General features: G+C 41.4%; 3 protein-coding genes across 6 annotated transcripts; 1 reads left to right on the forward strand and 2 right to left on the reverse strand.

The window, feature by feature from the left end:
- The first annotated feature begins 11,824 nt into the window (after positions 1-11,824).
- PCOLCE2 (procollagen C-endopeptidase enhancer 2) lies at positions 11,825-40,916 on the forward strand. Of its 2 annotated transcripts, none has more exons than XM_081190499.1 (9): positions 11,825-12,069; positions 17,859-17,964; positions 27,797-28,052; positions 28,455-28,576; positions 33,641-33,777; positions 35,742-35,893; positions 36,587-36,673; positions 37,735-37,902; positions 39,152-40,916. In XM_081190499.1, the coding sequence occupies exons 1-9, from the start codon at positions 11,978-11,980 to the stop codon at positions 39,280-39,282; spliced, it is 1,251 nt and encodes a 416-aa protein (XP_081046625.1). In that variant the 5' UTR covers positions 11,825-11,977; the 3' UTR covers positions 39,283-40,916. The 2 variants fall into 2 exon arrangements, with proteins under 2 accessions (XP_081046625.1, XP_081046626.1); XM_081190500.1 differs by having other exon boundaries at positions 11,828-12,069; positions 36,590-36,673.
- Positions 40,917-44,146: 3,230 nt separating this feature from the next.
- On the reverse strand, positions 44,147-65,262 carry TRPC1 (transient receptor potential cation channel subfamily C member 1). 3 transcript variants are annotated; one of them, XM_081190171.1, is made up of 13 exons: positions 64,527-65,262; positions 61,042-61,196; positions 60,738-60,839; positions 59,723-59,931; positions 58,283-58,414; positions 56,867-57,062; positions 54,961-55,297; positions 52,592-52,731; positions 49,639-49,782; positions 47,147-47,322; positions 46,816-47,017; positions 45,415-45,609; positions 44,147-44,463 (listed from the first exon to the last, which is right to left on the reverse strand). In XM_081190171.1, exons 1-13 carry the CDS (start codon positions 64,660-64,662, stop codon positions 44,236-44,238), a joined length of 2,352 nt encoding a protein of 783 aa, XP_081046297.1. In that variant the 5' UTR covers positions 64,663-65,262; the 3' UTR covers positions 44,147-44,235. The 3 variants fall into 3 exon arrangements, with proteins under 3 accessions (XP_081046297.1, XP_081046298.1, XP_081046299.1); XM_081190172.1 differs by having other exon boundaries at positions 59,729-59,931; positions 64,527-65,257; XM_081190173.1 differs by lacking the exons at positions 59,723-59,931; positions 60,738-60,839; positions 61,042-61,196; positions 64,527-65,262 and adding an exon at positions 58,680-59,697.
- A 1,556-nt stretch (positions 65,263-66,818) lies between these two features.
- Positions 66,819-121,645, reverse strand: PLS1 (plastin 1). The gene is made up of 16 exons (XM_081190264.1): positions 121,351-121,645; positions 97,647-97,750; positions 95,678-95,841; positions 93,453-93,582; positions 92,519-92,651; positions 90,670-90,751; positions 88,876-89,041; positions 88,590-88,732; positions 88,011-88,106; positions 86,721-86,916; positions 77,209-77,287; positions 76,020-76,134; positions 73,669-73,802; positions 72,407-72,530; positions 70,649-70,773; positions 66,819-68,961 (listed from the first exon to the last, which is right to left on the reverse strand). The coding sequence occupies exons 2-16, from the start codon at positions 97,714-97,716 to the stop codon at positions 68,826-68,828; spliced, it is 1,893 nt and encodes a 630-aa protein (XP_081046390.1). The 5' UTR covers positions 97,717-97,750; positions 121,351-121,645; the 3' UTR covers positions 66,819-68,825.
- Between the last annotated feature and the right edge of the window lie 251 nt (positions 121,646-121,896).

Genomic DNA, 121,896 nt, shown 5'->3' on the forward strand with positions numbered 1-121,896 from the left:
AACCACCTTCCCATTAGCTCTAGTGGAAGGCTGTTTTCAAACCCAATTGCCCTGTGTGTGGGGAGCATTCGAGGGTGTGTGTATGTCACATGCTGTGAACAAAGGTTTAAGACTCCCAGTGCATTGCAAGTTCCACCCCACATACACATGCACTGCCATCCATTGGAGCCAATTGTCAGGGCTGGACTTTGGAAGCGATCAGGGGAGCTGAAGAACCATCAGGATCTAAGACAACCAAGAGTTAGAATCAACGAGTCTCTCTCTCTCTCTCTCTCTCTCTCTCTCTCTCTCTTTCTCTCTCTCTCTCTCTCTCTCTCACACACAATGCAAGGTACACTATTGCTGAGGTACATCTTGTTGCTCAAGGAAGACTCAGTTGGAAAACAAAGACCTTTATAGACCTCACCAAGAAGGAGCCAATGGCCAGCTGAGGTAGCTGAAACCAGGCCAGATCTTCTTTAAGAGCCTGCAGTTATGCAACTGACCACATAGGACAGTGGCCAGCAGTTCCGGACACCAGTGGAAAGCTGTTTCCAACCCTAATTTCTCTGTGCAGAGACCATTTTACAGGGGTCAGCTGGGGAAGCAAAAATTCACCATCCCATACCCATGTGCTGCAATCCACCCACTCCACAAAATTACCTCTGTGCGACAATTAGGCTTGAATGAAGCCTCCCACTGGAGGCAATGGGAGGTTGTTTTTAAGTCTGCTTTCTGCATGGGTGTAAGAAGAAGAAGAAGAGTTTGGATTTGATATCCCGCCTTTCACTCCCCTTCAGGAGTCTCAAAGCGGCTAACAATCTCCTTTCCCTTCCTCCCCCACAACAAACACTCTGTGAGGTGAGTGGGGCTGAGAGACTTCACAGAAGTGTGACTGGCCCAAGGTCACCCAGCAGCTGCATGTGGAGGAGCGGAGACGCGAACCCGGTTCCCCAGATTACGTGACTACCGCTCTTAACCACTACACCACACTGGCTCTCATAATTTTCATAGAAGATGCAGCTGGGAAGAGAAAAGTGAATCCTCTTTTCAGCTGCAATCTCCATGAAGATCAGCTCCCTCCCCCCCCCACCTCCATCAGTTAGGTTTCAAAATAGCTAAAATGCTGGATTCAAGCCTAATTGCAGGATTGTGTGAAAGGGAGGGAGAATTGAAAGATGGTTGTATTCATGTATACTGTATGCATAAATTGGTGCGTTAAAGTGTGAGAATGGAGGCATGGATGTATATGAATGGGTGGGTGGATATGCCATCCTCAGGCTTCTTTGTGAAGAAGGGCTGGATATAAATTAATTTTTTGGGGGGGTGAATCAGGCTATGTGTGTGAGAGAAGCAGATACCTGCGTCCTCAGGCAGCAGAATGCTGCAGGGTGGTGCCCCTGTGAGTGCCCTGGCTGCCCCCTCTGCTGCTGCCAGAGAGGCAACATCAACTTCTGGTGAGATCTTGCTAGAGTTTTGTCATGCAACCCTAGTAAGTGGTGCTTCAACAGAGGGGCAGCAGCAAAAGGGGGGCAGTGAGAACAGCACCTTCTAGTTTTGCCTCAGGTGGCAAAATGGGACAGGCCACCCCTGCATGTATATATACATTCACGCACATATTATCAGAGAGAGAGAGAAGGAGAGAGAGAGAATGGGGTGGTCCCACTCACAGCCGGCATTCAACCCCAGAACCCAAGTTAGCCATGAAGGACTGGGTCTCCAGGCAAATAAAATTTCCCACCCTGATGTATGTAGACAGTACTGGATCTGAATAGATCAATGGTCTGTCTCAGGAGAAGTCAGTTCCCCTCTGTCTCTGTGTAACTGAGGATAGGGATCAGGCTGTTAGTGATTTTAGAGGTGGAGGGAGAAGAAATATAGATAGATATTTTGTGGTTTCAGTTGGATATTTGCTCTTCTGATGCTTTTATGCAGTTTTATGGTTCACATTACATTTCTGCAGTAATTCTAGCCAAGAGCATCCCTAGTGAAATCAGGCAGCATCAAGTATAAACTTGGCCCACGGTCCAGAATGCAAATGAAGTTTTTGGACAGTGAAAAGCTAAAGCAAGCCAAACTGAGACAAATGAAAACCCTGCTGTGCTGTCGCAGAGCAATTCATTATTCTGTATTTTAGAACTGTGTAAGGAAAATGGACAGAGAAATCCTAAGGGCCAACGCTCAGTAGTAGAGCAGATTTGTTTATTTATTTATTTATTTTTTTGCATGCAGAAGGTTCCAGGTTAACTTTTCAGCACCTCCAGGTAGGGCTGGCTCCTGCCTGAAACCCCAAAGAGTGGCTGCCGATCAGTGTAGACAACTGCTGTGCAAGATGGGTCAGCAAGTCTTTATCAATATAAGGCAGATTCCTGTGTTGCTATACTCACACCAGGGCCAGAGATATGCCACTGCTGGGAGGGGGAAACCACACAACTGGAGAATACAATAATGGCATAAAAACTACAGACCCTGTTCCCACCTCAGCAATACCCACACGCTGGCCATATCTGGAGGGAGCCAATGAACTCACAATAGTGGGAATGGTGTACCCCACTCCATAAGGCCCAGCCAGCAATGCCCCTGCCCCGACTATTCCTGTCCCTACAACCTATCCCTATCAGCTCTGGTTCAAATCCTCTTGTGTTGTCCTCAACCAGAGTTGTGGGACACTACACACAAAGGGAAAGGGGTGGCCTCATAATGCAGCAACTATACAACTCCTGCAGCAGGCAGACGGTCGAGAACACACACACAACTCTCCTGTGATAAGCGTCCAAGACCTATTCAGGAAGAAAAAGATCCTTTCCTCAAAGAGAGTGGCCAGGACACGCCTTGACCAAGAGTAGCAACCTCCAGTGATCACTGCATGGGGCACAGAGCTGGGAAGCAGGAGATGGGTGTTCAAGCCCCAGTGATGGGAAGGAGGCAACATGCCCCCATTCACACTTGGAACGCCTGGCCGGAGGTGGGGCAACAGTCATGTCAAGTGGCCAAAAAGAGAGCTATCCCAGGACTTGAACCCATAGTGCAAACACTGCAGTGCACTGTTCACCAAGCCACAGGAGCAGACAGGAATTAGACATATTAGGGGACCACTTGTGTGTGTCACCCTCATAACCAACAGTAGATGCCAGGAGCACACCACCTACAAGAGGAGGGCTAGGCTGGTGGAAGAGCTTACATTTTACATGTTGGAGGTCCCTGGTCCAAATATCTAGGACAGCTCCACCCTAGGAATGGGGATACCCAGGCACACCTGAGCCAATCTGCAGGAGCATCTGAGTGGACCAATAGCCTGACATAAGGCAAACAGTTCCCATCCCCCGCCTGCAATCCACACCCAATGTTCCCTGATAGATCAATCTTACTAGGAAGCACCTCAGCAGGAGTCATTGTAATGTCCCTCCATCGTCATTCCTTTCCCTTCACTCCTTATTGACTACTTCATGTACCTTGGCGGCAGCACCCATCCCACCTGTGCACCCTCACAGTCCAGAAAGCCTGATGGAACAGAAAGAGGAGACATCACTGCCCCTGAGCCCTTCACACTCCCTCGCTGCCCTCCCATCACCAGGGTCTCACCTTGAGGCTACCTGAAGCCAGATCCTAACAGGCAGACAGATTGCCAACCCTAGCTACAAAGACACAACACATTTGTCACAAACCCCTAACATGAAAGCCCTTATTGAACATTGTGTCAGTCACAGTGATTCAGCACAGGTGATAATCACCCACACCCAGAAGTGCCCTAACCCTCTGAACTGCATGAATGTTGTACAACAAGTATTCTTTTATCCATTTTGTCCCTATTTCTTTTCTTTTCTTTCTTTCTTTTTTGCATGTTAAAAGTGCTGAAGTGCTTAGGATGCAAAATTTAACATGCACTCCAAAAATAAAGGACTGGGCTTTAAACAAATGAGGAAACAGATTCTTCTATGAAGCATTTTTTTTCATTCAGGAAGAAAAGCATTTTACTATAACGTTATTAGATAGGGGGGGGGGTTGAACCAAATGGAAAACAAATTGACCACATTCCAATACGAGGTTGGAATGCTAATACAAAACCAGTCAAGTTTTTATTAGGTTAAAGTTAAACAGAGTGTTGTGCCTCAAATACTTGGCTCTGCAGAGACATAGAAAAATATTTCCTATGATGGCAGCAAAATCAACAAAAGATGAAAAATGTAAACTTGACAGAAAGCTTATTGAAGTAAACAGAGGTCACATATACTGTGACATTTAGGATCCAATTGAATACTGAGAAGTTACTGCAGGAGTAGCCAACGTGGTACCCTCTAGATGTTGCTGGACTACAGTTCCCATCATGCCTGACCATTGGCCATGCTGGCTGTGGCTGATGGGCGCTGTAGTCCAACAACATCTGGAGGGCAACACACTGGCTGTCCTTGGGTTATAGGATTTGGCAGAAGAAGCCCTACTATGCTGTTGGAACACCTCAGATGTCAGAACACTCCAGAGCTGCTCTGCTGGTAAAAATAGGGTGGTTGAACAACAGCTGAGAGACACACATTTTTGTTTCAATCTACCTTATATTAATTCTCATATCTTTGCTCATTTTTAAAGTGGGTGTGAATTGTAATTTGATGGTTTTGTATTGAATGAATTACTTTGTACACTTATCTTGTGAGATCAATTGCCCTGGAAGTCAGTTTATTAATCTCCAGAAGCTGCCAACTCTCCATGGGCCACTTTGACAGAAGGGCCATCAATCATCTTATGTCCTATTACATCAGGTAATTGAAGGTTCAAGCTTGCTTCCATTCAAGCCACAACTGCAATAAATTGTTTCTTCGTTTTGCAGCCCCGGCTAGGATTCAATCTGAGGCTGCAGAGAATTACGAGAGTATTTATAGCTGGCGTTGTTTTTATTATTATTATTATTGTGACAGCTACTCCTGTCACTGTACAGGGTAGCAGAAAAAGTTACCCCCCTTTTTTAAAAAAAAAATGAAGACTTTTAGCTTCATGGAAAGAACTGGGCACACACTTGGAGCGCAATCCCAATCCTTCCTTTGCAAGCAGCTTTGAACTTTCCTTTGCCTGCAGTGATATGACACCAAGCACAGTTGTCTGTGGTTTTCTCAAAGAAGTGAGCCTCAAGCCCCAGTGGAACAGAAAAAAATGTTTTTTGCCTGTACCTACAGTTACTACAAGAAGTTTAAGAATACAGTGTTACTAGTAGGAGTCATGCATAAGGCTGCTAGATTGCTAGTTGGAGATTTATGCTATATGTTTAAATTAACAGACAAAGTAGAAGTTGAAGCAACTTTTGTCTCCAGCTTCATTGATTAATTTAAAGGAAATGTGTGGCCATCCAGAGTCCAGGCTGGCAATGCTATAGAAACAAAACCATGGCCACATATCTCTTAGGAAAGCTTAGGTGACCCAGAACAACATGAGCATTTGAGGAGATCTTAAATGCATGCATAATTAAAGTAGCAGTGAAAGGATGGGATGGGATGGCCAGGTAAGGTGCATGTAACAAAGGGATTCAACACTGCACCCATTGAAAGTAAGAGAGCTACACTGCAGCCATGCCTTTAATTAGCTGTATGAGCAGGTGTGTCAAGAGTGGAATCTCTTAATGAGTTATAGTAGGTTTCCTGTTGTTGTTCATTTAACAGGCATAGTCATGGGGATTTAATGACTGGATAACAGTTGAAGCTAACAACAGATAAATACTTGGGAAGGAAGTAGAAGCACCATTCAACAGAGTATTGGAAAAAATAATAGCAACAGAAATACCCATGAGAGGATGCTCTGATCTGAGAGTTAAATGCAAGGCTGCCATGTATTATCATTATTATTATTATTAGTAGTAGTAGTAGTAGTAGTATACTGCCCTTTGTCTGAAGATCACAGGGCAGTTCACAATATAAAAATACAAAATGAGAATACAAAATACATAATAAAAACAAGAACAAACCAATAATACTCCCCCCACTCACTCCCACAAACAAATTTATAAGACCATACAGAATGTTAATCAGCCAGAGGCCTGGTACAACCACCAGGGTACTGGAACTATTAAAATGTGTGTGTGTAATAATAATTTTGTTATACCAGTATAATAATTAAATAAAAAACTCATAATGAATAGTATATGTACTGAACCACAGGAATATAGTGAAGTGTCTATCTAAATTTACGTAAAAGTGTGTCAGTCCCCCTATGTACCCTAAGACCAAAGGTCTACATGACTGATTCTCAATTACTTCTAGATGCTGCTGTGGAAAAACAGCAGGCATTCTCTGTAAGATTGATTCAATGTAAACATCAAACAAACGGTTCGGTTTTTGCAAGAACTGAACTGAAATCGTATTAGTTCTCTTTCCCCACCTTTTATATCATACAATAAATGCTTTCCAGTTTCTTCTGAGGTGTCAATATTTTCATCCTCAGCTGCGCTTGAGGTTATCCCACTTCAAAAAGAATTCCAGTGTTGCCTGGCATTCTGACTGGTTGGCTCTACAGAAGACCTGGATGTGTTACCAGAAATTCCATCTGATTTCCTCACACATGGAACACATTACCACTATTGTCTCAGCAATGCAATTCCTTAGAAAATTGGAGGGCCTGCTGTGTCTCAGGCTAGCTCAGGTAATGCTGCTTTCCAGCTACTCCACAATTATATTTAAGTGCGTGTATGTCTGCTTCTTATCTCAGATATAATGGTAGATATTGAGGGTGAGTTGACTGAGGATGAAAGGATGCCATTTTAAAGTAACAGGAAGGATGAGAATGTTTACATTTTAACAACTTTACTTTCAAATATATGCTTGAAACCACCTAAAAGAGTGGATCTTGTTATTCCCTTCCCCCGAGGCAGAATCAGTATCTAATCAATGCCAGTTAATTATAATATGCAGTCTTTAAACTACATAACTGCTTTGATTCCAATATACTCAAATTTGTTCTCTTAGTCAGCAATCCCCATACCATTAGGAATTTTATGTACCTGGGACAGCAGACTGAAGGATAATGCTTTGCTCTTTCAAGCTTTTGCATATCCTGAATTCAAGCTGAGTCTGTGTGCACCTGTGCTTCATGGCTTATGTATCACATCCATGTGAGTCTGGGGGTATAAGAGGACCAGCTGGGTGATGGTGAAAAAAAGGCAGCCCTGAGTCCAAGGTAGATGTTTACAAGGGCAGTGGACATGAGCCTTTGACTTTTATTTAAAAGGAGCACAAGCTGGTCCAAAGAACACAGTTTTCTATCTGGGCATAAAATGTAATTGCAGTTGGTAGATGCTGAACAACAGTGGGTCCAGGACAGAACCCCGTGGCCCCCCACTTGTCACTTTTCTCCAGGATGATGATGAACCATTAGTGAGCACTCTTTGGGTTTGGTCAGTCAACCAGCTACAAATCCACCTAACAGTTATCAGTGGCTAGAAACCACAGGAGGGGAGAGTGCTCCCTGTTGTGCTCCCTGGTTTCTCATAGGCATCCGGTTGGCCACTCTGAAACCAGCATGCTGGACTAGATGGGTCATTGGCCTGATCCAGCAGGCTACTCTTATGGTCTTACGCCCCCTGGATGTTGTTGGACTTTAAATCCCATTAGCCCCAGCCAACATGGCCAATAGTAATTATAGTCCAACTCCTTTTGAAGGGACACAGGTTCCTCATTCATGCCCAAAATAGTCTTTACAGAGCATGGCAGTGGCTAAATAATAACAAAGGCATTGATTATTACAATATCAGTGGCAATGCTGACTTCCTTGTTCCTTTCAGCTTCTGCAAAGAGCTACCCTTGTATGAGGGTGGTCCCCTCAAGAGCTCAGCAAAAGTTTGCTTTCTTGGGCTGCAGAAAAGCTCGCCCTGAAGCGCTCTATGCAGATTATGTTCTGTGGATAATCAGAGGGTGCCATCCCTCAGCTCTGTAATTTCAGCCCATTTTATGATCATTATAAAAGGAACTGTAAACATTATTAAAATGAACAGCCAGCCTTTCAATTTACTTGGGTGGACACAGCAAATAATTTCTCAGTGTCCCTGGTTGCTTATTTGAATAGTTTTAATTAAATTAAAAGTGTGATTTGATTCTGCATCAAAACAAAAATTTCAATAAACTAAAACCATCATTACAATAATATGTAACAGTACATGTGAAAAGGATCGAGGGGTCTTGGTGGACCACAAGCTTATCATGAGTTAATAGTGTGATGCAGCAGCAGCAGCAGCAGCAGCAGCAGAAGAAGAAGAAGAAGAAGAAGAAGAAGAAGAAGAAGAAGAAGAAGAAGAAGAAAGCTAAGGCTATTCTAGGCTGCATCAACAGCAGTATAGTGTCCAGATCAAGGCAAGTAATAGTCCCACTCTATTCTGCCTTGGTCAGACCACACCTGGAATACTATGTCCAATTCTGAGTCCACAATTTAAGAAGGCTGTTAACAAGCTGGAACATGTGCAGAGGAGGGCAACCAAGATGGTCAAGGGTCTGGAAACCAAGCCTTACGAGGAGCAGTTGAAGCAGCTGGGTATGTTTAGCCTGGAAAAGAGGAGACTGAGGGGAGATATGATAGCCATCTTCAAATATCTTAAGGGCTGTCATATGGAAGAGGGAACAAGCTTGTTTTCTCCTGCTCTGGAGGGTAGGACTCAAACCAATGGTTTCAAGTTACAAGAAAACAGATTCCGACTAAACATATGGGAAAACTTTCTGACAGTAAGAGCTGTTTGACAGTGGAACAGTCTCCCTCAGGAGGTTGTAGACTCTCCTTCCTTGGAGGTGTTTAAGCAGAGGTTGGGTTGCTATCTGTCATGGATGCTTTAGCTGAGATTCCTGCATTGCAGGGGGTTGAACTAGATGACCCTCAATGATTCTATGATAAAATAGAGAACAGGCCATACAACTGACACAATAAATACAGTATAATACAATAAATACAGTATAATTAGAACAGCTTATAATTTTTTTCGGCTAAATAGTTTCGGCTAAAAATAGTTTTAGCCTTTCTCCAAAAAGACAACAAAGGACAAGTACTAGCTGAGGACCTCAGGGCAGTGTTCCAGGGATGTGAAGACAAAAGTCAGATATGACATGTGGCCTACTATAGGATGCTGAAAAATCCAGTAAAGACAAAATAGCTGAACTACTGTATATCTAAATATTTTGGCTTAGCTGATTTCCAGCTCAAGCTTTAGTAGATTCTGGGATATCCCTGCCACAATCTTTTTTAAAACAGTCTCTATAAGAAGCAGAAGAGGCACACTGAAAAAACACACACCCAGTATGCCACAAGTATTTGAAATGCAAATGGTATTAAAGGCCAGCCTGTTTAGAATCTTTGTGTGGATTCCCTACAGTGCTGGCTTTAAGACATGATTTTACTACCATGATTTTACTACTTTTGGTACAGAGGATGACTTCAGATGTTCACATATGACATCACATTCCACATCTGTGTACACCTGTTGCTGAAATACACATCTGAAGCATATCATCCCTGCAGGGAACTTAAGCAACATTGAAAAGATGTCCATTTTAGAAGGGATCAGTTTGAGCAGCCAAGTTTTTGCTATATTATAGTTTGGATTGTGATTTTATTATTTGTTTTTAAAGATTGTATTTCGCTGTTCACCACCTTTGGGTGCAAGAAATTGTCTGTATATTTTCCCATTCTTTTGTTGACAGCACAGCTTTATGCATAGTGCAGGGAATTCCCCTCCTATTCACTTCAACAGCAATGGGGAGAATTCAAAACAGATCAAGTGTTGAAAAGTGCCCCAACCATGATGCCAGGCTAGAGGGTAAGATATTGTGTAATTCCACACCCAATCACAGCACACCAGCATATGAACTTCTTGTGACCCCCGAGTTACAAAACCAAAGGTTGTAGAGACTCCAGCTAAGAAGCTGGACCTTGACTCTGAGCCTGAGGTTGGTAGCCAGGGGGCTGCTAAATCCAAAACTGGTGTGCAGGAGCCCCCTGGACCAGATCCCACAGCACTAGGGCCTATAGAGCCAGAGCTGGGGCCCACATGGCCGTCTTCCCCAGGGCCTGAGGAACGGGATGCCTTCCAATCTACCTCATCAGTCCAACAGCACACCAGGCAGGAAGTGATGAAGAAGTGGCAGTCTGCAAACCAGAGGCCTAGCCCTTTATAGACTGCAGTTCTCACAAAAGGGGTGCAGCCTAGGAGTCTGGACTAGAGACAGGGGCTCAAAGGCCTCAGTCCACCTCTAGTCTTTGTTGGAGCAAGTGGCTCACTCAGAGCTCTCCATGGTGCTGCTACACTTCACCCTGCCTTGGGCTCCTTTACCAGATCAAAAATAAATACAAATTATAAAGACCAATTCAGGCAACAGGGTGCACAGTATGAGGCTGTCTTGCATTATGCCATACACATTTAGGGCTCACTAAGGGTACTGGAGATGGAAAACCTTGGAGAAAGGACACTTTTCACAGAAAGGCTGTACTTTGCAGAAAACAGCCCGGCCTCACAACACGCATGGGAACTTGAGCACACTGCTGGCGTTTATCTGCCTGGAATCTTGCCTTGGGATACCCGGCAGAAACACCCAACACAAGCTCAACACCAACAATGGGGGTTGCCAGGACAATGCATACACAGGCAAGTGAAGGTGGGGAGCACATATAGCTGCTGCCACTTCCTAGATCTCTACCTTGACTTCTGTTCAACAACAGGTGCTTGTTTCTCCTTCTTGCTGCCAATTGATTACCACGTCCTAATGCCACCTGCCTAGGAAACAGCAGGAGGAACAAAAGGACTCTGGAGCTGATGCTTTGCGAAATAGCATGTTGTATAGCCTGGGCCAGCAGCTCCCTGTTCAAAATATTGCTTCTATTCTGGCTCTGCTTCTGATTCGCTCTGGCAAATTTCACCATTATCTGGAGACCTGGTAGAGACAACAGGGAAACAGGTCTGCATCAACATCCTCAAAAGTGGATCAACATTTTAATCACATCACCCCAACTCTTGGTAATGTCGCCGCCCAGGTGAGCCCAACCCCTGGGGACTGACCACGGCAATACCTGTTGAGAGTCTCAACCTCCACCAACTTGCCTAATGAAGAAGAAGAAGAAGAAGAGTTTGGATTTGATATCCCGCCTTTCACTCCCTTTAAGGAGTCTCAAAGCAGCTAACTTTCTCCTTTCCCTTCCTCCCCCACAACAAACACTCTGTGAGGTGAGTGGGGCTGAGAGACTTCAGAGAAGTGTGACTGGCCCAAGGTCACCCAGCAGCTGCATGTGGAGGAGCGGAGACGCGAACCTGGTTCCCCAGATTACGAGACTACCGCTCTTAACCACTACACCACACTGGTGTCTCCTAAATCAGCGGGGGAGATCGTGTGGGCCTCCCTTGAAGCACAAGACACTCAATCTCAGGGTTGTGGGTTCGAGACCCACTTTGGGTGAAATATACCTGCATCACAGGACTAGATAATCCTCGTGATCCCTTCCGACTCTACAGTTCCAACCCCAGCCAGCATGGCAAATGAGTGATGGGAGTTGTGGTCCAGTGATATCTGGAGTGCTCCCCCCCCCCAACTCTGTAACCTTCCACGCTATCGAATGGCAAGCGTTTTCCACACGCTAAATACACGTTGCGTGTGTATCTAAACTTTTGTGAGGAACCACCTCCTGAGAGGAGGAGGAGAAGGGAAGAAATCTAGGTCATTGCCTTTGAAATGGACCTGCCTCCGCTCACCGTAAAATTCCGGTGTGAGAGAGAGCTCTTTATTTCTTAACTGTGAAGCATTCCCCCTCAAGAGCTCTCTCTCTCTCTCTCCACCATAAAGGGGAGGAGGCCGAAGGGGGCGGCTATTCTCTCCTCCCCTCGCCTTAAGGAACAAATGGGATATTCACGGCGAGGGAACTCCTCCAGGGGCAGCGCCGTCTCCTGCCTCAGCGAGCCGCTTTATAAAAGTGCATGCCCCCGAACCAATCCCCAACCACGCCGCCGTTGCCCAGGAGCTGACGCGGCGGCCCCGACTGCGAGCAGGACACCATGAAAGCAGCCGCCTCGTGCTCCCTGGCCCTGGGACTCCTGCTGCTCGCGGCCGCGCAGCCCGCCACCAACCGGCAGGCGCAAAGACCCAGGTAAAGCCCGTCGATGCAGGCGCGCGCGCGCGCGCGGGAGAGCCAGCGAGCAAAGAGCCCCCCGACGGGCAGAGGATCTCCCGCCGCCTGCCCGCTTCCTCCTCTTGCTTGGTTGCTCCTCTTGGCGCCGCGGCGCCGCCTTGCGAGCACGCGACGCGCGCGGTATCCATCCCCACGTACGAGCCCACCCAGTAACTGCGCGCGTCTGACTGGCCTCGCGAGGCGTGCAGAGTTTTCCGGGCGGTTAAATTGTCACAGGTTTATTCATTTGCCCGCTCTTTCCTGATGTTCGTTCTTCTTGAAATGTGCTGCGCCGACGGGGAGGGTCTCTTGCCGTGTTGCCCAGCCCCGTGCAAGAGCAAAAGTCAGGCTTTGCGCTCTCTCTGTGTGTGTTTTCAAAGCATGGGAGGTCTCGCTGCCTCGGCCTCTTGTGAACGCCCGGGGTTTGTTGGTTTGCATCAGAGTCAGGAACGCTAGGAAGTGACCAAAAAGGAGTGCTTCTGAGCATGTGCAGATTGCATTTCCAGACCCTCCGAGTGTCCCTATTTTCCAGGGACGTCCCTAATTTAGAGAAGCCGTCCCTATTTCTGATTTGATCCTGAAATTTCCCGCTTTTCCTTAGGATGTCGCTATTTTCATTGGATAAATGTTGGAGGGTATGGAGTTGCCCGACCCCCTAGCCGTTGGAAGACAATCCTATATAGGGAAGGGGTTGTCTTTTAATGTTTAATGCTTTATTATGTTTTTATATTTGTTGGAAGCTGCCCAGAGTGGTTGGGGCAACCCAGTAAGAAATGTGGGGTATAAATAGTAAAATTATTATGGAATGGGGCGTCCCTATTTTCAACGGAGAAATGTTGGAGGGTATGCATTTCCAAGTAACCCCAACTGCCCCTCCTATGCATACCTTAGGGGGAGTAAGGCGAATGAAAAAGGCATGGTTTCTATGCAGTCTGTTGAGATTCTTGCAAGGCAGAGGTTGGAGATGACCCTGGAATTCCTTTCCAGCTCTACAGTTCTGTGATTCTAGGAACCACAGCACCTCTTATTTTAAGCACAGCCTTATTGGCTATTGTCCTCTGAGATCATCATGCGTTTATAAGTATTCACAAACAGGACTGTTTTGAGAGGAGAAAATTACAGCGGACTAGTAGGGGCTGTCTCTGGTCTTTGCTGTGTACCAAAGCCGTTTTTTGGGGGGAGCTCAGGGATATATAAGCTTTAGTTCTTCTTTCAAGTTTTCTGACTGAGCTATGTTTCAAAGTTTTGTGCAAATAAGGAACTGGGAACTAGTAACCAACTTCTGAAGAAGAGCCCCACTGTTCTTTCCATAGAATTAGAGGTGATTTACACTTAGATGGTATCCAGGTTTGCTACTTTGTTCACCACAGTGTCACCCAGTAAATATGGTGATGTCTGAATGGGATTTGAAAAAACACAAGTCTGCAAAGACCTGAGACACACAGTGGACGGGATACCGCTATGAACAGCCACAGCTCTCCAGAGCATGCCAGCCACATGTTTAAGGATGCAGTGTTCTGTTTTAAACATATACAGCACACTGATAGCCACTGCAAAATATAGGGAGTAAGGAGTTTTACATATGCCATATATATATGTTGGTCTAAGCAAAAGGAAAATTATTTATTTTCTTTATTATAGTGATATGACGTCCTTAGACACACATACACAGACATGATTTAAAAGGGCATAGATTGTTTAATTAGCCAAAGGCCAACTCGTTAATTAAATAATGAGTTTACAGGTCTCTTCATCTGACCTTTTTCCTTCACAGCTGTAATGAAAACCTGTGCATTTGTGAAGATTACAGACAAATCTGTTTTGCTGCACAATACATTTGGCAGCCAAAGCTGTCAATCTGTTCCTCACACACACACACACAAACACACACAGAGAGAGTGTAAAACAGACATGTGCAAATGGGGCATGCAACAAAATGTTGCAGCGTCTCCCACCCTAATAGGAAGGCTCTTGTTTTTCACAGTTCTAGGTAGCCACGTCCTCCTGTAGGATGCATACTGTGTTCTATCCTATGCCCCAGTTTTCTATTTTTCTTTTTTCAACTGACATTCAGCATTCTGAAGTTTGCATTGAGTGTGCTTGAAGGGCAGCTTTGCTTTTGAAACTATTATTTGAGCATCTGCAAACCCTGGAGGTTCCCCCAGTGATGCTGAGATCTCCCTCTTGTTTCTGGTATCCAGTTTTAGCTACAATTCTGTCAAAGCCACCTGAGTTTGCTGTTAGAGTGAGTGATGCTATCTACAAACATGATGGTGTGTTGTCATTTTCTTACACCATTGTAAGGCAAAACACCATGGTTGAAGTGATCTAACTTGTGTCAATGATTATTTGAAGGACTCCCGTCTAGAATCTGCAGAACTCCCAAGTGTGGTTCTTTTATTACAATGCAGCAACTTGAAGCCTTTTTGTCAGGAATGGGATGCTTTCGTGGACTGCACGCAATCCCTGCAGAATCCTTCAACATGGCCTGATCCTTTCCTGATCCCCCTTTCCATCTGTATAGCAGATGGAAGTAATAGCAGGAGACAACTCATGTCCTTCTGTGTGCAGAATCCAAAGTGTTATGATAGTACAGGATTTATTTATTTTATACAGAGTGCTGCAGTTTGGGGAATAGATTTCTAAAAGTGACAAGTGGAACTTGCCACAGGGCGTTGCAGTATATCACAGGGATGTTCCTGTTTGGGGTCCCAGCCAGCTATGTCCTTTCAAAGGATACTTCATTCAATTCCCCCCACTCTCATTCCTCTCTGCATTTTCCCTTTTCCAACTGCACTCAACGTTACATAGCTACTAAACATACTCATTCCTTAGTTGGCAGAGGAGGCAGGGGTTGTTCCTCTTAAAATATTATCGTATATCTGCAGAGCTTAGGGTTTCTACCTCCCAGAGCCTGCATTTTGGCTCCAATCCTGTTGGCACTCGCTACCTGAGTTTGCTATTAGGGTGAGACAGTGATTGCCCAGCCTATTATTATCCAAATTGCTTTTCTGCAAGATAATGACAGGCAACAATTGAACTGGTGATATAATACTGCTTCTGAAGGTCCATGAGTCTTTATATTCAAGCTGATGAGTAAACCCACTGAGAATCAAATCAGTGCACCTTCACATGAGCCTTTTTCAAGGAATGCTCAATTCATCTGCTTATCTCCACAAGTTACATGGAGCCTTAAACTCTGTCTGCCCAGCTCCTCTTCTGTTTGGATGGTAGATGTTGCCCAAAGCAGAGATGCTAGAGTGGAAGTCCCCTGCACCACACCATATTTATTGGTCTTTGTTTCTGCTTTAAACAGTAGGCCGAGAATTCATGAACTATCCAGTGCAAAAACACTTCTGGGGAGCATCAGAGCTAAATTTTATTAAATTTGCCACCTTAGTAGTTCAGTGACCTATCTGAATCTTGCACAAGGATAGGGAAGCCCTAGAAGCGGCCTCAGAACTACTGTCCGCCCTTCTAAAATTACAGTATTTATCAGAGACTTAGGGATACACCCTTTGACACATGAGACTCCAAATGCTTTTTCTTTAAATCCATCTGTACGGTAAATGTAAATCCTGGACTGAGTAGACGATTTAATTTTCAAGTGTCTGTCCTCTGCATCCTATTCCTCATGAGTCCATTCCCTCATGGCCCGAGAAACACAAAAAGAGGCTCCAGTAAGTTATATTCTGGGGTCAGCCTAGTGATATAGGAATGAATCTAAACTTCTGTCTTTTTAAAGCCTGTAATATCTGTAGGATGGGACGCGGGTGGCGCTGTGGTCTAAACCACAGAGTCTAGGGCTTGCCGATCAGAAGGTCGGCAGTTCGAATCCCCACGATGGGGTGAGCTAGGTAAAAGGGTTACTGTTAAACCGCTCTGGTTTTTCAAAATGTAATATATTCTCATTCAACTTTGTGAGTAAACCAGTCTCATAAGATTTTCAAAAACCTATTTACTACTAAATTGCTGCTTGCTAGTTATGCCTTAATTGTTCAGTCATTCTGAGTATATAGCCTTGGTTTGTAAATTTCAAAAACGTAGGTGAACCACAAGGCTTCTGGTAAAAAAGAAAAGTAGGCCATGCAAGTATGAAGTCAGTCCATTGCTGAATCTAGGTTATTCCTTCATTTGGCATTATTCAATTTTTTCAGTCACTTTTGTGCCATCTCCTATTCCAAGTTAGTCTAGATGGAGATGAGTCAACGGGTAAGTCTTGTCCAGTGACCTTGCTTTTGCTACTCCACCCAGCCATGAGGTCTGTTGGGTTTTTGCCTTTTGTTTACTGCTTGAAGACTTTGGTCTCATTTGCCTGCCTGATAATCTTACTAAGTCGTGTCTGTACCATCTCTTCATTCTAATACATAGGATAATGATCTTTCCCCCTCAGTACTACTGCAGGGGCAGTTATCCATCGTTCCACATTACCTAAACACATTGAGTGCTGCAATTATAAGATATTTCCCTTGCTCTCTCCTACCTAAGTCCTGAATTCCCAATATATCAGTTTCTCATTATACAAGAATCAGATCTTATAACCTTCCGTAAATATCCAGTTTCATTATTATTCACTGTGGCTACTTTAAATAGTTCTCCACTATTTATCTCCCTTCTATGTTAGACCTTTTCTGGTTGTCCCTAAAGGTAATGGGACCCCTGACCGTTAGGTCCAGTCGTGGACGACTCGGGGGTTGCGGCGCTCATCTCGCTATATATTATCCATACACATTTAATTCGTGATTAATATTAACAGTATGCTACTCTTCACAAAGTGACGCGGGTGGCACTGTGGGTTAAACCACAGAGCCTAGGACTTGCCGATCAGAAGGTCGGCGGTTCGAATCCCCACGACGGGGTGAGCTCCCATTGCTTGATCCCTGCTCCTGCCAACCTAGCAGTTCGAAAGCACGTCAAAGTGTAAGTAGATAGATAGGGACCGGGCGGGAAGGTAAACGGCGTTTCCATGCGCTGCTCTGGTTCGCCAGAAGCAGCTTCGCCATGCTGGCCACATGACCCGGAAGCTGTACGCCGGCTCCCTCGGCCAATAAAGCGAGATGAGCGTCGCAACCCCAGAGTCAGTCATGACTGGACCTAATGGTCAGGGGTCCCTTTACCTTTACCTACTCTTCACAAAGCAATTTAACCATAGCTAATCTAAAACAGAAGTGGGAGCTTCCAGTCTCCTCTCCTTGAGGCCATACCAGAGGAGGAGAGGGGAAAACAGGGAGTGTGAGAGCCTTGAGTGGAGCTAGGCTCATTCTCCTACTAAACTATAGTCTAGCACTATGTCTGAACACAGCTAATGCATGTAAAGCATTTTTAATACTTTGCGGGGGGGACGGGACTGCTGTATACACACATCAAATTACCACCAGAGACAACTGCAAAGTGCTACTAGACAACTGATAAACATCCTGTAGTTCTGCTGACTACCTTGGCAGTGGTGTGCATGAAAGAGCAAGATAGAGATGGGTGTTAGTTAAGTTTTCCTTGGAATTCAGCTATTTGGCATCTCCCTATGTAGAACAATCATTCTGTTCCTCCACACATACCCCCATGGCATAGACTTCATTACCTATCAGTAATGAATTGCACTCTATAGATGCCAGTTATTTTAGGCAGCTGTATTGTGTTACATTTTAAATAGTTTAATTCCTTTACACGGATGCTCTAGGAATGGTGTCAGCAGTACATATTAGATAACAGCCATTCTACTCCGCCTTTACAATACTGTCTCAGAAGTAAAGCTTTTCTTTGTTTTCCAGGTCTTTTAAATGTGGTGGAATTCTAAGCGGAGCATCGGGATTTATTGGCAGTGAAGGATTTCCAGGAATCTACCCTCCAAACAGCAAATGTACTTGGAAAATCACAGTAAGAACTTTCACTGTCACAAAACACATTGAAAAGAATAACATGCAGTCCTTCTCTTGTTATGAAGTATGCAGTATGCATTCAAATCTGCAGTTCTCACATGCAACATTGACACTTAAATTTTAAGACCTTTGAACCTAGACACAATCTGGTTTCGTCATTTAATGTAGTTAAGGTCAACCAAGATCAAGCTATCTAATTTAACAGTTCTAGAAGGAGTCATTTGTCTCCTTCTGTTTATGTTTTACAAGTGGTAAAGGAAGGCTAGAAAATCAATAAATTCACCCAATACAGGGATTGTAAGATAAATCGGAGGGGAATCAGGCTCTATACAACTTTACTCCACTCCTTATATCCCATTTTTGTCTCAAAAGAACGGAGACAGGCAAAACCCAATAGTTGCTGCAGAGCAGTAGGCAAGCAGCGATTTAGTAGTGTTTTTTTGAAAATCTTATGAGACTGATTTACTCACAAAGTTGAATGAGAATATATTACATTACAGTAAAAAAGCTGGCTATTATCTTTTTCTAATTTTAGAAGTTGGTCATTCAGCACATTGGATTGTAGACATGACACAGCCTATGAGTTGTAGTGCTACTACAGCTGTTACTCTTACCATCTCTCATAGAGTAATTTATAGAGCACAAAGCATCACATACCAGTGGTTTTAACACAATCCCTCTCCTTGACGGTCCTCAGTGATTTAAGATGAGTAATCTAAGAACACTCAGTACATACAATATATAGGAACATGACATAAAAATAGCATTCGAGTCTGTCATAAGTCTTTTACGTAGATAATTTAATATGTTCAGTAGCTGAAGTCCATTAAAAGGTTGGTGACAAGAAACCTGTTGTGAAAAATGTTCCCAATTAACTGGAGGTATTCGGTTCATTTTTCTTATAATGTTCTTTTATGGGAGGAATAAGGAATGAAGCATCTTCCAAGTGGGGAAAATAACCTTTTAAATACAAACAAATGGTAGGATTTGCATTTATGAAATACAGTACATATTAATGGGTTTGTTGTTGATCTGTGGCCATATACCACAAAGCAAAGGATGATGGTTTCTCTGCAATTATATGGATACGTGTATTTACTGATATATTATTATTATTATTATTTATTGAATTTATATACCACCCTATACCCGGGGGTCGCAGGGCAGTTCACAGAATAAAATCAAGATATAGAAGCACAAAATACATAATAAAAATAAAAACAACAACCCAATAGCTCCCCTCTCCCACAAAAAAAAACACATTTTAAAAGGGCATAGGATGTAAATCAGATCAAACAAATGCCTGGTTAAAAGGAATGTTTTTGCTTAACACCTAAAGGTGTATAATGAAGGCGCCAGGCAAACTTCCCTGGGGAGAACATTCCACAGATGGGGAGCCACTGCAGAGAAGGCCCGTTCTTGTGTTGCCACCCTCTGGACCTCTCAAGGAGGAGGCACATGAAGGAGGGCCTCAGAAGATGATCTTAGGGTCCGGGTAGATTTTGTTAAGGGGGCTGAGAGGTATTAGGAGACCCCTGTTCCACTCTGAGAGCTACCATTCCCAGAGCGGTTTAACAGTAACCCCTTTACCTAGGTAACTCTGAGAATTGTAGTTCTCTGAGGGGAGCGGGGTCTTCTAACTACGCTCGGCAGCTTTAACAAACTATATTTCCCAGGATTCTTAGGGAGAAACCATGACTATTTAAAGTGGCATGGTGCTGCCTGCCCCTAAAATAGATGGGGCTGTAGATGAGAATAGAAAAATATTTCCTTCCCCAATAAAGTTTTTAACCTTAACACCCTATAGCTTAACAGTTATTGTTGGGGCACCATAGCAGAGTTTCATACAGTGGCATCCAGCAGAGTTAGCATTGAACCAACTTTATTGTGGTGTCATAATAAGCAGCGTTAAACTTTAGCTCTGTTGCCAGAAAAACTCACAGCCCATTGAACTCCTTAACAAGGTGTGGGGAAAAGCAGCTACCAACAGTAATCTAGAGACAGTGCTGTGATTCTGTCATCTGTTCACTTACAGTTGTGAATGCAGTTGGAGCTGCAGATTAGGAACTGGGAGTAGGAATCAGTTACTTCATAAATGTGAATGAGCAGCAAGAGATGTTTTGTTGCCTGTAAAAGAAGAGAGTTGACATATATGCGTAACAAGATATTAAGCTGACTGGCATTTCTCTGCCTGTACTCCAGACATCAGAGCATGGGCAGATTAGAAGCAAATTAGTCATTACTGTCAAGAACACAGACAGAACATGAAAGTCATTAAATTAACCCATTGAACTGAGACATTATCCCCATTATGACTCAAATGGGAGCAGAATCAGACCCTGACTAGCTGAATTCAACACCCGAAAAAAAGATTAGTTGGGTGATCATTGGGTGAGGTTTGCTCACATAGATAGATTTTTTTTCTTTTCCTGCTGAGACAGCACTAGAAATAAATATTTTTGTGTGAAATTTATCACCAGAAAAACTGCATTGCTGTACCCCACTCACAAAAACAAATCCTTGTGCGTATTCAGTAATAGTGTTTTTGGAACCAAGCCAATATCTGCACTTGCAAGTTGCCCATTCATAAAAAAGTTACAGCATCTGGCTTTCTGCAAAACATTTCAGACTTGGGAAATGTTTATATACACTTATACATATAAAGGTTTCTTTAAAAGTCAAGCAGTGTGGGGTAGAGAATGGGGCTGCATGTTGGAAATAGAGAGCTTTCACTTCCCCTCCATCTCTTTTATGGTTTTATTAAGTCATAACCATGACCTTTGATTTCCCTTCCATTCCGTGGGATTCACTGGAAGCAAAGTTTGAGATAGCTCAAAAGGTTTTCTCAAGTTAGTAGTGTGTGCTTTGACCTCTACACATCCAATTTGTTCATGCGAACCTCCACTGCCACCCACCCCACCAATCCCTGCAATACCTATCACAATTCTTAGGTTAACACCTTATTTTTAGAAGCCTCATAGTATAATGCATACATTTGTTTTCAAATTGGCTTCACTCAAAACATGCTTCACTCAAAACATGTTTTCAAATTGGCTTCACTCAAAACATGTTTCCCTTATCGTGAACCTAAGAGATCTAAAAATAAAAGTTCTTAAAAAAAACCCCAGCAGCTTAAGATTTTGAATTCACTCTCACAATTTTGTACTCTCTGAATGTGTGCTCTCTTCCATTCTTTGGTTCTTTATACTCTTCCCTCCACCCAGAAGCCTCTTCTAGTCATTGAAGGTAGTTGTCAGCACCTTGGGTGAGCAAAAGCAGCGGTCAAAGGATCATGCTGCACCACAATTTCCAGCTGTGCAGCAGCTGTACACTGGTGGGTGCACTACCAGGGAGCAAGAATATAAAGCGGGGAGAGGAACTATGTATGCACAACAGTCAGGGAATCTGGGAAGCTTTGGTTGGGAAAATAGCCTTCTTTTCCCTGGAAAGGGAGGAATGTGTTCATTTGTTCCCTAGAGAAAGGGTGGGGGAGAGAGAAAGAGAAACTGCAGCTGTTTTATATGCTTCTTCTGTGGCTGGCAAGAAAGGTTGGCAAAAAACTACATTTGTTAAATAATCAAATGGGATCAGTGCGTATGTGGGGTTGTGGGGAGGACATCTATCTAGTCAACTTTGCCCAAAAGAATTGGTCTGGCTACCTTGCTACAATTGTCCCATGACTCAAACCTCAGCTGTCTGACTGTGGTGAAGCCAAGGGGTCATGGTTACAACAGATGCCTCATCCAGTCTGGGTGGTGGACCTTCCCTTACCATCTCACATGGCTGCTGAATACAGGAGCCAATGGGTAGTGCTTTATAAATGCATGTAATCTAAAGGATTGCATCAGCTCTACAGATGTCTTTTGAAACTTTTTGGCAGGGGCCTTCCTGCTGCATCCACTCATCAGCATATCATTTTAGATTTGTGCATAAAAAAAAAAAGAATACTTAATATTTATAGTATTGTGATAGCAGCTTTCAGAGTTCTAAGACAACATTTATGGTTTCCTTAGGAAACGCTTTATTACTATTTCTGTTGCAGCTGTGAAGTTTAATAACTCATTAGGTTCCTTAATTTCAGTCATGCAGTTTCACACATGAGCCTTTTGCTTTTACTACAGCTCTATTTGAAAATACTTAGGAAACACAAAATCACCCCCAGTTAGCAGATTAACACAGTCAATGCTGTGGACATAGGTAGTCCAGATAAGAGGTAATAGTTGAGCATGATTTATTCTCTTGAAGGAAGCACAAAGGTATTAGCAATTGCTTTATCTTGTGGGTCCCCGTGGCTGCTGTGATTTCCCCCCCACTAAGCAGGGATCATTCACAAACAATTATGCATCTTTACATTCAGTAAATACTGAACCATAGAGCACCTAACTTGGATGGAATCTCCATGTATTTAACAGTAAAGCATGGGTGCTTGCATATCTCTATCATACCTACAGAGCCATGCAAAGACACAAGACTTATGCAGAAACTGTTGGTTGAAAGCAGAGTCCCGTGCCCAGCGGAAGGATGAGGAGTACGTGCTGCATACTCTATATTGCTTTATTTACAGTTCAAAGCTGGTATATTACAGAAAGACATCTTGCCTCTGCCGGAGCAGAAAATGCATCCTCTCTCCTCAACAGCTCGGAGAGAATCACACAGTGAAAAACAGGAAACCAGTGTACGTCACATCCAGCCTCCCTTTCCCGTGAGAAACTCCAACAGTACAGACTGTGGAATGTAAACACCTGTCTCGTGACAAGCCCTTTCGCTGCACAGTGAAGGAAAGCAGAAACCAACATCCTCCCCCTTTCTGTGAACATCACTGGGCAGCGTGTTCGTACAATATCAGTACAAACCCAACTTCTGCACATAGGTACAGTGTTGATCCCTTGATACGATCTTAGACAATACATCAGCAGGAATTTCATTACCTGGCATATAGGACACCGTTACGAGTCCCTTCTGAATACATTCCCTAGCATGCTGCAACTTTAATTGCAAGTGCTTCGTGCTTTGCTTACAACCTTCAGACTTCAGCAAAGCCAAACATGCTTTGTTGTCCTGGTAAACCTGGATTGGACATTTGACAGGAATTTTCATATCTTTGCACAATTGTATTAACCATTCACAATCCTGAAGTGAATAAGACAGTGCATTCAGTTCAGCTTCACAAGTACTTAAGCTAACTGTTGTTTGCTTCTTGCATGACCAATCAAACAGACCCTGATTGTACATGTAGCAAACTCCAGACGTACTTTTCCTGTCTGTAGTGTCACTTCCAAAATTTGCATCTGCAAATATCTCAAGACCACCAGACTTCTGATTGTTAAGTCTCAGTCTGTAATGCATAGTGCCTTTCAAATACCGCGCTATGCGTTTCAGAGCTTTCCAATCCTTGACACTAGGATTGTTGACTTGTCTGCTTAGCAAATTACAGCTAACAGCAATGTCTGGTCTTGAACATCTGGCAATGAAGTTTAGCTTGCCTAGCACACTTCTGTACAGTGTAGTGTCAGAAAATGCTTCTTCAGTGTCATCTACCTGATAACCTGTTGTCATCGGTGTGTCTACAGGGTTAGCATCCATCAGGTTTAGTTTGCTTAACACATCAGCAATTTTCCGTGACTGGTGTACTAGAATGTTACCATCTTGATCTTTCTCTATTTCCAGAGATAGGTAGTTGTTTACCTCACCAAGATCTTTCATGTCAAAGTGCTCTTTCAGTTGAGCTAGGGCGTTATTGTACATTGCGACATCTTTCCAAAAGAATAATAAATCATCAACATAAAACAAACAGTACAGTTTCTTTTGCCCCTCCTCTTTGACAAATACACATGGATCAGCTTTCCCTTGCTGAAAACCTAGAGAAAACAATACTTCAGTGAGTTTTGTGTGCCAACACCGTGCACTTTGTTTGAGACCATAAAGGGATTTCTTCAGAGCACAAACAAATCCCTGTTTTACCTGTACGCCATCAGGTGGAAGCATATAAAGTGATTCATCCAGAGATCCGTACAGAAAAGCTGTATTAATATCATGGTGACTAATGTGTAGATTTTCCTCTGCAGCTAGCTTGAGCATAAGCCTAATGCTCTCATATCTCACTGTGGGTGAGTAGGTCTCGTGATAGTCTTCACCTGGTACCTGTGCAAAACCTCTGGCTACCAATCTGGCTTTGTGTCTGACTATCTTGCCATTTTGATCTGTCTTCGCTTTGAAGACCCATTTGCTTCCAAGCAGTTTCATTCCTGGAACTACTGGAACTAGTTCCCATGTTTTGTTCCTTTCTAAGGAATCAAGCTCAGCCTTCATGGCATTTAACCATGGCTCAGCTTCCTTTGAATCCAAACCCTGGATTTCTTGGAAACTTGAAGGTTCAAATACCTTCTTGGAGCTTTTAACAGCTGTTACTGCTATCGTAGCAAACTCATCAGCAAATCTCTTTGGAGGTTTGCCTTTTGTGGCTCTCTGTGACCTACGAATTAGCCTTAAGTCTTCAACACTCTCCTCTTCCTTCTTAGGAGAAAAACGACCTATTGTGAACAATGGTTCCTCCAATTCTTGATCAGAGCTTTCAGAGGGTCGCATAGAGGCTTTCGCACTCTTGAAATCCTCTGAATCACCCGATTCAGTTTCAGATTCAGACTCAGAACCTTCATCAGTGGGTGTGGGTTGTTGTGGTCGCTTTTGACTATCCTCAGTCTCATCACCGTCATCAGGATAACATTGGAAAATTCCCACATTCTCCCCCCACTTTGCATTGTACTCAACACTTCTCGTGAGCTTAATTGTCTTAGAGTCAGTCATCATTATTCTGTAAGATCCTTTCTGATAACCTAGAAAGATACCATGCAATCCACGCTTGTCTAACTTGGAGTTTTGTGGTGAGTGAACCCACATGTCCGAACCAAAAATTTTCATGTGTTTGATGTATGGCTTCTTGCCAAACATCTTCTCATAGGGGGTACAACCAATCGCTGAAGATAACCTGCGATTGTAACTGTAAACAAAACACGAGAGAGATTCGGCCCAATAACTCTCTGGAAGATTGGCATCATGCAGCAAGGTTTTTAACCCTTGAAGCAATGTCTGATTTGCCCGTTCCGCAAGTCCATTCTGCCATGGCGAGCGAGGACTAGACAAATCGTGTTGAATTCCTTTCTCAGTCAGAAAAGCTTCAAACTGCTGAGAAGTGAATTCTCCCCCGCGATCACTGAAAAGAGTCTTTATTTTCTTACCATGCACATTTTCCAACCAAGCACAGAATTCCTTGAACCTAGGAAAAGCCTCTGATTTCTGCTTGAGATTGTACACAAAAATATATCTAGAAAATGCATCAATGATAACCATGAAGTACCTATTTCCACCCAAAGAGGGCGCTAGTGGTCCAACCAAATCAGCATGAACAACCTGGTATGGTTCCGTAGCTTGCCTACTAGACACCTTACCTTTCGCAGCCATTTTCACCTTGTTTGCTGCGCATGCTTTGCACTTCATGTGGTACCTGCAGGGTTTAATAGTCATACCTTCAACCAAGGCAGGCATTTTAGATACTGCCTCAAAATGCAAATGACCAAATTTTCTGTGAAAATCATGAATACATTCTGCATGCAAACTTTTGTTAGAACCTGCAATGCAACAAGTGTCATCCTTTTCAACATCATCATAATACAAAACAAACAAACGATCAACATATTCAGCATGCAATACATAATCATTTTTCTTTGTGATGATGCACTTCTTGTTCTTGAAGGACACGTCAATGTTCCGCTCATTCAGCTGTCCAACGCTGAGCAGATTATGTTTGGCGTCTGGCACGTAAAGCACATTCTGTATCGATAAGTCCAAACTGTGAAGAACAACAGTTCCGTAGCCTTTACTCGGAATAGTGTGGTCATCCACCTGGTGAATCGCACCTTCCTGCGGTGTAAAAGACACAAACAGTCTCTTATCGTTGCACATGTGGTGGGTTGCCGCTGAATCAACAACGAAGAAAGATCTAGACGTCTTCTGGACCTCTGCAACCTTTGGAGTGAAGCGTCAAACCATAGCCTTGTGCTGCGTTGTCCTTGACACCGGACCTTTGCCTTTGCCTCGGCCTTTTCCACGCGATGAGCTTTCGCTGCGCTGCTCTGTCTTGGCCTTGGGATATCTGCATGCCCTCTTCATATGGCCTAGACGTCCACAAGAGTAGCATTTCACTGCCTTCAAAGCTTTGGCGCCATCTGGTGGTTCCACTGCACTAAGGGATGACGTCTGTGAAGACTCCCCCTTGCCCATGCAGCTAGCACCCCGGCGATCCGCTTCATTTAATATCACGGCAGTTACAAAGTCCACTGTCAGCTGAGCGGTTGGTTGCACAGCAATCTGGGTTGCAACAGACTCCCAACCTGAACCCAAAGATTGTAGTATCATGAAAGAATACACAGCCTCTGGAAAGTTGAGTCCTCTCTGTTGCAGCTCATGTCTCAGATTTTGCATCTCCATCAGATGTAAACGCACATCTCCACCTTCAGCAAGAGCCATATTATGCAGCTTGTTAAAGTAAAACATAGTAGATCCAGCTTCTGTCCTTAAGTGAGCCTCTCTCAAAGCGTCCCAAATTTCTCTGGCTGAGGTCTTATCACGCAATAGACAGAGCTCTTCTGGGGATACTATCAATGTAAGAGTTCCCCTTGCTTTGGAATCCTTAGCTTCCCATGCATCTGTAACTGGAACTGGGGGGGTTTCTGTAATCACCTCAAACAAACCCTCTTTCCGCAGAATTGCCTCTGCATACAGAACCCAGTCTGCATAATTCTTCTTGTTGAGCTTAGGAATCCCACAAGCATCCTGAAGGGCCATCATGACTCTGGCATTAGCCTTCAGCGTCATATATGCTGCTTTAAATCTTGCTGCGTCACTGCTGCAGCTGCTTTATTCCAAAAGCGCTTTTAAAAGTTACTTTCGATTTCCCCAGCATAGTAACTTGAGCCTGGGAGCCTTTTGCCTATTCCCGGCAAAACGGCTTTAAAAGTTCAAAGTCCAGCCATAAAGCCATTAACTAGAAGCTGGCAGGCTGCCCGGAGCAGTAGCACATACCTCATCAATCACTTTTACGCGCAGAGCAGATTCCGATCCGATCTGTCCCTCTGCATTCCGATCCTTTGCCGGCACTCCGATTCGACTTCTGGAGCCCATAACCACGTGTTGGTTTAAAGCAGAGTCCCGTGCCCAGCGGAAGGATGAGGAGTACGTGCTGCATACTCTATATTGCTTTATTTACAGTTCAAAGCTGGTATATTACAGAAAGACATCTTGCCTCTGCCGGAGCAGAAAATGCATCCTCTCTCCTCGACAGCTCGGAGAGAATCACACAGTGAAAAACAGGAAACCAGTGTACGTCACATCCAGCCTCCCTTTCCCGTGAGAAACTCCAACAGTACAGACTGTGGAATGTAAACACCTGTCTCGTGACAAGCCCTTTCGCTGCACAGTGAAGGAAAGCAGAAACCAACAGAAACATGGTGAAATCTTTCAACCCACACAATCAGTCTTTCAAGGGCAATGGAGGAATGCAAGCAAACAATGCTGTTCAAAGTGCACACTAGAGAAGGTGAATTGGCAATGCTCTGTAGACTTGGAAGGTAGGGAAGAGGAAAGGAGCAGAATGTCTTATTTGTGTAAACAGAAGGGGAAACATTTGGGGGATGTTATATGAGAAGAAAAGGGGTTTGAGAAGGACTTTATATTATCCTTGTAAGATATAAATATATGTAGAGAGTAAAAGTTACACCATAAGGTCAACATGCAAACCGCAGACTGTTAATCTTTAGCTTCTTTTCTTTCTACAGGTTCCCGAAGGGAAAGTCGTGGTTCTTTCCTTTAGATTCATGGACTTGGAAAGTGATAACTTATGCCGATATGACTTTGTGGATGTGTACAACGGCCATGCAAACGGGCAGCGTCTTGGCAGGTTCTGTGGCACGTTGAAACCTGGTGCTCTTGTGGCCAACAGCAATAAGATGCTGGTGCAAATGATTTCAGATGCCAATACAGCTGGGAATGGCTTTGTTGCAAAGTTTTCTGCAGCAGAACCACATGAAAGAGGTATTCTGCAAGTTATTGAAGCTTAAGGTGATAGATACACTGAGCTCTGTACTTTCATGTAAGAATCTTCGGGGGGGGGGTTATTAAAAAAAGTATTTTATTATTTTCTTACATTACGAAGGAATCTTTGTAAAGCCAAAGGGATTCATCTATAATTGGAAGCCATTTGCTAGCCATCTAAAAAGGTGAAATACATAAAACAATGCATTTGCTCTATAAAATTTGAAGTAAAAAAAAACACCCCAGTAATATGGAAAGGAGTGCATTGTGTGATATGATTTCAGTGTTTCACCGAAATTTAACATTTTGCAGGCTGGGATTATAATGTGCTTTGTATGAGAGTTGGGCAAACACCGCACGAAACTCTGGTTTTTGGCCTAGAATTATGTTGTGTATTTTTAGGAGACCAGTACTGTGGTGGACGACTAGACAAGCCTGGTTCCTTTAAAACTCCTAATTGGCCTGATCGAGATTACCCAGCTGGGGTTTCCTGCTCATGGCACATTGTAGCTCCAAAGAATCAGGTGAGCTATCTTCACACATATGGCCTCTGCTTTCATCTTTCCTATCTGCAAAAGCCCTCTGATTCCCATCTTTCCTTCTAGCTCTATTCCACCTGAAGAATTTCTAGCATTCACCTCCTCCAGATGCTTCCAGTCAGCGACTTTCAACCCCATCTTAGCTCACAGTCACAACCAGACCTACAGCACCTATGAAGTAGAGCGGGGGTCAGCAAAACTTTTTCAGCAGGAGGCCAGTCCACTGTCCCTCAGACCTTGTGGGAGGCTGGACTATATTTTGGGGAAAAAAATATGAACAAATTCCTGTGCCCCACAAATAACTCAGAGATGCATTTTAAATAAAAGCACACATTCTACTCATGTAAAAACATGCTGATTCCCAGACCATCTGCGGGATCCGGCCCCCGGGCCTTAGCTTGCCTACCCATGAAGTGTAGTAGAGCAATCAGAAGAAAGTGGCTACTTCCACTCTGATTTAGGCTCAGAAAATGGCTACTTTGAAGAAAACCCTGCTCACCAATTAGCAGAGCTGAACAGCTGGGTATTATATTGATTGCTGAGTTGCCAGGTGGCAGGAGAAATAATGGTATTTGCGGCAGCACAGTGAGTTTCATGGGAGATGTTCTGAGCATTTATCTTCTTCTGTTACGTTGCACTGCAAGTCCCACTGCATAGGAACAAGTTCAAATTCTGATAATACATTTAGCCTTTTAATCCTGTTGATAATTTTTCATTTGTTGTGCAGCTGTGTGGCCCTTGTAAATAAGACCTGCTTTCATCAAACATGTAACTGAGACACACACAAAATACAGCTAGGGTAAAGTTAGGTTTTGTTTTCAGATTTCTACGTCTTATGAAAACTGTTCTCTCTTTAGGTAAGTTATCAATTCTGCCTATGCACCTGACAAGAGAAATCATATTCTCACTGTTCATTTGCCCCTGCTTTACCTGTTTCCTTTATTGTTCTAGTGTACCTTCGTCTAGTTTTTTGTGAACATTTATTCCCATTGACTTGCTCTAGTTCAGATAAGATTTTGTAGGAAAGGAAGGATTGTTGGGTTAAAAGACAGCAAGAAATAAAATATATTTTCTCATTAAATGCAGTGTATATGAACAATTTCTGAGCACCAAAGTGAATAACAAATGCTTTATTTTCAGTTTAAGAACATTATGGATTTTCTGTTCAAAATGATTGACTCAGTATTTTCTCTGCATGCCTACCTAGAACCAAGTAGGGGCACTTGCTACACTCCATGGTGTCTAAATATTGCCACACTCATTCAATTCCCTTTGCTTTTCGCACTTTCAGGTTTTAATTCCCTAATCTATTTGCTCATTCTATCGTTTTCTTAATCTTAAGGATGCTACCATTTCATTTCTTAGGACTGAAACCACTTTGCCTTGTTTCATATCCATTTGTTGGTCACCCCATATTAGTTCTACCTACGTGCCTTTACACACTATGGCAGGCTACTCAATCTTTGCTTTCTCTCTTTTTTGTTGTCGTTGCCTAGGTTTCTGCTCCATATAACTATATTATGGCAGGAGGCACTTAGTGATTGAATACCTTTATCTTCAAGCATATTTGGTAGGTTGGCTGCTTTTCATATCTACTTTCTGAACCCTTGTCCATGCCACTTTGAGTTGCCTTTTAATCCACTTCTCATGACCATAATCCTCCAAATGAAAGAGCTGGCCAAGATAAATATATTCTTCTGATCCTTAATTTTCTCCCACCCCCTGCATTGATCAGGATAATATTTTCTTGAACTTGGGGCTGTAGATCAGCTTAGTCTTTTCCTGTATTCATCTTTAATCCACATTCCTTGCTTGCTACATATGGCTCATTTAACAATTTATGGATAGCCAGTGATTTAATTGAACGTGATAAATTACAAAGCATTTGTGATTGCTCTCATTTATTGCCAAATGTGCCTGAAAATCTTTTCAAGCTCTTACTGAATTATACCATCCCGTTAGTGTACTCTTCACCTCTTGGGTTCTTATTCTTGAGAAACTGTATTTGCAATTGCTTAAAACATCTAACCATGTACTTATTCTCAGTATATTCCAGCAATGTACTTATTCTCAGTATATTCCAGTAATGTACTTATTCTCAGTATATTCCAGTAATGCTTCTTGTGAAGGTCAATATCTACCAATGAATCAATGCCTCGTTATCTCACTATCAAACTCTTGCTGCATTTTTATTTCACCTGAATAGCATCAAATATTTAAACGAATCAGGAGAAAATGGATCTCCCAGCCTGCTTTGATTTATAGAACTGTTATTGTTCAGTTAGGGTTCTGCCTTTCCATTACAGCCATTATAGGCACAGGGAAGGAAAACATCTTATTATTAACATGGCATAAGCGTAAGCTTATAGCTATGCCTCTCAGCACTTGCACCCTGTAGTTGATGGGGTGTTGCCTTAGGACAAGGGGTAGCCACACTCCTGTTCACTCTTTTACAACAAAAATAGTAATTGGGACATTGTAGATCAGAACTGGAGAAGATGCACACACAGGATGGAAAGACTAATGGAGAAGGTAAGGCTCTCAAACTGCTATGGCATTGTTGTCAGCAGAAAGAGCAGCACCTGGTAGTATTCATCAACTTTTTTTAAAAGATAGGACTAGTTTACTCATCCTTTGGGGGTGTGCATTTTCTAAAGAATTTGAAAGAACACTTTACAAGTGCAAAAAAACCCAGGATCAGTGGAGAAGTGGCTATCGTGTCACTTGCATACTAGTAACTACCAAACTAGCAGTGCGGCTTTATGAAAAACCTCCTTTTTTCCGTAACAGCAATATCTCTTACAGCAGTAAGAGAAGTGTTAACTTGATGGTCCCACACAAGAACTGAGCAACTAATGCACAATAAAAAAATCAACAGCTGAAAAAAAAGTGGGTGGGGGCTTTTATTCCTCAAACAGTTCCCTTTCAGCAAGGCTTTAATCTGAAGGGCAAATGATGCTTTTGCTTGGTGCAGCTGGCAAAATATACTTTTTAACATGCACATGCCTGCTTCTATTTTCTTTCTATTTCTTAATTAAGCATTGTTTCAGAGTATCAAGGTGTCTTGATGCAACATGAGATAGTCATGATAAAGCAAGGAATTAAAAGAATGGCCTATATATACATAAAATGTTTGGATTCAAATTACATGGAACTAAATAATAATAAAAAAACACAGGAAAAATACCAATAGAGATTCACGTTATTGGTATTGTAGTAGGCTGTTCTGTCACCCAACATATTATGCTCTCTGAGAAACATGTTATCATCTTTGTTCTTACTGTCGATATAGACACACCTGTTACAGCTATTCATTCACCCAGTTATCATCTTTGTTAACCTGCTTTTCTACTAATAGGTCAATAAAGTTTCTTGCAAACCAGTAATTAAAATTTGTTTCTACTAAGCATAGCACAGATTAAGCATGGTTTGTTCAGGTTCAGGCAACCCAGCAAGCAGCAGTTGATTTTAAATGGAAGCAAATTATTCTGAACTCCTTGCAGCTGTGCTTGAGGAAGAGGGAAGACAGGAAGAGCCTGAGGCGCCCTATTGTTTAGCATTATGTCCAGACCAGGCTATTATATTAGCATTTGTCTTCCAGGCAATGTGTTCAAGTAAAATCCCATGAGATGTTGTTAAGAGGGGTTAGAATTCCATACACAGTATTCTCCTAAACAAGCAGCAGGGTTGAGGTATTTTTATATATTCAGCTTTGGGAAAGAATTATAAAACCCATCTAATAACCGTGAAGCATTCCATGGCCATGCCAATTAGCTTGCCGGACATGACTTTCATTTTGTTTTGCTTTGTACATATAATTCACTTAATATGGATACTGCCTTCAAGGATTTCTGTTTTAATTTATGCAACAGTATTTGAGCGGCAATATCATAGCAGCTTTCTGTTAATATTGTTGTTTCCTTCTTTTTAGAAACCAAAATCCATCTTTATTACAAATACTTATCCAGAGTTTGATCTTATGTGGTTTTCAACCCACTAGTCTGAATCCTCTGTAGCACATCCTTATTCATTCACAAATAGCAACTGCTATGATGCATGCCAGGCCTTGTTCAGATCCCAGGCTGTGCTTACCAGAAAGCAGCATTCTGATGTTGCTTTGCCACAACAGCCACAACAGAAATTACTGCACTTTATACAACCCAAGTACTTGGAAGGGTCTGGAGTGAAGGCAAGGAGAACTGGCAAAAAAATCCTCACCTCTTTTGTGCCATGGTGCAAGAAGCTGGGAAACTTCTCCATATGTACCGTATTTTTTGCACCATAACACTCACTTTTTTCCTCCTAAAAAGTAAGGGGAAATGTCTGTGCGTGTTATGGAGGGAATGCCTACGGGCGGCATGCCTACAGATTTTCCTCCTCTAAAAACTATTTGCGTGTTATGGTCGGGTGCGTGTTATAGAGCGAAAAATACGGTATGTCATGCACTCTAGTCTCCATCCATCTCCCTTCATACAGCCTTGCCATTTGTCCTTCCACTCAGCTCCCAACTCTTGTCTAAACTCATGACCATATGTAACTGGAGACATCTTTCTGGGCTGATTTTTTGCACCCCACCCGCCTAGAGGGCAGTTTCACCAATCCCTATGTCTGCCTCTGGTTAAAGGGGCTCAGCCCACTCCAGCAGTCATTTGCTTTGACAGAATCAGGTGGAGTCCGATAGGACTGGGCCTTCTGTGATGGAGCCCCTTGCCTTAGGAGAGCAATGTGGCGTCCTCCGTTTGGTGGGGCCACAGTTCCACGGGCTTATCTTGCAGACTTGTTTCTGGGGCCAGCCGTGCCCTGCATGCAATTTGTGTTCCGACTCAAAGCCCTTGATCTCCTAACTGGAGATGGGGAATCTGATCCCAGGGTCACGGCAGCTTTAATGTACTGCATGAAATGTTTTAGGATCATCTTTTTAAGAGTCTTTGAGATGCTGATTAAATCCAAGGTGCCAAACTGGATGGCCTCTGAGGATCTTTATGGTTTTAGGGTTCATTGTGAAAAGAAGTAGGCCATTAAGTAGATTCTTAATTTCCCTCCTTGCAGCTAATAGAGTTAAAGTTTGAAAAATTTGATGTGGAGAGAGATAACTACTGCAGATATGACTATGTGGCTGTGTTTAATGGAGGCGAGATTAATGATGCTAGGAGAATTGGGAAATACTGCGGAGACAGTCCTCCAGCGTAAGTAATGGTATTTATTTCATTTAAACTGCTGTTTCTATGAAAAGATGAAAACTGGATAGGCATGGTTGTTGTTTCAGTACAATCCCATCCATGCTGTCCTTTCATCCATTATCACTTAGATTTTTATATGATTTTCCTTGCCTTAAAATTTACTGTAGCTGCAAATTGGAACAACAAACTGCAGCTTTAATACAAACGTTAACTAGCTTTGCTGGCTATTTTAACAATCAGTTTTACCGCCCTACGTTCCTCCGTGTGGAAGGGTGGGGTAAAATTTAATAATAAATAACAACGATAGTGTAGTTTTTTTAGGAATTTTAAGTAAGTATGCAAGTTAGATAACATACGAAGATTTTCTTTTATTGTGTGTTGTGTCATATTGATGTATGCAATTGCATTAAAGCACAAGGTTTTTGCCAGCATTTTTCTTGCTGTTTTATACTTGTGTATTTTAGTGACGTTTAATAAAGAAATTATTTTTAAAAATCAATTAGTGGGAAAAGTAGAAAGTCCTGATGAAGATAATCTCAGTACCATGGGGGAAATAATTGTACATACAGATCCAAGCAGCATATAAAAGTCCAGATGGGAAGGTTGATCCTTAGCTATGTATTGCAGTGCTGATGGACATTGTATTGGGTGGATGGCATGCACACATTTGCATCTTGATGCTCATGTGCCTCCAACCTAGCATGCACTTCATCTATTGTGGACAACTTTGAGAGCCAGTGTGGTGTAGTGGTTAAGAGCGGTAGTCACGTAATCTGGGAAACCGGGTTCGTGTCTCCGCTCCTCCACCTGCAGCTGCTGGGTGACCTTGGGCCAGTCACACTTCTGTGAAGTCTCTCAGCCCCACTCACCTCACAGAGTGTTTGTTGTGGGGGAGGAAGGGAAAGGAGAATGTTAGCCGCTTTGAGACTCCTGAAGGGGAGTGAAAGGCGGGATATCAAATCCAAACTCCTCCTCTTCTTCTTTTGTGAAGGGCTTCCTTTATTCCTTGCACTGCAGAGCTCAAATTAAGGTGGCAACCAAGTTTTCCCGTGTTTCCCATTCCTGTGGACCCTGGGGCTAGTTAGGAATGGGCTCAGGGTTCCAAACCCATGCCATGCATTTATTTTCCAAACTCAAATTATGAGTTTTGTCTTAATCACTGATGCAAATTTATAAAGAATTGACCTGATGAAGTTCTACCAAGGGAGTATTTCTGATTTAAATCTTAAATCTACAGGACCTGCTCCTGTTCCTTAAACTCAGCATGTGCACAAAACATTTCCAATGTTCTAGAGAGTCAAGACAAATCATATACAGTGGTGCCCCGCAAGACGAATGCCTCGCAAGACGAAAAACTCGCTAGACGAAAGGGTTTTCCGTTTTTGCGTTGCTTCGCTAGACAAATTTCCCTATGGGCTTGCTTCACAAGACGAAAACGTCTTGCGCTTTTTTTTTTAAAGCCGCTTGAAGAGGCGCAGTTGCGACGGACCGTGCTTCGCAAGACGAAAAACATCGCAAGACGAAAAGACTCGCGGAACGAATTCTTTTCGTCTTGCGAGGCACCACTGTACAAATCATCAAGTGGACTAGTGGATGTATTATAATATTTCATTTTAGATATGCTTGTTTTTTGCTTAACATATTTGAACTTTACTATTTTCCTGAGAGCTTAAGTACATATTTACCGGGGGAAAGGTTCCTTAAGGACTTGTGCTGCTTACTTCACTCTGAAAACATATCCAACTGCATATTTGGTAACAGGAATCTTTATGCTCCGTGGGGGGGGGGGAATCAGATTAACAAAGGAAGACTCGGTTTTCCACTCAATTTTAGTAAGGATATTTACACATATAGTCTCTTTATGTAGTATGTAGTTCTACAAAATCTGTTGGCTGCATATAGTTCAACAAGAAATAATATGACAACTACAAAATACCCTCCTAACATGAGGATGCATGGTTCTCTTTCAGGCCTATTGTATCTGAGAGAAATGAGTTACTTATTCAGTTCTTGTCTGATTTAAGTTTAACTGCTGACGGCTTTATTGGGCACTACAAATTCAGGCCCAAAAAAATACCTACAACCGTATCACCTACTACCGTAACCCTCCCTGCCACCACAAGTAAGTCTGAAATCATTGTTTAATCTTTATTGAAGGTGTTGGTAGGAACAGGCAGGGAAGCTTCAGGATCAGCCTTAATCCTTTTTTAATTTTTTAAAAATCATCTTATTGTAAAGAAGAGGTTGGGGAAAAGGGTCACTTTGATTAAATCAAAGTAAGAGGACCTTCCATTCTGAATGCTCATGTGTGTAGTGATGTCACATTAGTCTGGAATATTGTGATTTTAATGAGCCCTGCAGTCTTACTTGCAGTGTTGTGTGTAGATTGTCATAAACAAAATGAGCATAAAGAAGGCTGATGGTTGGTTGGTTACTTAGAAGACCTGGGAGCATAGCATGACTGATAAAATTGTAATAGATTCGGGACCTCTTTTCCTCCTTGACTGCAGTTTGCTTCAGAGTTAGATATGCAGAATATCATCCGTGCCACCATGAATGTGAGGTTTGATCATTGACACACAACTCTGTTAGAGCTAGAACTGTAGCAAACAGCAAGAGTACATGGCACAAGTACAGAATATTGGTTTCTTTGAAGTACGGTGTGTCTGGATTATTTGGGCTTTTTGCTTTGGGAATGTCAGTTCTCTCTGTATTTAATAGAGTAAACACACAGGAAAAATGAAAGTCCCTTTTAAATGACTTCTGAAACACTTGAACTGACTTCACTAACTCTGCTTTCTCGACCTCTTTGGAGAAGCGGTGAAGCCTACAGTTGCACTGTGCCAGCAAAAATGCAGAAGGAGCGGAACTCTTGAGAGCAGTTACTGTTCAAGTAACTTCGGTAAGAGCAACAAGTATTTTTTCCCCTTTCAACCAGTGACTTGGGCATGTATGCTTAGTTTCATGGGAGGGTCAGAGCCACTTATTTGTAAACTACCATTAGTGCACAAGGAAATTCTTTCAGATCATAGTACTTGCATCTCTTATACTGTGTCTATGACTCAGTTATATTCCTTCAGATGTTTTACAGAGAAGACAGTGTGGATGTCTGTCAGGGGAAAAAACTGTTCCAGTCTAAACAAAACTGAACAAACAGAAAGCAAACTGTTGCTCTATGAAAGTGTTGATTCAGTGATGATGCTGGCATGTTGTCTTCTTGGAACAGCCTGTATTCCTTATTCACTGTGACAATTTTGTTGTATGTACTGCTGTAATTCTGGTTTCATAATACTTCTTGGAAATCCTTCTCTGCAATGCAAAAGTTGTTCATTATGGTAAAGGCCTGTGTATCTTTTCCTTACCTATTTAGATATAAAACTGTGATGATTGATAATATTTGATTCAAATTGTTAGTTGCTTTAACTTGCGCAGGGCAACCCAAAGCAACTTACAACCCAACATTTATATGTGGTTGTCTCAATGCAACAGGCCAACACAACTAGCATAATACTTAGGGGCCAACCCAAACTCTTCTAACTCTGTAGCCCAGCAGGCCCTTGCTGCACATTGTGACTGTGGCAGAAGTTGGTAGGAACATGCAGATCACTATGCCACCCTGGACCCACCACCAAACTGCACCTAGCCTACTGCAAAATGGGGGTTGGGAGACAGAAAGATGCGTGTAAGATACTGACTCCACTTCATGTTAATGTTACAGCATCTCCAAATTACAGTCCTTTTAAGATTTTGTAAACCACCAAGGTGGCCTTGTTAATTGGGTGGTCAGTCAATGTCCCAAACAAACAACTCACAATAAAAAAGGACACTTGTCTAACTCACATAGCCAAAGGACATACCGGTACTTGTTTGAGACTTTTATCTTCGGTGAAGTGGTCATGTAACTGTTTCATTGTGTTCCAATCACATTCCAGTGTATTAATCCTTTGTATTTCTTTTATCTAGTAATAACTGGATCCATTATCACAACCAACATTAAAGGTGGAAGCTTGCATGCAACAGTATCAATTATTAACGTCTACAAAGAAGGAAATTTAGCGATCCAACAAGCAGGCAAAAATATGAGTGCCAAGATCATTGTTGTTTGTAAACAGTGTCCTCTTATCAGAAGAGGTAAGTAATTAACAGAATTCTGCTTTTTGCAACTAACACTAATTTCCTAATTACTTCTTTAATTTTCAATAACTTTCTCAGGACACTTTATTCAGAATCAGATTGATCCTTTATAGAACAAAATGTCAAAGCAAACTATCCAAATATTACATACTGATGGGTGTTTTTTTTTAACACTGATGAATGTTTGAGAAAATTCAGAGACCATAACAATTTGCTTATAGAATTGCTTCTCTGAAAGCTCTTCAGTTAATCAAAATTAGTTAAATAGTGCAAATGAGTTGAATGAGAAGAGAGGATTGGTTGCTGAATCTGCTGTTATAAAGGTCATACCTCTGTTAACCAAGACAAATCTAGGATAATAGTAGACATACACACACCTTTAAAACTGAAATATATTGAGGGTGAAAATTTGGATTCAATTTACCAGTTCACCATCTACTTGCATTATACCACTATTTGACTCTCCTGTAGGCAAACAGAGAAGGCTTACTGCTTTTCATCCAAATCAATCAATCAAACTCAATGTAGAAAAGCAAACTCAATGTAGAGCAGGCGCTAGTGGAGCATAATGAAAATTAAATAAAAGTCGGTTTTTTCCAACATTTTAGTGAGCGCCTGTTGATTAAAAAAATTAGACAAGATTTACTCTAACAGTGATTGCACTGCTGTTAACTTTTTAACAGTTAGCTTTATGCCTCCTTATCACCTCAAAGTGAAAGGACCTGTTCATAATCTCATCTCAATACATCCTAATATTCCCAAAACATCCAACCCTATGCCATGGATACCTTCCACAACTGAACTTACTCTTCCTTAAAGGTCAATGTTTAGTTTCAAAATTAATTAATCCAGGAATACTCAGTATGGTGCCTTCCTGATTTTGTTGCATCCAACTTCCATCAGCCCCATCTAGCATGGCAGTGTTCAAGGATGGTGGAAACTATGGTCCGGTAATGTTTGGAGGACATCACATTGGCAATTCCCTGGTCTGGTGTTTACATTTCTGAGTAAAGTCCGATCTGTTTCCCTCTCTGAGAGGAGAAACCAAAAGATATTACACTCTGAAATCTACATATTCAACTAAGAGATTATAAAAGCTATGGAAGGCCATTTACAATACAGATATACAGGTTTACTCAATGATTACACTATAAAAATTGCATGAAATAATAATAGCTGTATTTTCCAAATTGTAGAACCAGAAATTCTGTTCCACTATTTTTTAAAACTCTTCCCCTCTCAACAGGTCTAAATTACGTCATTATGGGACAGGTAGAAGAAGATGGCAGAGGTAAAATCCTGCCCAGCAGTTTTACAATGAGTTTCAAGACAAAGAACCAAAAGATCCTGAATATCTTGAAAAACAAGCAGTGTTGAATGTGAATTTTTGCAGCTGAGTCCTGTCATCTATCCTCCAGAATCTCTCTTCATGCAAATAAAATGGGAGATTTTCCAGGAACGTAGTGTACTTTCCGGAATTTTTCAACCTTGTTTTCCCCATAGACTGATGTTGCAAAAATCGAAAGAAAAATACCACGATTGCCAATTTTATCTTTCAAAACCTTCAGCAACATCAGCCAGCCTGTACCATACCAAATTTTCACTACCGTGAATTTCTTAATTTATACTTTTCTCAGAAGGATTTTTTTTAAAAAAATGACTGATGTGATGAAGTGCAATATTTATAGTAATTCATTTTAACTTAGTTTTCCTGTTTCTTTGCAGTATAAGCTACACTTAATAAACACTTCTAAAAACTCAGTGGCTTCAGTGTTGGGATTGGATATGGAAGTTCCAGGTTCAAATTCACTTGGATATGATGATGTCCACAGCACAAAGGTGTTTGCACATCGTGGCAAACCATTATTAAAGGTTTACTGTGACTCAAACCATTCCTTCACTTTTCCCCTGGTGTGAGCAGGAGCAACAAACCATGATCCCCACATCACGGCAGTTTATTTTGCTTCCAAACGAACTGCATTCTAAAGCCAAGGTTTGCTCTTCACTTATAAGGATTGCTAATCTGAGTAAAACAACTGTTTGTTGCTTAAATGTGTGCTAGGGGAAGAGTAAGGGAGGAGCAAAATATGCATTCAAAGCAATTCATTAACTACCATTTAAAATGACATTAAATTGGGCATGTGTAGCTTTGTACAAGACATGATCTCAGCCAATCACACCTCACAAGGACTTCAAGAGGAAAAAATGATGTCCTGAGCTCCATGAAAAAGACAAGATACAAATGAAACAAATTTATTACCTGAGCTTTTAGGCAACAATTCTTTAACGTCAAAATGCTTATTAGGAAATGAAACAACTCTTTAAAAAAGCTTAATACAGAAGTATCCAATTCAAGAATGATATGAAATGAAAATTCACTTTGAAACACAATGAAGTCTGGAAGGATTACCCCAAAGACATCCGCTGGCTCATCAGCAGAAAGCCATCAACTGCTGTCGTACCTTATTGGATTCTGCATTGTATACAGTATAAATCCCAAATTCTGCAGCAAAACACATTCTCATCAGGTTTTCTTCTGAGTTTTTTCCTGCATCACTTATTTTGTGCTATTCATGCTGTGTGCTTGTGGAATGATAATAGTAAGTTTTTTTAAAAAAAACAGAAACATAACATATGAGAGAAGACTAGAGCAAATCATTTGTAACTACTCCTTAAAAATAGTTACAACCACAGTACCACAAGATAAACACTCTGGAAAGGGCCCCTCAAATTAGTTGTAAGAACCTGGAAAACACAGGTTTTGTCATTTATTTCTATAATGCCTTTTTAAAAAGCAGAAGCACAGTTTATAATCTGGCTGCATGAAAGAGGCAGAAAAACAAGAGGGGGGGGGGAATAGTGTAACAAAAAAGTAGCTTTTGTTCCGCATTTTACAATTAAGATCTCCAAAGCACTCAGTTTCATGTGATATTCTGTATATGGTATCAATGGCAACAATTTTTCTGAACAGATTCTTAGATTATCCATTAGGTCAGCATTTGCCTCCCCCCCACAAAAAATAGTTATTTATTCTGTTTCTGTAGTGTTTCAACAGACAAGATATAACAAATGGCACAAAGCATTCATATATCTTAAGCCACCAGCTTTTTCATAAAACTGGATTGAGTCATTATTTATATTGAAGTCTACATACAATTAAAAAAAAATCTTTAGGTAATCTGCATTCTTTCTAATGAAGCCACACATATATATATTTAATATACAAAATATATTATTTTTTCATAAAAACATTACAATAAATAGGAGGAATATTGATTTAAACCTTGTTCCCTCATTCATCCCGATTTACGCTACAAGGAGACCAGCACCTTTCGCCCCTAAATTCTGAAAGCTAATATAAAGTCAGACAACAGCAATTCCTACTATATTTACACCCCTTGACATCAATGAGACTTAAGCACACCAGTGCCCTGTGCAGAAATAACATTTTGTTACTATGGGTGTGCTAAGCGTTAACCATGGCATAGGATTAAGGGTTATTCCACCCATCTTTGCCCATGTGGGTTCAGGTTGAATGAAGAGGGTTGCACACATGGGGATGTTGGGGTGATGTGTGTGCTCCCTACACTTTTTTCACTCACATTTTCAGGTTAAGTACCTGAACAAGCACCAGTCTCTTAAAGAACATTATGTCTGCAGTCTCTTAAAGAATATTATGTCTGCACCAAGCCTAACAGAGCACTGGATTGCGCCCATCACCTCGCAATTAAAAAAGAAAGTCTCATGTAATGCACTGAAGGTTTTCCTTTCCAAGTAAACAGAGCATCAGTATTCCATACTAACAACCCCTAGCTTAATTCTTCCTCAAGTAGAATGAAACAGCAGATAATTACAATACTTATTATATAAATAAGTGATAACATGCGAAAGCAAGATGCATTCAAAACAGAAAGTATAAGGACAAAACCGTTAATATCTTCATAAAGTATTTCCCATGAACACACAGGACCCAATCCCATTAAAATCTGGGATGCTTCCAATGAAATAAATGAGTTTTAAATTCACTGCATCTACCTTGACCCACTGATAACTAGAACTGGTGCCATAATCTCTCAATCCTTATGCGTAGGTGTAGATTATACATGCAGAGAATTTCCATTCTAAGAAATGCTTCAGCATGACAACAAGATGTCATTTCATTAACAGTGTAATAATAATAATAATAATTTTTATTTATACCCCGCCCTCCCCAGCCAAGGCCAGGCTCAGGGCGGCTAACAAGCAATAATAAAAACAAGTTGAATGAATACAACTTAAAAACAAAATTAAAATACAAGATTAAAATATTGAAACATTAAAATATTAAAATGTAGCCTCATCACAGGCGGCGAAAGGAAAAGAAAAAAAAAGGGGGGGAGGGAATCAAATTGGCTCCAAGCCAAAGGCCAGGCGGAACAACTCTCTTACAGGCCCTGCGGAAAGAAATCAGTTCCTGCAGAGCCCTGGTTTCATGAGACAGAGCATTCCACCAGGCCGGAGCCAGAGTTGAAAAGGCCCTGGCTCTGGCTGAAGCTAATCTAACTTCCTTGGGGCCACTAGGGTGTTGCTATTTATGGACCTTGAGGCTCTCCGTGGGGCATACCAGGAGAGGCGGTCCCGTAGGTACGAGGGTTTGATAACAAAGAGTGCTTGCCTATTGCAGCTTTCCCCAACCTTTCAGCATGACTGTTGGGAGCTGTGATTCAAAACATCTGGAAGGAAACAGGTTGGGGAAGGCTGCTGTGATCAGCTAATGCTGTCATCTCGGAAGACCAGCTTTGAATTCATTTCGTTGTCATCTGTAGGATATCTATATAGGTATGTTTAGGAATAAAGTGGCCGCTTACCTGCTGCGAAACGCCACTTGCAGTCCAGCACAGGTGGCGGCAGCAGGTGCCTGCCTGGCTTCACCGTAGCCTGGGCGAACATTGCTTCTTCCCCCCGCAAGCCATGCTGACTGCTGGGGCTTATCCATGGTCTCAGCCAATCACAGGCAAGCTTGCGGGTGCAGCTTGGGGGCAGACCAAAAGGAAGACTTCGTCTCCCTGGCTTCCGTCTGGTCTGTTCCCATGGCATATAAAGCAGCCAGCCTGGGCTCTGTTTTCAGTCACAGCTTGGTCTCTGCCAAAGGAGGACATTGCCAGGAGGCTCCCAAAGAAGATCCTGGACCTTGGAAGTGTCCGAAACTGAAGCTGGGCCTCTCAAGTGTTTTCTTCAGTGAGTGGCAGCAGGTTGTTGAACAAAAGGCACTTTTAAGCGCCAATCCTTAATAGCAGGGTAGGATTTGGGGGCTACGGGAGGCAGCAGTGGCAATTGTAGTGGGGTGCCAGGAAGCGCTCAGTGCCAGAAGGCTTCCTCACCCCCTCTGCCTCACACCAAATGCCTATGTCCAAACCTGTTGACATCTGTAATCAAGAAAGTTGTGGCTTGTTTAAATCCCAAGTGGTTGCCCTGTGTTTACTGCAATTTCAACACTGAGTTTGGGGCCCACAACTGAAAAATCTGTATTTCATGTACAGTACTGTGCGGTAAGTAAGTGTGAATTTAGGAACTCACTTGAAATCAAATTGATTTAAATAGAGCCAAAAGGCATGGACACAGATGACACCTTCGAATTATCTATCAGCAATTTACTCAACTATTTTCTAAAATATTATCATCATTCGAGTTCCAAAGTGATATCTTTTGTATCATTCTGTAGAGTGGAATACAAGAATGACAAATATTATTGTTATAATGATATGGCTTTTCATAGCTTTTTAAAAATGTATTATGTAATCTTTATTGATAGCCTTTTCACAAATGTGCTCTTTTAAAGTATTCCAATATCTTCCTCACATATATACTTTTATCTTTTAATACTGTAAATATAGTTATTTGTGCTGCCTAACCTATACTGGTCTTGGGGATGGAGATTCAATTACTGTTTCCTTCTCAAAAATGCAAATGTGTGCAAACAAATCATAATCTTAACCATGTCTATCTACTCAGAAGTACTGTATTTAAGTCCTATTGAATTGAATGGTGCTTTCTCCAAGGGATAGGAATGCAGACTAAATTCTGAGATCCAATTGTTAATGACACATTACAAACTCTACATTTGCATTTGGCAGACTATGTACAAATTTTACATTTTGTATACTTAATAAAAAGCCTCAAAAAACCCAAAAAATATTTACTTTCTTCACAATTGAGTTTGGCTGCATCACATGCAATGGCATTTTAAAAATGTAACAAGAAGAAATTTCCATCGTTTATTATTTGGGCTGAAAATAAAAATATTCCAATGAATGTGTCTAAATTTAGGCATTTTATTTAAAACCTTGATTCCTAGTTTCTTTGATAAAATATAGCATATTTTGAAGTCCGGAACCCAAGCAGGTCTCTCATTTCATTTCGGAATTTTGATAAGTCTTGCCGCAGCTCATTGAGATTTTCTACAGTCGCTTGATCAGTGCTTTGCATTCTCTGTCTCATGGAAGTCAAATAACGATGAACTAAACAACACATTACCTTTTGGTAATTCTCATCTCTCTTTTGCTTCAGATTTCTCCACTCCTGAAAGCAAACAGTGACATATTATATATAATGTACAGATGGCTATGAATTCCACCCCAGTTAAAAAGCTTGTGTATAATTGTAAAATAACACTGGGCATGACCCACCCCAATGTTCTATTTTGCACAGTCACATTTGTGCATGCATGCCTGCTAGACAGGGAGAGAGATCCTGGAAGGTTGGCAGATGATGTCTTTGTACCTTCCTATATTGGATAGTTCATCTCACCAGTGATCAGTGTGGTGGCAGAGCAATGTAGAGTTTTCAGCAGAAGTGGCTGCTATGAGTCTCAAGTGGCCAGCAATGAGCCAGTGATGAGTTCCCATTCCCAAACTGCTCTGAGTGTGTGTGCGTGTGTGCGTTTGCCTTGTGCTCTCTCTCTTATCTGTTCCCTCCTGTCTCTCCGTATTTGCGCCCCACCTAAAGATTTAGACGTAATAGCTCCACCATGGATTTACTGATTGCTTGGCTGAGTAAATGTTTCCTGGGTGTATTTGTCTACAGCTCGACTAGATTTTCTAAACTCTCTGCCATGAATTGACAGATTATATTTATGGATTATACTCAGTGTATCCCATGAATACAATAGATAAAAGTTTTGTTTCCTAGAATGTCCTCTACATGCTTAACTCCTTAATAATATACTGCACATATGCATCTTATGATGTGTCTTGAAGTGCAATCTGCATTTCGACTGCTTCAGCCTGTATGGCATGCATACACACACACACACACACACACACACACACACACACACGACAACCATCAACAAATTCTAATTTCTTCTCATCTCCATTTACAAATCACTGTATCTTTTGGTTTCTAAAAATTCCTGGGCACCCCCTGTTAGTATTTTATAACTATTTGCAGGGGATTGGACTACATGGCCCTCGTGGTTTCTTCCAACTCTACGATTCTATGGTTCTATGATTCTATGTTTCTATTTCTTACCTTTAAACTATTCTGTCGCTTGACTTTGCCAGATGATGTATGAGAGCCGATCCACTTACTGAGGCTGTTAAATAGGTAGCATATAGTCTTTGGAGATGGAACAATATTGAAGGGTGGTGGTAGCGTACATTTATCATCGAAATAGCTAAGCCAGAGCTTGGCACGAGCAAATTTCCATTCTTTATCTTCATGATTCTAAATTAATTGGGGGGTTGGGGGTTGGGAAAACAGATATCAAAGGTTTTGCTGAGCGGTGATTATAAATTACAAAACTGACAGCGAATTAACACACACAAAAGTGCAACCCCCATACATGCACAAAGAAAAAGATGCACCCAATATTTAACCATGTGTATGAAGCTTTCTTGTCACCTATCCATCTTCCCTTTGTAAGGGTGTTGCAAGTGAGAAGAAGAGATAGCTGACAGCAAACCCACCAAGAACCAGGCTCAAACTTGGGTAGAGGCTTGGGCTCAGTTCATAATGGGGCCAGAATTCCCGACAACACCTATTTTACCACCATGTATTTACATGTCTATTATGTGTTTCATAAAATTTACACACCGCTTGATTGTAAAAAAACCTTCAAAGCAGTTTACAAAAAGATAAAACAGTAAAATCATGTGAAATCCACAACCACACTTTAACACATACATTCCTAAGTCTCTGGGTAGGCTTGTCCATCGAGAATGTTTTGGGCAGGTGTCGAAAAGAGTACAGTGGTACCTCAGGTTACATACGCTTCAGGTTACATATGCTTCAGGTTACAGACTCCGCTAACCCAGAAATAGTGCTTCAGGTTAAGAACTTTGCTTCAGGATGAGAACAGAAATCGTGCTCTGGTGGCGCGGCAGCAGCAGGAGGCCCCATGAGCTAAAGTGGTGCTTCAGGTTAAGAACAGTTTCAGGTTAAGAATGGACCTCCGGAACGAATTAAGTACTTAACCCGAGGTACCACTATACAGTGAAGGCACCTGCTTGATCTGAATGGGCAAGGATTTCCAAAGTACAGGTGCTGCCACACTAAATGATCAAGCTCTAACAAATGTGGAATGGGCATTTTGTGTCACCTGATGGAGGGACAATTCCGCTGATCAAAGTGGCTGAGTGGGCACATGCGGAGTAAAGCAATCTTGTACATAAAAGGGTCCCAAATTGTTACGGGGTTTATATATGCTAAGAATAACAGCCTGAGCCCAGCCTGGCAGCAAATTGGCAACCAGTGTAGATACCTGAGCACAGGTGTTATATGCTGACAAGATCCCACACCTGTCAGCAATTGTGTTCTAGCATTCTGCACTAACTGCAGCTTCTGGATCAAGCCCCACATTATTGTGCTATACAGAATCAAGAGCACTGTTGACACTTAAAATACAATAAATCTTGTTTTCAAAACACTTACCGCTATCAGCTGAAAGCTTTTATGGAGCATCGCCACCAAGAGCTTGGTAAGGACAATTACAACTACTACATTGTATGTGCCAACAATAACAGCACCCACAAAAGACTGTAGTTCTTCGCCATAGCTAAATCTCGTGACAAAAATGGCTACGTGTGCAAGAGAGAATATGTACCAAAACAGGGCAAAGCAGGTGCCAATAAATCTGGGGGGGAAAGAAAAATTGTAGTTAGATCAAGTAGTTACTGTGCATTAAAGGCCAGATCAATGGAATCAATGGGTTCATGTTCTATAAAAGAAAAACTGTGATCTCAATCAACACTATGAAACTCACGAGTGGAAGGTATCATTGCTTTGCTGCTCACAGAAAATCCCAGCACAGTCCTTTTCTTCATCCACAGTGAACCCTTTATCATACAGTTGGGTCAACCCAATGGTGAATGAGAACAACACAAGAAGAAACATTCCAAGAAATTTTCCAAAGTCCTGCAACATCTGCCCCATTGAAATCTGTAGGAACATATTGATTTGTTCTCAGTTTTAAACAGCTATGAAATATCAAATGGTGACTGCATATTAAGAAGGCATGCTAGAAAAACTATTTACAGGACAAGCAGATTTTCCTGACCAAATTCATGCCACTACAAAGGAGTCAAGCAGCCGTTCTGAATACTGTTGGGAGAGAGCTGTGATAAAACCACAGACTACAAGAATTAATTTTTATTGTACTGTACTGTACAAATACACATGCTATTTTATCCTGAATCATTTTTATTCTCATAGTAAAAGCAAAATACAGACTGTTTCCTTAACTCAAATGATATGTCTGAAGCAAAAATAATAACTATAACACGTAGAATAAATGATAATTTGAGGTACTGTTTAAGGAGTTATGTTGCTGATATTACTTTTTGTATCTTTATTTTAGATCTTAGTATGATTTACGTGGAAATTGTTCAATTTGGTTGCGTACTTTGTGATGTTTTACTTATTTATGACAACTTTTGTTATGCTTTAATTAGGTACTTCATTTTTTTAATTAGGTAGTTCATTTTAGAAGCCATCCTGAGCATGGGTTTAAACTACGGAAAGGCAGCCTACAAATAAAACTACGTATGTATATACATATAATCTTTAACAAATTCATGACTGAAGATGGTATGAAAAGTTTAACTATGTTCAATGAGGTTTACATCCAAGCATGAGTGCAAAGGATTGAGGACTTATGAGTAAATATGCATAGGATTGGGTTATGAAATTAATAAAGATATTTAAAGCTTCTGATGTATAATTTCTATAGCAGGGTTAGCCTATGTGGTCCCCCTCAGATGTTGTGGCCTACAATTTTTATATTCCCCAGCCAACATCGTCAATGATCAAGGATGATGGGAATTGTACTCCACAACATCTAGAAGGCACTATGTTGGCTATCCCTGTTTTACACTAACCCTAAAACAAAAATGGGAAGGCTATAGCACTTTCTCTGGAGTACTGCACAGATACTAGGGGTAACAGATTCTTTTTTTACTGCCCAGAGAGATTAATAGGATGACAAAACAAATCCTGTTATGGGTAGCTATAATTTAGGCACGGACTTTAGTAGTCAGCGTTACACCTACAAAGTGTTATACATTTGGAGAAGACACTTTTTTGTGAAAATCTGAAGCGTTTGTTACACAAATACAATCTTATTGCAAAGATTAACTGTTTTTAGTAGCAGTGAAGTTAGGATATATCCGTCCCGCATTGTAACCCAAGTGTATCCACAAAGCAACTTACAATAAATATAAACATCAATTTATTCAGCTTTTCAAAGCATTTATTAAAAGCGTTCATAGTTGGAGATAAAGGAAGATGGCAAACTGCTTTGAAAGTGTATATGAAAATATAAAGGTGCTGCAGTAATATGTGTTTCATTTCACTGATGGGGTGCAGTTTATGGACATTTGAAAGTCATGGCCTACTTTTGGAAAAGTATGTGGGTCAGTCTATGGTCGCCAACAAGAGCAACTAAAGCTCCAGTGTGCCATTGAATGGGGTGACTGTTGGCTGTTTATGTACAACTGGATTTCTGACTTCACTACATAGAGGGCTAATATAAATGCATGTTACAGTTGCAATATGTAAATAAATATGTACGTTACATAGTGAATGTCTTCAAAAATGAATATGGACTTTTTAATGTTCAATATGTTGCGTCCCTGTACTATTAATGAGGAATTTGCAATAGAAAATGAGATAAAGTTGGTAAGATGGAAAGGAATAAAAACTGGAGAACTCTCCCTGCTGTGACACGAAGTGTCTTATGGGTAACATTTGATGTTTTTTCTTATATGTCTCATGTGTTAACTGTAATCGGGGACAAACACAACAATAATATGGCTCTTTGAGCTGTGTCTAACAGACAGATGTGCACTCTTTTATATTACCTTCCTTGGTTGCTATTGTCACACAACTAGATATCTTTGGAACTAGGCCTCTCAATTATTTCCAGAATATCTGGCACTATAAATAGGAAGTGCCGCTAACGCTTTGATCTCAATTCACCTTCGAATGGCACATAAAGCATCTTCCTTTTTAAAGGATGCTGCACTCCTTTGTGTACCATGTATAATGCCATTTTCGTTTCATTTCTAAAGTTTCTAGCCCAGTGAAAGAACCACCACTTTATATGCCCCAATAAGCCCACATAATCAGGTCACTATCCAACTACAGAAAGAATAACTATCAATACACACAATGATGGAAATTTAAACATAAGTAGAGAGTCTATCTGAAAAGCCAGAGGCAATTACACCTAGCCCTTTTGTCCCTAGGACAACTTACCTGAAGTGGCCCTAGGACAGAGCTTGTTGTATACATGAAGAAAAGTCGAAGGTAACTCAGAACGTTGGCAAAAGCAAACAGACCTTCTGCCACCAGGGTAGGGTGGAAGGCATCCCAATCCTTCCTCTCAGCAAAATTATGGAACTAGAGTTTTTGAAAGAAGTTGAAGTTACTTTAAGTTATAACAGATAATCCAGTGGCAGCTTTCATCAACCAATGACACACATTATCTGTAGCCTATCTTCCAACCATGAACAAATTGCAAGCACCAAGGGTCACAGATTTCCTTTCCCCCTTTTAAGTTGTGAGAGGCAAAGATCAGCAGTGATGGTTTATAATTTGCAGGATAATGATATTTTGCTGTTTTATCCAAATGCAGCGAACACTGATTTGCACAAACCAACGCTCAGTGTATTTTGGATGACTATAATTTGTCACAAATCCGCCTGCTCATGTAAAAAGAAGAGATAGCAAGACAAGGAGGGAACACACCACCCTCAGGCTTGCTCATAACAAAGCATGGCTTGACATTGCTACTGAATGTAGCCAACAGGAGGCTGCAAAGAAACAGGAGTATTCTCCAGCCGCTAACAATCCAGGACAAGATCCAGCACTGAATGAGGTAAAATAATGGACCAATGATCAAACAGCCGCCCTACTGACTTTTTTTTTTACACTCAATTTATTTCTGTCTAAAATATAAGCTAGCTTTATTTGAATGAGATTTTCTGACTCAAGGCAATATTTTGTCAGGATAGATATAAACCTATTTAATCTGGAAGGTTCTTACATGACTAGCAAGCAGAGCTAAGAAGATACAGCTTTATCTTGCACTCCAAATGAACACCAGACAACAAGAAAGGCAGCTCTGAAGATTCAGCCACATGAGGAAAAAATATCTGAGTGGTTCAGATTAATACAGTTGCAGCAAGACAATTTCTGCCATCCATTAAGGCTGGTACAGATTTGTTTTCTCTCCATTAGTCATGACTGGGAGTGGGCAGTAGATCACATGCCCCCGTCTACAGTCCCTTCCCTCAAGAGCACGTTTCCTTGTGACTCTTGGCCATTTTTCAGTATCATGTCTGTATTAACATTAACAAGGATTAATCCTAATCAGGGTACATTCCTCACTCAAGATTCATAACCCAGATTCAAATCTTGGGTTGGGAGCAAATTGTGACTAATATCTACCACAGTTAACGTAGATGCAGAAGGAACACTGTACTGCAGAGACTGGTAAGATATCACACCAAACCAAGGGGTGCAAAATTAAAAAGCTGCACATACATTATTATCATGAAGAAAGGCCCATATTATTATTATATATGGCATGATTAATGCACCCAATACTTTAGCGGCCTGCATTTAAAAATAAAAAGGTCCCAAAGAAGCTTAAATAAAAAAAATTCCTTCCAGTAGCACCTTAAAGACCAACTTAGTTGGTCTTTAAGGTGCTACTGGAAGGAATTTTTTTTATTTTGACTATGGCAGACCAACACGGCTACCTATCTACTACTGGAACCAAAGAAGCTTGTAATCTAAAGTGAAGAGAAAACAAAAGGGAAGGGAAGCACAAAGGATGGATGTATCAAACGCAGCCACACTCCCTTAGGGCCAAACTGCACAGTACAATAAATGTGTATCTGCATTTACATTTCTCTGTGTGTTCCTCTCTACCCATGCATGCTTTAAACATCAGCTGCAGAGACCCCAATCCATATCAGGATAATGGCACTGATGGAAAGGCCTTAAAGCCTTTCTCCATGCGGTCCTGATGAAAATTCCCCCTCTTCTCCCAGTCTCGCTTCTGCCATTGGCTCCGTGGCCTTCAGCAAGTCAGAATTCTAAGTCTTAGTGCCTTATGTGTAAAATTGGAATGTAAGCAGTACTCCACCCAAAGTTATTGTGAGGGAAAACAGGATACAGGGTATAAAGCACTTTATTAATTTGCAAAGCGATGTATAAATTAATCAGATTTCATCATCTTTAGGAAAACAGATGATTTGCTGATCATCGCAATTAAGCCAATGTTTCACAAATATTCTCCAAGAAAGTAAAGGGAATGTTTATTCCTGCATTGCAGGGGGCTGGACTAGATGACCCTCAGGATACCTTCTATCTCCACAATTCTATGATTCTAGGCTGTAGCTAAAGCTTGTAACACAGCCTTCACTGGAAAAAAATGCGCCTAATTAGAATTAGTAGGTGTCTGGTGTATAAGCCTCTGTATTATATACTCATATGGCACATAAATCCCCAGTTTCATTTTATAATGAGACTTATGAATGCTCTGCTTTCCTTTGGGTCACATCTGTGAGGTCAAGAGGGGGTGGCCTTGTCATCCGGGCAGCCCAGGACTTCCATACACACTAGCCAGGCTCGCACCCCAGGGAGTCACTTTGCTGCTGATACTGCAGCAAAAACAAGGCGGGAGTCAGCAGTTACCAGTTACCAGTCTCTGCATCCACAGGAGACGCTGTGATTCTCCAGCAGTTTGACTTCACCCCCAGAGTCACACTCCAGATGGATGACAATAATGAATGCAACTAATTTCAGATAAGACTACAATTCTACTTGGATGAATAGTAACGTTGCTGTTGGTTCACACCCTTTTTTTCTATAATAGAATAAAAACACTCGAATACACCATCAAGCACACCAAAAACATAAGAAAACAGAAAGACTCAACATGCAGCTATATCTTCACATGCTTACTTTCTCTACTAGTGCTAAATATATGGAGACTGAAATCAAAGACATACTTTGAGGCTTTAAATTAAGAATGAGTGTTCCTAGGATGCACTCCATTTTGAAAAACAGCGTAATTTTATGCTGATGTCAACCACCAAGAGTTTTGTTGGCTTAAAACATTTTTTTAAACTTCTTTTTTTAAAAGGTTATACAGGATTCTGCACAACACAGTGTTATCAAACACTGAGTTGATGTTTACCTTGTTATGGGCAACTACTTTGAGAGCAAAAGTTGCCAAATAGAGAGAATTCATGACAAAACTAAGTTGATTTCGGGATTCGTCTAAGAAGTCTTCTAAGCCTTCATACCAGAGCCTTTTAACATCTGACCACACCATTCCTTAGAGCAGAGAAACAGAACGCAGTTAGTGAGATATACTAGATTCATTTCACAGTGATTTCAGTGTATTCTATGTGTCTTTCCATCAACTACAAAAGTACCTCCCTCCCCCCCCCCCACAGAGTAATGGGGAGCAGAGGAACGTAAGAACTGTGTGTACTGCCAAAGAAGCACTGGGTTAAAACATGCAAGAATGGATCCACACCTTCTAAAAGACAGTGGGAATTATGCTAACAACATAACTACAACAGCCAAGCAAGGGTACCACTATAGTGGCTTGGGTAGATAGCCACATTTTAACCTGGAGTCAAAACTCAAGCCATGTTGGTGCTATCCTTTAGCAGCCTTTCACATTCTAGTCTCTCTTTTCAAAGTCATAATCAGTGTGGTTAAAAATAGCAAGAAGTGAGTCTCAAAAGCAATGTCTGTATCTACATATCTTACTAAGGAAAAAAAACCTCTTCTATGTAAATAACATACTCTTATGTCAATGGTAAATGTTAATAGTTTTAAAATTTCTAGGCAACATCACATTATGCTTCCCCCACCCCACAGCAGTACATTCTATACTACTTTACTATTAAACATTTGTAATAATAGCAACATACACAATTCCAAACTGGGCATAAAGAATATATAGGGCTATTATTATTTAAGCAGTGTGCTTCACAAAAGATTAAGTTACGGTTTAGTGTTCCAAGTACAACTGTAATTTTATTTGCATTTAGAAAATAATAGCAAAGGTTGCTGAATTCATTTTAACAAACAATGTTGAAGAGTAGTGATCCATGCTCCCTCTGCTGGTTCTGTAGTTACTTCAGATAATCTGCAAACTGTTTCTGGAAAGATAGCTGCCACACTTCAAGTAACAGAGTTTTCTATAAACATGGTGCAAGTCTACAAATATTTAAGTTCTATTTTCATAAAACTTGTTATGTGGACTGTAGGAATGATTTACACAATCCTTCCTTCCATATAAAGGGGGTGGGAATAGTACAAAATAACAACATCACAGCTTTGTTGTGTACAAGTGTATGAGCTGTTTGACAGTGGAATTTGCTGCCAAGGAGTGTGGTGGAGTCTCCTTCTTTGGAGGTCTTTAAGCAGAGGCTTGACATCCATATGTCAGGAGTGCTCTGATGGTGTTTCCTGCTTGGCAGGGGGTTGGACTCGATGGCCCTTGTGGTCTCTTCCAACTCTATGATTCTATGACACACATTTTCATGCTCCCACATCAGGCATACTCCAGCTATGTGTGAATCAGCACCACAGGGACTACTTCTCATACCTGAAAACTTCTTACAAAGTATTACTTTCATGTATGAAAATGGAATGTGCAACTATAATATATGACAATTCCAACTTTTGTTGTTGTTGTTGAGGGGTAAAATACATATGAATACAGATGTGGGTGGCCTGTCACAGGTCTGTGAAATTCCTTTTTTTTTTTAACAACCAAAGATGCAACCTGGTAAGACTAAACTCATCCCCTTCCCTTGCCTTAACTTGCTACACTTTTATCACTTCAAGTACTTTTCTCCCCACCCTGACTCACTTCCAGTACTGAAGGTGGGGAAAGAGAAGAAAGTCTACACAACGGAAGATGTGAAGGTATTCAGCTTCCATGATCTGACATCCACCTTTTTTAGACCTCCTCAGCCTACAGTTAGTTCATATAAGAAATAGAAGAGTCGCATGAACCAACGAAGAACATGCCTGCCCACATGTAAGTCTTTTAATGGTAATTTGTTGTTTGGCTGAATTCTTATGAGACTTTCATCTCTAGGATCTGTTTAGAAACCTTAAGAATCACTAGGACATTATTTTCCCCTTTAAAGGTATGGAGTTCCCCAGTGATCACAGAGCCTTCTCCCCTTAGCATAAGCAAATACACTCAAAGGAAACTAGTAGAGGAACGTAGACCAGGAGAGGGTTTAAAAGGTGCGGGAGACCAAAAGAGTTCTCTCATTTTCCTACTGCAGTGTTACGTCTGTGCACACAAACAAAACTCCCAACTCTTATGCCCTATGTAGATCCAACTACAGCATAATCAATCACACCCCTAGATAGTAATGGCACCTAAGCCTGGTAAAAAAATAATATATCCTTCAATTATATTAAGACTGGTATGCTCCTCCCTGTCAAAATAAGATGAAACATGTCTTTTTCCATTACTAGACAATATTGCCAGGGTTGTAACAATTAATTTTATAACCATTTTATACTTACCAATTAGCCAAAATAGTAGAAGATAGTCTATTCTCTCCAATTCTGGCCCCATGGTATTTTTTTTATCTTCATTGTAGACAAGTGAGTACAAGTTAAGCAAGAGTAGAAATGTGAAATAAGATGCTCCATGAATGATAAACTTCATAAACGGAGTGTGAATTATTCGGCCTATTTGAGATTTTGGAGCCAACAAGTAACAAAGAGACAGTATTGGCCAAAATATGCCAACTGTCAGGACAGTCAAAATCTTCTTAAACGTGTGCTTGCGACGGTAACCAGCCATTTGTCCAAACCAGACAGTATTGAGAAATTGCTGGCAATTAGACTGAGAAACAAACTGCAATAGGAAAAGAATTATACATCAATAAATACTGTCCAAAGTAGCCAATAACTCATTACTCAAGCTTTATTTAAACCAGTGGGGAGAAAATGGGGTAAGATTACAATTGTACTGTACAACTTATACAGTTGTCCCTTGGTATTCGAACAGAATGCGTTCCGGAAGTCCGTTCGACTTCCAAAACATTCAGAAACCAAAGCACGGCTTTTGATTGGCTGCAGGAGCATCCTGCAGCCAATCGTAAGCTACAGAAGTCGCGCCAGACTTTCGGCTTCCGAGGCAAAGTTCACAAACTGGAACACCTACTTCCAGATTTGTGACGTTCGAGTTCCAAGTTGCTCGTGAATTAAGCTGTTCGAAAACCAAGGTATGACTGTAGTAAAGGTAAAGGTAAAGGTAAAGGTAAAGGTAAAGGTAAAGGTAAAGGGACCCCTGACCATTAAGTCCAGTCATGGACGACTCTGGGCTTACACACTCATCTTGCTTTACTGGCTGAGGGAGCCGGCGTACAGCTTCCGGGTCATGTGGCCAGCATGACTAAGCCGCTTCTGGCGAACCAGAGCAGTGCACGGAAATGCCGTTTACCTTCCTGCCACAATGGTACCTATTTATCTACTTGCACTTTGACATGCTTTCAAATTGCTAGATTGGCAGGAGCAGGGACAGAGCAACGGGAGCTCACCCCGTCACGGGGATTCAAACCGCCAACCTTCTGATCAGCAAGCCCTAGGCTCTGTGGTTTAGACCACAGCGCCACCCGCGACTGTAGTAGTAAAAGGTAAAAAAGTAAAGGACCATTGGATGGTTAAGTCCTGTCAAGCGGGACAATGGGGTACGGTGCTCATCTTGCTTTTCCAGCTGAGGGAGCCGGCATTTGTCCTCAGACAGCTTTCTAGATCAGCATGACTAAACCACTACTGGTGCAATGTGACACCATGACGTAAGCAAGAGCACGGAAACGCCATTTAACTTCCTGCCACAGCGATACCTATTTATCTACTTCCGCTGGTATGCTTTCAAGCTGCTAGGTTGGCAGAAGCTGGGACAGAGCAACGGGAGTTCACCCTGTTGTGCGGATTCGAACTCTAATTTCAATGGTTCTGTTTTTAAGAGGTAAAATTTAGAATAATTATTCAGGATCAAGATAACAAACACAACTTCAAAACTAGGGATGAACAAGACTGTCATTTTAGTTTCTTCTCAATTCATTTTTTTTCCAATCCTAACTTCAGTTCTCCACATTTCTCCATCAAGTCATGAAGTTTAAGAAAACTCATCAACATTATAGAGTGAATTTCTCCTAATACACATGTTTTTGTATGCAATTTTCCCCAGGATACATATTTCTGCAAGCAATTTTCTCTACCATAATGGATGTTCTCCATTTGATGGGACTAGTATTGGATACAACTCTTTACTCTTTACCTAATGCTGTGGTTCTTGAAACTATTAGAAGCAGTGTGCCTATGAAGATATGTATCTATCATAGTCTGGTCTATTCCATCAATTAGTCGGACAGCTTTATAATACATTAGCAAAAAAAGAAAGAAAGAAAAAAAGACATACCTCTTTTTGGTTGTATTTAATAGCAAGCTTTAGGCGACTCAAATTCATTCTCTCTTCTAACAGCCCCCTTTTATCCACATGCTCATCACTTGCTGTATGGTTGAGTATAACTTCAAGCTCCCGAGAATTCCGTGCTTGTGCAAGCAAATCTTTAGCAAAGGTTTTACACTGTTGAGCTAATTCTTCATAATCATTTCTAGGATATAGAGAAGGTAAAAGCATACTAGCTGTCAGGGAACTGACATCGGAGCGAGAGGCAAAGGGGAGGCTCCCAGATGATGCTGGCGAAGGACCCAGCAGGGGGAGAAACAGCTCAGTACAGGGGGAAGCCAATCAGCGCAACACCAGGGATAAAGGGGGGCAGACGGGGGAATTGGAGAGAGGGCTACAGGACTCTTCACTGGACATCAGTGAGGAGAGCCCAGGTCCTCCGCTACCCACGCCTTCCCTGCGCAGAAGACTCCCGCGCAGTGAGAGGAGGAGGAGACTGGGTGTCAAACAACTTTTATGTTGGAAGAGGTTCAAGAAACACCCACTGACGGATTCTGCCAGTGACTGAGGCAGTCACGATGAGAAGGGGCTGTGCAGTCAGAAAGGTTTGACAAGGCAAATTAACCGAGAAAGGCACCAGTTTACACACGAGTAACTCATACCCATTACACTAGCATACAATGGACATGATGAATATATTTCACTTTAACTCTTGGGAGGCAGTATGCTGCAGAATAGCAGCTGCAGGGAATCACAAGTGTAGAGAGTGCTCTTGCACTCAGGACCTCCTTGTGGGCCAAGTAAAACCAAGATGCTCCACTTTATGAGCCTTTGGTCTCACGCAGAGGTCTCTTACGATCTTATGTCTTTTTAATGTTAATTTCACCAAAGAAAGGTCCTTCCTCTATTCAAACTGAATACAGACTGGAATGAGTTAAAAATGAATTTGATTCAAATGGATGATTTAACTCATCGATGAAAGAGGACTGATTTAAAATCAATGGGCTGGATCCAGACTAAATCAGGCAAGCTTTAGTCTCATTGAAATCAATGGGACAAGTTAGTCATGATTCATTTGATTTTAGTAACTGCGACTAACTTTGTTCTAGATCCAACCAACAGACTGCAATCAATTTTTCCCATTGTGTAATTAACACATTTAGTCAATGATTCGTACAATCATTTGCTCTAGCAACTGAAACGTATTAGTTTGCAGCCAAATTGGTCCTTTATGAAACTTAGGAGCATTAGCCAAAACCAATCCTAAGCACAAATGCATAGGGTTCCACTGTAAATTCTCTGATATCATTTACAACTGATCATTGGGATTTTGTTGACTCACTTGTGAAGTGCCTGCATCCAATTATATTTAGAAGCATAATACTAAAAAGGAAACAGTAGTAGAAATTAATTTGCTACTGATACCTGAATTCAACTTCCACAAGGCTTAGTTCTCTTAAATCTGCACTAAGTTCAAAGGCTCTCAGAATTGGATCTTCCTCCGTCAACATTATTAGGGCAGGACTGGCCAAACATCGATAAATATCAAGACGAAATCTGTTATAAAAATATCAAAGAATACATCTTAAGTCAACCAGTTTTTATTCAATAGTATTTTCAGCTCATACTTTGTTTGTAATCTGTTTAATTTCAGGTATCTGGTATATTTATCTACATTTAAAGCCATTTCCAGTACGACAAAAAAAAACACAAAATGCCCTAGGTACTCCTCAAAAGCATGTGTGCTAAGGCAAATTACTTAAGTTTTTTTTGGCCTCAGCACTGAAGAAAGCTTATTAATGCAACTTTGTAGTAAACTCACCTGGTAGCCAGCAGGAGCGAAAAATTTCTTGTGGCAACTTCATGATCAAATGAGGGATGGATTGCTCTATTCCTACTCTGTCAGCCTGCTTGTTTTCATGCTAGCCATTAAGGAAGAAAACTTATTTTCTCCATGACCAGCAGAGAAATGCAAGCTACTAGCTGTTTGGCAGACTACTAACAGTTTTGCACAATAGCAAATATAGAAGGGGGGGGGGGTACATTAGTTATTTCAAAAGGATAAGCACACTACTATTAAAATGAAAACTGCAGCAAATACTTGCAGAATTCCCATTATACTGGAAGTGGAACCCAAACTTTAAGTCTGAGTACATAATTAGAGACATCCTGTACAATTCAAATGGAACATATTTGGTTGCTATGCTATTTGCAATCATACAATAACTCACTAACAGGGGTGTCTGAATGTAACTGGCTCCCTAATGGCTGAAAAGCCTGGAGGCTGGAGCACAGAAAAGTCTGTCTAGTTTTGCTTCCATCCTGCCCTGCCACATCGCCACCCAGCCACCCATTTATGTGCTGCATTACAATCTTGAATAAATAGTATCAGAACACAGTACAAAGAGGAGAAAACCTCTCACGTCCCTCATGCTGAAATATGTGGCAGGCTAAAAATCTTGAGAAAAGGGACAATCCTCTTCTCAGTTTAGCAGAAGGTCATGCAATTATCTATTTCATGTCTGTGGTTTATAATGACCTGAAAAGGGGGGAAATAACCAACCCTCTTTTATAAAAAAAAATTCTCTCCTGGGTCACCTGAAACAAAGGAATCTGCCTTATACAGAGTAAGACCACTGGACCATCTAGTTCAATATTGCCTACACTCTCCAGAGCCATTTCTCAGATGCATGGGATTGAACCTGGGATATTTTGCATGCAAAGCATGTGCACTATCATTGAACTTCGGATTTTCCCTCGAAATGATTCTTACTCACTACAAGTGATCAGGCAAGTGGTTGCTTAAAATCTAGTTCTTCTAAAAGACAGGAAGGAAATTACATGCATTAATAAACAGCTAATTACTGTAACCTGGAGTGCCGAAGACTATCTTTTTTGTTCTTGGCAGTACATAATGTACATTCACAGCCAACAGCATGAGGTTTGGGTAGTGACACATCTTGCTTTAATAGCATAGTGAGAATTTCATAGTTGTTACGGTGAGCAGCTAAAATGACTGGTGCCACATCCATTGTTGTTGAATATTCTGGATTCTGAATACGTTCCATTAATTTCTGAAATAGAGAGAGAAAGAAGCCTGGGCTTTATGAATTGTTAAATCAGAGATCTAAAAGCTAAAAATTGTCAAATCTACAGGCAAAAGTAATATATTTATTGCAGTCTCTCACATTTTAAAACTTTAAATCTTCAGAACTGAATGTGCTTATAGCAGAAAATATAATTCACCTTGTTAATTTTGTACCACGCTGCCATTTAATAGCTATATCTCTTTTAGCTAGAGCTGCCGGAACTGAATTCTGGCTGAAAAAAAGCCCTAGTTATTGCCACTCTACTTTTGCTTAAATCTAAGATAGCCCTGGCTCAGTCCAAGTCTGAGTATTGATAATGATAGCTACAGGGTACAAATAATTTTAAAACCCCATCCTTTCCTCTCCCAAAAAGGAAAAAAACAAAAGCAAAAAAACAAACAAACCCCTGCTCATTTTCAGATATATAACCAAAAGACTCTTAAATGTACTCTCCAAAACTTCCACTATCAAATACAGTGGTATCTTGGTTCTCAAATTTAATCCGTTCCGGGAATCCGACTCCCGGAACAATTAGAAAACCAAGGTGTGGCTTCTGATTGGCTGCAGGAGCTTCCTGCACTCAAGCGGAAGCTGCGTCAGACGTTTGGCTTCTGAAAAACGTTCGCAAACCAGAACACTTACTTCCAGGTTTGCGGCATTCAGGAGCCAATTTGTTTGACAACTAAGCCATTCAAGAACCAAGGTACCACTATCTGTGCTTAACACAACAATCTGAGCAGAGCAACAGTATTAAGATGGGGAATAATACTTTTAATTTATGTAATACTAACAACAATTGTTGGTCTACTGGTTCGTTTGGGTCGATGATTAAGGAGTATATCTACAGCTCCCACAACCTCTGAGTCAATGGCCACCAAGAGTGCATCTGTAGACTGAAAAAATGGAACATTAAAGCAGAAGTAATAGCAACCTGCATACTAGGGAACAAAAGACTATTTTTCAAAAATGACAAAGATAGGTTCACTGAAGGAAAATGTTTCTTTTCTGAAACAATAGGTAAAAAGAAGTTAAATCTCATGATTATTCCAATGGCTATCATCATCATCAAGAAGAAGAAGAAGAAGATTATAGTACCTGACAGCCATAATCCAGGAGCAGCTGTAGTATGTCTAGATTCTCATTTTCAATAGTTATGGTAACAGCATTTCTCCCAAGCACATCCACACAATTTATGTTCATATCACCAGAGCTATTCTCTTCTAAAAGTTTCTTCACCATGTAAAAGTCACCTAAACCAGTGATAGACAAAAGATCTATTTTAGTGCTTTTTATTTGCTGATATTCCATCATATTATATAAGATGATATTTATTCCTCTTTTCCTCCAAGGGGCTCAATATGCGATGCATTGCTCTCACCTTCTCTGTATTACAGTATCCTCAAAACAACTCTGTGAGGTAGGTTAGGCTGAGAGTTGGTAACCCAGTGAGCTGCATGGTTGAGTGAGGATTTGAGCCCCATGTTTCAGGTCCTAGTCCAACACTCTAACCCCTGCACCACAAATAAATATTACACTTGCTTTTAAATTCAGTCATCCCTACAAGCTTAGTTCTATGTTCTTCTGTGCAGCAGGTGCTTTAACACTCTGACTTGGTGACACCACACTGCTTTTTGAAGTAGAGATTTTAAAAACCTACATCCTACACTTGCAATGCACAAGCACTGATCCTGCACCTTACATGTACTGCCTAGCCAATGAGCAACGCTTTCAGCTGTCACATTCCAGTGGCAAAATAAAGCTTTAAGGATCCTTCCCTCATCCTGCCCACCTAACATACTATTAGCACTAATCATATATTGTAAGTAAAATAGATGCATAGGAACCAGTGTGGTTTACAGTAAATATGTGGAGTATATAACATTTTTATCATGTACACTTAAATACTTTATTCTGTTTGCTATGTTCTAGTCCATGAGAAGAAACTCAGGATCTGGAATAATATCCTAGATAGAAGAACTATGGTGGCAACAAGTGGTGAACTGGAAGAACCACTATCCTTTGATTGAAAATTAGTATACAAAAATACTTGATCTATCCACGAAGCAGCAGGTAATACAACAGGTGTAGGAAACTAGAAATGATTGATGTATTGTGAGTAGTTTTATAGGAAAAAAATTAGCTTCCCACCAAGAAAATTTCTAGAAATGAAACTCTTTATCTAAAACCCCCCCCCAACCTAACTATACAAAAATGCTTGAACTTCATAGTTATTTAACATCTCTTGTTGCAGGTGCAACCCCACAAACAGAATACTATAATCCTGCTTATCTCCCTGAAAGAATAACACCCAACCTCTGCCACCATCTTCTAACATTTACCTTTCTGTACAAGATAGCAGAGTCACATATTGTTACAGGTCATACCATTTCAAATATTTCTACAGGACCAAAGCCACACAACTCACAAGGAAACCCCCATGTTAGTTTTAAAATATGCCAAAAATATTGGGCTCCATATTTCAAGGTACGTTACGTCTGTTTCTTCCCATTGTGTACATATTTTAAAAATGTAAACAAAACAAATTATTTGGATCCAATTGGGAAAGTGAAAAAAGTCAGAATGCCTTCACCCATTTTGTGTATTAGACAGAAATGTTGAATTTATAACATGTGAATGTCTTTCTGATATTATCTATTTTTATTTTTTAGTAAGACAATGCTTTAGCAAGAGAAATCGGAAATTAAATTAGCATTAATAACATAATGCGTAACAGCAATCAAAATAAGAGCAGTTAATAATTTTTGTACTTATTACATACGTTTCTAAATCTCAGTAACTTTTATGTTGCCCACATATATAAAGAATCACTTCCAGATTATTACTGTTCCCCCCACTTTTTACATGAATGCATGTGAAAGAATTAATTAAAACCAACAGGCAGGGCAAGCCTGTCAAAAGGTATAATGAGTTAGCCAAGTCACGTGCCAGATGACTGGGGAAGGCGGAAGCATTGTTATGGTCCCCTCATTCATTCCCCATGTCAGCTGTTTTGTGGAGCACCCTGTAGGTGGTGAATCTGTCTGCCCTGCATAGGCTGAGTGACAAACTAATGAAGAAAATGACTGTGATGGGTAGGCACACAGTGCTCTGTTGACTGCCCTACTGCACATATATGGCAGGAGGAAAGGCACAAGGCCAGAACAAGCTGCAAAAGGGGGGGGGGTTACTCAGGTGGTCAGGGCCTGCCTCAGTTAAATGTGTTCACTGGTTCTCCCTCGCTTCTACCATTTTACCCTCACAGCAACCTTGAGCAAAGGTGAGGCCACAAGTGTGCAACTTGCCCAAGTTCACCTAGCGTGTTTCACAGCTTGAGTGAGGATTTGAATCCAAGTCTCCTGAACCCTCACAACTCAGAAGGTGACTGCAACCAGGAGTAGGCAGTGCATCCCATGAAAGCAAACTAGCAGAAATGCAGTACTTGGACATAAGAGAGCTCAATTGATTACGCAGAAAGCCACAGAATTTCAGGTGAACTCTCTTCCCAATAATGGAGGAAAGGGAGAAAGGCCCTATTCGTCCTCAGGGACAGAAGCCAGCAACATTTTCAACCCATTGCACAAAAGGTAGACCAGTGGTTCCCAACCGTTTTTTGTCCATGCCCCATCTAAGCATCTCTAAAATCCTGACCCCTTCCAGCCCGCCCCAACATATATTTCTTATTATTCTAAAAGTGATCTCCTATTCACACAGAGGAAGCCTAAAAGGCCATTAACTGTTAATAACTCATTCTCGAATTGCCTTCCTTCAAAACCAAATTGCCCCCCGTGGGGGCATAGCTGTCAACTTTTCCCTTTTCTTGCGAGGGATCCTATTTGGAATAAGGGAATTTCCCTTAAAAAAGGGAAACGTTGACAGCTATGCCTTGGGAAGGGGGGGTAGACAAAACACCCCAAAGGATGCTCATTCAAGGAGATAATTTTGCTGCCAAGTTAAATCTGACTTCCTAAGAAGGCGCTTCATCCACCTTGCCCCTGGTTTTGCGTTTTCCCTGGGGCATATATATATATATATATATATATATATAAAACCACAAGGCAGTGCGAGGAAGGTTGGGTTTGAGAGGTAGCGAACAACCTGTGCAGGTCGTCATCATCCAGTGAGGAAGTGAGTGCGGGTGTGAGAGGCAGAGAGGCTGAGAAATAGAGAGGCACACATTCAAATCCAGGGCATAGCTGTCAACTTCTTCCTTTTCTTGCGAGGAATCCTATTCGGAATAAGGGAATTTCCCTTTAAAAAAGGGAAAAGTTGACAGCTATGATCCAGGGACTGGGAGATCCTGCAATCCTCATGGGCAGCCTCATCGGCTGCTCAGCATCCGTTAACACCCTTCGGCCACCAATGTATAGCGGCCACAACCATAGTGGCAATATAATATTCCCGGTATCCATCACTTTTCGCGCAGCGGAGGGGGGCACGGACTCCCTCTCTCCTCAGAGTTCATGAGACCCTTAGGAGCCGAGTCGGAGGTTTGCGCGTCAAGCTGCCGCCGCCCTAAATCCACGCCGGGCCGCTCCTCTCTATCCGAGGCCCGCAACGGCCCGTCCTAAGCGACGCCCTACCTTTGTCGCAGGCGAGCAGGAAGAGCTTCTCGTCCAAGGTGGTCTCCTCCTTCACCTGCCGGACATCCTTCAGCGCCAGCAGCTTGTTAGGGGAGGCCGAGGCCGACGGGTCCGCGCTCTGGTAAAGAGCAGCCATGGCCCCGCCAGGCGGAGGCCCATCGGGAGAGGCCGCGCCGCGGGAAGGGCCCTTCCTCTACTCCCTCACGCAGCAGCAGCTGCAGCCGAGGATCCGCCGCCCGCCAGGCCGGCCAAGCGCGCCCCTCTGGCACGCAAGAGGCCGGAGAGCAGCCGAGCGGCGATGGAGATGTCAAAGCAGGAGGGAGAGATCTCCGCGCAGGCGCAGGGAGGCTCCGCGGTGGCCTAAGCAGCCGCGCTCCCTCTTCATTCGTGCCTCGTGAGGCAGCTGGGAAACATCAGCATGCAGGGGAGGGGGCACAAGAGCAAATATTCTCATCCCTCCTCCTCCGCATTTTTAGACCATAGATACAGCTATAATTCAGGTCACTGGGAGGTATTTTGAAAGGAACTGCCGCAGGCCATTAAAATTTGATTGCACTGCATCGCAATGCAATCCCCCTTCTTCTCCAAAAAGGTCAAGGTGGCAGACAAGAGTTCTCCCCCGTTGCATCCTCGCAACAATCCTGCGAGGGAGGTTAGGCTAGGTGAGTAGTCCGAGGTCACCCAGTGAGCTTCCTGCCTGAGTGGGGAGTCGAACCCTGGCCTTCTAGGTCCAACGCTCGACCCACTGGTTCTGTTTTATGGAAACTTAACCTTGAACATGCTTACGTGCAGGCATTTGAAGCTTGTTATCAATTGAAGCACGCACCGTACTGCAGCAGAAGTAACTTGCCGGGTTGGCCCAAGCCATTTTGCAGCCTATGGGTTTTTTAGAAAAAGAACCTCAGTGAAATGTGGTTCAGTGTGGGAGCTGTGATGACCTGGGTTTGAATCCCTTCTGCCAAGAAAACACCAAAAGGATGAGGAGATACTTGTCTCTCAGCTTTCCTCCCTTTTTCCTGCTCCACATATTCACAATGTGATTTTTCCAGACCCCTCTATCTGTGGTCCTCTCAACTGGCAATGCTGAGGATTAAGCCTGGAACCTTGTGCACAGAATGTAGGATGCTCCCTTTCCCCCAGTTTTTAAGTTTGAGAAAGCTGTTCCAGTCTGTCCTTGCTATTTGCCCATGGCTGCTGATGCCTTCTCCTTCCGTGTTGACCACAGGAGAAAATCCCACCAGTTTTCAATGGATGCTGGTATTGGACAACAAGGAGAGGCAGAGGCAGAGGGAAACTGGGGGCTGGGAACTGTAGTTTGTTAAGGGTGCTGAGTTGTTATAAGACCCTTACTCCCCTCACAGAGCTACAATTCCCATAATTCACTGTGAACAGGGATTGAGTTAAACCACTGTGAATTGTGGCTCTGTGATGGGAACAGGAATTTCCTAACAACTGTCAGCACCCTTAACTATGTTTTCTAGGATTATTTGGTGAAGACATGACTGTTAAAAGTGGTACAGTGCTTTAAAAATATATGGTGCTGATGTGGCCTCACTAGACTAAGGGCTTCTACAGGAGACTATAGCGTATACCTTGCTGTCTATATGGCTTTTAAAGATATGGGAGATTTGTCATATGCAACCCATCATAACATGCTCCTCTGCATTAAGCTAACACTGGTTTGTATGGCTAAATGTTCAGATACAGTCCTACACTCCTTGAATATGAATGACCAATTCTTTATGATCCAGGAGTGTGGTATGTGCCTACAGTAAACTGCCTCAAAGGTTTTGCCTCTTGGATGACAAAGCCAGCCACACTTTGAACCAACAACTCTAGGCCTATCTTGAACTGGCTTTCCCCCAATGACATATTTATCAGAGACTTAAACTGATTTATCAGTTGTTGGTTGCATCAGCATCATACAGTTCAAATGGCATCACACCACTTTAAACAGTCCTTGTTCCAGCCCCACCAAGAATCTTGAGAACTGTAGTTTGTTAAGGGTGCTGAGAACTGTAGTTATTCTATAGCATCTCCTAACATCTCTCAGCACCCTTAACAAAATACAGCTTGCAGATTTATTTGAGGGAAGCCATAACTATTTAAAGTGGTATCATAGTGCTTTAGATGTATGGTGTGAATGTGCCCGAAGTCTAAATGTGAATCTTTTTACCAATATATAGTCTGCAATAAGGAGACTATATATAACTATATATAACTTTCCTATGAGAAATCAGCAATAGGAAGTGCACACATATTAAAAACATTTATAAGAAAGCTCATCACATGTAAAGAGAGGCCTCAAACTGGACCTGCCATCTCTCTTTATTGCTTCTTAATATAACATTTTAGCTTGGATATTTTCTCACTGAAAGCCTTACTACGTACATAATTTTCATTTTGCTTATTGTCCTTGTTATACTTGTGCTTAGTTTTATTCAATGCCACAAACCACAACCAATTGTTAATTTTTCTTTAACAAATTACTTTAAAAAATATGTTGAAGTTGTTTCATATTACAAGCATTTCTACAGAACAATATTGACAAGAGGGGATGTTCAGTTTTAAAACATAGAATCATAGAACTGTAGAATTGGAAGGGACCCCAAGAGTCATCTAACACAATCTCCTGCAATGCAACTCATTTAAATAAACAGCAAGTTCCATCTTCAATGCTACGTTTGCAAATCAATTTTATTTTTTAAATTTGCTTTAACCAGCTACACTTTTTACTAATCAAACTAAGGGTGCAATGCTATAATCAAGATGCAATGGCTAAGGAGCTACAGGATATGGCAGAAACGCCACCACTACACCATGATAACTCTATATCAGCTTATCTTCCCCATATTGTTAAAAAAGGGTATAGGCAGTGCTATTTTTCTAGAAAAAGAGGTGCCAGAACTCATCCCTTGTTCTCTTATAATGGCAATGGCGCCCACCTGAGAGGTGCCGGAACTAAGTTCCAGGAAGTTCCAGCTGAGAAAAAGCCCCGGGTATAGGGTTGTTGACTGTTCCCTAAATTTAACTGAACCTGCATGCTACACTAACCTTAATACAGATGTCTTTTAAATACTGAAGTTTTGGTACACAAAAACTACCACTCAGGGACCACTGTAAATGTATTGGGTCTCATTATTTGATCAAATTTAAGGGATTAGAGAAGGGCTGATTCCACAGCAAATTCCCCTCATCTTTCTCTCACCAGTCAAAACCATGATTAAGGCCTACAATCAGCATTGGTCTCTTTATGAAGCCAGCTTCCAATTCATGATTTCTAAATTTGAATTAACTGCAAACTCTGGTTAGTATTAATCATGTTTAACAAAGGAGGTTCTCATATAATTGTTAACCATGGCATAGGCCTGCAGAGGACGAGTGAAGGGAGACTGTGCAGGAGAGGGGATGGATTTTGATAAGGGACGTCCCAGTCTCGCATCTCAACCTTAGTATTTTAATGAAGGCCAAGAAACAGGGTGTTATAGCTACAGCTGTCCTCATTGTTTAGTATTTTTAATTTCCAAGTATAGTAATACATTAAGAACCAGAACAGGCTAACCCCTCCCCCCTTCCCAAGATCTTACCTTCCAACTCCAGCAAATTATATTCACCCACAACAATTAAAATGTACATCAATTAATCAACTAAAACTTTTGTTGATTGCTCTACTAACAGTGCAAGCCTAACCATGTCTACTCAGAAGTAAGCCCCAAATAATTCAATGGGACTTTAGGATTGTAGCCTAAATCAATTAGTACTCAGAACCTCAGAGTTTTTACTTAGAAGTCAGTCCCATTCAGTGCAATGAAAATTACTCCCTAGACAGAATCCTTATGATCAGAAGGTTTTAATTTGCAGCCCAAATTCCAACAGGAGTTTGGGTAGTCCCTTATAATAAGGCAAGGACTTTCAAGGTCTTTCATGTGCAGACTACGCATTAATAACACACTGACATAAAAACTTAATTTCACAGCAGTTCCTAAAATAGCACTTTAAAATCTTGATAATTTGTGCACTATGAAAACAGCATGTATCATATTCATTTAAAAAGGCTATATAACATTGTAATCTTATTGGTGATTACTGCATTACATTAGCTCACAAATTACTGATATATAAAACTTTTCAGATGAAACCTTAAATATAAACAATTCTTATATTAAATAGTCTCTCTATACATCTCCACATTGGTTTATATAAATTATCTCTGTTTTACAGCTACTAAATTCCATTAGTCTGTAAACAATGAGGCATTCATTGTGTATATCATGGCAGAAAACATTTGTAAAAAAATCTTCATTTTATTTTGTTCAGTCCTCTTCCCATCAAGCAAGCAAAGACGGTCATCACCATTTTTGGCTTCACTTCTACCAAGTCATCCGGCAGGGCATATATACAAGCACCAATTTTCCGAGCAACTGATATAGCATATCTTGGAGAGAGAGAGAAAAAAAGTAGCATTATTCATCTGGCATTAACTAATGAGATATAACAACCTTATTATTGTAGCATAGCCATTATTTTGTTCTAAAGATGTATTGCTTATCAAATTCAGGCTACAACAAACAATTAGCATATCCATTTCCCTTGCCTATAAACAATTTGTAGCCATAGATGTGAAACAAAATATTACACAACTGCTGTTTACTTACTATAATTATTGTTCCACCTTCCGGTATAAAATTTACTGCGGGGGTGGGTGAACTGTGGTCCTCCAGATGTTGGCTTACAACTCCCATCATCCCTGACCATGGGCACCACTGGTTGGGGCATATGGGAGATGTAGTCCAACATCTGGAGTGCTTTGATGTGTAGTATAAAACTACTATACTCAAATAATAAAAGATGACATGATTGTTCTACCCGGACACTGAGGTCCAGAGCCGAGCGCCTTCTGGCGGTTTCCTCACTGCGAGAAGCCAAGTTACAGGGAACCAGGCAGAGGGCCTTCTTGGTAGTGGCGCCCACCCTGTGGAACACCCTCCCACCAGATGTCAAAGAGAACAACAACCACCAGACTTTTAGAAGACATCTGACGGCAGCCCTGTTTAGGGAAGCTTTTAATGTTTGATGCATTACTGTATTTTAATATTTTGTTGGAAGCCACCCAGGGAGGCTGGGGAAGCCCAGCCAGATGGGCGGGGTATAAATAATAAATTATTATTATTGTTATATTATTATAACATGCAGTAAAAGCCTAACCAATAAACAAACTAATGGCGTAGCAGAGTCAAGCATGTTAGCAGCTTATACTTAGAAAGTATAAAGAAAGTCTTAGCTTGCTTCCAGAAAGATAAAGACTCTCAAAGGGCCAACTTTCATAAGAATGAGCAGCATATTATTGAAACCATACTACTGAAAATAGCATTTTATGTGCTTAAAAAAAGTCAAAAGGTAAGATTTTTTGTGCGTGTCAGCATTTAAAAACTTTTAAGACAGTTCCTATGTGCAGCTTCCTATGACTGATTTAGAGCTGTGGCATTAAAGGGAAAGGCATTCAAAGAAAAAGGAAGAAATTAACACATTGTATTTGAGCACTGGATTATGCCACCCATGAAAACTCTGGTATCCCCCTCTTTGGATGAGCAAGCAGCTTTCTCTGAGCTGACAACTGTTCCAATATCATTTGTATATATAAAGCATGCTGAATCAGTGTTCCTAACACTTGATACATAACTCAGCAAAGAGAAATGGGCTGACATGCACACAGTAACACTGTAATGATGATCTGGGCCCCACTGAAGAGGTTTGGATACATCTTTTTGATGTTTGTGAGCCTGAATATATACCCCATCCTCCCAGTCTCTTCATCCCTGATTGCACTGACAACAGTACACTTCATTAGACACATGATGTTAAAATATACAGGCAGGCAGATATGAAATAGAGGGCATTTATCTGCCAGCTGAGAATAACTCTTCATGGATCTGAAAAAGAAGGCTCTCGTCCACAGTAGCTTACAGCACAAACACTGTTAAGTTTAAGGTGCCACAGACCATTTGTTCTTTTTTTCTGTAACAGAGTAGGAATTAGTTGACATTTACAACTAGCCATGTACATCTGGGCTGCATCAGAGTCTCCGTGTATAATAAAGGAAGAAATATTCTGCAAAGACTTACTTAGCATTGTTCAGTTTGTCTGTTTCAGAAAGATCTTCCCTCTTGACCATTTCTGGACGGATTGCTTTTGGTGCAATAGCATCTATTAAATCTAGTACAGGTAAACTAGTGCTTATGGATTTGTCCTGGAAGGAGAAGGTGTTGAAAAGTTTCACTATCATTAATGAATGGATTTTCTTTAATACTCTTACCAGTATTTTCACCATGTTATCTCCCTTCTCTTTATCCACTATCTCATTGATAAATAATTCCTAATATAATGGTGTGGCAGCTAAAACACAGTGTATGTAATAACTGCTGAATCATGAATGGTCAAAGTCATGTTTTTCAATACTGTTGAATTTTCACCTTTTTGACAAATGACCTTTTATAACCACCTGCTGCTTCTTTTCCCATGATAAAATATCCGTTATGACTAAATAACATTTTGTTATGAAATCCTATCAAAAGGTTTTGGAAAAATCTCTTGCATCTCCCAGAATAATTCTGTACATTTGTGGATATTTTTTCAGGTTGACTTTCTTCTGTGAATAGGATTTCCTTCTACTTATTAGCAAGTGGCATGATCTGCCTATTTCTAGAATCCTAATACTACTTTGAGCTTGCCATTGAGCACTGCATTTTCTTCCTGGTTACTGAAACGCACTTCCTCTCTGCCTTAAAATAGCCGACCCTGCTCACCTCCTTCCAGCAGTTAAAGCAGATGGGCAGTCAAGTGCATGACATCAAGGAATCAGCAGGAGGCACCACAGAATTAGCTTTACTCCTCCAAAGTCTCAGCATGCTATTCCTACCAGGCAGATTAAAGCTATGATTTCAGACTTGCTCTTACAGCTTCTAAGCACCACGATGCATACTGTGCCTTTAAACCCAGCAATGTTCTCCTATCTCTACTAATTAAGCTGTTGTATCTTAATAAATGAACTGGCCATAAAATCCCATTCTAGTGCTAATAATTGTGGATTACGTCTGTCCATCTTTACTCTTCTGTCATTCTGTGTACCCCATGTTCCAATGCCAGGAGACCACTTTCTAAATTAGAAAGAGACTGATCTGAACTCTGAAAAATATTGGCTAAATATTCATATAACATTTACTCGACACTTTTATTTTCACTGGTGAATGACCAAATCTTCAGAGAACTACACCGGCTCAAGGCCTAATGAAACTGATATTGCAACCAGGCCATTCTCAAATATGTCTTAAAACCTTATGGAAATGTTGATATTTTATGAAGCAGAAACAGTTTTATTCTCAACCACACCAAACAGATTTCAGTCTCTTTGTTAGGTTTGCTCCCTCTAGTGGTTTTAATGCAACATCATATTACAAAAATGTCCCAAACGGCACTCCTGCCTCAAAAGGTGATGGATGTTTAATACTGTCTTCTAAGAAACCCATCCTGAGGTTTTAGGATTACTGGTTAAATTGAAAGCCTCCTGTCACATGCTAAAATTATTCATTTCCATTAAGCAAAATTTCTGCTAGTTACATAGTGAAAGTTCATTACAAATACGGATCTACACACCCACCATATTGTATCTATATTAACATGTGTTACTATTATTTTGTAATCTAAATGTGGTACTGTTTTTCATGACATTCATAATCTACTTGCATTCATAATCTATTTGCGGCTATTTATACACAACTTATATACAATAACTAATGCACAACCTTTGCTATAGATCAATTCCCATCAAAATAATTATGTTTCTGATTAATTCACATTTCCTTTCTCTAGAGTGTCTTCATTACCTTGAAGCTAGTTATTGAAGTACTCTTATTTGCATTTGCAAGTGTCTGATTCACCCATTTAATAATAACCGCATCGTTTACTTTTTCCCCCTCACCAAGGTCCGATAGTACATTCAAAGTGTACCTGCAACAGAAAGAACACAGTATTTTCAGCTGATAAGGAATTTAACAATTCCTCCGTATTTTCCTGAAAACGTGTTAAAACAGTTGCAAAACACAACTTTCATACAGAAAAAAATTATAGAAAATGTGCTTGCATTGAGTACAGAAAAAGTAGGGTTAAAAGCAAACTGCAACTTTACTGAAATTGACACAGCACCAGGCAGTATAGTAAAAGGTAAGGTAAGGTAAAGGACCCCTGGATGGTGAAGTCCAATCAAAGGTGACTATGGGCTGCGGTGCTCATCTCGCTTCAGGCCAAGGAAGCTGGCATTTGTCCGCAAACAGCTTTCCGGGTAATGGGGCCAGCATGACTAAAACGCTTCTGGCGCAATGGGACACACTGTGATGAGTGCCAGAGCGCATGGAAATGCCATTTACCTTCCTGCCACAGTGGTACTTATTTATCTACTTACACTGGTATGCTTTTGAACTGCTAGGTTGGCAGAAGCTGGGACAGAGCAACGGGAGCTCACCCCATCATACGGATTCAAACCGCCAACCTTCCGATCAGCAAACCCAAGAGGCTCAGTGGTTTAGACCACAGCGGCACCCGCTCCCCAGGCAGTACAGGGCAGGGACTTCAGCATAAGCCAAGTGAAGCACAATACGGCCCAGCTGCTTTGTGGCAGATAGAGCCAAACAAAGAGGAAACATGAGAGAGAATCAGACGCAGGGCAGGCACTACTGCCACTAGTCACATTGGGAAGCATCTTATAGATCACCCTCAAGGGCTTAATGGTATGTCTGTTTGTGCATGGTGGGCGGTAATTTCAAACACAAGGGCTGTGGTATGAGTTGAGGAGCTTCATTCTTCTGCCTGCCTGCTCTCTGCTCCAAGATTCTCCAGTTGATTACTGAATTTTGTTGCTAAATAATTTTATGCTGTGATTCCTAATTCTGTAGCATATGACTTGTGCATATATTCCAGATTGGATAAAGTCAAGTTCCTAAACTGTACCTATGAATTTTCTGACAAGACAAACTCCTGAAAATAATTTATCTGACTTTAAAAATAAAACTGCAGACTGGTTGCAAATAAATGAAGAACATATATTGGTCTTGAAAACATTTTGGTTTTGTGAGCTATAATACATCCTCACCTTCTCATTAACTGCCACACCAGTGCCAGTGTCAACGTTGGGTTGCCTTCATTGAGGTCCTGTCCACCAATCCCAACCAATGAGAACCTGGCCTTTGACTTCCCCAGTTCCACTGCATAGTTACAATTTTCAATCTAAAAGAAATGACAAATCAAGGTCAGAAACTATTTGGAACCATGGGCGTTGCCAGGATTTATTGGGGGGGGGGGCTGGCTTTATGTTGAGGCAGCAGAGCCAAGTTATCTGTGATGCAATTGGCCAGTTAGTTAAGTAATTTTATTTATTTACTTGATTTGGGGGAGGCAGCTGACTACACCCATGTTTGGAACTATCGTTTATCAAAATATTTTAATTGGAGCAAACCAACCACAACACCAGTGCAGCAAGAGCACCCTATACCAGCAGATGAATGTGTTTATAAACATATGTATGGTGTCATGCTTGCTGCTTAGGCATGCAGTTAGACAAACTTCATCCAAATCTTCTGAAAGTATTAGCTTTTATTAATATGAATCAAGGCACAGAAAACCTAGGCATACACTCCTGGTGAAGGACTACTAGGCAAATACGATTTGGCTAATTTAATACTCTCACCTCTGCTGGCAAGCATTTCCAACATTTTTTCTTAACGGAACTGTACAACACACCTCTAAGCTCAACAAAAAGAACAGCATCCAGATCAGCTAAAGTAGTGGCACCAGAGGTCACCAGTACTTGGTCCACCACTTAGGATGCAATTACCAGAACCCTTCCTCAAAGCACACAGTTCTTATACTGGCAAAGTCAAGGATCTGCCTTGAGATGTCACATTTATGGACAGCCCTCCTCCAGCAGGCAAAGCACATGCCTCAGAGGTCACAATATCACCTTCAGCAGTGTCACCTAAAGGAATGTCAAGTGGGCTATCCAGATGGTCGTCCTGTTCTGCAGGACTAGAACCATCTTGAACTAAGCATGCACCCACGCTGGTTTCAGATACTCCACTTTTGAAGTGTTAAATGGCACCCATTATGCTGGTACCTGCAACCATGGTGAGTCACCACTTGATACTCTCCTCATGGCCCATCAACAAGCAGAGTTCACAGCTGCCCCCTCCTTATGGCTATGTGGGTCATGGCTTGAAACACCTCACCGCCAATCCCTGGGGATAACTGAGTGAACTTGGAAAGAAGTTCTAGACTTGGCCTCACTGGCTAACATTTTCTTCCAAGTTCCCATTTGGTTTAGTGATCTTCAGATGAAGTTGCAGGAACGATTAGTAGAGGCAGTTGCCTTCAGGTAAGGAAAGCATGTCCCCACTAGGTGGAGCCTGTCCATTTGCCTTCCATATCAGATTATTATTTATTAAATTTGTATACTACCTTTCACCTGAAGATCACAGGGTGATGACATAACACAGTGGCCCTAACATGCCTACTTCCAATGACTGTAGAGGCCATAGAGTCCCGTAGTTGTATCAATAGAATGCTTCTACCCTGGCTTTGTTTGTATGTTTAGAGTGTCTGTATCCTGTTCTGTGCAGGTGACTGAGTTTCGTATGCTTCATATGTATGCTCACCTACCATATGTAATGCAGAGGGACTTTTATTACTAGACTTGTAGACGGTGGTTTCGTTTCACTTTCTTGCATAATCTGTTTTGCATTATATCTGCCTTACATGTGTTTTGAGTTCTCTGCTATAGATGCATTCATTGTTCCTGACTTTAATAGAAGCCTTGAGGTTTTCAATCTGTTTTCTAAATAAACATGCATGTGTGAAACTTGAACTGTGTGGTCTGTGATGTGGTTCAGTTTTCTTGGGTGAACTGCCCTACATGTGTTCTGAGTTTTCTGCCACGGATTCACTGATTGATATTCATGGCAAGGACAATCTCAACATTCCATTATTTCTTAATAATATCCTGCATGTGTGTGCAACTTGACACGTGTTCAGCAGCTAAGCTCAGCCGCTTGAGTGACCTGCTCTGCATATACTTTTAGTTCTGGCTCCATGCTTGTGAAACAGCTCTAAATTCTGTTGCATTCGACTGATCTGTGTTGGCCATTTATCATGGTTATATCGCTCAATGCCTCGAGACTTGTAAGTTCATTCAGTACCGTAGGTGAAAACTGCATTTTCTGTAGGCATGTATGCCTCTGTGATATGCATGCTTCATCCCAAGTGAAGCATTTGCTGAGGTCCAGTCTAAGGGCCACACCAAGAAACTTATTTCAAGAGTTGTAACCATATTAATACACTACCTTAAGCAAGGGTGAATAATTCAGGGACACCAACGCCATTAATGATAATGCGGTTTAAGCAAATGGCTGAGGAGCCACTGTGGTTTCCAAAACAGACACTTTTACAAACCTTTTTCATGTTACCCCCAAGTGCAGGATACGGTGGTTTGTTGACATGGTTCCATTGTACAGGTACACGAATCATCTCATAGAGCTGGAAGATTACTAAAGCATCAGCAAGGTCACTAGTCAGTGTAGGGAGAGGGAGAGAGAAAAAACATATACATTTACACAAATAAATTATATGTTCCCTGAATGCAGTCAGTAGTGTATCCAAGTAAATTTATGAGGCTTCCATTGCTTGGTAATCCTCTCTTTTCCTCCTAAATTATTTACTTATTTACTCATTATCACAGTCACTGAGAAAATCTATATCTATATCTAAATCTCTCTCTATATAATAATAAAAATTTTTATTTATACCCTGCCCTTCCTGGCCAAGACCAGGCTCAGGGCAGCTAACATCAGGTATAAAAACAATTGATTAAAATACAACTTAAAAACAGGATTAAAATACAACTTAAAATGCAGCCTCATTTCAGTGGAAGCCCAGATCAAAAACTGTTTGTGGGGAGAAAACGTCAAATCTTCACCAAGGCCAGCTATCCAGACTGGTCCTACGCGGGCCAGAAAAAAGCCAGGGAGGTCCCCAAATAGGGGTTCCATCACAGAAGGAAAAGGAAAGAGGTGGAGGGGATCAGGCTGATTCCAAAGGCCAGGCGGAACAACTCTGTCTTACAGGCCCTACGGAAAGATATCAGATCCCGCAGGGCCCTGGTCTCATCAGACAGAGCGTTCTACCAGGCCAGAGCCAGTGTCGAAAAGGCCCTGGCCCTGGTTGAGGCTAATCTGACTTCCTCAGGACCTGTGACCTCTAGAGTGTTGCTATTTATGGACCTTAAGGTCCTCCGCGGGGCATACCAGAAGAGGCAGTCCCGTTCTGAATCTGGCAGTCCCAGTTCTAAATCATAGAAAGAATAGAATCATAGAATTGCAGAGTTGGAAGGGACCAGGGGGGTCATCTAGTCTAATCCCCTACAATGCAGGAATCTTTTGTAAGGCTCAAACCCACAACTCTGAAATTAAGAGTCTAAGGCTCCACCAACTGAGCTATACCAGCCTATCATCTCTAATGATCAGAAAAACAGTACTGTGTTATCATTGATCCAAGCAAAACTAAGTCCTATCAATTACAATATTTTCCTGTGAGGGTTACACCATGGATCAGTTAAATGGCCAGTCAAGAATAAAAATATTACCTGTACAAATGGTTAATGTAAGGAGTTACACCCAAAGAATTCATCCAGTTTCGGAATGTTCTTTCTTCCTTACTTTCTCCTATAGCAAAGGGTACAAAATTTCTCAGATAACACATTTTATATGTGCCATTACTCTGAAAGAACATAAAAGCAATGTATCTTTTCCTGAGAAATAATCTCTTCTGATCTGGCTGTTAAAAGCTCTGGGTACAAATGGAACAGGCATCACAAAGCAGAAGAGGTGTTTACTCTTTCTATTAAAAAATAGTAATTTCCCATGACACCAGGTCTGGGTGGGCAGTACTATCCAAAGAGAGAAAACCTCTACTGTTTGAGAGACGTAGTTGGTGAGGAGTGTAAGAACTTAAAATCATAAAACCAAATTAAAAGTACTTAACATATTTGTATACCAACACTAGTCCACAGAACTTTGGAAAGTATATAGGGGGAAACAGTATTTCCTACTCTGCAAGTGTAATTTGAGTTTAGCAGAGATAAAAGGTAAAGGGACCCATGACTGTTAGATCCAGTCACAGACAACTCTGGGGTTGCGGCACTCATTTCGCTTTACTGGCTGAGGGAGCCGGCGTACAGCTTCCGGGTCATGTGGCCATGGAAACGCCGTTTACCTTCCTGCCGGAGCGGTACCTATTTATCTACTTGCACTTTGACGTGCTTTCAAACTGCTAGGTTGGCAGGAGCAGGGACAGAGCAATGGGAGCTCACCCCGTCACGGGGATTTGAACTGCCGACCTTCTGAACGGCAAGCCGTAGGCTCTGTGGTTTAACCCGCAGCGCCACCTGCGTCTGTAGCAGAGATACAGGCTACCTAATGCAATGCTGCCTAATGAGTACACTGAGGGAGTACACTGAGAGGGCATCTGAACCTTGGTCTTCCAAGTCCAAGACCCCTACTTAAATCACTATGCCACACTGACATTGCTACAATATTATGCATGTAAGTTGATCATTACCATTTTCATGTTAAAGTTATAACTCTGTTTATATGGCATACATTTAGGGCAGATTAACTTTGGGAATTCTGCTGTAGATGAAATTATGTGGTGTTTGATTTCCACACTGTCCTTACTGTTTTGATCAAAAGCATCTGATTTTGGCTGTGTACACACCATGCATTTAAAACCCATTTAAAGCACATGACTTCCCACAAAGAATTCTGGGCACTGTAGTTTCACACACACCCACACACCCCCTGTTCCAAGTTACAATTCCCTGCACCCTCAACAAAGTACAGTTCCCAGGATGCTTTGGGGAAAGTCATGTGCCTTAGATATATGACATGTGTGCAGCTTAGTATTTCTCAATGGGGCTCTCTGTGACCTGCATCTATTTAGAATCAGGATGGAATGAGATGGTTGAGACCCAAGGTGGAAAAACACAGAACGTACCACTTCAAACTGCAGGCAGGGGGTCCCTATATGAAGAACTCCCTGAAGATATAAAACTAGTAGTACAGGGAATGATCTGGTCAACAATCTGTCTCACTGATGTGCAGTTTTTATTGCAGGGTGATGTTTTTACAAGGGTGAACATTCATAACTAGTGCATCCCCCTGTTACCTAAAATACTACTACAGCCAATTCTATCTTTTCTGTATTCTTATCACATTTTGCTATGTGTGTAGACACAGCAACTATTTTTCTCTTTATTCTATATTACTCTGCCCTTCTCTTTCATTCGTGCTCATTAGGAACCAGCCTATATAAATGTTATACTATGCCACTGTATGTAATCTTAATTATTACATACAATGACATCCTACACATGGCTACTTATCTAAGTCCCACTGAGTTCAATGGGGCTTTTCCAAGGTAAGTAGGTAAAGGATTGCAGCCTAATTCAATATGTGATGTGTAGAAATTAAATATTTAAACAATGCTGCCTAATTTCAACATATTTTAACCAATTTCATGTTGTGAACAGTGAGCCAAAAAATAAAAATTGCCTTATGTGGCAACCTTATACAATTCTTTCCTCAAGGCTGTTTCTGCTCAAATTGAGAAACATTACTTTTTCTCCACATGCTTACTTAATTGAGAAAACCTTGTGATTTTAAAATTTGGACTACAGTGTATTTTGGGATCAATGATTAAAAGGAGCTGTGTTGATATGCTTGAGATATTTTTTAAAAAAACAATCTCTTAACTCAAATGTATTTTGAACATTTCACAGACAACTAACAAACGCTTCCAGGAAAGCTTATTACTGAAAGCATAAGAAAGGAAATATGTAGAACTTCACTCAAAGTAAGAATTTAAAAACTGCATGCTGAACAATACCAGAAAAATCCACTCTAGACCAATAGCAGCAATAGCGTGCAAGTTGAAAGAACGTACTTCTGATTAAAAGGAACCGAGGAACTAAGAATAGCACACTGTATTTAATATGCCACTCTAAACAGGATTATTTGTTAAAAAGGAACCTAACAATTCTTAAGCTTTTCACCTTTTTGAAAACTGGCCAGCTTTCCATTACCTCCCCCCCCCCCCACTTCCTTTTCATTATTCAGAATATACCTTCTGGAGACACAGACTGAATTTTATGTAATGGAAGGGACAAATAATAGAAAACAAAAACTGAGCTGGAGCACCATATATATAGCCAACATGCCCTATGGCACTTCTCATTGTGTGACTAAAATATTATGCAGTAGCATTATGCCAATAGAATAAAGAAGAGAGGGCATGAGTCACTGAACAATATGGCACACCTCTCTCTCTCTCTCTTCCCTCTCTCAGTGGCACAATGCTAGGTACAATTTAATTTATCAAAAGGCTAGTCAGTAACAACACATCCCACAATCTTTCTGTGGAAACAGAAATAAGAATCTTCAGGCATAATTGCCAGCTCTTGTTTCTCTGTGACAGCAAAAATCCTTGTTTATCCATCACCAATACAAAATCTAAAACACTAGAGCAATAGCTTGATGCATGAAAGGCCCCAGTGTCTAAGCAGTGTGGGAGAAACACTACTGGATGCTAAACAGTCTCGCCACCAGTAAGGCAGACTATTTTCCCTTCAGTCAGTTGGTCCTATTCACAGTTGTATTTGTTGTCTTTTTATCATGCCCTTCATCACCATGTGATGACAAGGTGGGTTACAAACAAGATAAAGCAATCTCTAAAATAATAAAACAATATAAAATATAGCACTGCTACAACTGCTCCTTCTCAATGCAAACACCAGTAACGTCACACTTCTATATCATTAAATGCCTGGTGGAAGAAGAGTGTGTGTGTGTGTGTGTGTGTGTGTGTGTGTGTGTGTGTGTGTGTGTTTAACAACAGAGAGAAGTTGCAGTAGAATCCTAATGCCTTGGAAGACGATGGCATTTACACAGGACATAAAGGCATACCCAGAGTATAGCTCTGGACCAGAGGAACTCAAATCTGTATCATTTTACTGTATTTCTAAAAGAGTATTCATGAAATTAGAATTCGAGCCAGCTGAGAGAAAGAAGAGACACTGTATTGTTCCAGAGGACGAAACTGTCCCTATTTGTGTGTCTAAAGTCTTGACTCTCCTTCAGTCCTTATTTGTGAGACTCCAAGTCACGGCTCCTAAAACAGCCCTGTTATGTATGAAAACAGCCTTCAACCTTACATTTATATATGAATGAATTAATATTTTTCTCTCAATTGTAACGGCATATTAAAAAGAAAAATAGGTTATATGACCAGTGCAGGAGGATAATTAGGAGGGGGAAGCAGTCATAGCAGGAAGGGAACAAAATCAATCATCTCAAGATAAATACATTTACAGGCTAAAGAAAAATACTAAATACAGTACCTACATTAGGAGGAGTCAAATCTGCATTTCATGAAGAAAAATGGGAAAATTATAAATGGTCAAATTATGAAAGCTCACCTCAGAAATAACTATAAAGAAATGGATGTGCTCACCATTCATATAGTAATATTTGACACACACAAAAACCCACTACAAAATGCAGGCAATGAGGATAAAACTGGATGAAATGCTGGAAGAACAGTGATCAGATCTTACACAAACATTTTCTTCTTCTTTTAGTTCAAAGCAGACAGAGAAGCTTGAATCATATTGGGGAAAAGGTGTTTTAACAATTTTGCTATTCGGGGTCTCTTGAGGGACTCACAATAAAGGACTCGTACAGAGACAAGATTATAATATTTGAACATCAAACAATAACAATATTCTCTGTTAAAATATATAATGTACATACATAAAGCAAAGCTATAAAACTGAGCACCGTCCTCCCAAGTGCCATTTTTCAGGCCATTACCACAGAACCTTTCCACCTGGTCATTATCAGTACCAGTTGCTTGGTTTTAGTGACAAGAGAGGGGAAATGGTTCTTGTTCACTTGTCTCAACTCCAACAACAGTCTTCTTTAAATGGCTGCAAGTGCCATAGCCCAATGTGGAAAACAAAACTCGCAGGCCCTTTGTAACAGAAAAAGAATATAAGCAGGCAAGGTACTTATAGTTTTGGAGAACTTCACAACTCATCTTAAATTTTTAAAGAAGACCTCACTACTAATCTGCTCTTAAGATTTTAGGGCTTTGTAGAGAGGAGGTAGCCAGGCATCCTAGCTGCACTCAGATAATATAGCCTAACTGCCCATAATGCTGGTTGCTCCTGCTAGGGAGGCCAGAGAATTCCAATGAAAGGAGTGGTGGAAATTTTGCTTGTTCAGTCTGTGGTTCTTCCTCATCCTCTGTTTGAATTGCTGCTTCATCAGTTGGTTCTACTGCTACCTGGACTTGACTCCATGTGCATACTGGCTGCAGATTTATAACCAGGAATGAAACCACAACATTTCTACAGTTTCTGCTTGTAGTCTGTAAACAGGTAGGTCTCCCTCTTATTGTTCCACTATTATATGCACCACTGGTTCCCGCTGATCAGCAAACTTTCATTTTCACCTAAAACTAAGGGTCACCAGCTTCCAGAAATGACATATGGGATGCCAAAGTGGTTATTAGTCAATTAATTTTTTGCAGCTTGTTTGGCAGCAAGTGTATCACAGTCTTCATCTCAAATCTTTTATGTACTGTTGATCTATCACCACACCTTGTCCTTTTTCTTTAACTCCAAAACACAAATCAATAGGCAATAAAGATGGTCTCCGCTTAACATTTTTCAGGTCCTCTATTGTTCCCAACATGTTCATTCAGGTATGACTGCACCTTTTCAGTGGATGTCCATTTGGGTAATAGGAAGTTGTGACTTTACTCCTGAGATTTGACCCAACTCTGATGCAAAAGTAGCACCTTAATCACTATGGCTTCTTCTAGGAAACCCATAGTGACTGATGAAGATGTTCTACAATACGTTAGCAGTTGTTTGGGGCATTAACTGATCATTTTGCCACTAATACATTCCTTATTCCTGCACAATCTGGCTCCAAAGTTAAGTTGTCTATTTGAATTAAGCCTAGTAGAGAAAAAGTCTGGATATGTACCAGCTGTGCTGCTTTTTCTATGCTGGCCTTTCTTTTACTAGAATGCTCACAGGTCTGACATTTCTCCTCTACACTCTAGTGACCCCAGGCTAGTAAAAATGGTCCCAAGCCAGTTCTACAGTTCTTTCAAATCCATTGTGGCCTATTTAATTATGAATTCCCTCTGCTGCTCTAGCATGATGAGTGTAAGGAACTACCAGCTGTTAAATCATCTATCCCCTCAACTGTACTTTCCTGTGTAGGACTCCTGGAGAAACAAAAAAAAAATTGGCTACTCATGTAGATGTAGTCTTGTCTCATACTCTTCTCCTTTTTCTTCCTCTAAAGTAGTTTTACACCCAGTTTCCAGGAAATGAATCACATGGGCAATATATTTGTCACTTCCCTGTAGCTCCTCCAATTTATAGGTCTAAAATCGGAGGGATCAAGTTTTTCAAATGATGGTGCTATACTGTCTTCTTGTTTTACTAACCTTGTTTTTCTAGATGTTACTGCTTCTTCATTAAAATTATCTGTCTGAGAGCCTATCAGCACTTCATGAGTTTGCATTATTGCTTTACGAATTTCATTATTCCAGACAGTCTTCTCAGTTAAAATACTTTATTGGGCTCTGCCTAGCAACACACTATTGTTTTACATTTTCCTTGTCATTTAGTGGCCCTTAGTGTGGCTTTCCTGGCTCATATTTGCCGTTTCTGATTTATAGGCAATATTGAAGTTGTACAGTGACAAAGCTGCCACCCACCTGCATCCAGTTTTGCAGTCTTCACATATGTCATGAGACTATTATTTGTCATCAATCTAAATTCTGCACCATATTTAAAAAACAAAGAAATTGATCACAAATAGCCCACATTAAGGCAATAAATTCTAATTTATGAACTGGATAGCTGCATTCAGTAGAAGTCAGTCTTCTACTAGCATAAACAATGAGTTGAGGTTTTCTGGTCTGTACCTGTCAGAGGGCAGCTCCTAGTTCAGTGTGTTATGCATCAGAACGAAGAGTATATGGAAGTTTTCCATCAGCAAACCCAAGAACTGGTGCAAAAGTGAGACTCAGTTTTAAAGTTTCTAAAGCATCTTGAAAATTTTCATTCCATCTATCTTCAAGTATTTGTCCTCCATTCCATTTCTTCCCCTTTCCATCTCCAGCAAGAAAGCAATTGAAAGGTCTTGCAAAAATGGAATATTGGTCTGCAAACCCCTGGCAGTATCCAGTAAATAATAATAATAATAAAGCTGTGCAATTCTTTAATAACTTGTACTGGCCATGCTGTGATATCATGTGTTTTCTTTTTATCTGGGTGGAATCCATCCTTAGAAGTAAGATGTCCCAAATATTTTATAAATGTTTGAAACCGTTTACTGTTTGAAAGTGCTAACTTCAATCAACATTTCAGAACTTTCACATTTTACTCACAAGTAGCTGAAAAAAAATCATCAAATCTTCCAAGAATGCTACTGTCTCAGTGAAATGCATGTCATGTATGACACTTGGCATAACTCTCTGGATGGTAGCAGGAGTGTTTGTCAACTGCCAAGCCAATTCCAAATGGTATGGTGAAAGCTATCACTTTGCCCAACTGAGATCTGATAATATCTGCCTTTGAGGTCCAACATGGAAAAGCACTTTTGCCCACAAAGCAAATGTTTCTTCCATCTGAGACAGTGGGTAAGTGTCTTCTCAAGCCATGCTGTTGAGTTCTCTACAGTCCACCACCATTTTAATGAGTCCGTTTCTTATGATGCAGCAGCATTGGTGAGGCATATGAGCTGCAGGCTTCCTTAATCACACCCAGTGGCACAAGCGTTATCACAAATCTTCAAAATCAGAAGGTGATACCTTTCTAGCCTGTTCTTTAAGAAGCACATCACTTGTGAGCTCAATTTTCCCCAGTGAAGAAACTGAAACTCAGAGGTTAAAGTTATTAAGCGTTTGTGGCTTTATTAGAGAGGAGACAGCCAGCCATCATCCAAACTGCATGCGGTGCTGTAGGCTAACTGTTGACAATGTTGGCTGCTCCTTGCTTCAACTCTCTTACTGAGCATATGCAGGAACATCCTTCCACCAGAATTCGTAAAGAAATATGTATCAGTGGATTATATTTACATACTACACTGTTCTAAATTGTTCTTGAAGCTGCTATTTGCCATGTTGGGGAGAACCTACAGGCACCAAACACGTTTCCCCCCGTTGTTCAAATAGCTTCAGGGCAGCAATTTAGACTCCAAAAGGGGGGATAAAATTAGACACCCCCCTTCACAGTGCTGCTTCTCCCCTTGACCAGTCCCACCCTGACAAATGCTTTGAACATAAACAACAAACAAAAAAGTAGGAACAATTATGGTTCTCTGAGTATCAACTTTAATTTGGCCCTGAAGCTAGAAAAAATGATACTTTGCTTTAGATAAACTACATTTGTGTAGATGGCATGATCTGTAGAAGGATAACTAATGTATTACTTAGAAGGAGTAGATAATGACCACATTTGGATGATCATAGCTTGGTTTAATAAACTGAGATAGGAAAGAGCCTCTTTGCTCCCTTAATTGCACAATCCGGCAAACCACCCAGGAAGTCTACTATTAACTACACTTTCTCATTTTGTCCAAACCAGGATACTCTGATTAACAGCTTCAGAACTGTTAAACCAGTTTCAAAAAGTGGCTTAATAACCTGGTTTTAAAGTAAGGAAATATTCCCTCCCAATGCAGTCACCACCAACTAAAAAGCAATATTCATTAGGACTACAACAGAAGAGGATAGTGCAAAACCTCCTCTCCCTACCTGTTGTGATCTCCCCAGTCCTTAGCATAAAAAGTGCATATTAAAAGCAAAGACACATTTAATACCATATTTATTTGGGCCCTCACTTTTAGCATCTAAGCTCCATATTCCTGTCATGTAGGGAGGGAGGAAGAGAGGGAGAGAGGGAGAGAGGGAGAGAGAGAGAGAGAGAGAGAGAGAGAGAGAGAGAGAGAGAGAGAGAGAGAGAGAGAAAAGGCAACCCAGTAACAGTTCAATTAGTACTGGGCAGTTGTGCCATGTTTTTCTCAAAAGCTGGCCAGAGCACAATGCCAAATGATCAGCCACAGTCAGTTTATTAAAGGATAAGTTCTTTCTAAAGGGCAGGCAAGAGATTCAGGACAAAAAAGAAAAAAAGAAATCACTTCACGCAATGCACAATTAAATTATGGAATTTGCTGCCAGAAGAGGTGGTGGTGGTGCCTGGCTCAAGGCCAGACTACGCAAGATGCTATTAACATGATTAGCAATTGTGTGGATGAATGTCTTTTTAAAAGGAAACTCCAGGTGCGGGACTCAATCCAGATGGAAACCTGGCGTTGAGGGTATTGGGCTTCAGGCTTTGCCCCCTCACCTGCTACAAACTGGGAGTGTGAGTCTGAGTGCAAGTGAATGAGAGAAAGAGAGAGAGAGAAATCTAGTTGAGAACACAGCAAGGAGCAAAAGGGGGTTAAAGGCTCCTTCGCACCCACAGCAAGGCTCTCATGTCTTCAACGGAAAAACAGTCATTCACACAATCGCTAATAGCATGGATGGCTTATCATCTGGGTAGGTCCTTAGGATGGCTTTGAAACAGGACTAGATAAATTTACAGAGGACATATCTATCCTATGCTGCTTGCATTATAAACGAATGGGACCTTCAGGTTTAGAGGCCTTTGAATAAAAGTTGCTGGTTGAGTAACAGCTGGAGTACGTTGTGGCCTTCAGGCCCTGCATGCATGCTTTCCAAAGGCATCACATTGGCCACTGTTGAAAAGGCTATTCTGAAGTGGCATCCGTTGCACCACAGATCGTCTTATACCCATTTTTATGTATTTTACCTACGGACTGCATTTATACAGCTGCCCTATCACTGGAGTAGATAATTCTATAGGAGTTCTATAGGAGGTGGGTTGAATTTTCCGTGAAAACATTTTGGAAGAGAAAATATCAAGGAAATTCTGAACATCTTAATATGAAATAATTGAGGATTATTCATCATTCTCTAATGTCACTATCAGTGTTTGTTACATTAGCTCACCTTCCAGTAAATTGACATCATAAGAAGAGCTTTCGGGCTTCTGCAGGGCAGGGTACGTATTAAAGAGATTTGCAACAAAGGCCATGTTAAGTTTAGGATTGCCTGCAACCACATCAGCAGGAGTCACAAACTGTTTGCAGCCCAGTTTGTCTGCCTGTTGAAGCATATATTCAGCCCTCCTCAGGTCATTTTTTTCCTTGAAAAAAATATAAAGAGTAAACCTCACACTTCAAAAAATACTAATTTTGACATTTTATATAAAATATCTACATCTTAATATAAGATTGCACTGAACATAAATTACAATTCTAGATTGAGTTGCAGACCAGGAAATTGTTTAGAAACTTATTTTATTTGAGAACTTTTTTGTTTTCAGGACATTTCACTGCACAGAAAAAGCTTGGCTATTTTAGTGTATTTTTGGTTTCTATGGAAGCTGCCCAGAGTGGCTGGGAAAACCCAGCCAGATGGGCGGGGTACAAATAATAAATAATAATAATAATAATAATAATAATAATAATAATAATAATAATAATAATAATAATTATTATTATTATTATTATTATTATTATTATTATTATTATTATTATTGCAACCTAAGCCAACCAGGTACACCATCCAGATATTTCGGACCACAACTTCCATCAGTCACAGTCATTACTGCCACGCTGGCTGGAGCCAGTCCAAAAAAGCTAGAATGTACAAGGGTTGGCAAATGTTGACCTAGTGAATCTGCCAGGCTTAAACGTAGCCCACAAACAATGTATTGAAACCTGCCAGAAGCTTAGCAGCTGCCCATTTTTACAATGCTGGCCACTTAGCAAAACCAGTAGGCTTGTCAATATCTTGGTACACAACAATACATGACTGCTGCACTGCATTCAACCTGGTGGACAGACTACTTGTTGGGCAGGTCTGAATCAAAGCTCAGTGCAAGGTTCAGAAACAAAAGTGTGAAATTACACCTTATTGGAAACACTGGAAGCATATAAAAACCTAAGTTTTTCTCTTTTGGAAACTTCTGATTTTTTAATAAAATCACCTGAACAATTACAAAATGCTGTCAACAGAGTTATGGCTCAACAGAGTTAGTAGATGGCTCATTTTAAAAGCAATATCAACTTAAAGTTTCAAAAGTCCAGACCTTAGCCAGCTATACACAAGATCCATTACAGATGCTCTACAAGTTTTGTGCACTCTGTTGATTTGTGCTTGTAATTCAAAATGGTTTGCAGCTGCTTAGTACAATGACATTCTGCAAACACACACATATGTACATACAAAACTTACATTGAGGCCTGAAAGATCAATAACAATAGCCGTTTCTCCATTGTTGCTTCCTTTTGGTGCGATTTGATTCAGCAAATGGTAGTAGGCTCTTGAGTCCTGAAACGAACAATTGAAAAAATCTGAACAAAAGTCCTTGATGCACTCTGACGGGCAGATACTGAGAAAAGGAGAGTCATATTGACATCAGCTGCAATAGTATGCTTTAGCCTCTCATATAAACTCAACAGGAAAATAAGATTAATTTAGTTCTTCCTGCACCAGAAAGGAACAGAAGAAGCAAAAAACTAGTATTATTTTCTGTTGGGAGCAGCCCAGAGTGACTGGAGAAACCCAGCCAGATGGGCGGGGTATAAATAAATTATTATTATTATTATTATTATTAAACAGATAGCTACTTGAAACTCTTGCAGAAAGCAGAGAAGAACAAGGGTGAATGGCAATGCTGTGATCTAAACAGTATCTCTCTAATTTTGATTAAAATGCAGCTATAAAAATATTTCTTTTATAGTCTTGGCTAGTTCCAGTTGAAAGGTTCTAATTCAAAATTGTTTTGCTTTTATTTGAGAGATCAAGCTATACCTTAATGTCTTGACTAAAGTTGCTTATTCTCTTCCATCCAGCATTATCCAGATGGTAGTTAACCCAACGTAGCAGGAGTTCTTCTGGAGACAGTTTCATTAATTGTTCTAATTCTTCCCCATCACTTAGCAAACCAATAAGAGCTGCAAAAAGAGTTTTCAGGAAAGCTGGTTTACTTTTTTATTTTTTTAAATCATTTAAGATTTCACATATATTTCTCAAACTTTAGAAACTTTAGACAAAAATGAATGCTTTATCATGTATTTCAGACATTATATATTATTACCTTCATTTCTGGAGATTTCTATATCAGCAAAAAGCCCAACTTTAATGATTTGCCACAATAGTCCTAATACCAAATGTGGCTTCCCGTCTTTTAGATCTTGTGATCCAATATTGACTACTGTACAGCCAATAGCTGATGCAGAATTTAGTGCAAGATCTAGGTTTTCCTAAAAGGAAAAATAAAAATGCATTTTGACCTTGACAATAACTACAAATGCAAAAACATACAAGTATAATAAAATGGTAATGAGGAAAAACAAAGGATGGGTGGTATCAAAGTAACATGTCCCATCCATGCAAGTATTTCTGCTTGCATACATCTCAAATCTGCTCTGGAGGATTGGGGGAACCCCTAGATCAGATTTAGGGGGTGCCCAGGGAAGTTCCCATTGTCCAAGCAGAAATCCTTGTGCTGATGGGAATGTGACTTAGTTCTACTTTGCACTGACGCTGATGGGGCTTCTAGCAAAGATTTGTATGAGTTTTTCAGAAAGTCATTTGTTGTTGTTGTTGTTTAGTCGTTTAGTCGTGTCCGACTCTTCGTGACCCCATGGACCAGAGCACACCAGGCACTCCTGTCTTCCACTGCCTCCCGCAGTTTGGTCAAACTCATGCTGGTAGCTTCGAGAACACTGTGCAACCATCTCATCCTCTGTTGTCCCCTTCTCCTTGTGCCCTCAATCTTTCCCAACATCAGGGTCTTTTCCAGGGAGTCTTCTCTTCTCATGAGGTGGCCAAAGTATTGGAGTCTCAGCTTCAGGATCTGTCCTTCCAGTGAGCTCTCAGGGCTGATTTCCTTAAGAATGGATAGGTTTGATCTTCTTGCAGTCCATGGGACTCTCAAGAGTCTCCTCCAGCACCATAATTCAAAAGCACCAATTCTTCAGCGATCAGCCTTCTTTATGGTCCAACTCTCACTTCCATACATCACTACTGGGAAAACCACAGACCTTTGTTGGCAAGGTGATGTCTCTGCTTTTTAGCTTTTTAGAAAGTCTTTTTAGAAAGTCACTAAGCTTTTTAGAAAGTCATTAAAGGTAACTTAAATGATGGAAATCAATGGTGTCTGAATAACTATTCCAGTATTATCTTCTGAAATGCCTATCCAGGTCACTAACCCAGATGGAGAACAGGCACTATCTGTTATTGCTACTTTTACCTTGTTAGTCATTAAAAGAGCCATTGTCAGAAGACCCCAGAGAACATGTACTCTAGGGTTTCCAAATTATTTCTATAGCAATATAGAAATTAGACATGCTTTGCTCTGTAAATGTAGTATCCACGTAACAAAACTGCTTATTGGAGCAATACAAGGTCATACCACGTGGCACAAATTCACAATGGCTTTGCAACAACAAAAAATGTAGAAATGTTCCCAGAAGCTATCTATAATCAGAGGTTCACATATCTTTGTTTTCGGGAAGTGGTAGTTATAGGGCTACAACAACAGATGAAAATAAAAGAACTGGAAATTTAAACTACAGTGGAACCTCAGTTCTCAAAAGCCTCAGTTGTTGAACGTTTCGGTTACGTTTTTGAACGTTTTTCGGAACTTGAACGTGTGACATGGCTTCTGCTGAGTGCAAGAAGCTCTTGCAACCAATGGGAAGCCACGCCTTAGTTGTTGAATGTTTTGGAACTCGAACCGTCTTCCGGAATGGATTATGTTCAATAACCGAGGTTCCACTGTACCACAATAATGCACTGTTCTCATTTTTTTATTTTGCAAAGTACTTTCAAGCAGTCCTTCTGAGGTAGATTTGAAATACTTAGGTTAGGGTTGTGCTGTACTCACAGATATAGTGAATGGAGTAAGCTTCTTCTTATTAATAGCTCTTTCATCAATTGTATCTGGTTGGGATAGGTTAATCATTTTGCTGGGGAAGAAAAGGGAAATATTTAATTACAACTTTCTGAAAAATTATTATCAGTCTCATGGAAAGGACAATTTTAGCCTTCAGCTACTTCAACAATTAAAAAGGATTTTGGCATACCAAACTGGCATACCAAACTCCATCTACAGTGGTACATCAGGTTACATACACTTCAGGTTACACACTCCACTAAGCCAGAAATAGTGCTTCAGGTTAAGAACTTTGCTTCAGAATGAGAACAGAAATTGTGCAGTGGCGGCACAATGGCAGCAGGAGGCCCCATTAGCTAAAGTGGTGCTTCAGGTTAAGAACAGTTTCAGGTTAAGTACGGACCTCCGGAACGAATTAAGTACTTAACCTGAGGTACCACTGTATAGCATAACATCAATAGCATAAAAACTACTACTGGAAACTGTAGGACTACAAGGAAGTAGGAAAATTGAATATTAACAGTGAAGCCATATATGACTCTCTGTAGAGTTTGGGCAACTGCACAATGGATTGTATATAATGAAGATTATATATATTGCTAGAAAAGAAGGTTTGCATTTCTTCAATTAGTAAAATATATTTTATTGTTGTTTCTAAAAATTATACCCTGCTTTTCCCTTTCACAAAGGAGTGGATCAAAGTCGATTACAAATAAAAAGCAACAATCAAGTCATTAAAAATACATTCACTCCATCATTGAAAAATGTAGGTTAACAAAACTGAAAGCACCAGCAAAAAGCAAAAACACAAAACAGTACTAAGAAACCAATGCATGAAACATCAGCTTGCAATTTGAGCTTTTTTGCTGAATAAATGCAATCTACCTGATTGTCTCAATGGAAAATCTGAGACCAGCAGACACTATGGAACACATCACCACGGAGTGTTTGCATATTATGTTTTTGTAAACATTATGTGAACAAAATGCATGGCTGACTCACTGCTCATGATAGGAGAGAAATAAACCATGAATGCAAGCTTATTTATTTGAACAAGCTATACACTGCTTACCTACAATACTCTATAAGTTACAATACAATTAGCCCTAAGTCAACCACTTCATGGTTTCTTTCTTTCTTGGTTATGATTTACTGCTACATACGAACAAGGGTAATGTCATTTATATGTAGATACAAAAGAGACTGATACCAGCTAACAGCAATTATTTATAATTGCCTCTTCTTGTGTTTATGAAACCACCACTCATGCAGTGAGTGCCAACAGCTATATAACAAAAAAACAAGCCTTCTAAGAAACAAGAAGGGTATAATAGCATGTTCAGGGGAACCCCGAGGCTTGTAGAAATACAAAAAGGAATAATAAGAAGGAAGAAAGCACGAGGAAGCAAAACAAAAACAAAACACAGTCCAATAAGGACCACGGAATGCACTGTCTGTTCTCCGGGGGACAAGGAGGAAGAGAGAAATTGGGAGAAAGGGAAGCAACAGGTGCCCTGCCTGGAGGAACCACGTGATTGCAACCCTAAACAGGGACATTCTTTTTAGCCTGTAACATTTTGTTGCAGCTCCCACCTTTTATATTCTATTAAGGGCTATGTGGGGCAGTGCAGAAGCTTCAAAATGAAGACAACACAGGCTTTAATTCCTATTCATTTCATCGAGAGAAATAAGAATGCACTTAGCTGTCTCACTGAAAATCAGCGAGTTCTCATCATGCTTAACTGGATCATGCTTCATGCATTTCAACATGAAAACTCACCAGTCAGCTTGGTTTTTTTGTGATTTTTTTAAAAAAACACCAACGTAATGCTAAACATACCAAAGGAGGATGCCATCAGCAAGTGACTTAAAAAGGCTATCATCTGTTGGATCCATAGGGAGAAGGTGCTTACAGTCTGGGTCATCGTGAAGAGCCTTGTTTATCCAGTTAACAAAAGCAACCTTTTCCTCCTCTGGAAAAAGGAAGAAAAAAATCTTAATCTAAAAACCAGGACAATTACAAAACATAATCACAAACTGAAACTGAAAGGGACTCAATGGTCCATCCAGTCCAAGACTTGAGGAAAGAGATTCTATAGCACAATTCTTGGGCAGATTGTCCCACTTCTGAACGAGTGGTTAGGAAGTTGTAATATTTCTCATATACAGCTTCTCCAGTCTATCACAGGGTTGCCATACGTCCAGAATTTCCCAGCCATAGCCAGTATTCGGCCCTCATAAGGAGCATCCAGGCGGAAAATGCTTAAATGTCCAGGAAAATCAGGGTGTCTTATGGCCCATGCTGGAAGTGTAGATTTTAACAAATTTCATTAAAAAAATAGCTTAAAAACCTCAATTGATGCATTCAGCGTCAAATGACCACAGAATGCTGGCCATTTTGGCTGGTGCTGATGACAGCTTGAACCCAACAACATCTAAAGGACATCTTGTTGTCTATCCCTGATGTAGAATTTATCATGGTCCGAATAGCCTTATGCACCAAGGAATACGTGTATCCAGAGAATACTTTTAAATTATAAAACTATAATGTTACTCTGGAAAGTGAACTTTAGTATACAGTGATTTATTTTTTGTTTTAATATTTGCTCTGGCATACATATCAGATTCTCCAGAGAGCGCAGTAAGAATTATTGAGAAAATCCAGCAGGTCAGCCTTGAAATATCAGCGCTTCAGCCATTTTCTACTATTCAATATAAATGCTACCTTTACTTCTACAGGATTTTTTTATTTGAACAAATGACAGGTTATTTACCTGAATAAGAGTGTTGGGTCCCCTCGCTAGAAATTGGTGATGTTCCTCCAATTGCAGTAATTCCCTTTTTCTTGTTTATGGATTTCCGGAAGGATTTGCTAATATCTTTACTTTTCAGTTCCTGAATAACCTGGAACAAAACAGAGAGGAACAGTTTCTACATGCCAGACTCAACAACAGAAAATATGATGCACAAGAGCTACCCGAGGAAAGCGCTTACCTATGTACAGAGGCTAGGGGACTGCATTGAAAAATTCAGAGAATTATGAATTTTGAAGGATAACTGCGTATAAAGTTGCATATTGCTCTGGAAATTTCTAATTAGGCAAGTTCATATTTAAATGCAAACAGAACTTAATTTCTCTCACACTCCTTCCACCTTCCAATCCTTTTCCAACCAGTCCAAATAACCACTTAACCCAACCACAGTATGTTTTAATAAAGCTGTAATGTCAAATCAGCAATGTAGGAAAAGGGAAGAAAATAAGAGAAAGGAGAGGGGAAATAACTAAACAGGGTGAAATAGAAAGAAGTGGGCAAGTGTACATCTTTCTGGAAGGGACTCTATAGAATAAGGAAATATATCACTAGTGCAAAATATAACACCGATTTCTTCTCTCTCTCTCAAAAGTGCATGCAAAGATACTGTGATTTCAGATTATGCTAAAGCAGCACTTTGATTTTTTTTTAATGATGCAAATATGTTTAGGATAATTTTACATTATCGTTATCAGCTAAAGCTGCATAACAGAAGCTGAAGCTGCATAATAGCCAATCAACTATGTAACCATTAAGCTCTTTTTCCTTTCAGACATTACTGGAGATTGCTAATTACAGTCTATATGGTATATTCACCCATCATCCCGTTCAATTATGCAAGCCCTCCCTATCTTACGATGAGACACTTTGAAAAGTTCCATCTTTTAATAGGCTATATCACTCCTCCATCATTAATCTTTAAAATGCACTACTTCCAAAGTGCTTTTAAATACTATTTTTTTAAAAAACAGCACAGGTTAGCTGTCACTTTGTAAAAACAAAAATGCTCTGCACCGCTTTTATGAAGTCTGAAAATATTACCTGGTTGATAAATGTTTCTTTGTTAGTCCTGGGCTCTTATAACACATCTGTTAAATGGCTAGCATCCAGAACCAACCAAGTAGTTTATTAATACAAAAAGAGCAGCAACACAAGTGATACTCTTATTCATGTCTACTCAGAGTTAAGTTCCACAGGCTGCAATAACAGCTTATTTCTATATAAGCCTGTACAGACCTGCAGCCTTAAGGAGTAACCCAATACTAGAAATACGCTGTCTGAGGGGCTGTAGACGGTGGAAGCCCCTCTATGCCCACCATATATGCCACCAACGTAACAGAACAATACACACCCTACCACAACATCTGATGTGCTGGTTAAAGTGTGCCAAACAAATGGCTGAAATAGAGTTATGGGGAAGATCGGGGCAGCATGGGCAAAAGCATTGTGGTTTCCAGTAACTGCTTTCCAGTTGCTGCTTCTAACTGTGGAGGCAGAGCATATCAATCATGGCTAATAACCATCAGTAGATCTCTTCTTTATCTTCTGAGCTAAGTGCATGTAAGATTTGGCAGCTATTGCATCCTCCCTCTCTCTCTCTCTCTCTCTCTCTCTCTCTCTCTCCCTCCCTCCTTCACACACACACACACACACACACACACACACACACACACACTGCCAGCAATGCTTCTTGTATAAGATTGCTCAGTTTGTTGTAGCAAAAGCAGTAAAATAGTCTTCCACCGTGCTGAAGATCAACACATTTATTGTGGCATGAGCTTTCACTAAAAAAAGTCTATTTTAGCAGATACATTTGATAAAGAAGGATCTTCCATTTATTCTCAAAACTATAAACCTTTAAATTGTTATTCTGAGTGTGTCTGGTCACAAGCTCTTTCTTCCAAACCCAACATCATTGATGAATACCAGTGAATGTTATGGAAGCAGGAAACCTATAGCCATTCCTCAACTAATGTGGCAGGCAAATCCATTCTTTTACTGCTCACATTCCTGGTGTGCTGATACAGTACATAAAGGTGTGTTGTGTAAAGCAAAGCTACAGTATGTAACCCAATATGCTTCTAAAAGCACAGTTTAGTAATGGCCTCATGCTTCATTTATAACCAACAGTACTAAACTAGTTTACTATGGGTAAACAACAAAGCCCGAGAAAGTGGTTCACTTACTGATACAAATTCTTCGAAGTTGATTTTGCCATCCTTGTTGTTATCAGCCACTGCTATAATTTTTTCTACAATTTCCCGGACTTTATAGCCAGGCAAGGGAAGGCTTGCTTCTTTGAAAAGATCCTGAAGTTCGTAATCACTGACATAGCCACTGTTATCGATATCTGTAAAGATAAAATATCATACCTGAGGAATCACTTCTCCTCACATGAACCTACCCAGAACTTGCATTCATCATTCAAGGCCCTTTGTTGTGTGCCTCTCCCAAGGGGAGCTGCAGAAGGTGGCAACATGAGAAGAGGCCTTTTCAGCGATGGCTTCCTGGTTGTGGAATGCTCTCCCCTGGGCACAACATACATTTTATTTTTTTCCAACCTGCTGTTTTGTACAAGTCAGGTATATTGGAAAACTTGTATCTCAAAGCTAAAAACAAATGGCTGTGAATAGAATGGATATCAGGCTTCTGGAACTTGTAGGAACCACAACCTTATTTTTGGGTGACCCCGTTTTTATTCTAGACTGCCAGCAAACTCAGGTGGCTGAGTGCCTACTACAGAGAATGGCAGCCCTTTTTCAACAGTCAACTAAATTGGGGGAGAAATCCAAAGTTGCTGTCAGCTTCCTCACTCCTGCCAGAAGATTGCCTAGCTGTCTTTTGAGATACTTATACCTTCCTATATTGACAATGGACAGCTGACTGTTTTTGTAAAGCAATGAATGTTATACTCTTTCTGGGTACCTTATGTTGCCTTATTCCAATTCTAAAATCTCAATTTTCACTGAAGTATAATTTTTCAGAGGCTATTTAAAAAAAGAACACAGCATGCTTGTTTGTTATCTGCAAGCCTTGTGGATAAAGACTAAAGAGAACCTAAAGAAGCCAGAAGCTTTCTGGAACCATTTCAGAAAGCTGAGCCCTAAAGGTGTACGAAGGAGAAGAGCAACAATTTATAGCCTCAGTTAAGCATGCTATTGATTTTTCTTTTTTTCAAGTGACAAAATTATCATAACCTTTAGCTGTAGAGTTATTTATTAACAGTAGCCTCTACAAAATAAGCAAGTATCACAAAGTACAGTTCTCTTGAACTAAAAATGAAGAGCAGTATGAGGAAGGAAGGGAATCCTAAAAGATTAATCCATAGACCTTCAATTGCTTCAAAATATTAGTTTACATTCTATTATAAATATTGATGGGAACTGTGGTCTTTGAAGTGAAGCTGGATATAATCAAGATTATTATTCTCAAGAAAAAGCAGTGAATACGGTTGGATCTGAAGGTTCCCTTCCACAGTAGGAAGCTGTCCTTCCATTGGAGAATGAGAACCTAATCCAAATTGGCATATTTCAAATAAATGTTGTAGTAATGTTTGTTTTTTTAATTCCTCATAAAAATATAGCAATGTTATGATTCAAAATCAGTTTCCCTTTATTTTTTTAAGAAAGAGAGAGGATATTTCTTCCCCTCCCCTTTGGCATGCATAGCTAGCACATTCAAATGCTTAAATTTCCTCATACTTATATTCTTCCCTTTCTCCCAATGAAATCACAGAACAGATTGTAATACGGAGTATGACATACATGGCACAACAATAAAAAGTAAAACTAACATCATGATAACAACGTTCTACAAAGTGGTAGCGGCAGCAAAAATGCAGATTACATTCCAAAGGCCCAGGTAAACATGGTTTACACCTTGTACCTAAATGCAGCCAACATGGGCAACAACTTAATCTCATTTGGGAATGAGTTCCATAACTGCAGAGTCACCACAATGAGTGGCCTGTTGTGGAAGCTGCCCACAAATACAGGAATCACTCATAACTAATCACAAATGTCTTTAAACTAAAGGGACAGAGACAGCCTATGAAACACTCAGGGGGGACTATGGCATGCCTCTTTAAATGGCAATCTGTTTGGCCATCCCAGAACAGGACAGCTCAAAGGGCCTGCAAAAGCTCTGCACACATACCTATTTTACTGAATGCTTCTTTTAGTTCCTCCAGTTCCTCACGAGAAATGGTTGTTATGTTATTCTCCATCTCTTGATTTCCAGTTGTTTTCAGTTCTTTATTCCTAAGGATAATCAACAATGCATGTAACAAAGCATACTCTAGATAGAAAGACACAAGCAACTAAGCAATGGAAATGTGCAGTAAAAGGTAAAGGTAAAAGTAAAGGGACCCCTGACCATTAGGTCCAGTCATGACCGACTCTGGGGTTGCGACGCTCATCTCGCTTTATTGGCCGAGGGAGCCAGCATACAGCTTCCGGGTCATGTGGCCAGCATGACTAAGCCGCTTCTGGCAAATCAGAGCAGTGCACGGAATCGCCGCTTACCTTCCCGCCGAAGCGGTACCTATTAATCTACTTGCACTTTGACGTGCTTTCGAACTGCTAGGTTGGCAGGAGCAGGGACCGAACAACGGGAGCTCACCCCGTCACAGGGATTCGAACCGCTGACCTTCTGATCAGCAAGTCTTAGGCTCTGTGGTTTAACCCACAGCACCACCCAATATTATGTCAATTAGTATTTCCAACCTATGCTATTTTGAGTACCTAGACACCACTACCAAACCAGGGCCACTACCTGCTTTATTCCCATAGTTCTCACCATGCAGATACAACTTTATCAGTAACAACAGCTGGCCCAATGAATGTCTCCTGAATGATGACAGAAGCAGTGGTGTAGTGGCAATTTAGCAGTGCAGGAGCTCATCATGACAGCCCCTATAGCCATGTCCACAGACAGTCCAAAAAAACAGGGAAGGTGATACAGCAAGCAGAAGGCCCCAGATTCAGTCTCCAGCATGTCCAGGTAGGACCAGGAATGTTCCCTACCTGAATCCCTAGAGACCCTTTGCCAGTTAGTGTAGATAATAATATGCTAGACAGAGCAGTGGTCTGACTCAACATAAGGCAGCTTCCTGAAAAATGCAGCAACTGTGCTGATCCAAGATATATTACACCACTCCTAAGAGCAGGACTAAATTGCAGCTGAGTTACAGACTAGTAAATTGGCAAAGGGCCATACAGCGATTAGCACGTTGGACTTTGGTTTGGGAGCCTGAACTCACACCCATGAATGGCCATAATGTTCACAGTCGTACTTAGGCTAGTCACTGACTCAACTAAGCCTATCCCAGGGTTACTATGAGAATGGGTGGCACTGTGGTCTAAACCACTGAGCCTCTTGGGCTTGCTGATCAGAAGGTCGGTGGTTCGAATCCTTGCAATGGAGTGAGCTCCCATTGCTCTGTCCCAGCTCCTGCCAACCTAGCAGTTTGAAAGCACACCAGTGGAATCATAAAACCCACTGACAAATACCCCTTCCTCTTGGTTCATGTGGGAACCAATGACACTGCAAGCAATAGCTTCCAGAAGATCAAAAGAGACTACGAGGCTCTCGGCAGGAAATTGAAGCAACTAAATGCACAAATTGTCATCTCGTCTGTCCTCCCAGTTGAACGACGTGGCCCAGGGAGAGAGGGGAAAATAGTGGAAGTGAACAGCTGGCTTCGCAAATGGTGTAAACAGGAACGGTTTGGATTCTTAGATCACGGACTGCAGTTTCTTGAAGATGGACTTCTGGCAAGTGATGGGCTGCACCTCACAACGGTTGGGAGAAATGTTTTTGCCAAAAATCTCAGAAACCTCATCAGGAGGGCTTTAAACTGACTAATGTGGGGGAGGGAGACAGTGCTCCTGAAGGTAGGAGTCTATCAATTAATGAAGATGATCATCCAAATGTCATAGACCAAATGGAGCAAACAGCACGCGGACCTAGTGGTGGGAGGAAAAAATCCTTAAATAAGAGACACGGGGGAATGATTAATGGACTTCAATGTCTGTACACTAATGTGCAAAGCATGGGAAATAAACAAGATGAGCTTGAGCTCTTGGTACAGCAAACTAAATATGACATAATAGGCATCACTGAAACCTGGTGGGATAAGTCCCACGATTGGAATGTAATAATGGGGGGATACAATCTATTTCAGAGAAACAGACCAGACAAGAAAGGAGGAGGAGTGGCGTTATATGTCAGGGATGTGTATACCTGTGAAGAGATCCAAGATTTAGAACCTCAAAGCCAAAGTGAGAGCATTTGGGTCAAAATTAAGGGAGAGAAGAATAACAGAGACCTCATTGTGGGAGTTTACTATAGATCCCCAAGCCAAATGGAGGACATAGATGATGCCTTCCTGGAACAGATGGCCAAGCATGCAAAAGGGAGGGAGATAGTAGTAATGGGGGACTTCAATTACCCGGATATTTGTTGGACGTCAAACTCAGCCAAGAGCATAAGGTCAAACAGATTCCTCACTGGCCTTGCAGACAACTTCATTGTCCAGAAAGTGGGAGAAGCAACAAGAGGAACAGCCGTTTTAGATCTGGTCCTAACCAATGTTGATGACTTGGTTAGTGGGGTAGATGTGGAAGGATCATTAGGCACGAGTGATCATGCTCTTCTGAAGTTTACTATACAGCGGAAAGGAGCAGCCAAGCATACTAGGACTCAATTTCTTGACTTTAAGAAAGCCGACTTCATAAAACTTAGGGAAGTGCTGGGTGAGATCCCATGGACAGCAATACTAAAAGGAAAGGGAGTTCATGATGGCTGGGAGTTTGTTAAGAGGGAGATAGTAAAAGCACAACGTCAGGCAATACCAATGAGACGGAAACATGGAAGGTGCCTAAAGAAGCCAGGGTGGCTATCTAAAGAACTTTTAACTGAATTAAGATTAAAAAGGATGTGTACAAAAAATGGAAAAGGGGGGAAACCACCAAAGAGGAATTCAAACAAATAGCCAGCACGTGTAGACACAAAGTCAGAAAAGCTAAAGCACAGAATGAACTCAGGCTTGCTAGAGAGGTTAAAAGCAACAAAAAAGGCTTTTATGGGTATGTTCGTAGCAAAAGGAAGAACAAAGAAACAGTGGGGTCACTCAGAGGAGAAGATGGTGAAATGCAAACAGGGGACACAGAAAGGGCTGAACTCCTCAATGCCTTCTTTGCCTCAGTCTTCTCCGATAAAGAAAACAATGCCCGACCTGAAGAATTTGGAGCAAATGATTCAGCAAAGGAAACACAGCCCAGAATAACTAAGGAGACAGTACAAGAATATTTGGCTAGTTTAGATGTATTCAAGTCTCCAGGGCCAGATGAACTGCATCCAAGAGTATTAAAAGAACTGGCAGATGTGATCTCAGAACCACTGGCAGTCATCTTTGAGAATTCCTGGAGAACAGGCGAAGTCCCGGCAGACTGGAGGAGGGCAAATGTTGTCCCTATTTTCAAAAAGGGGGAAAGAGAGGACCCAAATAATTACCGCCCAGTCAGTCTGACATCAATAGCAGGGAAGATTCTGGAGCAGATCATTAAGCAAACAGTCTGTGAGCACCTAGAAAGGAATGCTGTGATCACCAATAGTCAGCATGGATTTCTGAAAAATAAGTCATGTCAGACTAACCTGATCTCGTTTTTTGACAGAATTACAAGCCTGGTAGATGAAGGGAACGCAGTGGATGTAGCCTACCTTGATTTCAGCAAGGCATTTGACAAGGTGCCCCATGATATTCTTGTAAAGAAGCTGGTAAAATGCGGTCTTGACTATGCTACCACTCAGTGGATTTGTAACTGGCTGACTGACCGAACCCAAAGGATGCTCATCAATGGTTCCTCTTCATCCTGGAGAAGAGTGACTAGTGGGGTGCCACAGGGTTCTGTCTTGGGCCCCGTCTTATTCAACATCTTTATCAACGACTTGGATGATGGACTCAAGGGCATCCTGATCAAATTTGCAGATGACACCAAACTGGGAGGGGTGGCTAACACCCCAGAGGACAGGATCACACTTCAAAACGACCTTGACAGATTAGAGAACTGGGCAAAAACAAACAAGATGAATTTTAACAGGGAGAAATGTAAAGTATTACACTTGGGCAAAAAAAATGAGAGGCACAAATACAAGATGGGTGACACCTGGCTTGAGAGCAGTACATGTGAAAAGGATCTAGGAGTCTTGGTTGACCACAAACTTGACATGAGCCAACAGTGTGACGCGGCAGCTAAAAAAGCCAATGCAATTCTGGGCTGCATCAATAGGAGTATAGCATCTAGATCAAGGGAAGTAATAGTGCCACTGTATTCTGCTCTGGTCAGACCTCACCTGGAGTACTGTGTCCAGTTCTGGGCACCACAGTTCAAGAAGGACACTGACAAACTGGAACGTGTCCAGAGGAGGGCAACCAAAATGGTCAAAGGCCTGGAAACGATGCCTTATGAGGAACGGCTAAGGGAGCTGGGCATGTTTAGCCTGGAGAAGAGGAGGTTAAAGGGTGATATGATAGCCATGTTCAAATATATAAATGGATGTCACATAGAGGAGGGAGAAAGGTTGTTTTCTGCTGCTCCAGAGAAGCGGACACGGAGCAATGGATCCAAACTACAAGAAAGAAGATTCCACCTAAACATTAGGAAGAACTTCCTGACAGTAAGAGCTGTTCGACAGTGGAATTTGCTGCCAAGGAGTGTGGTGGAGTCTCCTTCTTTGGAGGTCTTTAAGCAGAGGCTTGACAACCATATGTCAGGAGTGCTCTGATGGTGTTTCCTGCTTGGCAGGGGGTTGGACTCGATGGCCCTTGTGGTCTCTTCCAACTCTATGATTCTATGATTCTATGATTCAGTGCAAGTAGATAAATAGGTACCGCTGTGGAGGGAAGGTAAATGGAATTTCCATGTGCTGTGGCTTCCATCACAGTGCTCCGTTGCACCAGAAGCAGTTTAGACATGCTGGCCACATGACCGGAAAGCTGTCTGTGGACAAATGCCGGCTCCCTTGGCCTGAAAGTGAGATGAGCGCCACACACCATAATCGCCTTTGACTAGACTTAACTGTCTAGGGGTCCTTTACCTTATGAGAATAAAGTGGGGTAACCCACACTCAAGTGTGCCAATGTGACCTCAAAAAGAACATAAGAAGAGCCTGCTGATCAGGCTATCGTCCTGTTCTCTCAGAGGTCAACCACAAGCGGGACATGGGCACAACAGCTCTCTCATTTGCAGTTCCCAGCAGCTGGGATTCAGAAACATACTGCTTCTGACAGAAGAGGTGGAGCACATCCATCATGCTTAGCAGCCAATGAGAGCCTGATCCTCCTTATTCTCTCTTAAAGCCATCCAGGTTGGTGGCCATTGCTGCCTCTTGCAGGAGTGAATGCCAGTTTAACTACACATGGTGTATAGGGAAGGGACAAAAGTTTTTCTCCATCGACTTTCACCGTACCAGGCATAAATTTCCATCATGAACGATGAGCAAGATAAAGATATGTATGTTAAACTGCAAAGTAGCACACAGTCTGCTATTTCACATGCTGGTGAAGCTCATTACAAACCGACGACAAGAAAGCAATCTGTATTTTCCAACATGTCCTTTAATATGACACTTTTGTGTCTCTTAAAATAGTGCAAGAAAGACTTTCACCAGGTAGATGAATGAATACAGCAGATGGTGTAAAACAGGCACGTCCAAAATCCATTTTGGGGGCCTAATCCAGCCCGCCGGTCGGTTTAATCCGGACCCTGTGGCAGTTTATTTCCTGGGGTAAAATCCCCCAAAAAGCTCAACAACTTCAATCCTAAGAAAAGCTCAGCAACTTTGGGGTACAGTTTTAAAAAGAAAAAGCTCAACAACAACAATGTTCACTTCATCAAATCTGGCCCTCTTTGAAAAAAGTTTGGGCACCCTGGTGTAAAATCAAGGTCAGTGACTACTGCAACATGTCCTTGAGAAATAATGGTGCATAAATAGCAGATTTATTCCAGATTCTCTCACATATAACTCCACTTTATTAGTTACTCTGCAATGCTTACTCAATGTTTTTGAATTATTGCGACCAAGAGGGGCACTCTTGCACTATTGTACAACAAAGGCAGGAGTGGGGGGCGGGGACCTGGAACTTTTGTGGCATGAAAAGTTACAGCAGGAAGCTAAAGGACATTTGCTGATGTAAAACAAGGCAGCATGACTGCCCCAAAACTTTCACAGGCACCATTGAAAGCAGGATCACATATAACTGCCCTAATCCTACTGTATCAGCCATTACATTTTGTAAAGCATGGTAATTTATGCAATTAATATCACATCTAGCCTGGCCCTTAACTGCCAAAAGCTACGGGACAGAAAGATTAGCTCTAGGATGCTTTGGGAGCTTTTATTGCAAGAGAAAACTGGACAGACCACTGGCAGTGATGCTTTATGTACACAATGGGGTGGAGGAGAAAGTACAGGCAAGCTGCATAATATGAACCAATAGTTGCCTCCCAACAATATTATCCTTTTCCTTCCCTTTATGCAAACAAAATAAAACAAAAATAGTAATGTTAATATGCACATGGCTCATTGTCTACTGCAGGCACCAAACTGAACACAAACGGTGAATGGAGTCCATGATGATCTCAGTCACTTTATCTACAGAAAAGCAAAACAAAACAACCACCAGGGTAATTTAATTGTTAAAGTCGTGATTAGAGACCATTTCCAGGTGACCCAACACTGAACTTTAGCCAGGCAATGAATGGAGAAAGGGCTTTTTTGTGGTGGCACCCCTAATTCTGGACGGTTCTCCTCAAAACTGTTCCTTGGGCACACAGCTTGAGGAACTTTAGCTGGTAGACTAAAACTTTTCTGTTTGTCTAGGCCTGGGATGCCCAACATGGTGCCCGTGGGCTGCAAGGCGCCCTCTGACACCCCGCTTGGTACCCAAGGCCCACCTGCCCCTCCCATTTAAAAATAAAAATAATAATTGAGGAGGTATATGGGGTTGTTCGGTTGAGCAGCTTGCGTTCTTTTTTCCCTGAGTATTATTTTGGGGATTGTGTGCAAATGTTAGTAAGCATTATACAGGCAACAATCCAAACAGCAAATATAATTTTTTGTCTAAATAATATTAGAGCTATTTGTAACAATTTTTAAGCAATGATCATATAACACTATGCTCTGACCTTATTGGGATTAAAAATACGTTTTCTAGAAATCCCATCTTGGGGGAGTTGTGAATTTTCTGTCCCGTTATTCTGTCACTATTTTGCTACTTACCGGTACACTAAAATGATTCAAGGTGGGATCTTGGAGTATGATTTTTAAAAAGAAAGAAATGGGGGGGGAGGGGGGAATACAAGTTGCAACCCTATGCATTTCGACTTGGAAGTAAATCTTATTGAATTTATTGGACCTTCTGAACAAACATTCTTGAGATTGTGGGTGCTTCCTGAACAGGCAATAAACCTGGCTCCAGAAGTAGGGTTTGCAGTAAGTGTTCTGCAGTTTGCTTGTGAAAAGCAGCAGTACTGCAGTTGGGACAGGCAGAGAGAGAGAAAGTGAATGCAGAGGGACAGAAAAAACTGCAAGTTGGTGGGAAGTGGAGTATTTTGCAGTGCTGGGCATCCTTCTGGGGATCTGATGCAAGTGAGCAAATCTGTTGTCTTGCTGGACTCTCTGTGTACCTCAGCTTATGCTCTGCTTGTACATTTGTAAAGAATTACAGTATTACAAAGATGCTGATATTCTTTCCTTCAAAGGAAACTTAACTCAGGCTCACCTGTGGAATGTCTTGTCAACACCATGGGTGGAATTCAACAAACTTGTTTGTGCTAACATGAGGATTAGTGTTAGTGCAAGGGGATTTATTCATCTCTGAAAAGCCAGGTGGGCTGAAAACAATAGCTTTCCAGCATCTAGTGCTATGGGCAATGCTCCCCTGAATTCAGGGAATATAGAGTGAAAACTGGTTCATTTATTGCTGCTGTTCACAGAACGATGACAAGGAAATTTGCCATCTCATCCGATACTTTGATTCTTCAGAATGTACTTTGATAACACTTTGCATATTTACGAAGACAAGACCCATTCATCTCTTATGTTTTAAAGATCTATACTACACTGTTATTGTCACAAGATGATGATTCATATAAATAAAACTCAAGACAAGCAAAATAATGTGATTTGTATCCTCTTGACACTCATCATTTGTAGTGGCTACATTTTAAGCATGCTTGTGAGAAAGTTCCATTACAATTGTGCTTCCTGTAAGTAAAACTAGGTTGAATACCACTCATAGGCGCCGACTCCATGGGGCTTGAGGGGGCCCGAGCCCCCTCAAAAATTCGTTTGGGGGGGCTCAGCCCCCCCAATAATCTCGGGCGGCGGTGGGCGCGTCCGCGGCTTTTATAGGGCGCCCGGCGCGCACCAGCTCGATAACGGGCACCGGCGCGGCGGGGGGCGCCGGGCCGGGGGAGGGGGGCGGCCGGCCTGTCTCCTTGGCAACCCCATTGAGCAGCGCCGGCTCCCCCGGGAGGGCCATCCCCCCGCGCCGCCGATCGCCAACACCGCCGACGCTGTGGCTGCCCGAGCCCGAGCCCGACCCGGAGCCCGAGCCCGAGCCCAAGCCCGTCAGTCAGGAAGGAAGGAAGGAAGGAGAAATGAGGAGGGAGACGAGGGAGGAAAATTGCGCGCAGGGTGAAGAAAGGAGAAGGGCGAACGAGACGAGCTTCCAACCCAAAAAAGGGCTGGAAGACTGGGAGGATGCAGGATCGGGAAAGAAAGCGACGCCTTCCCCGCCCGCGACGTCGCCCGCTTGTCATTGGCAGCGCAGCGGGCGCCCAGAGGGGCTGGGCACCGGCGCAGGGCCGCTCCGCAGCCGCGGAGGACAGCTGCGCGGCTAGCAAGGTGTGCCGCGTAGAGCGCGGCCCTTGTGTGGCCCGGTGGCCAGGCAAGCTCGGGCGGGGACCCCCATGCGAATCTAAGACGGGAGAAGAGGGCAGAGCAAAGGGGGTCCCTTCCCCAACCTCCGGCTCTGAGACTTCCCTGCGCCCCAGAAAAGCGAAAGGATTTTCTCTCTTTTTTTATATATATAAATATTTTATTAAGTTTTCAAATACAAAGTTAGAAACATACACTGAAGAAAAAAGTAAAAGAACAAGAAAAAGAAAAAAGAAAAAGAAGAAAAGAAAACCAACCATTCAACACATTTTTTATATAACTAACTGGACTTCCTCGCATCTCCCTTACCCTGCATTCTTTATAATAAAGATATCAGCAAATTATTACCTTGTTTCGTACTTTTCAAATACTATACCTCTAAATTTAACATACTTTTCATCAGTTACTTATATCTTAAATTAAACATAGTATTACCTTAGATTTTGACCTTTTCTTACTTAAAATATAATTTCCTGTTTCCCAAATCTAATTGCTGAAGCTATAGTTTCCGAATCGTGTAAATTTTTAACATTCATACAACTTATATTGTTTTTGTAAATAGTCCTTAAATTTTTTCCAGTCCTCTTCCGTTGTTTCTTCTCCCAAATCTCGGATTCTGCCAGTCATTTCAGCCAGTTCCATATAGTCCATCAATTGCGTCTGCCACTCTTCCAGTGTGGGCAAATCTTGTGTCTTCCAATATTTTGCGATAAGTATTCTTGCTGCTGTAGTTGCATACATAAAGAAAGTTCTATCCTTCTTTAACACTTTCTGGCCAACAATGCCCAAGAGGAAGGCCTCTGGTTTCTTGGGAAAGGTATACTTAAATACCTTTTTTAACTCATTATAGATCATTTCCCAGAAGGTCTTCACTTTTGGACAAGTCCACCAGAGGTGAAAGAATGTCCCTTCAGCCTCCTTACATTTCCAACATTTATTATCAGACAGGTGATATATTTTTGCAAGCTTGACTGGGGTCATGTACCACCTATAAATCATTTTCATAATATTTTCCTTCAAGGCATTACATGCCGTGAATTTCATTCCGGTGGTCCATAACCTTTCCCAGTCCTCAAACATGATGTTATACCCAATATCCTGAGCCCATTTTATCATGGCTGATTTGACTGTCTCATCCTGAGTGATTTTCTCTTCAACCTGCCCTCCATCCTCTTGCAGAAAACTCTTTGCCTGCCCTGCCCGTATCTCGTTTTTGCTTTTTAATTCCACACACGCACCCTTCGGACTTCGTGGCAATCGGGCGCGCGGGTGCGTTTCCTAAGAGAGTGAGGACCCCCGCCTCCTCCCCACCTGCTCCCTCGCCAGCCAGCCAGCCGCGCGCCCTAGCCGGAGAGCCCCGGCCATCCCCGTCGCGCAATCGGCTGGATCTCCCTTCAGCAGGCCGTGCTCACAACTCGGCCCAGGGACCCCCAGCAGCGGATCTCCGGCTCAGCTGAAGAATCCGGCAACAAGCCCCCTCCTCCCCAATCGCTCCGCTGAAATACGCTCCAAAACCCCCCAGATAGGCCGCCGGCCGCCAAGTCTAGTGGCGCCCTGAGCGAGGGTCTCTCCCCAACACCGCCACCTCGAACTGCGTTCTCCCGGCTACCCGAGCGAACCAGCGGCAGGACCCCGGTATGGGCCCCCCCAATATTTTTTATAAGTCGGCGCCCCTGATACCACTCACTGGCTTTAAACTCCCAGGTCCATTTCCACAGTCATAAAACACTCAGTCCAGAGCAGGCCCATTCACCATTTTAATGGGTTATCACAAACTAGTTCTTAACTTTCACAATCAGCCTCTCTTGACTTACACCAGAGAGGTCAGCAACCTTAGATCTGAGTCTTAAAAGAAGCCAATTGGAAAACCCTTATTTATTACCCTCAATCCTTAAAACAAATTTTGAAGAATATTCACTGTTTAAAAAACAAACTGAAAATCTTGGGTGGCCTACAAAGACTTCTGAGAGAAAAAAGCTGCTGTTAAGGGGGGGGGGGGAGAGAGAGAAAACTTACAAACTAGAGACAGTTCAAACACGCAATTATAATTGGCAAAGCTGGCTTAGCAACCAGATTTTCTAGCTCACATTTTAATGGGCACGAGCAGCCAAAATTTAGGACAGCTTTCTCATAGGAACATATTTCAAACAGGTAGAAAGCATAGTTTTAGATTATTCCATATCTGTGACAATGTGACCACACTTCTCTCACTGGTGCAGTTTCAGGTTAAGAACGGACCTCCAGAACGAATTAAGTACTTAACCCGAAGTACCACTGTATATAAAATTATGTCCAGTTTGTTGATTTTGAGCTCCTGGAAATACTGGCTCCACAGGTCGGTGAAGCTGCAAGTATAATCAGTTCAGTCCTTGCCAAAGCAGGACTAGGCCATACACGCTAATGCTAAAGATTAGCACAGCAGATCAAGATACAGAGCCACTGACTATGCTATTTAGTCTCTCATTAGTGAAATCTAAAATATAATTCTCAAACACAGATTTGCACTATTGCTGCCAAATCTCACTGTGTCGGGGATGTTTGTGTGTGTGTGTGTGTGTGTGTGTGTGTGTGTGTTTGTGTTTCCTTCATACTATGTTTTAAGAAAGTCAGCAATGCCTATTTCATGAGATGTAGGTTACTTTCACAACTAAAAATAGAAGTCAATGCCCTTGGATATAAAGGATAACTCGCCTGACTGCAGGAGTTGGGGGAAGCTAGCTAGAAGTATAAAAGTTAAGCACCTGTGTGAGTTTAGCAACAGGACAAGACGGCAAGGGAGGTCTACCTTCCCCCTTCCTTTTCGTTCTTACAAAGCCCTGCTTCCTACATGAACAGACCCAGCAAACCAACAGTAGTTACGAAGGCTATGGATGGGTGAATGTGTCCGTTTCATTTTATCTCATTTTCTCACTCTCCCAGACTTCAGTTCAGTTCTCCACATTTCCACATCCATCTGTACTATATTTTTTTTTAAAAAAATAATCCTTGTGAAAATTCATCAGCACTTTAGTCCACTTCCCCAAAAAGACACCTATTTTGCAAAACAATTTCCCCCAAAATAATGCATTTCTGTATGTTATTTTCACCAATATATGCATTTATATGCACACGCTACCCTAGTATATGCATACCCTAGTATATGCATATTTGTACACAGAGAACTACACTGCAAAATTTGGAGAAGTGTGAACTCATCTGCAGTTTGGTTCCTGCTTTGTTTCGCAAAGTGTGAATTCAGCAAGTTCACCTTTAAGTGCGAACTCAGTCAGATTTCTCCTTCATCCCTAATGAAGACCATTAATGCCTACTAGCTGTGGTGGCTTTAGGCTACGTCCAGGAGCAGAGGCCTACCAGTTTCTGCACATGAAGAAAACCCTCAAATCCTGTTTGAGATACACTGTCCAAATGGCCAATATATCCGATTTCATACAAACATTTTAATTTGGCTACTTTTGGAAATATTTCAGTTTTATTAGCTTTCATAAAATTGAAACCAAATAAAAACTTACTGGTTTACAGTACAGTTCTGAACTGGGTTTCTTTACTATAAGGAGACACTGTTCTATGGCAAATGGATTCAGGATTACAGTTACAGGAGAACATCTCAGATCCAGATTTGAAGGAATATAAGGACATAATAGCAGCCCCTCTGGATCAGGCCAAAGGCCCATCTACTCCAACATCCTGTTCTCACAGTGGCCAACCAAATGCCTATGGGAAGCCCAGAAGCACAACTTGGTCCAACAGCACTCTCCCACTTGTGTTCACCAGCAACAGGTATTCAGGGGCATATTGTGAATTCAGGGGGAAACATCATGACACAGTCCACATTTCCACTGCCACTAATATTTACTGGTGCAGTGTTTGTTTGTATGGCTCAGTACAAATGTCAGCATTTGGTCTCCCTGATTTTGCTAGACAATCGAGAGGAACTCAGCTAATTCACAGATCCATATAAACCCCTAGTAAGTCAAGACTTGAGCATGTATGTTGCCTCCTCAAAAGAGCATTGTGCTTGAGGCAATAATAAACCTCTGTGGTGTTTGTTCTTTGATGGTCTTTTTCTACACACAGGTTATCTCACTTGAGGTGCAAGTCATAGAGCAGGCATGTCCAACAGGTAGATCGTGATCTACTGGAAGATCACTGGACGTCTGCGGTAGATCACTGGCTCCCCCCCAACGAAGCTCAACAAGTTTGGGTCCCCTAAAAAAAGTTCAACATTTTTGCCCTGCACCCCCAAAAAGGGGTAGCTCACTGCCAGTTTTTAACTCTGTGAGTAGATCGCAGTCTCTTGGGAGTTAGCCACCCCGTCATAGAGAAATAAGTATACAAATGTGTACTTACACTATCAATTTTCAGTAAATCCAACTTTGATTAAAATTAAGTATATAACATTTTAGCCACTACATCAATTTTCAGTAAATCCAACTTTGATTAAAATTAAGTATATAACATTTTAGCCACTACATACGTGTGTGGAAGGAAAAGTGATCACTTGACAATAACTACCTACCCCTTCCCTCCTCCCCCCTTAAGCATTGTGCCTCAAGTATTCATACATAAAACAGTCACCCAAATTCATCAATAGTATCAGTTTCAGAGTTTGCTTAGCCTGCATGATTGAAAAGGATCTTAGCACACATGTGCTTTGTATTGTATTCCACTTCAGTAAGAAAACACTACAATAGAAAAACTGGATGCTATGGAACAGGCAGCATTAAGATAACATTTTCTCTGAAATACTACAGCAAGCACAGCTAGCAGCAGCACCAATATATGCCAGGTTGTCTAAAAAAATGCCATTATAAGGACTTCTTTATTTGTTGCTGGAGTTTGCTTGACAGCGTTCTGAGATATAGTATTGTATGTCTTTCCCTAGGCGGTTATTATATCCTGATGGTGGGATATAAATAGCTGCAATTGCAACATTAGGTTTTTTCAATCAGAAAAGTTAGAGCCTTCTTTATTTATATGTATATAGGCTGTTTTTTCACCTGAAATTTTTCAAAGGGGCTAGACAACCATGAAAATTTGATCCACTAAAAACACAGAGAAGCAGAACAGAATAGCAGTAAAACCACTACTAAGGAGCCGGGAGGTGGGGGGAGGGATACTTTAAGGAATCATCGGATCATTTTAACAGACAGTTTATTATTTTTAAAAACAGGGAATATTCAGAAATGTCACCCACCCGAACTGTCACCTTCCCAAACCCCTCTCCCACTGAGCTTTCATCAACTGGTTTGGTTTCTGTGACAGTCAAAGAAAGTTGTAAGCTTGTGCTTCAAAGTGCAGTGGGGGAATCAATGTGGTTGTCTCCAGATGTTGTTTAACTACAGCTCCCAACTTCCCTGACCACTGGCCATGCTGACTGGGGATGATGGGAGTTGTAGTCCAGTAACACTCAGGCTGCAAAGGGGGTGACCCAGAAAAAGTACCAAGGTCCAGACAGAGCAGCCTGATGTGCTACTATCAGCCTCCCAGACCTGTGGTTCTAAACCTTGGCTTACAGTGTCAAACTAAGACTAGGAGACTCAAATCTCCACTCAGTCACATCAGTGACCTGGGGCCAGTCACTATCTCAGCATAACTGACCTTAGGGTTCCTGCAAAGATACAAATGGCAGTGGAAGCATGTATACCACTTGGAGGCTCCTTATTCGAAGAAATAAAAATATAGATGTGTTATGTACTGAGCTGAATAGGATCCAAAATGCAGCAGTCTGATTCGTCCTAGAACAATAGGATTCAGAATGCAGCAGTCAATGCAGCTGTATGATTGGTCCACAGGAGCCACCCAATCCAGCTCCAGGTGGAAGTGAATCCACAACCTGATTGGCCTACAGGAGAATCCCGGAATTAGCCAATCATGTGCAGCCCACTGTGTAAATAATGTATATAAAGCAGATATTGTGGGGGAACTTCCATTCCTTATCACCACTATGAGCTGAATAAAGAGCATGAAATCCACTCTCGACTCCGAGTATATTTCAAGATGCAATAAATAATAGTAGTAATAATTCTAGAACTTCTTTGCTCACTTTCTATGTGACTGCAGGTTATATTTGCAGCAACATCACCTGCAGAAAGGGAGCAAGTGAGCCAGACACAGGTTTACCACTTCAGTAAGGGCTAAGCCTTCAGAGGCCAGAACTCCTGCAGTGAAACTGGGGGCTAATCGGCTATTTTAAGGCCACTCCAGAAGCTAATAATGTAGTGATCAGCATAAATGTACAAAAGGTCCCAGCTTCAGAAACAAATCTTCGACTCCCAAGTGCAATGAAGTTAATTAGTTATCACAGTGAGCTTCAGGAATTTGTATTATTGAAATATCTGAAAGACATTAACAACGGTATTTATTACAGGGGAATATGGCCTTCTGTTACCCTGCTAATTCCTGGCACAACTCTACATGGTTCAAAAGATTATTAGATTAGATGACTAAGATACTATACTACAACCAAGACAGGATTTTCCGTCATGGAAAGACTTTCCGCCCACAGTATTGATGTTCTACCTAGATGTATTTGTCTGAAAGAGAATGTAATCTACATGGCAAGAATTATTAAATTAGGATACCCTTTCCACTTCTGTCATTTTCTTAACAATTACAGTATACAATACTGTAATAACACCTTCAAAAAGCAGAGAATGATTTTAGTTAAGTATTTAAAATTTGAAAAGAGCTGGATAAAGCATTTTATTCGAGATCCTCAAAGCCCTTTAATGTGTACAAAATATTGTATCTGTTGGTTCAAGGAACCCCAACAGAGATTTAAAATGGCAAAATACGCAGCAAAGTAAAGTGTGGAAATATACGCTATTAGATCTTCCAAAATTTCCCATTGCCCCTTGCATAGGAAAAATCACACACACTTTGGTAAATTAAAGATTGGTTTACTTAAAAATTATTTGAAGATCCGATCCATATGCATCAGAAAATTGCTCAGCCAGTGAAACCTGGCTTAGTTACAAAGTGGTGAATGTTCCTAAATTATTGGTATAGCAACACAAGAATGGCTTGTGAGAGCCATGCAGCTAAGCTGGAGCAACCAACTTACACCTCTTCACACACTGAGCTGCTCAGGTAGACTGGGGTAGAACAAAGCCTTGATTACCTAGTTCCTCCCAAGATGAGGGCAACTGGACACAGCTAAGCCTGACAGGACAGTTTACTTTATGATATTAACTCCTTCTTGCCTTAATTAGACTTTAGCAACTTGGTTATAGGACGCTTACCCTATAAGCATTTTGTGTACCACTCATTACTCTGAAAAACACTTGTAACATTCACTTGCCCATTCGCTAGACTGGGCTGCAACAAGAGCCATTGTGCAGCAAATGGTTAGAGTGTTGGACTAGGGCCTGGGAGACTGGGTTTAAAATCCAAACTTGACTGTGAGGCTCATTGGGTGTTCTTGGGCCAGTCACTGCCTCTCAGCCTAACCAACCCCACAGCCCTGTTGGAGGGATTAAATGAGGAGGGGGAGAAAGACATACCGTACGTCACCTTGAACTCCTTGGATGAAAACCTGGGATAAATGCAATAAATAAATAAATAAAATAATTACTGATCTGGCAACACTACATGTGAATGGGCTGATCACACATGTCAAATGTATTTTCACGTGCTGGGCATCGATAGCGCAGCTGGAAATTTTTAGATCGTGGGCTTAATGGTCTGCTGTTATACTGGCACTTACATGAAAAAGCTACAGAGAGATGACACGTGAACACCTTTTGCCACATTAAGGGGAACTTGGTTTAAAGGTCCACACATTTCTGATCATTCATTCATAAAATACCTTAGGGGAATGCAGCACTCCCTCCTTTGGTTCCCTTATCTCTAAATGTTGCACACTTTGCTGTAACATGGGAGACTGTTCTCTTCACAAAAGGATGAGTCTTCAAATTCTATTCTGCAATCCCCTGCTAGCAGAGACAAGGAGAACCACAGAAATAGTGCACTCAGCTCTCTTGGGGATGCAGGACCTCATGTTACTCTCCCTCTCTCTCTCTCTTGACCTACTTTGGGAAACAACAGTAGCGGCATTGACAGGCTGTGATCAAGAAACTGCCATAGGGAGTGCACGGAGGGATCATAGTGGGGAAGTAGATGTAACAGATACAAAAGGGACGGGTAGGGTGGAAACATCTGTGGTTCATAATAGAGCATGAAGCTTCTAGCAAGAAAACGTATCTATAAATGTAAAGCTATTAGGAAAATTACAGGCTAACATTTCTAAACAGAGTGATTTTGGTGAAGAACACATTTGGCAGCAAAATTAAAGGATTCCAGAAGCAGTGATAAAAGGGGGAAAAAAGCTTGAGATAAAGGGAAAGGATGCTAATGACAGGGGAAAGAAAGAGTGTGCAAAAGCAATTCAAAGCGGTTTGCACGTTCAAGTAGAAATTACACATTGAACACATCTAATAATGTGAGCTGAAGGGCAGCGAGCCAAAATTTGAATTTATTTTTAAAGGACTGAATTACTCAGCAGTTCATATATAATGGTACTGATGTCAGCACATCTGAAAACTTTCCAATGTGTGCTGTGGCTTCTTTTCGGTTGAAAAAGTCTTTCACACTTGTGCTACAGCCTTAAAAGTAGTTGAATGCCACTCCTCAAAATTACTTGCCTTGTTACACAAATTGCTTATCAGTCTTGTCTGTAATTGCACTCCCTCAAAGAAAAAGATTGTACTAGTATTGAAAATTCTCTATCAATTCTTTATCAAAACTACTTAACAGTGTACCCACACTTTAATCTGAACCGCAACTCTATAGGACTCAGACCCAGAACCCATTTCCAATACTGGGGCTCACACTGGGACAGTGTAGGCACTCTGAGCACACACAAATGACATTCTAAGCCAGACTGTTATTTGGCACAGCAGTAGGTTATTTTAGCAGCATCACCGAAGCAACCTGTGATATTAGTGGGAGTCCTCAGAATCTGTTATAACCAAGTACACATATAGAATCCAGTGCTTCCACGTCAGGTACACTTGCCTCCAGGCTATGATTTATTGATTTATATATTACATTTATATCCCACCTTGCCTCCAAGAAGCTCAAGGTAGTGTACATAGTTCTCCTCCTCATTTTATCCTCACACAACCCTGTGAAGTAAGTTAGGCTGAGTGTGAGTGACTGGCCCAAGATCCTACAGTGAGCTTCATGGCTGATTACGGATTTGAACTCTGGCCTCCCAGGTCCTAGCTCAACACTCCCAACTACTGCACTGCAAGTGTGACCTCTGGCAGTTCTTATTTTCCAGACTAAGTGGTGCTTGACCCTTATATCATTCTGCTGTACTAAAGCCTACCTCTTGGATCCTGAAGAGTCACCAATATTCTTTATCCTACCCTTTTCCCAAGGAGCTTAGGAAAGTGTACATTCTTCTTTCCCACCACCACCAGTTTTAATTCTTTCAACAATCCTGCAAGAATGAATCCACCAAGAGATAAGCTCACTTCAGAAGCGACCTACCACAAGTTCTAAGAACAGGTGGAGGGAGGAGCAGGGTCGTGCCTGATGGACATCCTGTTGGCTCCATCCACAGACCTCTTTATTTGTTGGGTGGGGGGGACCCACCTGCATTTGGTTGAATGCATATAGACTCCCCCATAGGACTGGGAACCCAACAGAAGCAGGCACTCTCCCTACTACATGTATCCCTGGAATTCATGGGATAACATCTGAAGGGGACTATAGTGACCGGCTCAGTGTCACCAGTAAGTTTAATGAATGGGGCTTCAAAGCTGGGTTACCCTCAGCAGAGTCTGGCACTCTATCCTCACCACCATATTTGTCAGTTCATCTCTCAAGCATCTGTACTATAAACTTATATTTAGTTTAGGGTGTTTCCAAAGTGGTGTTTATTCTGGGTTTGGTGCACTCCCCCCCCCCCGCCCCAGTGTCCACATCACTGGCATCAAAATTAAGTATATTTAAAAAGAATATTGACAACTACCTGTTTGCAATATCTGAATGACCCATTTGCAATATTAAGCACCCATGGTGCCATCAAATATGACATCCTTAAGAGCCTGCAATTCTAGTCACAAATACTTGGGAATAAGTTTGATTGAATTCAATGAGAGTTCCAAACAGCCTTGTGCTACAGTTAGGTAAAGTGCTGAAAAAATTCTGTCACATATCTTTACTGCCTCCCCTATTCCCTCTTCCCACACAGAATTACAAGTATCAGAGTCTTCTGGGAAGAGGGAATGGATGTGGAACTAGTTTAAGTTTATTGTATAAATATGCCCTTGGAATTAATTGGAACAGCTCAAGTTAAAACCCGAAACAGCTTGTGACGCAAAATGTAGCATTCAGGTATATACCACTTTTTTGTTAAACAAGTTTATTGCTTTATTATAGTTACTGCCCAATATACAAAGCTATTAAGTAGGCAAATTAATTCTGAAAAACTGACATTGACAGTGGAACAGATTTATTTGGCCTGCACTTATGGCTAGTAATAGTAACTATATCTGGTTAAAGTTTCCTAGGTTGCCCTTCATCACACAAGTTGTTTAAATATTGCAGAGACTTAATGCATCCATAAATCCTTCTTATGTCTTACTGACAGAATCTTCCTCTTTCTATTTAATTTTAGAAACACGTATAAGGTCAGAATTCCTCACAGTTTAAGAAGAACAAGTAGGAAACAATGTGGCAATTTTCAGCAGTAGTAAACAGGCATAATATTGTAATAAGGAGATTCACTATTGTCCAACCGGATCAATAAGGATCAAAAGTGAACTAATGCTCAAATAGAGTGATGAGCAATTACATAACTCAGAGACACTCAAAAACAGAACATGCAAAGCTCACACAGAAGGCCAGTTTACTAAATACACATTACAAATATACAGTATCATAAGATAAGGGAAGTTTCCTTGCCCCTTCACCAAAAAAGTTTTTCCAGAGAAGCCAGAGAGGCCCTCCTGAACATTGTGGCACAGGCTCTGTGGGCAGAGGTCCTCCCAGTTTGCAAGTGATTCCTTCTTCCCCAGCAGCTCTGCACAGATCTTATCCCACGTTGTTCAGGCTCCCTGACCCCTAGAGCCCACAAGGCAGCAGTGGGAAGGAAGGAATGGGAAAAAAATTTCCTCCCATGAATTTCCTTTAGTTAATTTACCTTAGGATCCAAGCCACTGAATTATATTCTAGAGCTGGAAAGCATCTGGAAAAGAGGAACTAAAACGACCAAGGGGCTGGAGCAACCCCCTATTTGGAAAGGCTATAACTTTTGAGGCATTTTAGTTTAAAACAAAAAAGTTATTGGCATGATTGTGCTGTGAAAGATTATGTATGTTGTGCAGAAGCTTTCTCCCTCTCTCAAAATACTAGGATCATCAAATGAAGCTAAATGTTGCAAGATTTAGGACAGACAAAAGTATTTCTTTACACTGTGTATAGTTTAACTATGAAATTCCCTTCCACATGTTGCGGTAATGGCCACCAACTAAGACAGCTTTTAAAAGTGTTTAGACAGCTTTATCCTCCACAAATTTATCAATGAAAGGTGGTTCACTTATTTCAAGCCATTATCAGCATGTGCCTAAGTCTTTGGATGATCATAACCTACATGCATATTCAGGCAGAGATCCCAAGGTAAGTTATTTGCTGCTAAGTTATCAACAATATCTTACTGAGGATGGTAAAACAAGGGAAATTTAGGTCAGATATACAAAGATGAAATCTTAATCCTATATAAATAATCAATAAGACTGTTATAGACGTCATGCAGCTATAGATAACACAAATCATTTCCTGTTTTCTATTCCATATTTCTTTTCTCTTATCCTTGCCTATTTAGCTAAATCGTTGGCTTAAGTTTCACAACAGAATGAGACATTGGTGTAATATGATAAATGCTGGCCTCCATCTCCCTTTAGCCCCAGTCAGCATGACCAATCATCAGACATGGAAGCTGCAGTTCAGAAACATCTGGAGGGCCATAGGCACCCCAGCTAAGCTCTAAACACACTCCTTTCAGTTCATCGCTGCAAGTTCTAAGTGAAATACTGATTACAGGTTGTTCTGAACAGATTATATATAAACACACAAGCACAGCATAATACATAAAGCAATACGATCAAAGGTGAGCTACCTAGCCTATTAGGCTGACACTTTAATTACCATATATGGATGCAATTGCCAGTGATCACACTTGTTATCAAGAACAGCCAAGTACCCAAGGGAATAGATATTTTCTGAACTCTTGCAAACACATGCATCTGCTACTTCTCTTGCATATATATTCATACTTTATTGCTTTAATTGGTCCTTCCTTTAGCATAGATGAAGTAAACTAACCTTCTACATCAAATACTAATACTGTACTGCTGAATGCAGGAAGTGCTAGTTTAACATATATATGAAGCTGTTGGGAACATTAGAGATTTTTGACATATTGAGTGGTATATTTAAAATAATTAAGCAAACAGGCAGTTATTTGGAGATTCTGAGCAAGCTGTCATCTGTAAGCTGATGACAACTAATTTTATTTTTCTGTACTGAGTTAGGTGAGACTCAGAAGGTCTTGGACCAGTGCTTAGAGGCTGACGCTCATCCAGACCACAGCAGCAACTTGAAAATGAATTCTCATAAGACAGAAGCCCTGTGGGCAGGTAGTTCCTAGGTCTGAAGCAACAGGTGCATAGGCTTGATGTGCTCTTAGAGCCATTGTTGTCATTAGAGGCTCAAGTGGTCTCCAGGGCAAGGACTGCCTTTTACTGTTGCTGGCTGGTTTTCCAGCCATGGCCATTCTGAAGAGGTAGAACCTTACCACAGTGATCCACAAACTGGTAACCTCAAGACTGGACTACTGTAATTTAGTCTGTGCGGGATTGCTCTTGACTTTGGTTTGGAAGTTGCAGCAGAGCTTCTCTCTGGAGTGACTTACTGCGAATGTATAACACCAATTCTGAAAGAACTGTACTGGGTGCCTATGTGCTAAGAAACCTGCTTTCAAATACTTGCATTGACTTACAACCCCCGATATAATTTGGGTCCTGGGTACCTGAGAGAATGCCTTCTTATGCTAGCCCAGAAGGGGCGAAAGAAAATACATCTGCCACAAAAGCTCCCAGGTGCTGCTACATGAGGGCAGTAGACCTAGCTTCAGAATCCAGCTAGTAGAGGATGCCAGTCCAACCTCTCCCCTAAATCTCCCCATTTTGACAGGTGGGAATACAGGCGACAGCAGCTTCTGCACACTGTAGTGCTCTTCACCAGTGAGACTTCCCCACTGGCAACCAAATTCCCCAGCCAGTGGAGTTGGCAGATCTGGATAAAGAGACATGCATGCCTCATCCACACCCCCTCCAGCACAATGGGTCAGAAGTTATTGTTCTGTAACACAAGAAAATGGACCCCCGAGTGCCAGCTGCAGTAACAGCTCATGAGTGAACTATTTCCTTCCTGGCCATGGGTGTGGCCGGGATTTTTGTTAGTGGGGCAGGCCCTTTGTTAGGGGGGACAGGCCCATAGTTAGCTATGTATTTTTATTGATTGGGGGGGCAGCTGCCCCCCTTGGCTACACCCATGTTCCTGGCTCAAACAAACTTGTTCTATTTTTCTATATTTTCCCCACCATCAACTTCCATGCCTCCCTAGGAACATCTTCCTTCTGGTTTTGAGAACCAATGCTATCAATTCTCACAATGTGTTGTCAGTCAGCATTCAGAAAGTTAGTTTAGTGTGTTCCTGAACCATATTAGATACGTACTTAAAATTGTTCAGAAAACCATAAGGATATTTGAGAATTTCCAGAATGCTTGTGTATTGGTTCTCTCCAGTCTACGGCACTGCATTAATTTTTCATACTCGTCCATTCCTATCTTATACAATAAGCATCAAGATAGATCCTGAGGTTAAGCAGCGCTCATTTCCTCTCCAAGGATCAAACACTGCAGGAAAAGAAAAGTAACATTGCTGCACCTGAAAGTCTGGAAATATCCCAATTCTTCCATATGATCTCAGACACACTTTTGATCTTTGAAAGGATCAAGGAAGGGGGGTGGGGAATTGCTTTAATTCACTGCTGTAGGTAGATTTTATACAGGGGGGGGGGAATCTGGGTGTGGCCAGTCATGGATGAAAAACAAATTGCCAAGAGCTCTCTCTCAAATGCATCCATCTTATACCCCTGAGGACAACTGGGCCACAAACACGCTGCCTTCATCTTGTTTCCAAAGAAGTAAAAGCAGCTCCAGCAGCACTGAGGAGAAGCAGACTGGAGAAGCAGCAATTACGCAGCAAATTGCATTGCAGCTCTGCCTTCATGTAGTAAAGGGGACCAACAGCAAACTATTCAGGAAATAATGAAGGGCCATATACTGACGGTGTTACCTTTTCCCCTCAGGAGGTTAAAGTTTGGTTTTAGACTGGCACTTCACAAACACCCACCCGCCCCAACTGCGCTCTTGTAATATTTCTGCCCCCCGCGAAGAATGAGAGGCAGAGAAAGGAAACGCATTTTCTCCTATCCTATTCTGCCTGTGTAAAGGCACAACACAATCCCAGCCTTCTCTTGCTCTTCAGTTACAAGCAGAATATAAAGTTCCACTCGGTTTCGTACATGACCACCTCCCTTGGTAGGAGGGGACAGTTGTTAAACGGAGAGAGGAGAGCTGCTTTGTAAGTCAAAATGTTGCCATCCTTCCTCACACGCCTTAGGCAACACTCCCTACCAGGCCTGCTTACTAGACACGGGGGTTGTGCCAATTTGCAAATGGGGAAAAAAAACAACTGAGCTGACAAAGCCCACAAAAGTTTCCACACTCCTAGAGAACATAAACCCGGCATTTCTGAGCTGCCGCCCTGTAGTTCTAAGAAAGGAAGGATGCAAAGCCCTCTGCCCTTGGGAGAGACCGGGGGGGCAGGGGAGAGGTACCTGTGAGACACCCGAGGTTCTGCGCTGTTTCCTTTGCCCGCTGCTGCAACGCGCAGTCGGATTTAGCTGCAGCTCCGATTCCAGGCGAGGTTCCTCTAAGCGCCGCAAAGTAGAGAGAACACCTGCAACCGGCCGGCAGTCGCCGCACTTGCTGATTGGCAGCTGTAGCAGTCCATCGCCTTGCGTCCCCGGAGATGGGAGGCGGGCTTGGATCAGTAGAACGCGCTCTCGGCAAAAGGAACTGGGAGGGGATCTGTTGGCTTTGTCGTTATGGGATCAAATTCCAGAGATTATCAGTGTGCTTTAAAAAAAACACAAAAAAGAGTGAGAGAGAGATAAATTGATTATCGCAGCGTTCTGAAGAACTGGCTACTGAGTGTTTGGTTGGCGATTTTGCACAGGTTCCCCCCCCCCCGCCCTGCGCTGCAATCCATGCGATTTAAGATGCTAAACAGTGCAATCCCATGCACGTTTACTCAGTGGGATTTACTCTCTAAGAGACGCGGTATTTTTATAGTATTGCAGCCCAGGGCTACAGTTCCTTTT

This window comes from Podarcis bocagei (assembly GCF_964188305.1).
Source record: "Podarcis bocagei genome assembly, chromosome: 4".
Taxonomy (NCBI): domain Eukaryota; kingdom Metazoa; phylum Chordata; class Lepidosauria; order Squamata; family Lacertidae; genus Podarcis; species Podarcis bocagei.

Excerpts from the sequence above, each read along its gene's own strand:
- PCOLCE2 (XM_081190499.1), top strand. The coding sequence starts at position 11,978 with ATGAAAGCAGCCGCCTCGTGCTCCCTGGCCCTGGGACTCCTGCTGCTC. Across the intron at positions 33,778-35,741 it reads TGCGGAGACAGTCCTCCAGC|GCCTATTGTATCTGAGAGAA; the intron begins GTAAGTAATGGT and ends GTTCTCTTTCAG. Across the intron at positions 35,894-36,586 it reads AACCCTCCCTGCCACCACAA|AAGCGGTGAAGCCTACAGTT; the intron begins GTAAGTCTGAAA and ends ACCTCTTTGGAG.
- TRPC1 (XM_081190171.1), bottom strand. The coding sequence starts at position 64,662 with ATGGCTGCTCTTTACCAGAGCGCGGACCCGTCGGCCTCGGCCTCCCCT. Across the intron at positions 49,783-52,591 it reads AAGTAGTTGCCCATAACAAG|TTCCATAATTTTGCTGAGAG; the intron begins GTAAACATCAAC and ends CAAAAACTCTAG. Across the intron at positions 45,610-46,815 it reads AAAGCTTTCAGCTGATAGCG|AATCATGAAGATAAAGAATG; the intron begins GTAAGTGTTTTG and ends CAATTAATTTAG.
- PLS1 (XM_081190264.1), bottom strand. The coding sequence starts at position 97,716 with ATGGAGAATAACATAACAACCATTTCTCGTGAGGAACTGGAGGAACTA. Across the intron at positions 77,288-86,720 it reads TGATGTCAATTTACTGGAAG|GAGAAAGTAAGGAAGAAAGA; the intron begins GTGAGCTAATGT and ends CCTTTGCTATAG. Across the intron at positions 76,135-77,208 it reads TACATTAACCATTTGTACAG|TGACCTTGCTGATGCTTTAG; the intron begins GTAATATTTTTA and ends TACACTGACTAG.